General features: G+C 36.2%; 4 protein-coding genes across 17 annotated transcripts in view; all 4 read left to right on the top strand.

The window, feature by feature from the left end:
• Nucleotides 1-329: 329 nt before the first annotated feature.
• LOC138707360 (uncharacterized) lies at nucleotides 330-16,042 on the top strand. 4 transcript variants are annotated; one of them, XR_011334201.1, is made up of 5 exons: nucleotides 334-629; nucleotides 2,476-2,575; nucleotides 5,040-5,261; nucleotides 12,361-12,545; nucleotides 14,955-16,042. XR_011334201.1 is itself a non-coding variant. In XM_069836664.1 (4 exons), exons 2-4 carry the CDS (start codon nucleotides 2,494-2,496, stop codon nucleotides 7,294-7,296), a joined length of 321 nt encoding a protein of 106 aa, XP_069692765.1. In that variant the 5' UTR covers nucleotides 330-629; nucleotides 2,476-2,493; the 3' UTR covers nucleotides 7,297-8,634. The 4 variants fall into 4 exon arrangements, 3 of the variants coding, with proteins under 3 accessions (XP_069692765.1, XP_069692748.1, XP_069692757.1); XM_069836664.1 differs by lacking the exons at nucleotides 12,361-12,545; nucleotides 14,955-16,042 and adding an exon at nucleotides 7,280-8,634 and having other exon boundaries at nucleotides 330-629; XM_069836647.1 differs by lacking the exon at nucleotides 12,361-12,545 and having other exon boundaries at nucleotides 338-629.
• A 4,696-nt stretch (nucleotides 16,043-20,738) lies between these two features.
• LOC138707307 (uncharacterized) lies at nucleotides 20,739-49,637 on the top strand. Of its 7 annotated transcripts, XR_011334188.1 has the most exons (5): nucleotides 20,740-20,950; nucleotides 24,146-24,255; nucleotides 38,663-38,884; nucleotides 40,194-40,298; nucleotides 44,449-44,589. XR_011334188.1 is itself a non-coding variant. In XM_069836620.1 (4 exons), exons 2-4 carry the CDS (start codon nucleotides 24,174-24,176, stop codon nucleotides 49,598-49,600), a joined length of 408 nt encoding a protein of 135 aa, XP_069692721.1. In that variant the 5' UTR covers nucleotides 20,739-20,950; nucleotides 24,146-24,173; the 3' UTR covers nucleotides 49,601-49,635. The 7 variants fall into 7 exon arrangements, 6 of the variants coding, with proteins under 6 accessions (XP_069692721.1, XP_069692723.1, XP_069692726.1 ...); XM_069836620.1 differs by lacking the exons at nucleotides 40,194-40,298; nucleotides 44,449-44,589 and adding an exon at nucleotides 49,497-49,635 and having other exon boundaries at nucleotides 20,739-20,950; XM_069836622.1 differs by lacking the exons at nucleotides 20,740-20,950; nucleotides 40,194-40,298; nucleotides 44,449-44,589 and adding exons at nucleotides 20,994-21,130; nucleotides 49,497-49,635.
• Nucleotides 49,638-49,816: 179 nt separating this feature from the next.
• LOC138707293 (ankyrin repeat domain-containing protein 39-like) lies at nucleotides 49,817-64,158 on the top strand. Of its 2 annotated transcripts, XR_011334154.1 has the most exons (4): nucleotides 49,817-49,949; nucleotides 52,090-52,201; nucleotides 59,171-62,517; nucleotides 63,877-64,158. XR_011334154.1 is itself a non-coding variant. In XM_069836612.1 (3 exons), the coding sequence occupies exons 1-3, from the start codon at nucleotides 49,878-49,880 to the stop codon at nucleotides 59,605-59,607; spliced, it is 621 nt and encodes a 206-aa protein (XP_069692713.1). In that variant the 5' UTR covers nucleotides 49,817-49,877; the 3' UTR covers nucleotides 59,608-64,158. The 2 variants fall into 2 exon arrangements, 1 of the variants encoding a protein (XP_069692713.1); XM_069836612.1 differs by having other exon boundaries at nucleotides 59,171-64,158.
• An 11,985-nt stretch (nucleotides 64,159-76,143) lies between these two features.
• The window catches only part of Buffy (BCL2 family apoptosis regulator buffy), a 158,287-nt gene continuing 112,534 nt past the window's right edge, over nucleotides 76,144-121,896 (top strand). For 3 of the 4 annotated variants that reach the window (XM_069836710.1, XM_069836727.1, XM_069836719.1), the window contains exon 1: nucleotides 76,144-76,312. The gene's annotated coding sequence lies outside the window, so the exon portion shown is untranslated. The remainder of the gene's footprint in view (nucleotides 76,313-121,896) is intronic. The other variant, XM_069836702.1, reaches the window with a different exon arrangement.

The following is a 121,896-nucleotide window of genomic DNA, read 5'->3' as shown; positions in this document are numbered from 1 at the left end:
TTGAAAGAATTTGATATAAGGGCGGAAATAGTCTCAGCAGCTGACGCGCCCTTTTTAAACAGCACTATGTGTAAGTCGTGTAAAGAATGATAACTTGTATTTGCACATTAACTTATACAGCCTGCGAGTAAAATATAATAGCAAAATAAGAGAGCGAGAGTGAGAATTTATTACTAAAAAACTGATTCAACATCGAACGCAATTGTCGCAATACCACATTATACAGATATTCATTCATACTTTATACTGTGGCGATATGGTCGAGCGTCTAGCGCCACTGTTTGTCTTCACAGTGACGTCACCCTACTCTCCACCAATGGCTATCGGTATTCCTGAATCTCGCGTCTGGCTCCCCTTAATCCTAACCTAATATACCACCATCTGTGACAAGACTGATAGGAGATACGTCGTAGACGAGAAATAGCTAAAAATAAAAAAAGAAGATATATATAATGCTAGTTTTGAAGTGTGAATATTTGTATTGCGTGCAGCAGATATAGAGAAAGTCGGTTGAGTTGAAAATATTCAAGATAGTGGAATTTTTGTGTTGTGTCTGCCGATATTTTAAGATACCTAGTGGAATTTTATCACTGTGTCTGCCGATATTTTCTTCTGTCGCAGTAAAATTGGTATGTGAAGGTGCTGTTTTGTGTTCTAATTCTAGGAAAAATTGCAGTGATCTGGTTGGTTGTAAACAAGATGTATGCTACATCCGAAATGAAACAATTGTGTGGAGTATTGAACTATTGACTTTTAGATGTATTGTCAAGATTAAGCCGTGTGATTACTGAGAAAGAAATACTGGTATTAGGAAAAAGAAGGTAATGTTCTAGGACGGGGTACAGCTTTGCCAACTCTTTACGTGTGAAAATTCGTAGATGACTTATGAAAATTCCGTAGATTGGGTAGAAAAATCCGAAGATTTTGCGGCTCTGTTCATGCGGCTTTATTTCGATACAACTACCAAAATAGTGACACTGACAAGCATTACAAAAAATAATAACTGCCCTTCTTGTTCTGAGCAAGTTACTTAATGGGCCAGTTCAAAAGGGGAACAACACCAAATTTAAAGTTTTGGGTAAACTGCATTTTAAAACTGCATGTTGCTGTGAAAAATCCAATTAACATCATTCTAATTGGAAACTTACAGGTAGTAGGCCTAATTTCAATGATCCTTGAGTTTTCACAGCAATATGAAACTTTTAAGATTCAGGTTTCGGCTAAATCTGAAAGAACAGGTATCCAGTAAGGAAAGTTATCCCTACTTTCGCCACACGACAGCTGCTCTCTGTCTACTGTCTACCCTCCGCCCCGGTGACTTACTCCCAAGCCCACCATAATGAAATGTGCATTCGACACTCACGAATTTAACATCAAACAACAGCTTCTACGATCTGTTCTTTCAGATTTTCCCAGAACTGAGTGAACAGCTGCATAATAAATTAATAATAATTGCTCGTCTTCGCTCAACACCTCAACATCTGGCTCTGCACAGATCGAACCAGTGACAGGCAGAAGCAGGCATTGCACCCGAATGACGATTCGTCGTTTAAATTTTCCACCTTAAGAATGTACATCATTGTTACCGTTTTTATCGTCTGGTGTTAAAAAAAAAAATACCAAAATGTAATATCAGAAGAGCATTATGCATTTCTCACTTTTAAAAAATTAAAATAAAATCTGATCAAAAAACAATTGTAGATTCAGTTGAAAAGTCCATACATCCGTAGATGCTGACAAATTCTGCAACGCTAATGACAGTGGCGAAATGGCGCTAAAAAAACCGCAGATACTACATGATATAGGCCCATCTTTTATAAAATTTTGTTTTTGTTGTTTAGTCAACTGTCCAAAGACAGGTTTGAACCTCATAAGTAACACCAATAAGGCATCACTCATGAGGCAACTAGGGCAGGAGATAATTGGTTAGGGTGGCCAGTTCCTTTCCCCCTCGAATGCATACATTGCCTCTTAGCTACATATTCCACTAATCAGATTTCTATAAAATGTTATTGTTTTGAAATGCACTGTATAATTTGTCTTTGGTGGTGTTTGTTTTATTATTTTATCGCCTCTTTTCAAACACTACCTAGGGTCTGAGAACTGCTCATTTTTATGATTTTTTACGAATCACCTTGTTAATACTGCATTTGTTTACCTGGTTTTTAATGTGACTTTTTTTTTAGTTCGTACAAGCATTCAGCTTTTTGTATTTTTTTTGTTTTTTGAAGAATTTTAAATAAGGGCACAAATAGCCATAGTAGCTGACGCGCCCTTTTTAAACCCCACTAATTAACTCTAATCCGCCATGATCATGCTTGCGGATTGATGAAATAAATACCGGTATACGAGCAGTTTGAGATATACAATTAATTGAAAAATATTTCCGAATTGTATTTGCAGTCTTCTTATGACATGTACTTAGTTTGTGTAGATGTGTTGCGTTTGCTATTGTGAGTTTTAATCTGTTCACAGGTGTGAAGTGTGGGATCAATGCCCTACATTCTTGTAAGGGGCACACTCTCGTCATATGGGAAGGATTACCTATGGCGAGTTCTGGTCTCAGGTTTAAAAGGTAAATTGGCCGAATTTAGTTTATAACTGACTTGTCAACAGAATGAAATGACATTTTTGCGACACAGTTTTGTATTATTTTGCGCTGCAACTTCTTTATTATATAATTATTATATTGCTCTAATAAAAATTAATTGGAAGTACCTATATATTTGTTATTTGTTAGGGTTCCCATACGCTCTGTAAAATACAGGTTTGTCACTTGTCCCAAAAGAGGTCTTTGAGACAAATTAAAAAAAAAAAAGACTGAAAAAACCAAACTGGAAATATTAACTTCTATTTTATTATAAGTCTCAGTCTCTATCACTGTTGGTGACTTGACAGGGTAAGTTTTAAATCCACCAACAAACTTCAGGGAGTGATTCCTGACTTAAAATGGATGGAACACAAAAGTTCATATCACCTTGTGTCCGGAAATGCATAGTTTCCACAGTAGATGGCATTCAAACAAAGAGCCCTGGCACACAATACATAGCCTGAATCCCATCCATGTCACAACAGGTGTTCAAAATGGCCTCCATGGGATACAATGCACGCGTTCACACATTGCATTATGGATTGCCTCACTCTTTCGACTGTTCCATTCTGTGTCCGAATAGCATCACAGGCTACGTGGACACACTGTTCAAGAGTCTCAACATCAGGAACAGGCTCACCATACATAATGTCTTTCAGATGCCCCCACAAGTAAACATCCAGGGGCTTAAGTCCGGTGATCGAGCAGGCCATGTAATAGGGCCTCCACGTCCTATCCAACGTCTGGGGAAGATATTGTGGTGTTGGCGAACATTAATGTGGACATGGGCTGGCACTCCATCATGCTGCAGCTGTTTCCACAAACACCATCTTGGCTTGTTCCTGGAATGAATACCAGACCAATCTGCTTCTACGTTGCTTAAATCACAAAAAGTACACTGCAAGTTATGAGAGAATATCGTCTACCGTGGAAACTATGCATTTCCGGACACAAGGTGATATGAACTTTTGTGCTCCATTTTCAGTCAGGAATCACCTCCTGAAGTTTGTCGGTGGACTTAAAACTCACCCTGTATAAGAACTTAAGCATAGATAAATAAATATCTAACTTAAATTAATTCACAATCTATAACTACTATTACTACTCTGTGGTGCTACAACCCATGAAGAGCCTTGGCCTCCTTAACAATTTTGATCCAAGCCGCTCTGTCTCCAACCTCGTATCCCCAGTTCCCTCAAATCATTCTCTACATCATCCAGCCATCTTGTAGGACGCCACCCCTCAGTTTTCTCCTGTCTGGATTCCCAGTAAATATTTTATTCACATCTATCTTCCTCCATTTTTTGCACATGCCCTAGCCATTGAAGTCTTCTTGCTTTAATTACTTACTTACAAATGGCTTTTAAGGAACCCGAAGGTTCATTGTCGCCCTCACATAAGCCCGCCATTGGTCCCTATCCTGTGCAAGATTAATCCAGTCTCCCTCAAATCCATTTTAATATTATCCTCCCATCTACGTCTCGGCCTCCCTAAAGATCTTTTTCCCTCTGGTCTCCCAACTAACACTCTATATGCATTTGTGGATTCGCCCATACGTGCTACATGCCCTGCTCTTCTCAAACGTCTTGATTTTAAGTTCCTAATTATGTTAGGTGAAGAATACAATGCGTGCAGTTCTGTGTTGTGTAACTTTCCCCTTTCTCCTTTAACTTCATCCCGCTTAGCCCCAGATATTTTCCTAAGCACCTTATTCTCAAACACCCTTAACCTATGTTCCTCTCTCAGAGTGAGAGTCCAAGTTTCACAACCATACAGAAGAACCGGTAATATAACTGTTTTATAAATTCTAACTTTCAGATTTTTGGACAGCAGACTGGATGATTAAGAGCTTCTCAACCGAATAATAACATGCATTTCCCATATTTATTCTGCGTTTAATTTCCTCCCTAGTGTCATTTATATTTGTTACTGTTTTAATTACTGATACTTATCCCAGTTTATGGTACAGTGCTCCTAGCTCCTGGTTTGGTCTTGCTCTCCAAATACCTTGATCGTTAACAGCTCCATATATCCTTCTCAATATTTTTCTCTCCCACACACTTAGAACTTTTACATCCAAGTTTCCGATCCGTTAATCTATAACTAATCTAACTTAATAATAAAAGCACAAAGACAAAATAATAGTACTTTCCGAATGAGCAGAGTTCATGCTCGGTGATACAGTAAAAAGAAAGAGAAAAAAAAAAACCTTAGAACAGACATGTAAATATCTTGGACCTAAATTTGCACTTTGTATTTCTTTTATATTATGTAAGTTTGGCCCCTCTGTCTCTGTAAAACTTGGGCCTATAGCCTGTCTTCCTCAACTTTCTTTGAATGTCAACTTTCTAGATGCATTGCTGCAAAACAGAAATAGATTAATTAATGCATTGTGAGAGACAGATGGATGGACATTGTCTTTGGATATTCAAAATATTTTTCTTTTCAGCATGTGACATTGAACAGCTGAAACAATGTGCATCAGGTGGTTACTGTGATGAATCAACAATAGTTTACCTGCAGCATCCCTGTGTCGTTCTTACTGCACTGGAGGTGTTGGGTTATGAAGTTGTTGCTTCTTCATCCACGTCAATCAAGCAAGACTATAATGAATACATGTGGACTATGAGAAAAGAGCTTGCAGAACCTGAACCCATGATTACCAAATCAAGTAAGCCTGTTTGTCAGTGATGTCTAAATATGTAGAAGTGTGATTTTTTGCAGTGGTAAAAAATATGAAATTCTTAAAATTACATTACTATAACGCATTTTCATTTTAATTCATTATTTATTCATTACAGTATTGGTTTTGAATCTGTTACAAAATCTGGCATTAATTAAAGTTAGAAATGTGTAAATTATTCTAGTATACAGGGCTACTACAAAGGCTTTACCCGATTCCATAGCCTTGTATTATGAAAAGTATGAGACATACATTATTGAAAGTTATACCAATAAAAGAGAAACTCATCAAGTTTTCGGTCCATCAACTGCTACAAGTGCTCTATGTGACCTCCTCTCGTCACGTGACAAACATCCACTTGGTAGTCTGACTCCTGCCACACCCGCTGGAGCATATCACGATCAACTCTAGCCACTGCTGCACAGATCTGGTTTTTAAGTTCTTCAAGATTAACTGGCAAAGGAGGTACATACACTTGATCTTTGACAAACCCCCATGGAAAAAAATCATAGGGAGTCAGATCTGGCGACCGAGGAGGTCAACGGAGAACACACCGATCGTTGTTAGAAGCCCGTCCACACCAACGTTGTGGTAGATGCTCATTAAGATACTCACACACTTCCAGGTGGAAATGTGGTGAAGCCCCATCTTGTTGAAATAAAAACCCTGGTTTATCTTCATGTAACTGAGGCATCAACCACTGCATTAGCATGTCCAGATAGATTCGACCAGTAACCATGTTTTCCGCAAAAAAGAAGGGTCCATACACTTTAGCACATGACATCGCACAAAATACATTGACCTTGGGTGAATCGCATACATGTTGTAAAACCACACGAGGGTTTTCCGTCCCCCACACTCGAACATAATGTCTGTTTACTTTTCCACTTAAATGAAAAGTGGCCTCGTCACTGAAAATCAGTTTACTACATCTGTCTTCATCCTCTATCAATTGTTGGAATTGAATACAAAACTCATGGCGACGATTGTTGTCATCTTCTGAGAGGGCTTGATGCAGTTGTAAACAATAGGGTTTCATTCTTAGACGTTTACGCAGCACTTTCCATACTGTCTGCTGTGGTAAACCAAGCTCCCTGCTTGCCTGCACTGTCGATTTCCTTGGACTTCGTACAAAAGCTTCTCTTATGCGCTCAACATTTTCGTTGGAGACAGATGGGTGTCCAGTGGGTTTTATTGTAGCGAGACTTCCTGTGGTTGAAAATCTTGTATACTAAGTGCGTATTGTCTTTTTATTTGGTGGATCCTTATGATATCGTGTACGGAAATGTCTTTGCACTATGGTCACTGACTTTGTTGTGTGAAATTCAAGTACACAATACGCACGCTCTTCTCCTGTCTCCGCCATTTCTTTTACTAGCCACCTAGCGGTCAAACAGGTGTACTGAGATACTCCCGCGAAATTCTAAACGAAACTTGGAAACTTTTTCTTTTATTTGGGACATTTCAATAATGTAACCCTAATACTTTTCATAATACAAGGCTATGGAATCGGGTAAAGCTTTGTAGTAGCCCTGTATATTTCAGACATATCTTGTTTTTTGAAAAGATAATCATATCTACAGCTTGTAAACAGCCTGCCGAGTTAGCTCTGTGATAGCATGTCTACCTCCAGACTAGCTGGCCCGGGTTCGATTCCCAGCAGGATCAGAAATTTTTATGTAAAATTTCTACCTCGGGACTAGGAGAAGTGACAGTGCACGACTTCCAAACACTAAATTGTGCACCAATATGCCTTGGTTAAATCCCAAATCTCTCCACATTCATATGAAGGGAAGCCATATGTCACTGTTGATAGTGATTCGTCCGTCGGACGTGGATGTTAAGCCTGACAGCCCTTTGGTGCTATTTGACAGGAGTAGGCTATGTGCTGGCACTGGGTTTCCGCTTCTCCCTTCCTCATCATCCTCACTCATTCCCTACACTACACTTAAATGAACGCTTACATAGGCTACACTCATCCTAGTATACGACATAACTCTCCACAGGTACCCATAATGCATAGCATGGCCTGCTGAAGTGGTGTGAAACTTGAAAAATGGGTCACAGTTCTGCCACCTAATCCGCAATATACGGAACGGGAATCACGCAAGTGAAGTGGGTAGGCATTAGATACACATACACATCTTGTAAACATGTATAATTTTGATATAGAGCATATTATTCACAACACTCTGGAGAACAAAGTCTTCACTTTTGCATCTTGTAAACCTAAGTAGACTAGGGTGACCAGATGTCCCATTTTTAACAGCATTGTCCTCTTTTTTGGCCTCTTGTCCCACTTCCCAAAAGAAATGTAATAGGGATGCCAAATATACCTTTTTTTTTTAATGATGTCCATTTCCTTATTTGTCTTAAAAAAGTAATTTGTGTTCAGAAACTCATTATTCTGAAACTTCTTAAAATCATTCAAAGACATACAATTTCAGTCTACAACTTATCAAACTTTATACAAATACAGAATTAATTTTCTGTCATGTCATACTACAATATTATTACCACGAATAGTTTCGACTTATAAAAAATCATCTTCAGATGGAAAACATTAATATATAACAAATTGAACACAGGTGACATACATTGCAAGAAGAACAGAACACTTGTACATATTGTAAAGTTAAAAGATGTATAAGACCATTATAGAGTTATAACTCTGTTCAGAGTGTAAAAGCCACACTAATTACTAAATTTCATTTAAAAGACGTTTTTGCATCGATTTCTACACCCACCAAAACTGTTGGAGGAAATTCAGTCCTCAAAAAATATGACACGATTCTGATAAGATCCTGAAGAATAAAAGTTACTGTAAACAATCTAGGTTAATAAAATGCAATAAAATATAATAAACAATACAACAGTTCTATGAACATGTGTGCTTGTCGAGCTTCTGTAATTATTAAAATCAGACATGTTACGGGGATTGCATCCCCATCATCAATGATGGTGAAGGCTGTAATGAAAGTATTTAAATTTACTAACTACAATAATTACATAATATCATTTGTTTGAATTTTAAAAATTGAGAATGTTTTAAACTGCTGATATAAAAAAATTTGAATTGACATCTTGTGATAAGTTTGAATTATCGTAAAAGTTAAATCAGAGAAAATTCGTCTGGTAGAATGCAGGTACTAATGATGAGATAAAATTTTCATTCCATAGTTTACAATGTCAGTATTAACGAAATTCTAGTATAGATGGCATATATAATAGTTGAGCTATAGTTAAGATGAGTACCTACCTTAAGGTTTAAATGCATCAGGATGTCAATAATAGGTATATGCTTTGAAAACAGCAGGGCTATATAATGTAAATCTAGTTAGGCTTAATACTTATATACTTTTTGATGACATTAAATTAAATATTATTTATTTCTCACAGAAGACGAATATCATATAAAAATACAGTTTCAGTTTGTATGACTGAAATGAAGGTAATTTTCATTCAGTTCCCCCCTCACACATGTCATTTTACATCTAGTAAAAATTATAATAGTCTTTTATTGACTTCTTGTGGTGAACATTCGTGATTTAAATTTTTAATAAAATTATTACCAGTTATATCCATTGACTTAAATCACGTTTCCTGTTAAACTGCTCCAAAATGCTAACCGTGAAATTCATAGGTACCACAACATGCAAAATATGTGAATACAAAACACTACATTTTTAATTCTTTAGAGACAATTAATGTTAGGTATCCTCCACAAAACTGGCTTCATTTATACACCGACGGATCCTTGATCTCCAGAGAACAAGGTGCCGGTGCAGGTGTTACATGCTGTTTCTTCTCACTTTATAGATCTCTTGGATATGGAACAACAAGTTTTGATGGTAAAATCATTGCAATAAATGAAAGTCTCAGGAATCTTCTATGCCACATCAATAAATTTAGGAATGCAGTAATATTGTCAGACTCCAAAGCAGCTATTCTATCAATAGTCTCTAAACACACACCTTCATCTCAAACAGCAGAAATAACTAAAATGCTCTCTCAATTAATATTACTCAATAAAATAATTGTATTCCAATGGATACCATCCCATTGTGGAATCCTGGAAACGAGAATGCGGATGCTTTAGCAAAGAAGGGCAGCACTGCTACTTACAGACCTGTTACTAAGTCTACATATTACTCTGTGAAAAGATTGATTAAATCTACATACGTAGACTACGACAAACAAAATTTGATAACACAATCCCAAGGGAAAAAATGGAACTCTCTGCATCAAAATTCACAGTTAATTCCTAATTTACCACGAAAATCGTCTGTAGCTGCATTTAGATTGGCAACAGGCCATGATTGTTTGGCCAAACACCTACATAGAATTGGAATATATCAGTCCCCTAACTGCCCATTGTGCAACTCAAACCAAGAAATGGATTCGGAACACCTCAAAATCTGTGCTTCATGATAATATCTTTGAAAAATATTGGAGTGCAAGAGGTCAAATGACTTTATTGTCAAACGCCTGGCATTAGAAAACAATAACAACATTTTTAATTCTAAAATGATAAAAATCACTACCTCTATTTCTGTGACTTTTCTGCACAGATTTATAATACTGCTACTTGTAACTTAATTTTTTGTTTTCTATTTCTGCAGCTGTACACACATGATGAGAACAAAAAAAAGAATTGGGAGTTACAATTGTATAAATAGAAAATCATTTGGAATATTCACACTGGTTGTAGGAGCAATAAAGCATGGAGTGAGTGAGTTTGCATGTGCAAAATGTTCCATTACTGGATCTTTTTTCAGCTGCAGCAATAGTTATTCTTTGATTGATATAAGTGCAGGTGAAGATAAGCCTTTCATGACCGATAATGTTTCGACAATAAGTTCTTATTCTCTTCAGTGCTGAGAAGCTTCTTTCAGCACTTGCTGTAGACACTGGTATCGTTGCAAATAAGCACACTAATCTGTAGATAAGATATTAGGAAGACATTTGCAAGTGTTTTCATTAACATAGTACACTAGTAATTCTTGAAGTTTTGTACAGTTCTGCTGTAGATCACGACTGTTGTAAAACACTATCAGTTCATTTTTAAGACTCTCACTGTCGAAGTGTTCAGGAAAATAGTTCAGTAGTGGTGAAAATACAACAGTAGGAAGTTCTTAGAAAAACGTTCAAATTTTGTAGCATCGAGTAACTTTAGAAAATACAACTTCTTTAGGTCTTCGAATCTCACTTTCATTTGTATTGTCGGTGTATCAATGATGATAAAGTACAACTGATGGAAATGTGTTTCTGGATCTTCAGCTGCAAAGCCTATTCTCTTGATCTTAGGAAGTGTGTCTCCAGTTTTATTAGCAGCTGATTTAAAATGTCTCTCATATACTGCATCACTTCTTGATTTCTTCAGAAATTTAATCATCTCACTTACACGGTTAGCGCAGAAATCAATATCACTAGTTTTCGTTTGGAGAATGTTGAAGAGAATACTGGTTTTCAGAAACACTACACTGAAAACCAAAAGCAAGTAATATTGAATTCAAAGTCTTTTAATAGACGAATAAATCCATTAGCTTCCCTAATTGTCATATAATTCCTCTTCCTTGAATCGTCTTCCAGACTTCCAGTAAACAGTACAAGAAGACTTTCCTTAAGCGCTTTCACTGATTCAACCAAACGAGATTTGAAGTTCCATCGAGTTTGGTAATCTGATTTGGTAAGTGCCGTCATACGTTTCTAAGACTGGCGAAAAAATGTAGGGAAACCACTGACAATGGCAAAGAAACTCTACATCCTGACTGCAGCTCTTAGATGACACTAGGTTGTCTGCATGCATGGCAGTGCATAAATAATGCCTGTTTGGCTTTCGGTTTCATCTTTGCCTGTAGACTGTTTAATTCTCCCATCACCATAAAAGTGCACAAGTTTTCTCTCTTAATTCAATGGCTGTAGTTGTTGATCCTGTAAATTGTATAGGGCATTAGCTGTTCTGTCGTCATTGACATTGCAGAAATCACAGAAACATTCTTGAATATAATCACAGGAACCTATATAGGCCTATCTAAAAATTATGAAGCACTGTTTCTGAATTTCATCCTCTCTTTCTTTTCTTATAAGTAAATAATTTTTAATAGTTTTTGACAAACCAATAAACATTTAAGAATTGTTGAAATACATTTGCAGTAGTCTTAGAATGTAGGCTTTCATGGCCGGCGTTGATAGGATGCGTATTTTCCGGGCTAGAGGGCCGTGGTCTGTCGGTGTTACAACCAAACGTTTCGTCCACTACTCCGGTGGACATCTTCAGTGGCGTGGTACACGTGTGCAGAGAGATCTGCTGTGTGTATCAGGAACTGGCATTGAGACTGGTAGCACGTTGATATTTAAGGTGTGGGACGGTTGTGGCTTTCAAACCCTTTCTCTGACAATTAGAGACTCATAAACACAAAATCAACTTTAACCTTAAGGAGGAAGGACTCAAGGTCAACAAAGCTTGGTATCCAGCCCTCAGAAGCCCACACATCAAACCCTTTCTCCGACAATTAGACACTGTGACAAACAATCAGAATACCGAAGCCACTGGTGCGGACCGCGGCGACGACAAGCCACAACCGTCCCACACCTTAAATATCGACGTGCTACCAGTCTCAATGCCAGTTCCTGATACACACAGCAGATCTCTCCGCACACGTGTACCAAGCCATTGAAGATGTCCACCAGAGTAGTGGACGAAACATCATGTTTCATTAGGAGTTTGAAAAGCTCTCTATAATTGCCTTGGTTTGACATTGTTTCACTTTCGTCTTGGCCTCTAAAAAGCCTTTCTAACAGACACATTGTCCACTAAACTGGATAAAACATGTCGGGTTTTTTTTTTTCTCCTGTTCATTGTGCTTCACACGAGAAACCCTGTCTGCTTCATTTAACACTAGATGAACGTGATATTCCTTTTTACCAAAGACTTAATTTTAGTGAGGTATGGAGATGTTCCCGTGATTTTTTGTGCCTCTGAATCCTGCAGCCCAGATTCTTATTATCACTGAATCCACTAAAGGACCGAACATCCTTGGAATATGAGAACAAAACACAGAAAAAAAATTGTCTTTGTTCACAGCCTTTTAACCAGGATGCTTTTTCGTACCATGTTGTGGAAAATTGCAGTTTCGTGCCTTTCCTGATCCCACATGTAAGACCAGGAAATTAAAAGGAATCTCACAAGTTCACAGCAATTTTCGTGCACACCACATCACACATGTTGGAAGAGACTAGCTACTAAACACGGAACTGGAAGTATTACATGTAAGTGGGAAATCATCTGTTAGGTAAGCAACAACACTGTGGTTCTATGTTGCCATGTGTGTACGTTGTACCCATGTACTGCAATTCTTGTGGTAGTGTGTCATAGCTCTTGATTCTGTGTGGGTCATGGTGTCTATGCTACAGAAGTCTGGCCACATCTCTTCTCTCTTCTTTGCTCACTCATATAGTAGTTTGGTGATAGCCTCTGTAGATATCAGTAAGTCGTCTGTTCGGAGGTTTTGTATGAGAAATATCTCTCTTGTGAATTCATGGCTCAAACTTGAAGAAGCCGGGTTATTTCTAGACCATATTCTTTATGGGGATTATCTTTGCTTTAAATATCCTTATTGCTGTTTGCAGTGAAAGTTTCTGAATTTCTCTTATTGTATAAATAACTTTTATTGCAGCTACTGTCCTGCAGTTGTGTGGATATGAATGATGTTATGTGCGTTTGTAAGGTTCATTTTTTTTTATCCAATTTAATAAACCCTATTTCACCCTGAGGTATATTAGGGTTATAGTTAGCATCAAAATACATATTTTATAACCAATAAACAATAGTAAAGTGATAACATAAAGTAGTGGTCACAGTTACAATTCACATGAATTATGTAGTAGCATGCACATTAGTGAAAGAATGGCTCCTGTTAAAGATTAATGAGATGTTTGAGGAATAATCAATATAAAAAGTATACAAGAATGTGTAACTGTTTCAGAGTAAATCACGATCTTAAAAAGATAATCAATAGTATATTAATAAAACAAAGTTTCACTTTCACTTTCAGATTAATACTTAATTCATGAACAATGAAACAGTTAAGAGTAATAAAGAGATATTACAAGCAATGATTTACGGTTACAAGTTACATACCTACAATAATTAAAATATAACACAAGTAATGACTTACAACTAACGAATACCGAAATTCTTGAAGGGCAATATATAATGGTAGAGGCAATACAAAAGATTTAAAAACAAATGTAAACAGTAAAGGAATAGTAGAAAAAATGACTTAAGATTACAAATGAAACACATTCTTTTTAAAGTGATAGGTAACAACAAAGAGATACTAATAACAATACACTGACTGTAGTTACAGATTAAACACATTATTAAAAAAAAAAAACACGCAAAGGATTAATAGCTATTTTCAGGCATCATTCAAAGGGACCATGACTGTAATTCACATCTTCTTGAAGTTATTTCGTATATTATTTTGTGTTTCAGTCTATTTCAATTTGTTATTTTTCACTGTCAAAATATGTTTCATAAAGCTTCAAGACATTGTAAGGTTAATTCCAGATATCTATAGTGGTTTGTTGTTTCAAGAGCTTTTCATTCTTAATAAAATTGATTATTTCAGTCGGTCTTATTTTTCCCCCTTTCTTGAAGCATTGACCTGTGATGGGCTAATTGAGTCCCCCTGTAGGACTCTGTTGGTTTCTGTGATGTCTGTAGATTCTGTAACTGTCCTTTATTCTAATTTTTTTCGGCTTCATTATGTCTCTTATCAGTTTAGTGATGTAATTTCCTTCTTCTGGAATATTGTGAAATATCTTCTTCCCTTTTGTTGTGTTAGTGCTTCCCCTATGGAGACCCTTGTACCTAGGACCACATATGTATTTTCATCATCCTATAGCTAACCTTACCTTTGATATAAAATAATGCTTTAATACATAGTTTCAACATCTTTTATTAAACTTAAAATTGAATAGATATATGTCGAAATATTAATTGAAAAGTGTTCAGCAAATGGCCTGAAGTACAAAGCATCCTTGTACCTGGGGCCAGGGTCAGTTCTGGGTATTACACGGCTGCATGCTGGATATAATTGGTCGCCCTAAACAATGCACACCACGAGTACATTCACAGCTTAATCCAACCTATGGAAGCCTAGTATGTTTTTTGCGACAGAATCATGTAATTGACAAAGAAAAATCCATAAAAAAATGTATGAAACAGAAGCAACTGTTAATCAGTACATTAGAACAGTGCCTTTCTTGCTTTCTTATTTGCCAGCTTATCAAAAACATCATCTGAGTCTAATTTTTCACACAACTCATTTTCTATAGCTAACAATTCTTAAACCTTTCTTGAGTCATTGATTGTTGTTTTGCTTACCTCTATTAAAAGGGTTCACCTGCATTACGAAATTACTTTAACAATTCTGCCATTTGTTTTAAATACACGTAATTGAGGGTATCCATTTGAGCAGTGCTTTCTCGAAAATGAATGTAGAATAAATTTTTTCTCAATAATTTATGTTTCCTTGTTTTAAATTTCATAAGTTTGTGAGAATGATCCATATACATCTTTTACATTTTTTCTTTTCATAACTCTTTCCACTAACAATTCGGTTTCTTTTCTTGGTGCACTGCTTTCGGGTGCTAATGATTCACTGTTTTCAGGTGCTGATGGTGCCCCACACATCTCTTCGAAGCAGGGAGTGGCATGAAAATTGGAAGTCTGATGTTCAGTAGGGGTTTCCTCATTGTTGATCAAAACTGAAAATTCGTCTATTTATTACTACATGTTCACCTATGAATGGGAAAGCTGTCATACAGAGTCTATATTTTGGTAATAAATGTTATGTTATTTAGATGAAATGAAATGAATGGAGTTTACTTTGAAGATAAATTGTATTCATCATGTTTGTAACACCATCTCCCAGATATTCTGCTGAAGAGTTTAATTCGCAATGTAGAGATCTCAGCTGGGCCCCTAAAATGCTGCCAGTTTTCTCATTAAGAAAATTGGTTTGTTGAATAAACATTCCAGCTGTTTATAAATTTCCAACTGAAACGAAAATGTACAATGTAAATTCTTTTGTATGTGGCATTGCTTAATTACTACTTTCTTATAACATATCGTCACCTGAATGCAAGAACTAGGTAACTTGATTTTTCATATTTTGTGACATTGCCTATTTATTTATTTCTTTCACTAAGGAATATGTCTCGTTTTCTTTTACCTATTTGTTACATTGGAAAACAGATGTCGCTGGGTCGACCTGGTTGGCGAGTTGGTATAGCGCTGGCCTTCTATGCCCAAGGTTGCGGGTTCGATCTCCAGCCAGGTCGATGGCATTTAAGTGTGCTTAAATGCGACAGGCTCATGTCAGTAGATTTACTGGCATGTAAAAGAACTCTTGCGGGACAAAATTCCGGCACATCCGGTGACGCTGATATAACCTCTGCAGTTGCGAGCGTCGTTAAATAAAACATAACATTTTGATGTCGCTGGTATCGTTCGATCAGTTACCTAGTTCTTGCATTACATTTTGTGCGATTTTTGCTATGCTATAAAAGAGGCAACTAAAAAACGTAAATTTCGAGTTATCTAGTTCTTGCATTCACGTGACGATATAATAAGTTGATTATGGGTACTTACCCTACATTGCAACACTGTATAAGCTTCTTTTGTTTCTGGCTGAGTGGAAAAGAAAGCCTGATGGCCTTAACTCCGCCAGAATAAATAAATATTATTATTATTATTATTATTATTATTATTATTATTATTATTATTATTATTATTATTGATGGTTTTTCTAGCCTTTTTTATTAGCCTATCATACAGAAATTTTAATTGCTTACTAGTTCTGCTTCTCGAGTTATTTAATTCACGATTAATAAAATTAAAACTGTAACTTGTGAAACCATATGTTCAGTTTCGAGGAAAGAGCCATTACTATAGTGTGACTTTCGTTGTACTTAATAAAAGCTAATTTTCAATGTAATTTTTTTAATAATTCGATAGGAATAATTACCTGTTTTTACAGTACAAATGTATTTTTTAGTGGAGCATATCAGTTTAAATATCACAACACTCTTTTGAAATCTCAGTTAGATTTCTTTAATTCGTGAATGAAATAACTCGAGAATTGGTGTTACTATCTGCAAATACATAGTTTCATATAGTTCACCATGTTTCTGCTAGATGATTACGCGAATTTTTAAGTCACCGGGATACCATCTGTTGATTTAACCCTAGATCATATATGTAACAGATATGTCGGGCTTATAGGCTTTGAGGTTAATAACTTTTGTCAGGTTTACTACGTTGCCATCTAGTTGTTACATAAGGAGTCACGTCATAATTCCCATTAGAAATTGCATTAGCGACTGTGCTGCCATCTCGTGTTCGTTTACGGCGGACGGGTGGCGATCCTGGCAGTTGTTTTCTTCAAAGTGCTGCCGATTTTAACGTAGCGAGGAGTTATCTGTTACATATATGATCTAGGATTTAACCCATTCCAACCGTGCCACAAACCTCGAAACATTGCCCTTTTGTTCCAGGGAAAATTCAGCAAGTTTTGAACTGCATGCAGTGTCAAAAGTGGCATTGTATACACAAGAAGAATAGAGTTGCACCAGCTGAAAGTGGGTTGTAAAGTTTAGATAATTTTTTTTTGGGCAAATTCATCATCCCAATGCCCTTGGATATTACACGTGTAGATGTCTTATTATTGTATACATTTCTGCAAAAATGAAAGGAGTAAAAGTAAAGGAATGAGTTACCATGAATTCTCCATTGACAGCGAACTGCAGGTGGAGTGGCTACGTGTTATTTTAAGGGACAATTTCACGCCAAATTCACAGTCAAGTACATCTGTATTGTATAGCAAACACTGGACACAAGAAATCTACAGAACCAGATTATAGAATTTTTAAAGCAAGCAGTGTACTATACCAAATCGGTTTTCAGGTTATCCAGCTCATAAAATACCAGCAATAAAATCAAGGTGGACAATAAAAAAAATTATTAGCTGTGTCTTCATCCGAGAATCTTTATGGGATCAGCATAGGGTCAAGTGAATAAAATCTAGCAAATGCTTTTACTAGTACATTTTAGGCAAAAGCTACTAATATTAGTGAATAACGTCTAAGATAAAGCTTTTGCTAAATAGAAAGATCTAGCGGTACTAGTAAAAGCTAAATTTTCCAGCATATACTAGAAAAAGTGTGAATAAACCCAAGCATTGTCTTGATTTTATTAGCAATTGCTTAAAAAAATTTTAAGTGTGGGTCAACCCAGACTTAAAGTTTCAGTCTTTTTCTAAACTTTCATCTGAGATGGCGGGATTTATGCAGTTGAGGTCTCCCAAGTTCTACAGGGAACGAGTAAGGACTAGGGAAGAAGACTACTGTGATTTCTACAGGTTTAATGAGGAGACTGTGGAATGGATTGCTAATTATTTTCTTGGTGCGACGAATGAATCCATAGGTGGTACCTTGTCTTCCAAGCAATGGATGGAAATCTTTCTTCGCTTTGTAAGTGACCCTGGATTTCAGGCAGGTATTGGAAAGGACATTTGAGTGCATAGGACGACTGTCTGCAAAACGGTGAGTTTTGTGCTTGGCAAAATTCTGGATAAGACTCACTTATGGATTAAATTTCCTAGAGGTAATAATGAACTCAGTAGTGCCAGATTAGAATGGGCAGAAAAGTATCAATTTCCCAGCACCATAGGAATCATAGATTGTACTCATGTCCACATTGTGAAGCCATCACATAATAGGGATGAGTAGGCTATATAAACAGAAAGGGCGAGGCTACTATCAATATGCAAGCTACCTGTAATGCTAAGGAACAATTTACAAGTGTAGATGCACAATGGTCGGGATCAGTCCACGATAATAGAATTCTGAAACGCTCTGATATCTATCGTGGAATGAACAGCCAGGAGGATTATGTACTTCTTGGTGACAGTGGTTATGGAATAACTCCCTGGCTCATGACACCATATAGACGACCCAACACTCCTCAAGAAATAGCCTACAACAACTTGTTTACAAAAGAGTGGGTAATAATCGAGAGGTGCTTTGGGCAACTAAAAAGAAGATTTAATCTGTGATTTATTAAAAATCACAGGATGCTTGCTCAAAATAGTTACAAGTAATGCTCGGGAATCGCTTCCACAATCATCAGAATACCCACTTTCGGAAGAAGACATTTCTAAAACTACACACCTGACCTAACACAGAGTCGAACTAAATAAATACCAAAGAAAACAGATGTTAATTAAAGTAATTTCAACAATCAGCCAGCAAAAGCTGAAATTTTCCAGCACTTTCTACCTAGCATTAGCAAAAGATTATTCACACAAAGTTAAGCTAATTCTAATGCTAGTACTAAATGCTAGATAGCAATAGCTTTTGCTAATACTTAATTCTAAAAGCTAATGCTTACTTTTTATTCACTTGGCCCACATCTTGGCCAAGATCTCTCCACAATAGATTTGTCCTTAATAAACTGTGGGATGAGGTGGCAGTTGAAATGAATTCTACACGTAATACAACTTAATTTTATTTAGATAACCTCAAACAATCATAACATGGTTTACTGCTGAAGATAATATAGTCTATAATTTACTTTAAAATCTTATGTGATTATATAAACAATGAAAATTATTATTACGTGACCTTGGATTGTATGATAACATATCACATGATACGAGATCACACGTTAATATTATGCTGACAAACATACGGTTTGAAAGTGTCTCGTACATGCTGTGCATTGATTTTAGGTCTACCTTTAGGAAGTGGTTCCCCATGTTGTCTTCGAAACATAGTAATATCTTTTACACCGGGGACAGAACAACTAGAGGCTTCAGTGACGTCACTACAGAAGAGCCCACACACAGCAGAATTGTTCGTTGCACTACAAACTGAAAACGTTGACCACTTACTTTTACTGATCCAGCTGCACTCTCACAATACAATAACTTATGTTCAGAAAATGTTTTGCAGATGAATGGTTCCGTACCTGCTAGTGCGGGAAGAGGGGGTGGTCGGAATTGCCCGATTAGCTCATGTTTGAGACTGCTGCCCTAGACAATGGGGAAGTTTCATAAATTGTAGTAGTCCATCTGCAATTAAAAAAAAAAATCTGTCTTTGGTTGGAATTTGCATATGTAGTGATTGGAATGTTGACCATAAGACCTTTACCATTTCTTTGATTATTTTGGAGACCACCATTCCAAATGAGAATGCTTAACTTCTAAAAGACATCCCAGTAGAAAAAAAATCTGTAAAAATAAATAAAGTTTAATTACATTTTTATTACAACACTCAATTTATTGCATATTAAGTAAATGTAATGAAGATTTTCATTTATTCTTAGTTACACAATGCAGAACTGTACACATTGTATACTTCACCCAACATAATTAGGGATATTAAATCCAGATGTTTGAAATGGGCAGAGCATGTAGCACATATGGATGAATCTAGAAATGCATATAGTGTTAGTTGAAAGACCTTTGGGGAGGCTGAGACGTAGATGGGAGGGTAATATGAAAATAGATTTAAGGGAGGTGGGATATGATGGTAGGGACTGGATTAACCTTGCTCAGGATAGTGACTAATGACAGGCTTATGTGGATGCCAATGAATCTTCGGGTTCCTTAAAAGGATTTGTAAGCAAGTGTTCTTAGGTGAAGCTGTCAGAAACAGGCTCTACAGGACAAATTTAGAAAAGTGGTAGCCTCTATTCCAGAGAAAAGGTCTGATGACGTGGCGGGAAACAACATCTTCAAATTACTTGGCCACAATGAGAGTACCACAAGACAGCACTTCCCTGCCCTTACAGAAGCTTTTCTGGTGGATGAAGCCGACAGTTTGGATTTGAAAGGGACTGCGGGGAGGAGGACAGTATTTCATCAGACTCATCTTCTGTGCCGAGAACAAGCAGTACAAGTCCCAAGAGGCAGTCTACTTGCGCGTAAGATATTGCAAGGGAGATAGTCAATATTGAAACAGAAAAGCTGCGCTATTTCCAAAATAAAGCCGTAAAAGTGGAAATGAAAGATGACGAGGATCTCAATTTTTTTTTTTTTTAATTCTGTTTGCCTCATGTGAGGTCTCTTTCTCCTGATTAGAAGATGCTGACGCGCCCTTCAAATTTCACTATCTATCTATCTATCTATCTATCTATCCTGATTAGAAACTTCATTTCAGGATTCAGTTGATGCAGCGGGGATAAAAGAGCCATATAATTAAATGGGACTGACTGTTTAAAAGAAATAGGCTATGTAATTGAAAGAATATTGTGCAAAGATAATACCTTACAGTTAGCATAATGAGTTTGGTAGTAAAATTATCACTGGTCTTGACCAATATGCTGAGGGAAAATTTCCGGTATGTAAGGAAATTTAATGTGAAGGAAGGGAAATTTTGCCAAAACGCTTACCGTCATTGATTGAGATTATATTAAAATGGCTGTTTGGGTGGAAGCGTGATGTAATGTAACTTTGGTGATCATTATTTTATGGCATATAATGCTTGTTTCTAAGAATTGGAAACATTTATATTAGGTGTAGCAGATTTGGGGTGAAAATACTCACGATAGAGGAATTTTTGTGGTGTGTGCGCCGATATTTTGTTCTGTGGCAGTAAAGTTGGTATGTGGAAGTGCTATATCCTATTCGTTATTGTAGAAAAATTTAGTGATCTAGTTTGGTGTAAACAAGGTACTACATTTAATTTATGTGCAGTGGACCAATCTTCGTTATCTCCCCACAGCACACACGGAACTGCGTTTCGTTATGAGCTAGATTGGTTAAATGAGGCGAGAGGCCGAGGTATGTGACAAGGTTGGTGGGTTAGTTGAGTAGATGTTTAAGTGACGTGAGACAGGAATATGTGAGGGTTTCGGTGATTTACGTACGTTTCTTCTCCCGAGTGTAGTGTGGGGAGACTTCGAAGGTTCACTAATACTACGTTTTAGGTATAATATCAATGTTGGACCGTTATAATCATTGAAAAAGAAATAATGGAAAAAGTGGTGTTCTATGTTTTATGAAGTAGGCTACTTGGCTAGTTACGTCAGGGAGGATAAAATCAACTAAATCTTTATTCCAGAGCCCATGTAGATTTCTTGGATTTTCTATTGCACGCGATGCTGAAGGTTTTTTTTGACGAAAAAAGTGGAATAGTGATATAATTTTCAGAAGGAAGGTAGTTTGAAAAGTGAAGAATTTATATAGGACGTCAGTTGACTTAAAACATATTAGAAAATGAGTAAAAATTGGAAAGTATTTATCGGTGTAGTTAACCTGAAAGTGATTTAATACGTGAAATGAAGATGTAAAACACTTCAAAATGAACGTGAAACGCACATTTCTTTTCATTTAGTAGGCCTATATGCAAGGCATACGGAAAGCCAAGTCTAACCTAACCTTGCCTGTCACAAATTCCCCTAGAACTTAGAAATAGTATCCAATTAAATTTTTGATTTAATGATAGACTAGCCTATAAAATACCGCTAACTTTAATAAATGTCTTCAATCCTAGAGATTCTACATTAGAGCAACAACCCCGTATAACTTTATTTTAGAACACTGCTTTTTCTTTAATTTGTTATTTTACGACGCTTTATCAACTGCTGCGGTTATCTAGCATCTGAATGAGATGAAGGTGATAATGCCAGCGAAATGAGTTCGAGATCCAGTGCCGAAAGTTACCTAGCATTTGCTCATGAGGGAAAACTCCAGAGAAAACCTCAATCAGAATTTGAACTTGGGCCCGCTCATTTCACATTCAGGCGTGCTAACCATTACTCCATAGCAGTGGACGAGTATTTTTTCTTATTCAGCTAAATACTCTTGAAGGAGGTCAGAATAGACATGTAACTTGAATCCTGAATTGTAACTGCACTTCTTACTAATGAATTCTTGTTCCTATTCATGAACTGGCAATCTTCGAAATGTTTTGTACTGAGCTCACAATTAGGCCTATTTTTCAAATAATAGCAGCTGTTGTTTAACAGATTCTTTCTTTGCCTATTGACAGCCCATTTCTTACACCTATATTTAGAAGAATGAAAGCAAATGTAATTCATTTATTCATCCATCCATAGTTTTCTGCCCAAGGGCAGGTCTTTCACTGCAAACCCAGCATTTTCCAATCTTTCCTATTTTATGCCTTCCTCTTAGTGTCTGCATTCTGACGTCCTCTTAGTCTCTGCATAGAAAACGTTAGACACTAGAAATAAGAACAACAATAAAGTAATATGAGAACAAGATCACATGATAGGCTACATTGATCTTGTTACCTTTAGGTTCCTTCGGAAATTGGAAGAAACATAATCAGGATTACTATCTTTCACGGGCGGCCCGTCCTTATGTGCTACAGTGCTACAGCACAATGATAATTTTTGCTCAAATAATGTGTTTGCCATACCACCATAGTATCTGATCTGCCATTTGATAATTTCCCATGGTTATGTTCATGACACGTTATACAGTGTCTAGTCTTCGCTCTTAGCTCTTTGGTGCCTCAGGAGGTACAGTGTGCTACTCAAAACTCTACATGAGAATGTAGACAATTAATGCGCATGTGCGAAGCTGAAATCACTGCCCTGATTGGCGGGGAAGTGCTGTAGTCAGCTTCAGCACGACACAGCTTGGAGATTGCAAAAGTAAAGCGTAACAAAAGAATGCTTGTTTGTGGAAGAACTCGGAACTACGTAAATGTATTTGGTAATTCAAGTGTCCGACTGCTGCTGCTTTTTGAGGTTCCTCCTGAATCAGTCTGCAGGAGAACGGAAAATGGAATCCCAGGAAATTGAAGCCAAGGAAGTATGTGACCGTATAATTCAGGAAACTACTCACCGTTTCCAGTCTTTAAGCTACCTAGACGCAACAATATTATTAAACAGCAAATTTTCTGGCAATTTTTCGCATAGCCTAATTTTCCTGAACGCGAAGTTCCTGTCAACAGCTATACTGTACTGAACAAAAGAGTGTTAAAGACACAACTTTGAGTTCTGTACGGAAGACCTGACTTCTGGAATATATATGGAGCTGTTCAATTGTTACAATACATAGTCTCCAACAATTCACAGGATCCATTCTGTGAAATAACGAAGTTGTTAAATATTTTGGTTACAACAGCAATCACCACTGCTGAGCCAGAAAGATGTTTTTCTTGCTTAAAACGTATAAAAACGTTTTTAAGGAACACTATGTCCCAGGATCGCCTCACTGCTCTTGCAACACTGTCAATAGAAAAGAGTATGATGTCCAAGATGAAGGGTTTAACACTAGGGTAATTGACAGGTTCTGCAGTAGGAAGGAACGTCGTATGGATTTCATATTTCGTAACTAGGCGAGTCTCAAATTAAGATAAATACATATAAGTGTATACAGTAGGCCAATATAGAAATTTTAGCACATTCATTATTTTGAGCACCAGCCGCTACTGCTATCTTTATTGTTACTGCAAGTAATAAGGGTCTTTGCAATTCTCAGTCTTTGACAGTGTTCAAAACAACCATTCAAATGTAATAATTACATTACAAAATGCCATACATTCTTCAGCACTTAGCAGATGTTAGCGGGTAAGATGTTGTAGTTGGCTGCTCCTAGGATCACTAGTGAGATGCACGCACATATCCATCCTGTATGAAATCCAGCCGAGTGTCGGTACTGTTACAATATGTATACTGTAGTATAACTATGTTCTGTTCTGGGTCGGTGGTAGTTTTGGACATAATTAATATGCTGCAAGTTAATTGAAAAATGTTTCCTTTTATGACATCTGCTTAGTTTGTATAGAACTTTATATTTGCTATTGTCTGTTTTAATCTGTTACAGGTGTGAAGCGTGACTAAGTGTGGAATCAATGCCCTATATTCTTGTCAGGGGCAATCTCTCGTCATATGGGAAGGATTACCCATGGCGAGTTCTGGTCTCAGGTTTGAAAGGTAAATTGGCCTAATTTAGTTGATGACCCATTTTGTGTATATATTCGAGTATTTGTCTATGTTTCTAAATGCATTCTATTCTTTCTCTATCAAGGTTTGGCTAAATGACCTGTTCCAGTCAGTCTTCTTGGACTTCGTTTCGCTTTAGGTCGATGTTGTAGCTGGATGTTGGATGTTCTAATATCTCCCACCTTTTCTCTGTGGTGTGTTGAGTTTTATTGTTAACTTGCATTGTTTGGATTTGCCAATGGCTTTAAGTTTTGAACATTATTTTTATTTGAAAAATGGTATGCTTTTCATATAGGTAACAGATTTGTTTTGTGGCTATAAGCTTTAAACATTATTTTATTTGAAAATGTTATGCTTTTCATATAGGTAACTAACAGATTTGTTTTGTGCTTTTAATACTTTTTTTTTAATAATACACAGTAAACTCTTACATTGACCTGTTTTGAAATATACAGGATGTTTCCAGGCTGGTGTTACTAACTTTCAGGGATGATGTGGAAGGGCACATGTATCAATTTGAGATAAGGAACCCTGGTCCGGAAATGACTGAGTCAAAAGTTATAAGCAAAAATAGTTATATGGAAATGAAATTGTAATTTGGCATGTGCCCTCCTTCCCTTAACCTATGGAACAGTCGTGGAAAGATGGTATGGGCTGGATGTCTCCTACGTGGATACTTGGCCCGATACAATCTGTGAGCTTGTCTACTGTTCCATTGGCTCATCCGTATTCAAAAATCATGTCTGCATATTCCGCTCTCATGTACTCCTCCGTTTCACTAGGGCTGATCGACTGGACACTGCAACTTGTACACATACACTGCTGTCTACAGACATGCATATCAGAACCGACTATGTCCGTTACACATTACGCTATCTGCGTTGCTTTAGTGTAGTTTCCTGTCCTCACTCCACAGACAGCACACTGAATGGAATACTGTAGGTAGACAATGTAAACAACGTCAGATGAATACAATATGTGTAAGAAGTACAGATAAATACACATAAATAATGTATAGAGGAATAAAATTATTTCATTTCCACACAACTATTTTTGCTTATAACTTTCGACTCAGTCATTTCCGGACCAGGGTTCCTTATCTCAAATTGATACATGTGTCCTTACGCATCATCCCTGAAAGTTAGTAACACTAGCCCGGAAACACTCTGTATAAGATGTGACATAAAATTGAATTTCATTAAATTGAAGAAAGTAAACGAAATCACGGAAATTGAACAAAACTAAACACATACTTGCAATGTATCTTGAATGAGTACTTTTGTTGGACTGCTATGTAGTAGTGTGTTACACAAGCATTAGCAGTGATCTAATGGAGCATGGTAATTGTTCAATCGCCAAGGTCAGTTTATGCTAGAATATTATATAAAAATAATTACAATAGTAAAGGTTCACTGGATTACCTTTCTGTAACAGAATGTTGATGGTTCTAATTCGGTTGAAGGGAGTGGATGGTTGTTGATAAACCTTAACATGGCTTTGAATAATTTCGAGGGAAAAATTGTTCTGGGGCCGGGTATTGAACCCGGGACCTTTGGTTAAATGTACCAACGCTCTCCCACTGAGCTACCCGGGAACTCTACCCGACACCGATCCAATTTTTCCCTCTATATCCACAGACCTCAAAGTGGGCTGACATCAGTCAAGCAACCAACATTTGAGTGCACACTAACTCTGTGTGACTTTAAATTGTGGTTTTCTGTTACGTACAGTGACGTGTATTATGCAAATTAAGCTTTCAGGAATAACTCCCTGTAAAGTTGATTTGAATAATTTGGATCGGTGTCGGGTAGAGTTCCCGGGTAGCTCAGTGGGAGAGCGTTGGTACGTTTAACCAAAGGTCCCTCGAAATTATTCAAATTAACTTTACAGGGAGTTATTCCTGAAAGCTTAATTTGCTTAACATGGCTTTGTTCAGAAGTAAATTAAACTTCTTGGTGCCTGAATAGTACTGTTCCAGATAAACTATTTCTTACTTATGGCATAGCTGGTTGGTTAGGTTTGTAATATCTTTATTTGCAGTCTGTGAAGACCTTTCTGTGCTTTGTTCATTTGGCAGTGTGAAGAATTCCATTTCCAAGCGAACTTCTTTATTCATCTTTCGTAATCATTCATTTCATAAAAATAAACTATGTCTTGGCAATTACGTAGCCACCGGTATAGCTCAGTCAGCTATTGCGCTTGCCTGTTGATCCATAGTTGCGCTCAGGCTCGGGTTCGATCCCCACTTGGGCTGATTACCTGGTTGGGGTTTTTCCGAGGTTTTCCCCAACCTCAAGGTGAACCATCGGCCTCATCTCACCAATCCCATCGACGCTAAATAACCTAGTGGTTGATACAGTGTCGTTAAATAACCAACTAAAAAAAATTGTGTTCCATTATAAGTGTAGGTTTTATTAATAGTATCATAAATTAAATTTTTTTCTTTGGTTGAAGGAATTTATTCAACAGTCTACTGTGTATTTTTTATTTCTTTTTGTGATTTCATGCTGTACCTGATTTTCTGTGATTGTCTTAGATATGCAATCGTAAACAAATTTTAGTTGGCTGTCTTTGTATTGTGCTTACAAGAAAAGTACTGCATCTAAGTGACTTTTACCAGTTTTACTGATCTCTCATATTAAATGCAATGTAAAGTTATAGTTTTTTTTTTTTTATTTCCAGCCTTTACAGTGATTGGATTATGATGAAGTTTTTGGGTTTTACAATCATGAGTGGAAATTTAATCTCTGATGATTCAGAATTACTTACTGATTCCATCATAAGGACTATAACTTGGTGCCAGAAATGTGCACATAGTCTTTGAATTCATTGTGCTTGAGTAACCTAAGAAACTAAGAAAAACTGAAACACAGTAAAATTTACTGTAGACAGGATGATTCATAAAATTATATTGCACTTACAGAGCTTATTTCTGAAGCCATTTCGAGTAAAATAGTTCATGTGAACTTGTGTAAGTGTCACTATATGATTTAATAAATCTGCCTGCATAACTTTTGCGAAATTTGCAGGATCAGTTGAAATGAAATTTTGAGTGATAACATTTGTTGCAGTATTTATAGTCAACAAACATATTGCTTCATCATAATTCAAGACATTGTGAACTACTAGATGTAGAAAACAAAGTTTGCTTTTAGCTGCTTCTTTTAGTGCAGAAATGTTATTCATGCATTTTTGTTCTTTATATGAGAAGTAGTGTCGAAAATTAGAGTATATAGGAGATAGCAGTATTTTCATTGCAACTGCATTCCACTGGTGAATGATGATACAGTAGGGCTAGCCAAAACTGGCTCTACACCTCTTAATCATAGCCTCTTTCTTTGTCATTTGTAAGTGAAAGATATTTCCTTTCTTTTCCACTGTTGCAATAATATTTCTCACGTCACATTCACATGGGCCAAATCAAGTAAGTTACAAAACCTTGCTGAGGTGATAGCAGTCATATCAACATGACAGCAGTTCAACAAGTGAACATCGCCCTCATTGCACCCATGGAGTGGAGTGGAGAAGAGATGAGTATTTGTGAATAGGCAAGGGAGATGATTTGGAGAACAAATATCATTCCCCTCAGTCCTAATGATACTTGCAAATCAAGATTTCAGGTATAACTCCCTGTAAAGTTGATTTGAATAATTTCGAGAGAAAAATTGTTCCGGGGCCGGGCATCGAACCCGGGACCCTTGGTTTAACGTACCAACGCTCTACCAACTGAGCTACCCAGGAACTCTACCCGACATTGATCCAGTTTTTCCCTCTATATCCACAGACCTCAAAGTGGGCTGACGACCGTCAAGCAACCAACTTCGAGTGCACACTAACTCCGTGTGACTTAAATTGTGGTTTTCTGTTAACGAACAGTGACGTGTATTATGCAAATCAAGATTTCAGGTATAACTCCCTGTAAAGTTGATTTGAATAATTTCGAGGGAAAAATTGTTCTGGGGCCGGGCATCGAACCCGGAACCCTTGGTTTAACATACCAACGCTCTACCAACTGAGCTACCTGGGAACTCTACCTAACACCAATCCAAATTATTCAAATCAACTTTACAGGGAGTTATACCTAAAATCTTGATTTGCATAATACACGTCACTGTTCATTAACAGAAAACCACAATTTAAGTCACACAGAGTTAGTGTGCACTCGACGTTGGTTGCTTGATGGTTGTCAGCCCACTTTGAGGTCTGTGGATATAGAGGGAAAAATTGGATCAGTGTCTGTTAGAGTTCCTGGGTAGCTCAGTTGGTAGAGCGTTGGTACGTTAAACCAAGGGTCCCGAGTTCGATGCCTGGCCCCAGAACAATTTTTCCCTCGAAATTATTCAAATTATCTAATGATACTTGTGGCTAATCCTGCTGTAGTATACACTAGTTTTTCTCCACGAAAGTTAGATTTAAGCAGGAACACAAAATGCTAATTCAAGAGCACTGCATGTAAACACAGCACTGAAAGCACTAAAGCAAATCAAGCTGCATGGAGAAATGTCTTGTGAGCATTTTTACAAAATTCAAAGAAAACTGTATCACAGGGATACAAATACAGAACAATTTAAAAGGCTCGTACATTTTTATATCTACAGCCTTCTTGCTGAGCATTAAATGGGTTCTGGGGATTCGAAATTGTCAAAGAGAATGGAGATGATGGAAAACCTTACTGTGATATTCTGTGGGAGGAAAGACAATAGAGTTTTTAGTTATGTGACATAAGCCAACAGAGTATTCAAGGTGACCTGCATCATGGAAATTCCCGAATGTTGCAGAACTGTACTTCAATATTTTAAATTCAAATTTAATTGTTATTAGTAATAAAATACAGTAAAACCTCGATAAGACGCGCCTGCTTATTAGGCTATCCCGTGTAATACGCTTTTATTGTCCGGTCCCTGCACATTTCATATATAAAGCCTTTATAAAATATCCCATTTGTTGCACTCAAGTCCCACATAATACTCTGTTTTTGTGGAATATTTTCGATGTAATTTTCAGCAATGTACCGTAACAGCAATGAAACATCTTGGTCATTGAACTTACTGGTGCCATTAACCTGAAAAGTATTGGTATTCGACCCTTTACCTGCGCATTTAAACCTTCATACTTCATACCTTAGTATACCCCACAATGCGAGCAAATGCTGGGTAACTTTCGTTGCTGGACCCTGGACTCATTTCACCGGCATTACCACCTTCATTTCATTCAGATGCTAAATAACTTAGATGTTGATACATTGTCGTAAAATAACCCAATAAAAAAAGTATACCCCACCCTCTTGTTACGCTCTCTTATTCGACTCCTTATCTGTGTGGTTAAAGCCTACATACAGTTACAATACCTCACCCTCTTGCTAACCCTCTCTCTCTCAAACAGCATTCCTCACTCGGCCGTAATAAAATTGTGGAAATTTTTGCTGCGCAGTTTGTTGTCCTTTTGTGTATTGAAGTGTCTGTGAATGTGATTACAATGAGTGTTAAATGAACAGTACTCTTATTCAGAAACAACTTTCTGATTCATTAGGAATCCCATCATCGACATTAAGAACGATGATAAAAAATCGCGACTCAATCACTACAGCTGCGAGTCGGGAGGATGTAATCGCAGAAACTGAAGTGTGGTAAACATGAGGACTTGGAGAACACGCACACGGCAAACAACTATACATGGCTTCTTTTTTTTTTTTCGAAAGAATTAAGTACAGTACATATTGTAAATGTCTTTGATATACAGTACAGTAATTACATAATGGAGTAATACTGTATTACTTTTCATGAATCATGTATTTCAATAAGGAAAAATGCTAATACAGACGTGGACAAATTATTATCAAAATTGACGATTTTTATGATAATTCTGTTTACAAAATTTGACTTTTCAATTTAGACTACAGTTGACAATTTTGCATATTTCCATCATTATAGTAGACATAAATATGCAAAAATGTCAACTATAGTTTAAATTGAAGAGCCAAATTTTGTGAAAATACATAATAAAAATCTTTAATTTTGCTAAAAATTTATAAATATGCAAAAATGTCAATTGCAGTCAAAATTGAAGACTCAAATTTTGTAAAAATATGAAATAAAAATCTTCAGTTTTGCTAATAATTTGGAAATATCCAAAATGTGAACTGTAGTCCAAATTCAAGAGTTGAATTTGGTAAAAATATATAATAAAAATCTTCAGTTTTGCTAATAATTTGTAAGTATGCAAAAATATCAAATGTAGTCCAAATTGCAGAGTCAAATTTTCTAAAAATATACAATACAAATCTTCAATTTTACTAATAATTTGGAAATACGCAAAAATGTCAACTGTAGTCTGAATTGAAGAATCATATTTTGTAAAAATATATAATACAAATCTTCAATTTTGCTAATAATTTGTCCACGTCTGTAGATACTCTATATAAAAGTCAAAATTAATATACCCGCCTAATACGCGTTTTACACCCGGTCCCTTGAACAGCGTCTTATTGGGGTTTTGCTGTAAGTTCAAAATGATCACTTTCTTCAAATACCAATATAGTATGTACTACTGGAATTCAGTTGGACAAGCTCGGACGCAAATTGGAATGAAAACACAACTGTGAACATATTATTAAATATGCTGCAAGAGTGAGCCATTCTGTGTTTCATTAACACTAACTGAATGTCACTGTCGGTTTTACTTCTTATTGTCGAGATGTGGGAGGGGAAGTCAAATGATTCAGACTTTTAAAAAATCGAGATTTAACTCTAAAGGAGTTGGCAGGAGGTTGTATGGGAGGAAGAACTCCATGCTTATATCAGACATCACCAACTCATTGCATCATACTCCACTGCTTATTGCTCTCTGCACCATTCCAGTGTTCAGTGCAAACAAAGGAAATGAGTCAGACTGTGGCATGCTAGAAATATGGGAGGATCCAGAACTCAAATGCATAGTTAAGAAATTAATATACTTCTAAAGGCTGGTTCACAATAAACCGGGAACGAGAAGCAGAGGACGTGAATACGAAAATTTTTTATTCACAATAAACCGAGAAAGTAGACGACTATGCATATCGATATGTATGTCAATAACGATATGTAAAGTCGATATTACGCATTCTGATGTTATTTGTGTATAATTGACCAATGGCGTTCTCTCATGAGTACAAGGCAGCCAACATAAACACAGGTTAACCAACTTCGAAATTTCAACTGAAACATTTCATTAGGTACGGTACTTAAATATGCCCATGCATCTTTATTATCACAACCTATTTTAAGTCTACCATAACATAAAATAATTAGAGAAGAAACATTTGTAATAGAACAAAAATGAACACAACAGTAGTTATTGAATTGAAGCATGCATATGTAGTGTGTAATACAACCAATACAGTAATAAAATATGATTCGCTTCCGATCGTGTTCAAAGATGCAGCTATTGAAAGCCACGTATTCTCCTTCATTTTCTCATCTTTATACGAGGCGCGCCGCTTATCGTAAACGTGAGGATTTTCCTCAACACTCAATATTAGAATCTCATCAAATAAAAATTTGCTCCATGATGCACAGCACAGAACAAAATAATGCATAGGTTATGTCACGGTCTTCTTGCTACAAAATATACGACGACAAAATAGCTTTTAGATGGCAATAGAATGAATCTAGTGGGCTGTGATTGGAAATGTGAACGCCAAAGTTGAAACTTGCCCAACTCTCCGTTCCCGATCCCGGGCTCCGGCAAGCTTTTCATTAATTGTGAATGCTCACATTTAAATGTATACATTTTAACAATTTTACCGTTTTCGTTCAGATTCTCGTTTCCGGTTTACTGTGAACCAGCCTTAACAAAAACTATTTTCTAACATTTGAAATGAAAATGGTAATTATGCAATAGAATAACCAGCTTGGAGTGTGATGTAATATAGAGATTCAAACTGTACCCTTGAAATACATTCAGTGATATTGTAAGGTTTGGAACCAAGTAATAATACAGACGTGGACAAATTATTAACAAAATTGACGATTTTTATGATAATTCTGTTTACAAAATTTGACTTTTCAATTTAAACTACAGTTGACAATTTTGCATATTTCCATCATTACAGTAGACAGAAATATGCAAAAATGTCAACTGTAGTCTAAATTGAAGAGTCAAGTTTTGTAAAAATATATAATAAAAATCTTCAATTTTGCTAATAATTTGTAAATTAGCAAAAATGTCAACTGCATTGAAGAGTCAAATTTTGTAAAAATAAAAAACAAAAATCTTCAGTTTTGCTAATAATTTTGAAATATCCAAAATGTCAACTGTAGTCCAAATTGAAGAATCGAATTTTGTAAAAATATACAATAAAAACTTTCAGTTTTGCTAATAATTTGTCAATATTCAAAAATATCCAATGTAGTCCAAATTGAGGAGTTACATTTTGAAAAATATACAATACAAATCTTCAATTTGGCTAATTATTTGGAAAAACACAAAAATGTCAACTGTAGTCTAAATTGAAAAATCATAATTTGTACAAATATATAATAAAAATCTTCAATTTTGCTAATAATTTGTCCACGTCTGTAATAATAGTAACAACATTGCTTCTGAATATGAAGAGACTTAAAGTTATTCCTAAAATACAGTACTTATTGTTTCACTTTGTGCACTTGGAATTACTTTGTCATCTTTTGTTCTGAATATGCTTTTCAATATTTGGTGTGATGTTCTGTGCACTACTAAGTCAAACGACAGATTTTAAGTTTTCATCCAACAACGTGCTTCATTTTCACGGTTTAGCCACTTTTATTAGTGAAAAGAGTGCCTCACACAAATAAGTAGAGCCAGATATACACAATATTCTTGCAAAATGTCTCTGCAGTCTGGGAAAATTTTCTCTCTGAAAGTGTGAATAGAACTGCAGTAGACTAAGTCTGGTTTGGAACTGATCCCTTAATTCAGTATCATTCTGCAAATCAAACACTTCTCATTGTAGTTCATTATGAATGTCGTGATAATTTGCAGAAAACATGTGACGGTTCTTCAGCTACACCAAAATTAAAAAATAAGGGACTTGGAAAAACGAGAATGAATTCCAGAAAAAAAGAAAAATTTCAAAAAATTACCAAAACCTCCCTTTATGCCATTATCTCTTAGATAAGAATTAACAGGAAAACATTCAAGAACAAGAATAGTCTCTTTAATTACAATCTCTATTTTAAAAGGGAATTAACCAAAAACTTCCAACCATCAGTTGCAACATCTCCCTACATTATAATGTCTCTCAATATAGACTCAAAATAAACCTTCAGGGAAAAGAACAAGTAACCAAAACTATTTCATTGAATAGCAAACCCTTTTACATAACTTTAAAGAAACTCCTAAACCATTCCTGTCTCATATCTCACAGCCACAGCCTATAGTTCCCGGTGTATACTTATCGGATAGGATCCTCAATTTTTGTTGCCTGATCCGTCCAGCTGGGCTACTTCTGCCTTCTTCATCGTCGTCTCGAGCCAGTCCCACACTGCCTTCACGTTCGAGTCACGATCACTCCTCTATCCCCCTCCCCTCGAACATTCGAGGTGGAGGTGGATTGACGCATGCGCACGACAATAACTAAAGTTTTTTGATACACCGGGAATGATGTTACAAAATATATATAGAGGAAACAATAACTAATTTTTTTTTCATTCTGTCGGATAACAATAAAAGACAAGCATACCGTAACAAACACTGGAAACTCTTTTTCAAATTTAGTCACATATTGAAATCTTACTGTCAGCATGGGTAGTGTAATTGGTATAGTGTTGGCATTCTGTGCTCGAGGTTGCGGGTTCGATCCCAGCCTAGGTCGATGGCATTTAAGTGTGCTTTAATGTGACATGCTCATGTCAGTAGATTTACTGGCATGTAAAAGATCTTCTGCAGGACAAAATTCTGGCACTCTGGCAACCTCAGCAGTTGCGAGCATAGTTTAATCATATTTAAAAATAAATAAATAAATAAATCTTACATAAAACTCCTTAGTTATCTAAATAATGTGATGAAGATTAAATTTCCTTGCTACATTCAGAATCTTGTGATATACGAAGCATTTTGTAAATGGGAAGGTATCCTCCCAGTCTGGATTGAATGTTGGAATCAAAGGTCTGCTCCATGTCGCAGGACTCAACCATTCTGCAATTTCCAGTTTGCATTGTTACATTACTCAAATGGAAGGAATGAGCTTGTCATAACACGATTACTCTGCACTGCACTGGCACACAGAAACATGATATGGCGATGTCTACCCTGTATTTACAGCATATTGATTAATCCTGGCTAAGAATTATGGTGTTATGGGCAAAAGCAGGAATTTTAAAGTAGCTTACTTTAATGGGAGAGAATGGTATTTTTTTTTAACTTTTTTCCTATTTGGTGTAAAATATTAATTTTTTGTATGTAGAGAGCTCATGGCTATAGCAACTCAACCAAATATATTTTCAAAAAAATTTTTGGGAGCCAGATTTGAAAACAAAAATGTACCCAGTGCAGGATTTTACTAAACTCGATATATCTAAGCAATTTTTAAAGATAAATTCAAACAGTTTGTTACAATTTATTTGTAAAAGCATGTTCTACAAACTGTCTATAACAGAATTTTGATATTAATCCCTACATTTGTAAAATAAACAATTAGAATTTAATAACATTTTTTTTTTATTTTCTTTCTTGCAGACAGACAGACTTATTTTTAAAATGAAATCAATTAGGAAAATTCTGTTACAGAGAAAAGTTTCCTAGTAGTCTACAGAATGTGTATTCTAAATTTCATACATATATATTTAATACTTCAAAAATTATATCGATTTTTGTCTGGCAATGTAGCAAAAAAATAAAGTTCCAGAAACAGCAATCAAAGGGAGTGTGATTTAATAATCCAGAGTGCAAGAACTTTAAAAATGGCGTCTCAACATCCAATAAGAGCACAGATATCCACAAAATGTTATACAATGTACGTATTCCACACACATCACAAGAGATTTTAAAGAAAAATTTGGTTTTGAAAAAAAAAATGAAGTTCCAGAAACAACAAACAAAGGGCGGTGTGATTTAAAAATCCAGAGCGCAGGAAGTTTAAAAATGGCGTTTCAACATCCGATAAGGGCACAAATACCCACAAAATATCATACAATATATTCCACACATATCACAGAATATTTTAAGGAAAAAATCTTATTTTTCGAAAATTTACTCATTTTTCACCAAAAAATACCATCCTCTTCCCTTAATATAATTAATTATACTTTCTCATTACACAAGATATACGGCCCTATAAAAATTGATGGTTAGCGCGTCTAGCCGCGAAACCAGGTGGCCCGGGTTCAATTCCCGGTTGGGACAAGTTACCTGGTTGAGGTTTTTTCCGGGGTTTTCCCTCAACCCAATATGAGCAAATGCTGGGTAACTTTCGGTGTTGGATCCCGGACTCATTTCACCAGCATTATCACCTTCATCTCATTCAGATGCTAAATAACTTTAGATGTTGATAAAGCGTCGTAAAAATAACGTACTAAAATATATATATATATATATATATATATATATATATATATAAAAATTGATTTCGAGAATTTCATAGAAGTACATTTTTTCATCATTCTTGTGTACTTTCTGTTTAAACAATATTTTCTCCGCGACTAGTGGGCTAATTTTGTTCGTATTAAAGTGTATAGTAAGTATTTGGTGATTTCGTGTGGGAAGTATTGTACCAGTTTAAATATTATAGTGCAAATAAAATGTTCAGTCCATAACATCTAGAAAATAATGCCTAGATTCTAAAGCTTCTTGAGACAGTTTTGTATATTTATGTTATTTGAAGTTGTTCAATTCGTAGTTATTTTCTTTTTCCTGTACAGCTTAGGGTATTAGTCCATTGTAAACTTCATGATTTTAGCCATATATTGAGAGTTAACAAGATTTCTCGTTTCCCTTGGTTTGTACTGCACTGCACTAATTGAAATTGTGTCTTGATATCATTATGTTTGTAATTTTAAATATTGTCCTTAAGTTTCGTTTTATTCAGTATTTATTTATTTTCTAATGGCAGGTACATTGATGTAAAGACAATTAAGGCATGGTTTGATAAGTTCCAAATCATGGAGAATGTTAAATGACAGTCTGGCTCAGGCAAGAAATGCACGTCTGAGGAAGCAAAGTCAATTCATGGGCACCTGAAAGATTTCCTCTTTACAGGCATACAAACGAAGACTTTTATGCACCAAACATAAATTAAATTAACAGTAATTGTGTATTAAATTAAAATCGTTAATTGACTAAATGTTTTGATCGATCAACAGCACTAATTTAAATGAAATCATTTCCCCAGATCTGTGTTTCTGGAAGACAGTTCATTTTCAATATAATTACACTGAAAAAAAGAGAATTAGAAGCTACGTCCTTGCCATTCACTGTTTTTGATTGTAGTAGCTGTCACTACATTTTTTTTTTTTTGGACTGTTATAATTTTATGTACACTTAGCGGCAAAAAGAATGGGCCGGCCGACAATTTCTAAGTTCCAGAGACATAACATTGCGCATGCTCGTCTCGTCAAAGCCGTAGTTCACTAGGTAATACATAATTAAACCATTTAAATTTGCTGTATTTTGTTTAAGAGTCTGAAATATGTAATAAAATCGAATGGCGGGTTGATTCTAGATACACCAGGGCCCTTGAATAGTGAAATAATAATAAAATTGATAAATACAAAATCAACCGGAGCGAATATGAACAAGAAAACCACGTATTATGCCGAACTAGTATTAACAGCCACAGTAGCATAAGTCGTTACGGCACTGGTGTATTGAACACGTTGATAGTAGTAGCTCAAGGTTCGAATCTCCCCCAATCTTCTTTTTTTTTTATTACAATTTTCCATCATATGTGTCTCGCAAAGCTATAAATTATATGGCGATATCTCTTAGAATATGCCCAAACTCTAATAAATAATAAACCTCCCTCTCTCTTTCAAGCAGTACTGGTACCTGTTAATACAACGGAAAACGATATCCAGAAGGAACACTTTTCTTCCAGCAGGATAATCATCCGATACACACCGCCAACCGGATTCAAAGATGGTTTACGAGGAGGCGTGATGTCGACCCAGTCGTCTGGCCTCCAAATTCACCAGATATGAATCCGATTCAAAATTTGTGGGCTGCAGTCAAAAGGATTCTACGGTGTAATTGGGCACAACAACCACCTGTTAGGACACCTGAGGAATTGTGGGACAGAGTTCTAGATGCGTGGTAGGAGATGGCCAAGAATTTAGACCTGTTCCATAATCTTGTGGACTCCATGCCACGCAGAATGAGGGCAGTTTTGACGCAGGTGGTTTGTGGACGAGATTCTAGTCCCCACCACAGGCCTTGTTTTGTCAATATATTAAAAAATTGTTTGTTTTTGTTAATTTAATTATTTATTTGCGTTTGATATGCGTCCGGTTTTTTAGGATGTGAAACAAGTATTTTTGTTTATACAGGCCAGGTCTCACCTATTAATAGCCCACAGGTGATGGGCAATAATATTTTTACAAGGCAGACATAACGAAGTTTGTTAACAAATGCCATTTCACATTTAAACTAATAAATTAAGTAAAAGTTAAAATAAAAAGAAAATAATAAATTTACCATACCGGGAGGCGAACTCACTACCTCTGGTACGGATGTTAGACTTCTTACCACTGGGCCACACACTGCTCGTAAGGTTTACTACATTATAGACGGACGACTTTCAATGAAGAGACACCACAGCAATGCCTTTTTTTTTTTTTTAAGTAGGTTATTTTACGACACTTTATCAACAGCTCAGGTTATTTAGCGTCTGAATGAGATGAAAGTGATAGTGCCGGTGAAATGAGTCCGGGGTCCAACACCGAAAGTTACCCAGCATTTGCTCATATTGGGTTGAGGGAAAACCCCGGAAAAAACCTCAACCAGGTAACTGGCCCCGACCGGGAATCGAACCCGGGCCACCTGGTTTCGCGGCTAGGCATGCTAACCGTTACTCCACAGGTGTGGACTGCAACGCCTTGCAATGGGTTACGTTTACACGAGTGAACCGCACGCTAAAACTTAGCATTTCTCTCGACCAAGAGTCAGCCCATTCTTTTTGCCGCTAAGTATACATATACTTATGTTTTTTATTAAATTGGTGATGTATCCTCATTTTTTTTTTCTTTTTGCATTGCTTGCTCTTCTAATATGAACTTGGTGCTTATTAAGAGAATACATTATATTATGTAAGTCTGGCTGGCTCCTATGTCTTATTTGAATACCAATGTTGTAGATTTATTGCTGCAAAATGGAAGTATATTAATTGATGCACTGCAAGACAGATGGGTCAACGTTATATATGAGTATTCAAAAATATTTTTCTTTTCAGCATGTGACATTGAACAATTGAAACGATTTGCATCAGGCGGTTACTGTGATGAATCAACAATAGTTTACCTGCAGCATCCCTGTGTCGTTCTTACTGCACTGGAAGTGTTAGGATATCAGGTTGTTGCTTCTTCATCCACATCAATCAAGCAAGACTATAATGAATACATGTGGACTATGAGAAAAGAATTTGCAGAACCTGAACCCATGGTTACCAAACCAAGTAAGCCTGTTTATTTGTTGGTGATGTCTGATATGTAGAGATGTGATTTTTTGCAATGGTTAAAAATGTGAAATTCGTCAAAAGCACATTAACATACGCATTTTTCATAATGCATCAGTTTTATACTGGTTTTGAATCTGTTACAAAATCCCAAATGAATTAAAACTCAGAAATTTATATGCAGGGTGTCTACTGGTAACAGAAGTGACTAATTTACACATTTGGTAACGAAAGTAACGAATTTATATTATTTAAATAATTGTGGGTAACGAAGTTATGCATGTTGTTGCTCTTCACTTGTTTAATCTTGCCTAAGGTGCAGCTGAAACAGCTGCACTTGCAAAAGCAAATGTTAATGGAAGAAAAAGCTGAGGAAATGAAGATCAGAAACAAGTCTGATAACTGAACGTAAGATTACTGAAATATTATTAGTTTTTTTTTTTCATCGTGCTTATGAGTAATTATTAAGTTGTGGTACCTAAAAAGTAACTTTTTTTGTTTACGTTATTTTCATTTCATAAAGATCTTAAAGTTTGTTTTTTTTTGAAAAGATAACCAATTTTCACCTTGTAGATATTGGTAATTTTGATGTAGAACACATTATTCACAACACTGGAGAATAATGACGTAGATTGTTTTAACACTAGAAGGACCAACCGGTCATTTTGATCCATTTTGACATTTAATTTATTTGTATCTCTCCTGTGTATTGGCTTATCAAGTTCGTTCTTCCGGCCTTTTATTGAATCTACTCTCTGTAGGTCCCCTGAAAATTTCAAGTCCCAAATATTATTATTTATGGGCGAAACAAGTACAGCTACCTAGAAGGACCAACATAGGTCATTTTGACTGGTCTGCAATCTCTTATTTTCATGCAACTTTAAACTACAAATATTGCCGTTTTATTATCATCTTTCACCATCTAACAATGAATTCAATACATTATTGCCGTGTGGCAAGTTTATTGAATGTATGCGGAAAGTCTTTCGAATTGCCGAAAATATTGCCTTTACATAGACTGGTTGATATTTAAAACATACGAATGACAATAGGGAGTTTATGTATGTGTGTGTTTATTTACACTGCAAGTGGGCAAGCACAGTGGCAGTGGTATACACAACATAAACAATACACACTCCTGTTGAACTGTTCTAAAATGCATAGATATCACAAATGCAAAATGTGTAAATATTGAACACATTTTTAATTTTAAAATGCTAAAAGTCACTACCTCTACTTGTATGACGTTTCTGCACAGATTTCTAATACTACTATTTTTAACTTAATTTTTTGTTTTCTATTTCTGCAGCTGTATACGATGAGGATAACAAAAAGAATTGGGAGTTACAATCGCATAAATAGAAAATCATTTGGAATATTCACACTGGTTGTAGGAGCAATAAAGCATGAGAGAGTGAGTTTGCATGTGCTTTCATTGGGTTAGTGGATTTTCAGTTGCCATGCTGGCTGTTGAATCCGAGGTTCATGGGTTGAATCCTGGCTGAGACTGATGGATTTTAAAGGGTGATACAACACTTAGCATGGCTTCCTTCAAGAAGGAAGTTAGCATGGAGGTTTGTGTAGTAGATTTATGGCACGTGTAAGACCCTGTTCCTGATAGAGAGGGGCTGAGAGGGAAATTCGTTGACCATTTCTTTCCCACTTTTAATTATGACCCTGAACAACTGCTATATAAAAGCACTGCTGCTTTTATTGCCACTCCTCCTTTCATTGGGTAGGCATATATCAGACAGCTTTGCATTATCTAGCTTTTTTCGCCCTGCACAACATAATATTACTGTATGTGTGCCTCACAAGAGGAAATTGAAGGGTTGATAGCAAAAACCGAACATAGTACAGTTCTCTTCACTTCATTTCAAGCGGCATCTATTGACATAATTAGTTTCTACAAAAACAGGATTTGTGCCATTGAAATGAGTGTTTGAAAATGTAGCATTTCCGCAAAAAATTGTATTAGTCCAACTGCTTTATAGCAGCGTTTCTCAAACTATGGTCCGCGGACCACCTGTGGTCCTCGAGGTTTGCCCTTGTGGTTCTTCAAAAAAGACAGAAGAAAAAACAAAATTCAAACGAATTGCGTATTACAATCAGAGATTGGAAATTACACATAGCAATCGCTTTCACTTTTTCTCCCAGGACTGACATTTTATGAAATTTATTACCTTACCCGTCTATTGACTTCCTACTCTACTCTCAGCAACAAAAGAGGGATTTAAAGCACTATGAACGTGGTGTTTCTCGCCAAATTTTCCCTGCACTTCTGGTGCTGCACCTGTAACCCAGCCTCGGACCACCCGAATTCATTGCAGAGGACCAAAGTACCGAACCTTTTCATGTATTTGTGACTTTAAATCTTTCTTATGTGGCACACGCTAGTAGTTGTCTATGTCTCTATTAAATAGCGCCCATTATACATAATGAAAAACTGGCTTCGATCCGGATCTTTGAATAGAAAGGAACATGATAATACGCTTCATTTAGGCTCTGCTAATAGTTCAGAAGCTGTGTGTGTGACGATATTAATATCAATGATTCTAGTGCCATTAAAGAAATATCTAGTCATTTAAATATAGTCTAGAACAACTGTGTAAGAATCGACAGGCTCTCAGTTCACACCTGTGGAGTAACGGAGAGCACGTCTGGCTGCGAAACCAGGTGGCCCGGGTTCGATTCCCAGTCGGAGCAAGTTATCTGGTTGAGGTTTTTTCCAGGGTTTTACCTCAACCCAAGATGAGCAAATGCTGGGTAACTTTTGGTGCTGGACCCCGGACTTATTTCACCGGCATTATCACCTTCATCTCATTCAGATGCTAAATAACCTAAGCTGTTGATAAAGCGTCGTAAAATAACCTACTAAAATAAAAAAAAATAAATCGACAGGCTCATTCATCTCACTAATGTGAGTACCAACATTTATTTTTTTTAGTTAATATGTTAAAGATTATCCAAAATCTAGTAGCCTTGAATTATTAAAAAAAAAAAAGAAAATAAATTTTCTTCTATTAACATTAACTTAATTAGCTAATACTAATACAACATTAATTTAATTAAATTAATTTTAATTAATTAATTCTAATTTAAAATAGAAGTATGCTGGCATTAAAGTATGTTACAAAATTACAAATTTACTTTCGAAGGGAACAAGAGTAAGGTGGTCTGCGGAACTGTTCTAACTTAAAAAAGTGGTCCCCACTTCAAAACAGTTTGAGAAACGCTGCTTTATAGCATAAGACAAACTTATCGGTTCTTGTTAGAAAATATCATGAAGATGACATTAATGTTGTCTTCTTTTGTGTCATCACCATATTGGCTGTTATTGTCGGTATTATTAGTTAAATATTTCGTTTTACAAATGAGTGGTCATCAAAATGAACCAGATCCAAAAAAGCAAGTCATCAGAATGAGGAGAATGTTGGGGGTTAGAGGATGACAATAGGAATGAGTGTGATGAGTGAAAACAGTTATAATAGTAATAATTTTTATTGAGCATAGTTTATTGTGTAGTTATTAGAATAATTATTTTTCGGTACTTGATATATCTGACGTGCCAAGAATTCAAAGACTGAAGGACACAAATTTAGAAAGAGGAAAATATAAACATAACAGTATTGTTTCTCTTGTTCAAGAAATCGTTTCAACATTAAGTTTTTAATTTAATAAAACACTTATAAAGTATTTCTTTGTATGTTGATACAGTTGACAAAATGAGTGAAACATGATTTCTTATACTTTTTATCAATTAATGTTGCACATATAAAATTTTCTGCAAAAAGTGGAATATTCCTCCCCCCCCCCCCCCCCCCAAGAAACCATATGAAAGAAAACAGTGAAACTTTTCACCAAAGTTGGTAGATATATGAGATAATAACAGTAATAATAATCCGTGGCGCTACAGCCTGTGAAGGGCCTAGACTGACCAGCCGGCTGCTGGCCTCATGCCCACATGCCCAAGCAGAGGTGGACTATCCAACCAGAATGGAGGTATCGTGTGGTTAGCACGATGATCCTCCTAGCTGTTATAGCTGGTATTTGCAACCGGATTTTGCTACCTATCATAGCTCCCCAAGTGCATCACGATGCTGGGTGGGCACCGGTCCCATACACTGGCCAAAATTTCATGAGAAAATTTCTTCCTCCGTGAGGACTCGAACCAGCGCACATTCCGTAATGCAAGTCCTAGGCGGGATGCCTTAGACCGCAACGAGATATATGAGATACCTATATAAAATATGTCAGATTATTTTATTTTATGAGAAACGTGGGGGGCAGTTTTTTTCGTTTTCTAAAAAATTAATATTTTGGACTTGTCCGGTTTTTGTTATCAACTGCTGCTATCAACTTGTTAACTAAAATGGGGAGGTGAGAAATCTGCTTCAAAAGTGGAATTTAAAATATCTAGATTGTAGATTTATACAGCAAGTCGTTTTTTAAGTGCATCAGTAGACTCTTGTGACTTCAGTGTGGCACTCTACTGGTTACACTATTTGCACTTAGGTGGTGGCATTGGAACACTTTAACTATAAAAATTATACAGTATCGAGCTTGCTTCTGAGCAATGGATTTTTAGATGTAAGATAATCCCGAGAGTAGTTTACATACACTGAGGAAGTATAGATCTTTTTTTGATTTGATGCATGCAAAAGATCACTTTTTTCATGAGCAAAGGTGAATCATAGCAAGAGTTACATCCATATCTACCATTATCCTATTTTCCATGTTTTTTTTTTTTTTTTTTTTTTTTTTTTTTTTTTTTTTTTTTTTTTTACAGAGGAGGGATCCGAAGGTTTACACTACAGCCCGAGCCTTATTGTACTTACCACCCCTATTCTTGTCAATGATTGAGTAGCCGAGCAGCTGTGCTCTTGTACAAATACAGCATGCTGCATCAAGATTTGCCTTGTTCTGATATTGGGATGATGATAGAAGCTTTTTGGTTCTTCATTTTATGTGTTGCTGTTTCTAGTTCTTTGTAGCAGAAATCATAAAAAAAAAATTATCATCCAATTTTAGTTGAGATTTTTCAACATTTTTATATTTCTTAATGTCCAATTTCAGTAGTTTTTGTTCTTTCAGGTTTATTTTGATGCAAAAGTTGTGTTAAAAATGGATGCAATTTTTTAATCTTCTGTGATCCTTTTATTTGTATATACAATAGGGTGTTTAGCGTAGCTTTGTCTTTCAATCAATCTTTAGAGCTCTATTACTGTGTATTACAGGGTAGTTGAATTCCATTTGAGATGATGATAGTATGATAATTGAGCATGATTAACAGAGTTTGTTTTATATTGACGAGAAGTGTCCAGTAAATTTATATTGCAGCCTAGTAAATCAAGAGCAGGGTTATTTCGTAAAACAGGATATCTGACTTTATTTTTCCTGTGACGGAAGTCGTGCTAAGAATTTTAATCACACTTACAAATCATCACTCTCAGGTTTGATCTTGAGAACATCAGTTCTAATGGCGAATATAATAACTATTCAGTCACTGAGGACAGCTATGCTTGTACTTGTGGTATGGGAACTAAATGCATTCTTTCTTTCAGAATTAAAGCAATAGTGAAGAACATGTCTGTATCAACATTCTATTACGTGGCAGTGAAGGGCTCTCTGCATGCAAGTGACTGTTCTGTCTTTGGCCTAATTCCAGCAGAAGTTCAAGCTTTAGCAAAGAGATATCCTTCTTCTATTGAAGTCATTAATGGAATGTTAATTAAGGGTAAGATTTTATCATATCATTAGGGAGCGGATTTTAATGTGCTAAAAATTTTAAACATATTTATTTTTTATGTGCTAAAAAGTACAAAAATATTTGCTAAAGATAAAAAAAAATATATATATATTTTTTAAATATGACAAAAATACCTTACTTAGCTTGGAAAAAAAAAATGTTACTATGTACTCACCAACCACACTTGAGTGCTACTAGTTGGCCGAGAATTGCAGTGAACAACAAAGATCATTTCCAAATTCTCCATTACAAATGCATGCCGATTATCTCTGAACAATGACTTATACTGTGAAAACGATCTTTTCACATCACAGGACATCAGACATGCATATTTAAAAAAAGGAATGTCACAAACACAAACACCGTCAGTTTCACCTACAGACACACCCTCCAATACTTGAGCAACTTTACACATTTTGTTATATCCACTGTTTTTCCGAAACACATTCTGGAATTTGTCCCTTAGTACTTCTACTTCTGAACCTGGTAGCGAGACTAGTTTAATTTCCATGGCACGCACCTCCCTGTTTCAGACAACAGGTTTTTGGATGTTTCGAGTTTTTTTATGATGTCACACAAAAAGCTTAGATTTCCTAATAGGAAAGGCAAATCGTTTTTTAAATAACCATCTTTCAGTATATCTTGAAGGATATTGATTGACGAAGCCCGATAACAAGGGAATCACAACAAGACGTAATGCCTTACTTGATGGACACGAGCGAGAGGCGAGAGATTTGTTTCAATTAAATAATGTTCATACCCGAGCTCTTATCTGTTGTGTTTCACAAACGAAGCGTGGAATGAAATCATCTTCAGCAACAATAAACATTCCTAATTATGTGTTGCAAGATCTCTACTTCTTGTCCATGTTAATTTATTCTCTAATAATAACATTGATATGCTGCCTAGCAGTTCTCAGAACTTGTGGCAATACTATTACAAAAATGGATCACGGATACACCACACAGCACTTAGAAACACGAAGCAACCATGAATTCTTAAAAAGATAGGCTAACGTATTTCCGAGTGACATAAATGATTTAGTTTTAAAATGTTTAAAAGTTCTTGTAAAAAATTATTTAAGTAAAAACACTCCCAAGATTTATATGTTTATAATAGATTTCCTGAAAATATGTATTTACATAATTTTTTTGTGAAAATATGTGTTTTTATGTGAAATAAAATTCTAGTTTTAAACTTGAAACTTCATGTTCGGAATTTTTAACTTTGTTAATTGTGTTTTATCACACGCAAAAATAATATTTAATTACATAGAAATCCGCTCCTTACATATCATAGTCTCTTATTTGCTGTATGGGTTCATGCAGGATGCCCAGTGAAAAGGTAACCGAAGATTGTATACAACGTATAACATTAAAAACACGAAAGAAAAGTGAGCATCGGACTTCAAGAGAACTCTGTATAGCTCGTAGCAATGTTCAACGCATGATTGACAATATTCAGGTATTCCATGAGCTGAAGGAGCCAGACTTCATAGCACGAGTCCAATAGTCTGGCTCCTGACGAATGTGATGTGCTACTGAGTGGGGTGAAGGGTGTGCAAGTAGCCTATTAATGTGTGTGACACTTTCATTTGAGGGATAAGATGACACACTAAATTTCTGGAGTTTGCTAGAGTGTCGCTATATAAAAAAGTTTGGAAAGCACTGGTCTAGAGTATGGGATCGACAGTTGGGATCCTAACAAGATCAATTATGTTTTATATTTTTAAACATATGAAAATATAATAAAGTCTCACCAGCGAATAGGGATTATAAAGAATGGACCCTTCACATCGGTACCTTTGATGTAGCCAGACTGATTTCAATGACCTTCAAGCCAGCTAGAGCGTGAGATTCTGCTTTCTCCCTAGAGTTGGCGCTGACATCACACCAGCTAGCAGTCGACACAGCGGAAATATAACACATAATTAATACATCTAGGTACATTATGTACTCAAATAAAATAAATTGGATCCATAAACTAATAAATCCGTCATTAACTGTAATGTCTAGACTCTAGAGTTCCTTTATAATGAGAGTTGAGACGTTGACCCCAACAACAATTAAAATATGTAATGATGTGATAGCACTGAAAATGGAAAAACAAAACTCTTATGAGAAGTAAAACCATATACCTATATTATATTATATAGAAATATTAAACGAATTTGATACATAATTTTATAATATGTTATATTATTTTATAATATAATTTATTATATCTGAAATATAAAAAATTATTATTACAACTAGTTTACCACTGAGAAATAAGGAAAAGCTGTTAACTTGAATTTATTTGAAGCAAAGCGTTACTGGATTATGCAATATGGTAGGCGATGTTTGGATCCTGTGTCTCAACTCTATACTCAATTATTATCGTAGCGTATGCTCGATTACACTAACCTCTAGCGCTTGAAAGTGGAACTAAACGCTGGCGCACAGAGAAACAAAACACAGGAAAATTTGCTCAGTGTTCATTCTTTATAATCCCTATTCGCTGGTCTCACCTTCAGATAAACCATTGTAAATTTTTATGCTCGACCATGCCGAAATGTAGTAATTATACACCTGGTAGTAGCCCTTTAATGCACCTCATTAAAGTAGACCTATTCATTATAATTCAGTTGTTCAGCCAATGAGAAATCACCATTGTACCATTATAAAACCGCAAGTATCGATTATTCTCGGATATGCAATCGAAAGACAATTAACGAAAAGTCACGGAGGCTGGAAATCCAATACTATCGCAGAAGGTTATGTTCTGTTACTATAATAATTAGCGTTAATTGTAAATAATATTCAAATAAATTCAATTTGTCATGTCGTTTTTCAATTCTAAATCAATTTCCAGGTTATAACAAGACTAATCTTCATGTTATTCTCTAGATTATATCAAGGTCAATGACATTCATGCCTCGGAAAAAAATCAATACTTTCGCGTCTGCGCACATCTCACAATTCAGGTCAGTTCTGCTCCTCACTTACATAACCATAACATGAAAACTTATGAATAATTTCAAGTTAGAAATATGGTCGAGCATAAAAAGTCGTATGAAACTTGCCTATATTGGTAATTAAGACGGTCGTATGAAAATTATGAAACTCGCTTGCGCTTGTTTCATAAATAAACATACCCGCGTCTTAATTACTACCATTATAGGCTCGTTGCATAATGTACTAATGTGGCATCATAATAATGTCAGTTCCTAAAAGTTATTACATCATTCATCTTTCCGCTATACTTTGCTTTAATTATATACATCAGTTAACTCATTCCAAAGATGTTATAATAATTATTCATATTATACTGTAAGCATGTGGAATTCGGTAATTTTAATTAATACTTCAAAAAACGCCGTTAAATAAATTAAAATAAGTCATGTCATTATTTTTATGATGGCCTGAAAATAAACATACCGGTACCATTATATTTCATTACTTCCAATATATAAAGTAAACCTTCCCCTTCCTCCTGTCCTACTGCTTAGCCCTGTGTAGAGGGCAGCACATTGCATTTGACTCTTCTTTCATATCAACCCCTTCCACCCCCATTGCATCGCAATTCAGTAATAACTGGTGAAACCTCTCCTAACGGACACCTCCAAGATACGGACACTCCTCATATACGGACAGATTTTTAAGTCCCAACTGAAATAATATAGAAATAATGATAAATTAAACTCTCGTTTACGGACACTCTCAGTCACGGACACGGACAGGTGTTTCGCAGTCCTAAAGCTTGCTTTACCTCCTGACTGCGAACAGAACTTGGATTTCAAGACCTAATGTGTTACAGTAATGGAAAATTTAGTTTTGAGAACTGTACAGAAATTCCTTAACATGAAACATAATATAAGGGTCTCGTAGGCTACCATTAGCCCAGCCGGGTACCCCTTGTTAACTGGAAGCTGGAGGATAAACAAAGTTATAAAATTTAACCTGTCTGATGGGTTCAAGGTTTCCGCTCATCAACTCTTAAACTCTTAAAATAAACATTAAAAACTATGGAGCAAAAAAAAATAAAACTGGACATTAGCCATCAGTGTATAATAAAATTATCTTTCCCTTTAATAGTAACAGTATAACTACAGATCTCATTTTTTTTTTTAATTATTAAAATGAGATCTGTAGTTATACTGTTACTGTTATTTACATATAAGGGTTTAATATCATTAACGGTAATATTTATGTACCGTTCATTATCTTTTTTATATTAGTATATGTAAGGTCCTATTTTAAATAATCAATTATTGATAAATAGATTTAACATACATATATTTTTATATAAGTAATATATATTCTAATAATTTAGATTTATATTAATATAATCGTATATATATATATTGTGAAATTGTATTCGACACATGATAGGGTTAGTAGGATTATTCTCTTCACTTCAATCAGTTGTTCTGTTTCTAGAGACATGGCACCTGAACGTAAAGGTTAAGTTGAAAACTGTAAATTACAGTACTGCATAACTGTAGACCTAGAATAAAATTGCATGGCACAGTACTGTATTTTCCTTTTTCAGTTTTATCTACTGTAGTTCAAAGTTGCAAAGCATTTATACTAGTACAGTATACTGTATTTAGAATTAAACTACAGTAATAAATTTCATTTAAAGCGCGAAGGGATAAATAATGCATTATTATAAATTCACTGTTAGATTGGGGAACCTCCCTCCCAATAAAGGACACCTCCCAGATGCGGACAGATTGTTACGTCCCTTCGATGTCCGTAAATGAGAGGTTTCACTGTATTTATTAATATGGTGTCTCCTATTTTCACATTGTAATCTAATCGTCCTTAGTAATGTAATAGTTCGTACATTATATGACTAAAATTATTTTCAATGTTGCAGGTCCCCCTATCCAAGTTATAAACACTCTGAGTGAACTGGGATATAGGGTCGTGTGCAGCACTGGAGAGGCAGAAGTAGTGTGGACACTGCAGAGAGAAGTGTGATACAACATGCCGCACGTCGTGGTGAAGGGGAATGTGGATGCCACAGAAACAAAAGTGTTTGGACTTTCACAGAAAGAGTTCCAAGAAGTGCAGACGAAGCTGCAAACATACGGAGGTCGGGTGGGACAAGATGGACATACTTTCACTCATCCACCCCTACAAGTGCTGGATGTCTTGCAGATGTGTTTTGGTTACACGATGATAACATCATGTGCACAAGGAAATCAAAATTGTCCTATCTGGACCCTTCATCGTCCATTCTTCTAGCTATTTCTTCATGCAAAGTACACATATATTGCAATTGAAAAGAATTGTGTTACTATTTTTCTACTCGAACTTCTGCAGTGTGGTAAGTTTACTTTATGAAGTAATGTAAGGAATGTTTTGTGTTTTGTAGTTTGGCTTTGGCTTTATTCATCATCATCATTATGATAATTGAAACAGCTACAAAAAAAGCCACTATCCAGAATTTCATTTTTAAAAAGTGTCCTCTGTTGGATGGCTCTTTTCAGCATTCATCTGCCAAACAAAACATGCAGTACCGAGAGAATTAATCTTTTAATCTCAATTTAAATCAGTTTTAAGGGGACACTCAACTTAAAAATTGGAGAAAAAGTGTCATAGAAATGAAAAATTAAATTTCTACACTAATTTACGTGACAGAACTAAATCAATACGCAAAATTCTTCCCCTATTCATTGAGAAGACACAGTCAAATGCACAAAGCCAAAAAATAAAAAAAATGATAATTAAAAGTGATACTTCAATTAATGATTGATTAAAAATTGAAATATTTTTTATTTTGAAAAGTATTGGATCTAATGAGCTGAGATTTTGCATGTTACTTTCCATGTACAGTATATATTAAACTTTTTCTCCAAATTTGAAAAAGATTGGTCAAATAGGAAAAAAGTTCCAAAATATAGTTGAGTGTCCCCTTAATTAAAGAAATATTTCACAACTCTGGAACATAGTTTTCTTCACCTGTTGAAAGAATATATTTTTGGATTATGAATGTTTTTGTAAAAGACGTTATTATTCGTTAAAGTTATGGTATTGAGTCTACTTTTTAAGATATCTTTCTTGGCTTCTATGACCATTATTTGTATAGTTTTATAATTTTTAATAAAATTCTTTCTTTATGCTTTCTTTTCTCAAAGCCATATATTCTTATAATCTGCTATTCTTTTTGCAAGACAAAATGTGTGCATATATTTGCAGATTCGTTTGTTTCTGTGTTCTATTAGTCTGTATCAGCATAACTCTTTAAAACTTTATCTCTATTACTTCTATTGTTTCTTAATATTTTCTTCTCCAGTACCCAACATTCTGAGCCATTGTATTGTATTGTATTGTATTGTATTGTGTTGTATTTATTAACATTCCATGGTATTCATACATGCTTACAGCTAGAATATGGAACAAGTCAAAAAACTTAATACTATTATAAAGTCTTAATTTATAGTCACAGTCTAGATGAAATATATACAGACGAGATTTACAATATAGTCTACTAGTACAACACAAAGTTTTAGTATCAATTTCATGAAGTGTTATTGAATGTCATGAATTCTCCTACAGAATAGAAGGCGTGAGAAATTAGGTACTTTTTTAATTTGGCCCTAAATAATTTTATGTTTTGTGTTTCATTTTTTTTATATCGATAGGGAGGCTATTAAAAATTTTTACTGCCATATAACGCACTCCTTTTTGATAGCACAATAGACTTGCCGTTGGAGTATGAAAGTCATTTTTTGACGTGTATTTATGCTATGAACTGTTGAATTAGTTACAAAGTTTTCACGATTACATACGAGGAAGATTATTAATGAAAAGATATACTGACAAGCCATGGGCATTATTTGTAGTTTTTTTAAAATAGTCCTACAAGATTCCCTAGATTTGGCACCTACTAGTATTCTAATTACTCTTTTTTGTAATAGAAATATATTGTTACTATCTGTGGAATTTCCCCAGAATATTATTCCAAAACTCATTACCGAGTGGAAATATGCAAAGTATATTGTTTTTAAGATATTGATATTTACTATGTCTTGCCTAGATTAATTGCAAAACAAGCTGAATTTAATTTGGGGGTAATTTCTTTAATATGATTTTTCCAATTTAACACATTATCGATTTTTAAGCCAAGAAATTTGGTTGTTCTTGAGGGAAGAGGGAATGAGCAACTAAAGCTTTACCTATAAAATGCCAGCATTATCTTCACATTTCAAAATGATTCGGACGATTTTACATTATTATATTTATTTCCTAAATTTGTCAAAACAAGATATAATTTCACACATGTATTGGAACTCTCCAAGTTTAACTGTCAATTGGTAGCATGATGTCATAGATGCTCATTATGAGTTCCCCTTGTTACTCTGCAAACATCAATGCTATAATCTATAAAGTCGAGGTCTTTTAGCTTAAGATACGTAGAATAAGTCTTTGAATAACAAATTTTTTCACTGATGGATCTTTTGCAGGTGTGTTCAGTGATGTCAGATTGCCATGATCATAGTCACTTTTCTTTGAGCACTTCTTCTTTGTATCAGACTCTGGATGAGTTGGATTTCGAGCGCGGGATATGGTATGCAGGTAAGTATTAACATACAGTACGTAAAGGCCGTTCTCCTACTACAACAATAGCGCGACAGATACGAGATCACGACGCCACCTGCTGGTGACGAGTCGTGTGAGACTCGACATGTCAGTCTCCTCGCTATCTTGTCGCGACCAGTCGCTTGCGATGGCTGAAGGAGAAAAAGAACAACATTGCCTTTGTTCAAGTAGTAGAACAATATCCATGCCTATACAACCATAATTTCAGCAGAATACACAAGGAGAGATGTGACTACAACAGAGTAGAAGCTCGAATTCAAGTAGTTACATGTGTTATGTTATAAACAAAATAAAATAATTATAAATAAAAATAGAGATAACAGAAAGAGTGGAAAGAAATGGAAGAGAGAGAGAGAGATATGAAAAAATAATAAAGAGAGAATTGCGCACAAATATGCATAGATGTCACTGTAGCACAAATTACTTAATCTGTCACATTGATCTTGCTGTTCACTCACTACAGAATTGTGTTAGTGATTCTTTCCTTTGTTTGCACGTCAGTACATGGTATCTAACACGGAAACACTCGCAAAGATCACATATACACATGCAGTCTTACTAATAAACCATGTACTCGTATAGTTTTTATACTTGACTTATGCATAGTAGAGACAGAAAACTTTACTAATAAACCATGCATAACCGATGGACGTATAAACAGCCTGTAACTATACAATGGGAATTGCTTTGCAGTAGTTATATACACGAAACCCCTTGTTTAAGCATTGTATATAGAGAAAAAATGGCCGCCCCTCTAACAGCTGTTCGTATTGACTGTCATTTTATGATGATGGTTGCCTAGTAACCAAAGAAGAACAAACCAAAGAGCACAGAATAATAAGAATAATATTACTGTAGCTTGTACTCTTTGACCAAAATATAGTATGGTAATCGATTAGAGCCAGTTGTACTATCGATACTTAACACGCCACACTAGAGCACTCTACCGGATGCCATAGAGAACTCAGATATTCTATAATCTTTCGTAATGAAGTAATGACGAAACTATGACGTAATTGTGTAACAGTTGTACTGTTATACGTGACGTATGTAGTGATTATTAGTAAGGAATTTACACACGACGTATAAATGAGCTACTCTTTGTCTAAGTATAAGACAGTTAAACGTCTGTATATAGAGTTTTTATTAGTAAGACCGATGGAGTTTGGATCATGGTAGTTTTTGGTTTTGCGTAGCTTGAAGTGGAAGCCATGTATTGCCAGGCATATGGTCAAATGCCTGAGATCGTAGGATGCCCTCTTCCAGTCGTGTGATGTCATCACATGTGTGGTGTAGAAATTGTCCCAGATCTGGTTCTTCTTGCTTCTTAGCTCCGATTGTAGTGTCACATATTGTTCTGTTGCCGGTAGCAGCAGCTGGTGGCGCAGGTCCTCTATGTAGAAGGTCTCTCTGGCGAGTTCATAAGCTAGGCTCGATGGGGAGATGTAGAGTATCCTTTTCAAGTATGTTGCCTTGACTTTTTCTATTTGATTAAGATTGCTTCTATTTAGATCTTCCCAGATGATCTCCAGACCGTATGTAATTATGGGGTTGATTTTTGTTTTGAAGAGCTTGATGGCTGTGTTGAGCGAGAGCTTGTTGATATTATGTATGTCCTGCATTGCTCTTGTGGCATGTGTTACTCTGTCCCTGATGTGGGTGTTGAAGACAGTTCCCTGGGTCTGAAAAGTTATTCCTAGGTATTTGAATTTATTTACTTTTTGTAGTTGTATTCCGTCCATTTTTAAGGTATCATCTGCAGCTGTCCTACCACCTTTCCGAAATATAAGGTACACTGTTTTTTTCCAGATTTATTTTGAGATCCCTTTCTCTTGCCCATACTGCTAACCGATCGAGTGTCTCTTGGAGTTCTTCTCTGGAAGTGGAGGATATTGCTAGGTCATCTGCGTACACATAGATTTTTACTGCTTCCTTTGTGATGATCTCTGATATATCTACTGTGGCTATGTTGAATAATAAGTGGCTTAAGGGGTCTCCTTGGAGAACCCCGATGGTTTGTTGGATATGTTTTGATATGCAGATGCCATCGTCTATTGTTATATTGTTATTGTGTAGGATGTCTCTTGTTATCTTGGTGATGTAGTGTTCCCTGCCAATCATTTCTTCCACTTTGCATATGATGAGTCTTCGGTCCAGGAGATCAAACACCTTTGTATAATCTACGAAGATTCTATATAATTTCCCTTTATCATGGCTTAGAGCTCTGGTATGTCCTGTTTTAGACATTGTACCGCCTGTATTGTGGATCTTCCAGTTCTGAATCCAAACTGGAACTCTGGTATCATTGCATCTACCAGTTGCGTTAGTATTTTGGTGAGTACCTTAAGTAGGGTGTTTTCTAAAGCAATGCCTCTGTACGAGTTGGGGTTGCCTGCATCTCCCTTTCCTTTATGAATAAATGAAAATGACAATATTTTAAATTAAATTGTAACATCTAAATGAGGGGTTGGAAAGCAATGGTGGATCATTAATGTTTAGGTGAGGGGTTTGGACTTTTTCCATTGCTGGTTGTCACAATCAAAAATTAAGACACAACGTTTTGAAGGGTGGTTCTCCCTTTGTCTCAGGTGGAAGGAAGGAGAGAAGGGAAAAAACCTACTGTTGGGATCGTTACGTACAGCTATTCCGTATGACTCCGTTGATTCCTGGGATCAGTGGAGATTCTAATTAAGAAAAACCCGAAGTCATTAGCAGTATGTTGGCACTAAACCAAACGGAATAAAAAAGATTGGCGTGAAGTGGCTAAAAAAAATTGATGAAAGACATACAAAAGGAGGGGGCGGGGAACTAAAAAAATGAACAAGTGTTATGATACCACGATAGAAAATAAAAGAAAGATAAAAAAGGAAAAAAACTAGTAACAAAGGACATGATAAAAAACTACTACTGCCACCTAGTGGTAGCAGACATTACTATTAACTACTAAGCTGCAACACTAGGTTGCGTTGTCTAATGGTGGAGATGATCCCAGATGGTCTACGTGGTGTTGGTGACAGCATTCTTCCCCTTGTATTGAATCTTTCTGATGTCTTGTTCAACTATGGGTAACCAAATATCCGGAAGAATTAGAGTAGGTTGACTAATGGCATTGTCCGAAAAACTCATATGTGCGGCTTCCTTGTATTTCCTCTGTGTCAGAGAATGCTCAGTTTGTAGGATTGAAGTATTTTCCCACTTTATTTTGTGTCCGGATTCAAAGCTGTGTTGTACTATTCTTGATTTATATATTAGGCATTGTTTGAAGTTGTACTTGTGCTCCTTAATTCTTGATTGTGACAACCAGCAATGGAAAAAGTCCAAACCCCTCACCTAAACATTAAATTGTAACATGCAGAAAATAAATATATATAAATTGTTAAGGGTTGGAAGTGTGACATTGTAATACAGTAATTGTAAATGTGCTAAATAGTGTGAAAATTACTGGAAGTGTAAAATACATAATGAAATGCAGCCTGTATTGGCAGTTTTGCAGTGCACAGACCATCCTTATAGTGAAGCATGTGACAGCACAACCAGAGTACTACATGATTCAAAGGCTGTTATGTTCTTTCACCCACCTACCAACCAAAATACATATATGCAAGTCGTACAAAATGCCTGAACTAACTAAACCAAATCTGTCACTGATACTTGACCTTACGAAAACTTGCTTTCCACTGTGTAAACTTCATCCTCAGTTCCATAGATGAAACCGTAAGCGCTGAAACATAACAGCCTTTGAACCATAGGTAGGTAGAAAGCAAGTCATTTACAGTCTTGCACGATGTCATCTTCTTGTAGCAATGCAGTGCATCTTCTGGTGTGTTCCATGTCCATCTCTTCATTTGCATCACACTAAACTCAGGCAGGTGGCTTGCCAATCATGATCTGTTATCAACCGGGACATTGCAACAGCTGATTTATGTGGCCCTTCAGGGATTGTCTCGTGATTACTCTATAAAATTTCCCAGGCTTTATCTTTTGCTCTGTCCTAATTTTGTTGTTTTTGGACAAATCTGAATTTATTTTTGATTGGTTGTTCTGTATAGTAACATGGAAGTCTGTTATTATTTCGAGTGAATCAGTTTAAGGGGAGAGGATGGTAATTTTTAAAACTTTTTTCCTATTTGGTGTAAAATATTAATTTTTTGTATGTAGAGAGCTCATGGCTATAGCAACTCAACAAAATATAAATATTTTGGATAAATTATTTGGGAGCCAGATTTGAAAAAAAAAAATGTACCGAATGCAGGATTTTACTAAACTCTATATATCTAAGCCATTATTAAAGATAAATTCAAACAGTTTGTTACAATTTATTTGTAAAAGGACGCTCTACAAACTGTATTGTAACAGAATTTTGATATTAGTTCCTACATTTTTAAAATAAACAATTAAAATTTAATAACATTTTTTTTTTATTTTCTTTCTTGCAAACAGAGATACTTATTTTTAAAATGAAATCAATTAGGGAAATTCCGTTACAGAGAAAAGTTTCCTAGTAGTCTAGAGAATGTGTATTCTAAATTTCATTCATATATCTTTAATAGTTCAAAAATTATATCGATTTTTGTCTGACTATGTAGCAAAAAAAAAAATAAAGTTCCAGAAACAGCAATCAAAGGGGGTGTGATTTAATAATCTAGAGCGCAGGAACTATAAAAATGGCGTCTCAACATCCAATAAGGGCACAGATACACACACAATGTTATACAATGTATTCCACACACATCACAGAGTATTTTAAAGAAAAATTTGGTTTTGAAAAAAAAATGAAGTTCCAGAAACAACAAACAAATGGCGGTGTGATTTAAAAATCCAGAGTGCAGGAAGTTTAAAAATGGCGTCTCAACAACCGATAAGGGCACAAATACCCACAAAATATTATACAATGTATTCTACACATATCACAGAGTATTTTAAGGAAAAAAATTGTTTTTTTTTGAAAATTTACTCATTTTTCACCAGAAAATACCATCCTCTTCCCTTAAGTATCTAGGTATAACTTTTCAGACCACAGGAACCACATACATGCTACATGTAAAAGATAAAACAATTACTGCGCTTAGAGCCACGAATGACATCAGTCATTTGAGACAGATATCTGTGCAATCAGCATTAAAGTTATTTCACGCCAAAATTTCACCAATAGTTACATATGGCCTAGCACTCATATGGGAACACCTGAATAGAAGCAACCTCAAGGCAATCGAAGCAGTAAAGGCAAAGTACCTCAAAAAAGAGTCCTGTGCATATTGAAATACATGCCGTCGTGACTTACGTATGAGCTGGCAAGGGAGCCATTCTACTTAGGGGAACTGCGACTGCAGCTACCATCCACACAGGCATACGAAGAGACAGTGACAGAACTAGAAGGAAAAAGACTGCAAATCTGGAGTGACTTCTACACCACAGACGTGATGATCACAAGAGTGGATGGCCGTGGGCTACGAGCTGAGACACACGATGACCCGCTTTGCAGTCCATGGATTCCATCACAAACTATGTAGGACAAAGACTTTCCACCTGCCGGCAGAAGACTGCATTTGTGAACTATGCCTGAAGAGTTGTGATAGATATCATGCTATGTGGTGCACACGAAGATCAGTCTCTTTGACATGATTTTGCAGCGAGTGATTCTAGCTTCATGCATATTTTGCTTAGTTCTCATTATTATTATTATTATTATTATTATTATTATTATTATTATTATTATTAAGTCTGTTATTATTAGATGGTTATAAAATTTCATTGCCAAAAAGGCTGCTGTTTCATTTCCCTGTATGTCACAATGGGAAAAAATCCACTGTAAACTAATTTTTTTTCTGTACTTTAGTTAGGTAATGTATACATCATTTTCATATAATCCTGAATTTTAGTCCCTTTTGTAGACTGTTGTGAAATTATAGCTTGTTTAGCTGTCCTTGAATCATATAGAGAATTGTTGTTCTCCAGTTACACTGGGGATTACTTGATCTGCATCATTTTCCCCCTAGCTTCCCAATATAATGAAGTCAGACCATTGCCCGTCAGTCCTTTATAATTTTCCAGGTGGTATTTATGTTGTTGTTGTTTTCTAATGCCAGGCAATTGACAATAAAGTCATTTGACCTCTTGCACTCCAATATTTTTCAAAGATATTGTCATGGTTAGCCACTGACGCACAGATTTTGAGATGTTCTGAATCCATTTCTTGATTTGAGTTGCACATTGGACAGGTGGTATTTATTCAATATGGCATCATCTTGACAAAATGTGCACTTGGGTGAAGGAAGGCTGTGTATCTTGTGTAGATGTTCGGCGAGGCAGTCGTATAGAGAATTGTTGTTGTTTTCTAATGCCAGGCGTTTGACAATAAAGTCATTTGACTTCTTGCACTCCAATATTTTTCAAAGATATTATCATGGCCAGCCACTGAAGCACAGATTTTGAGGTGTTCCGAATCCATTTCTTGGTTTGAGTTGCACAATGGGCAGTTAGGGGACTGATATATTCCAATTCTATGCAGGTGTTTGGCCAAACAATCGTGGCCTGTTGCCAATCTAAATGCAGCTACAGACGATTTTCGTGGTAAATCGGGAATTAACTGTGGATTATGATGCAGAGAGTTTCATTTTTTCCCTTGAGATTGTGTTATCAAATTTTGTTTGTTGAAGTCTAAGTATGTAGATTTAATGAATCTTTTCACAGAGTAATACGTAGATTTAGTAACAGGTCTGTAAGTAGCAGTGCTGCCGCCCTTTGCTAAAGCATCCGCATTCTCGTTTCCCAGGATTCCACAGTGGGATGGTATCCATTGGAATACAATTCTTTTATTGAGTGAATTGTATATGCTGCCATTCAGAACCAGTTTTCTATGCCTCCGTATATCCCACACCTGGTAAACCATATTTTTAAGGTTCTATTTGGATTGCAGTTTATTCATTCAGTTTTAACCATTTCCAGCACAGTATGACGACTTGGAACGTGTTGAGAAGCTGTTGAGGCAGGGAGTCTCGCCAGATATCCGGGATGCGGCTGGCTACAGTCCGCTGCATTACGCTGCCCGTGCAGGCCACGATCGCATCTGCCAATGCCTTCTGGCTGCTGGAGCCTCAGTCGATGCAGTCACCAGGGCGGGACAGGCGACTGCTCTTCACAGAGCCGCCTCAGCTGGCCAAGATGGCATAGTTTCTCTACTGCTACAACGTGGTGGGAAACCTGAACTTAGAGATGCTGATGGTAAAACGGCTTTGCACAGAGCAGTAGAGCAGAATCATGTGAAAACAGCTAAGATTCTCCTGGAAGCCAATCCTGGCCTCAAATTCATCTTTGATTCGAAAGAGAAGCTGCCATTAGATTATGCTGGAAGGAATGAGATGGTTGCTTTATTTGCAGATTGAACTGTGGAACAAACGACATCCGAGTAATAATTTGATTGTGTTTTTAAGACAGTTCTTTTATTACGTGTGGTATTAAGGTCAACCAAGAACTTTTGCTTGTTTAAAATGTTTGATAGTACATTTATGTATTATAATCAACATTTCTTGCTACATTACTGTATATGGTGTTTGCTTCTTTCTCCTTTCTATTGTGTTCACTTAATACAGTTGCTTGAAAATGCAATTCAGAATATATGGCATCTTGCTTTTATGAATACAGTCGAACCTCGATAACTTGAAAGTCACGTGAAATTTTTTTCACTCTATCGTAGTTTGTAACAGTTTTTCTATTTTGTCTAAGGAAAAAATTATAGTAATAAAACTCTTGTGCTTTCTATTTTACTCTATTTTATCTAAAGGGAATGATATGAAATTAAAAATGCATTATATCATTCGAAACCTATCATTACTTATTTAAAAATTCTTGATTTCTCTATTTGCAATTTTCTAAAATATTTACAGCATTGAATATGTAATCATTTAAATGTGTTTGTCCCTGAATGTACTTTCCATATTTCTTTCTACCATAAGGAATAAAGATGATAATTTCAGACAGAGAATTAATAGCAGTAGAAAGATATTAATGCATATATTTGAGATTTTGAAGGTTATGAATTTACTCGAAGATGCCGAAAATTCGAATAATGAATGTTCGACTGTATTTAAATTAATGTAATTATTGTATACACATTTGATGAAATGTACGTTTTGCATAATTATGATGAATGTTTAATATATTTAACTTTTGTACATGTTGTAAACTTGAAACAGTATAATTACTTACTCTGATAATCTAATAAGAGATTGGAGGATGAAAAATTAACAAATCTAGGTTTGTCATCCATTACGAGAGTGTGATTTTATGTGTATTGAAATGTCCTTTGTATAAACTGACCCAATTGGCAGGAATTGCATTACATTTATTATAACTTAGTTGATCTTTGAAGTATATCAGTTTTTTCTATACATTGGTATCTCAAACTTTAATTTAAAATACTGTAGTTTTATGCTTGTTTATTGAAATGGTAATTAAATATATTATGAATCTCACTGCAATAATAGTGTGAGATGTAATCGGCTTTGTACGAGTAAAGTGTACAGACTATCACTAAGGAGTCTGTAAAAGAGATATCGGCATGTTCTTGGTAAGAAAATAAAATCATTCTTATGAAATTTTATTGAAAACTTACTTTTGTACAGAAATATGCTCTTTTTATGCCAATATCCTATTATAGGAAGCCATAAAATTTCAAAACTATTATTATATGTGGTTGTATAAAAATAATAATAATAATAATAATAAATATGAAAAAAAAAAAAGATATGTAGTATAATGTGTGTATGTATGTGTGTGTATAACTCCCACACATCATGCACATCTGAGAATTGTTTGTGACATGGAAAAGAGTTAATTTGTATGTTGGCTTACCATGATGTTTCAACACTTTGTATTTATCTGTGTTCTCTATCTCGAATATATCTGTAAATTGTCTATTTAAATACAAATATAATGTACTAATATTAGGCACACTTCAATTTCTAATTTCTTGCTGCTACTTCAAGTAGTAGAAACTTTTATCTGCTTCTGGCCTGAGATCTACCTCATATTTTGATTTATGTTTTGGTTGTCGTACTGGTTATTCATAGTTGACAATTGAAATAATGTTATTCTTTCTCTACTTCTCCTCCTCTTCCCATTTTATTTATTTTTCTCCTTCCTTTTCCTCCTCTAATGAAATGCTGATTAGTATATTCCAGAATTAATCTTTTCAGTAATATGATATAATATAATATTGTTTTATTTCATGTTCAGTCTAATTGACATATCACAATTTAAAAAAAAAATAATTACATTTACATATGTAAATGATCATTGGTATTATTTATTTATTTCTTTATTATTTTGCTAATAATTGTAACATAAAATATAATATATACAGAAAAACTTTAGCTCACCCCTGAAAGAGTAGAACTCGTGCTCAGGGGCGGATTCTTGAATTGAAATGAATAATTATACAATTTGTCTTATGTCTACTATGCAATTATAGTATATAAATTTAATACTAGAACTATTAGAATTGACAAGATTAGGATATTTAAATATAAATTTGTAATATATTCTTGGGCCTAAATTACTACTATGATTAAATATTGCAACAGTGTTGCATTTTCGTTCAGACAATCTTAAAGAATTCATAACTTTTGTTTCATAACTATGAGAATACAATTAAAAATTGTTATGTATGAATTTTATGAAACTTAAGCAAACGTTTTCGCCCTTCGGGCATCATCAAGCATTTTTTTTTTTCATACAATATCTTGTACATTTTATGTCTTGTTGTGAAATCTGTACAAACTAATTAAAACACAACCTATATATAATACAATGTTTAACCAACTATTTGAGATAAACTTGTGATGATTAACGATCTAAAATATAAAATACAGGTATAAAATTTAATATGTGAATAAAATTGTAGCTGACCGGTCTGTCTTATATTTAAATTATGACATAAGAAATTGCAAACATGATAAAACTGTTTGGTTCCTCTTTAAACTTCATAATAGCTTCCATTAGTTGCATATTTATTGCGAGTCTTGGTCCCTGGTACATCAATCGTTTTTTAGTGATATACCGGTATAAAACAGACAAGTCAGCTACAATTTTATTTATATATTAAATTTTATACCTGTATTTTATATTTTAGATCGTTAATCATCACAAGTTTATCTCGAATAGTTGGTTCAACATTATGTTATAGGTTGTGTTTTAATTAGTTTGTACAGATTCCACAACAAGGCATAAATGTACAAGATATTGTATGAAAAAAATGCCTGATGATGCCCGAAGGACGAAAGCGTTTGCTTAAGGCCCGGTTGCAGAAACACCGATCAAAATATGATTGGCAATCAAGGAGGGTTTGATTGGCCATCAGTTCTATTTCTGTTGCAGAAAGAACAATCAGTGTTTGATCGGAAATCAGTCTTCCATCAGATTTGATCAACAGATTTTTGCTGGTTAAGTCATTGATCATCGATCAAGCAGGCTATTTATGTTGTTTTGTTTATAATGCAGTATTATATAGTAAATAGTTATAGCGTAACAATATTGTTTTCGACATAATGGATTCTTCTGATGAAGAAATTTTAAATGAAAAAAATATTATTAAGAAGAAGGCGTTTCCGTGATAGACATGAATTGTTTTTATGTGTAATGACAGAGAATTTGAGCAAAGATTTAGGTTAAGTAAGGATTCCTGTGTTTTGTTACTTTCAAAAATTGAAACAAATATATGCAGACAGATAAATCGAAACCTTCCACTTTCTCCTATGAACCAAGTTCTAATAATGCTGAGATTTTATGCTGTTGGAATTTTTCAGGCGGTCTTGGGTTATCTTGTTAGGGTCCACAAATCAACTATTTGCCGAGTAGTTAGGAATGTTACGTATGAAATTGCTTTGTTATGGCAGGGTCTCATAAATCCCCAAACTTCAAACAGGGAACGATTTGAAATCCAGAGAGAATTTTCAGCCATGTCAGGATTTCCAAGAGTAGCCTAATATTGATTGTATAGACTGCTCACATCCCCATCCAATCACCTGGTTGAAATGATGCCGAACTTTATCGAAATAGAAAAGGTTTCTTTTCTGTGAATATACAGGCAATATGTAGACTACACCATCATTGAAATTCTGGAATGTTGTAGCCCAATGGCAGAGTTCTACACATGACAACACATTATTTTTAATGAGTAGGTTACGAGCTCCATTTGTAAACAGAGAGATGGGAAATGGAATTATTTTGGGTTATGGAGGCTATGCATATTCCAATTTCTTGTCGATTCCCCTAGCAAATCCCACAACAGAAGCCCCCTCACTTTTTTTTTCTTCTTCATTTTCTTTCACTATATTGTAGTCTATATACAAATAGAATCCGCCTGTTTCCTTTCTACAAAAAGCAACAAAACAGCAAAACATTCACTTGTTTTCCTAGTCACCGCCCACTTGATGCATTCGTTTCGCGACTTTTAAAGAGCATCAAATTGGCTGTGGTTGCTAAATAGCGCTGTTGTCAAATGTATTTCTTTCTTAAATCAGCAATTAGTAAATTGAGACAAGTTGATTGGAGATTCACGTTTGTGCAACGCAATGAACAATCAAATAAATCAGACATCAACTGATTGGCGATCAGGGACTGATTTGATTTGCGTTTCTGCAACCGGGCCTAAGTTTCATAATACCAATGATCATTTACATATGTAAATGTCATTAATTTTTTTAAATTGTGATATGTCAATTAGACTGAACATGAAATAAAACAATATTATATTATATCATATTGTATTGACTATCTGAATATCTTTCATCATGCTTTCTTTTCAGTAATGTTCAACAATTACCGAAAACGTATCCTCTAAAATTAAAAACTGTTTGTATTTTATTACATTCAATTATGTAATTGTTGATACTCATGTCTAATGATTTGAAAATAAATTTTCCATTGAGGCACCATCACCTTGTTTATTGAACTCATTGAGTAAGCATAAGGGTAAGTGATAGAATTGATTTTATGCTCGACCATGCCGAAATGTAGTAATTATACACCTGGTAGCAGTCCTTTAATGCATGTCATTAAAGTACACCTACTCTTTAAAGTACAGGTCTTCAGCCAATGATAACTCAGCTTACATGTGTTTAGCCAATGAGAAGTCAGCTTTGTACTGTTATAAAACAGCAAGTATCGATTATTCTCGGATATGCAATCGAAAAAGAATTAGCGAAAAGTCACGGAGGCTGAAATCCAATACTGTCGCAGAAGGTTATGTTCTGTTACTATAATAATTAGCGGTAATTGTAAATAATATTCAAATAAATTCAATTTGTCATCTCGTTTTTCAATGACGAATTCAATAATCAAAGTTATACCACGTTTAACGGGATTACACAAGGTCAATGATATTATTGTTCCTCGGAAAAAATCAATACTTTCGCGTCTGCGCACATCTCGCAATTCACGACCTAGAACAAGGTCACTTCCGATCTTGTCAGATACAAATAAAATGTATACATCTGAATACCGGTAATTTCAAGTTAGAAATATGGTCGAGCATAAAAAGTCATATGAAACTCGCCTATAATGGTAATTAAGAAGCTCGTATGAAAATTATGGAACTCGCGCTCGTTTCATAAACATCCATACTCGCTTTCTTAATTACTACCATTATAGGCTCGTTGCATAATGTACTATTAATGAACCAACATTTGGAAATTTAGGTATATATTTTTTTTAATACTTCTAATCATAATACATTGTGCCCGGGACGAATTCTACTGTTAAGAGAGTTTTTATAAATCAACAACGAAAAAAAAATTATTCGAATCCTGTTTGCTGCAAAAGATAGAAGAACCCGCCAAGGTTTTATTTATTTATTACGTTATTTTACGGCGCTTTATCAACATCTCTGGTTATTTAGCGTCTGAATGATATAAAGGTGATAATGCCGGTGAAATGAATCCGGGGTCCAACACCGAAAGTTACCCAGTATTTGCTCATATTAGGTTGAGGGAAAACCTCGGAAAAAACCTCAACCAGGTAACTTGCCCCGACCGGGAATCGAACCCGGGCCACCTGGTTTCGCGACCAGACGCGCTAACCGTTACTCCACAGGTGTGGACGCCAAGGTTTTATGGTGATCAATAAATCTCCACTTCTGCATCTTGTGTGACTTGGCAGACTTCATGAAATCGGAAATGTCAGCAGCAATGAATGGAATAACAGTGTCACTAACATAAAACTTAACAATAATTGAACATCTAATGGAATGACGGTATTGCCAACTTGGTCAGCTCCTCTATCGAAGAGCTTGTAGATACATTTATTAGTTACTGAGTTATAGAACTTTATCAGTAGTCTAAATGTGACCATCAACAATATGCATTTCTGCCGACTCTATGTGATATCTTGGAAATGATTTTAATTGTACAATTGCAGTTCTGGGATTTTTATCGAATACAGAGTGATATAGTTTTCATTGACCCGTTTTACTCACCCTCCTGACCCTTTACAACCGGGTTGCATTTGTTGTTTTATATATGTTTTTAACATACTTGACATTTTGGACCTTTTACATCCGAATATTTTATAAAATTTTTATTGTTTTGAGATGCACCAGGTAATTTATTTCTAGTGCTATTGTTTTATTATTTTATTGTTTCATTTTAAATACTACCTAGGGTCTGAGAACTGCTCACTTTTATGATTTTTAAAAATCACCTTGTTGAAACGGCATTTGTGTGCCTCATTTTTACTGTGACGGTTTTTATTTCGTTTTAGCATTCAGCTTATTGTACTGTATATGTTTTTGGCTTTGTTAAGAATTTTAGATAAGGGCGCAAATAGCCATAGCAGCTGATGTCCTCTTTCAAACCCCACTAACTCACTCGTATCAGTAGTGTTCATTATAGACACCATGCATTTATCATATTGTGAAGCGTTCTTAATAGTGGATATCATTAAAACAGAAGTGAGAGTATTTCAGATTTACAAATTTTGATTCAAATGTAAATAACTTTTTGAAAAAGTTTCTTACATACTGTACTCCATTATCATGTGTTAATTATCTGATCTAAATGTGAATGAAGGTGAGTGAATAATATCCAAAATTCGTACTGTAAACTGGGGTTACTTTGAAAACACAGCAAACTTTGACCATTTTTTCAGAAAATCATATTTAGGTTTCTACATGCTGCACTTGTTATAGATGGAGGTAAATTTGGTATGAGAATGATTTTATGATAATTTACCTCCATCTATAACAAATGCAGCATGTAGAAACCTAAATATGATTTTCTGAAAAAAATGGTCAAAGTTTCCTTTGTGTTCAAAGTAACCCCAGTTTACAGTATGTGAAGTTTTTTAGTGCATATTTTGGCTATTGTGGCATAATACAGGTATAAACGTGCATATTTAAGATAACTGTGAATGTTATATAGAGGGTGATTCACGAGGAAAGGTAAAAAATTTAGGATTTGAATTCTGAAGTCATTCTGAGTCAAAAAGTCCATATGAATATAGGTCCGTTTTCGAACGGTTACAGAGATATGGCTCTTCGATTTCACAAAAACTTCTAAGATTCCATTTTACTAACTCGCATTTAGAGACAGATAACGGACAAATTTAAAGTTTATGTTAATATATGCATACATACCTAATATTCTAGACGTCGGGGTCGAGGTTTTCGCACATTTTCCAAGGGTCCACGCCTGTGGAGTAACATCTAGCCGCGAAACCAAGTGGCCCGGGTTCGATTCCCGGTCGGGACAACTTACCTGGTTGAGGTTTTTTCCGGGGTTTTCCCTCAACCCAATATGAGCAAATGCAGTAAGTACTCTTCGATATGGTACCCTTCTGTTCGGAAATCGTCGTTCATATTCAGCGACGGCACGCAAGGAACTTCCATCGCACAAACCATAAACATACACAATATCGGCGTAGTCTGTAATCGAAAATTTATAAGGCATCTTGAAAATCACAACTTAACACTTCCGATAACTGTACCTGTATAACTACTGTACTGTAGGTAGCTGACTGGACTGCTGTGAATTGATGATAGTGTAGGCTGTTTGTGTTATCTGCGGATTCTGTGTCATTACATCAGACAAGGGCAGGCGATTGGACATTTTAAATGCCCCACCACCCGGTTTCTTCCTCTTATCTACATCTTTCACAATGCAGATTCCAATGTTACGTCATTCATTGCGACCTTGACCTCGTCTCACGTCAGCAGCATATGGTAACGTCTGATTCTCATTGGGGCGAGACCTTCAAGCTGTATCCAGTCAGACAATGTGAAATCGACTCCACGAGGTTGATTTACCCTCCAGAAGGCCTATTCGAGCTTCTCCACTTTCCCGTCGTCACATAACTGCCCGAATGAGATGCGCAAGACTTCATCGAGAGTGGACGAGAGAGCAGTGGGACATTCATTTCCGTTGAAATTCGCATCTCTTTACATCCTGACGATCGTTCTGTGAGCGTGTGGAGATGACCTCATCAACGTATGCACGACCAGTTCATCAGAGAACGTCACCAACATGGAGGAGGAAGTGTAATGTTACGGGATGACATTCTGTATGGACGTCGTACTCCACTTGTGCACATCAAAGATGTAGTCTACAGAGAACATCCTGACACCCATAGTGAAGGCTTACGCTGATCATTTTGGCCCAGATTTCACCCTAGTTGATGACAACACTCGTTCTCACAGAGCTGGCATTGTGAGTGACTTCCTTCGTGGCAATCATAGTAGCAGAATGGACTGGCCCTCCTTGAGGCCGAGGTCATTCTCTGAGCTTTATGCAGGGTAGTAAGATTTTTCGGCACCCATCGTGCACAAAATTAGTTTATAGCAATGTAATAATTTTGTTTCCTGGTTGAGTGGAAGAGAAGGCCGAATGGCCTTAACTCCGCCAGTTAAAATAAACCATTATAATTTATTATTATTCCATGTTGAATCTTTCGTACACTACTTTTAACACTTGAATATAAATAATACACACTACAAAGACATCTCAACACACAAACAACACAAACAAATAAATACAACCACACAGGCGTATACAAGCTCACATGCAATAGTTGCGACAGTTTCTACTTTGGACAGACAGGCAGATCATTCCAAACTCGATACAAAGAACACATTAAAGCATTAATCAAATTATACTTTATTTTTAAATTTATCATTGTTCCGTATTCTCTCCGCAATCATATTGTATTTCTAATTTAACTTCTGCTTTGTATTCTGGATCCTAGTGGTCAGCCATAGATTTCGGCCAGATGTCCCAAATTGTGGAATTTGTGTGCCGGAGGACACAATACATCTACATATGCCGAACACATAACTAATGCCAAGCACACATACAATAACATAAATACAGACATGGAAATCCTACACATACAACCCAAAAACTCAACACACTAGAACAATATGAAATATACAGACACACTAAAATACACCCTGATCAAATTCTCAACACACAGATCAATTTCAGAACACACACTATTTGACACAACTCTTCATCACACGAACGCACCCACACAACAAGCAGCGAAGTTGAGATGACGCCGAGACACACAAGGCTCTGAGGATGGTGTCAAGTAGCACTGAAACAGCTGTAAGCCGCACATGCTTACATAATTAACACGAGTAATATCGCCATTCAATCAATTATTTATTATTATTATTATTATTATTATTGGCGGCCGGGTAGCTCAGTTGGTAGAGCAGCTGGCTACGGACTGGAAGGTCCGGGGTTCGATCCCAGGTGGTGACAGGATTTTTTCTCGTTGCCAAACTTTCAGAACGGCCCCAAGGTTCACTCAGCCTTCTATAAAATTGAGTACCGGGGTAAAAGGCGGTCAGAGCGTGGTGCCGACCACACCACCTCATTCTAGTGCCGAGGTCATGGAAAGCATGGGGCTCTACCTCCATGCCCCCCAAGTTCTTTCATGGCATGTTACGGGGATATCTTTACCTTTACCTTTATTATTATTATTATTATTATTATTATTATTATTATTATTATTATTATTATTATTAATTTGTGGAAACCTAATCTTGCCGTAACAATTTCATGGAGACTTGCCCTTGAAATTTGTGGGAAATTTTCAGAGTTCAGAAACTGTGAACGACGTCTTTCACGAACAGTTTATTCAATTTGTAGAAAGAGTTCATCAGTCACAATTTAATGTCGTCCTTAAACCTCTCTCATCTTCACGCCCATTCTTAAATTTTCTGCACCAGTCCCGTACAGCATTATCACTCATAATGTTGCCATAAACACGACACAATCGACTGTGAATCTCAGCTGCGTGAAGAAATCGAATAACCGAACGGACCTCACAACTCGCGGGACGAGTAATAATCATGTTCATTATCAACAGCTGTTTCTCACAGACTACTGAACGGAAGTAAGTGCGCGAAATACATGTTGAGAGACCTACAACACCGTCTTTTGGAGCACGAATGAGTCACTTACAGTTGAGATACGACAAAGACAATTAGTATGATATTCTCTCATAGATTGAATAAAATAAAATGTGAAAAATTGGCACTTAGCACATTTAGAATGATAGGCCTTCAATTATAATTTCTCTATCATTCTGTTTTAATTAAGACTATTACACTCTTACTACGTCATACTACTTTTGACCAATAAAACGGTACGAAAAGACGTATTTCAACCAATCATGGCTGCTTATCGCACAATTTTATCGCGTCCCTAGCATTTGTTTAATTTTATCGCGTCCCTAGCATTTGTTTCTTTGTTTGCCAACATTTGAAACTGTGCTGGTCTGGACGTCAATATATATATATATATATATATATATATATATATATATATATATATATATATACACACTGTATAATTACAAACCACTCCAGTCGATGCACAGCAGTTTCAAATATGACATTCAAGAACAAGAATTAATAAAAATCACTTATCATACCTATGCATCTTCTGAAATCCGATTTACAAATAAATGAAGAGCACCATTCGGAAATCCTGAATAAGTTGAATACACCATGTAGGCCTAAATCAACGAGTTCCACTTCTATTACGCACACGTCCAATATAACATCAATTGAACCTACCAACCACATTCAAATTTGAAAATTGTACATTCAATAATTATTCCTTTTAAAATTATTCATGTTTATTTTTTATGTCATCGTCGTTAATTAAAACTTTTCTAACACTTGTGCATATTAGTTAGGTTATGTTATAGCTTCTGCTATATGATATTATGGATAGTCACGTATCAGAGATTGTTTAATATTAAGATTTATTGAAAATCATCTGTCAAGTGACGTTGATTACTAGGATTCGGATAATTGAAGTGGAATGTTGCATTTTAATAAAAATGAAACTGAATCAACAAAGCCTTCTTGACTAGTAACATTGACATCGTGTATAATAGATCGAGAACTTCTCGACGAGAATGCATTCCTCACTACTGCCATCTAGCATGCATCTAGCGTAATATTTGTAATGTTGAGATGGTACAATAATACATTTGAAGACAGTTGTATTTTCGTAAGTCAATTAATATTTTATTGTATTGGAGTACTTCGTTACTTCTAATCTTTATATACTTTCTTCTAATCGTGTAATAGTCAATTAAATCCCACTCGAGTTTTGATTTTCTCTAGATAAATCAAAACGTCTAGTGAGATTACTGTTGATAAAAAGTCGATAAAGAACGTTCATTCGCTACTGTAATTATAGAATTCGCCTTAAATACGAGTAGCTCTCGAGACTGTTCGTAAGAACCCACACGACCTTGACTTGGACTGCGATCGTAAGTGCATTTGCTTATGCGGAGTTTCGACATCACAAGCTCTTATATGTGAGGATAGTATTACATTATCGAAGTTCTTGGATAAAGATCTTCTACAAAATATATAGGCCTATTATAAAATGTATGATAGTGTAACAGGTTTTATTTTATAAAAGTTCCTTTGATAGAAGAGCTTTTATACAATGTAAGTGCATCTTGTTATCTTTTATAAGAGGATTTCCTAGATTAAAAGCAATATGGCGGAACGTAAATATTGTTGGAATGTTACTGCTATGCTGATATGAGAATAGGAAAGCAAATGAAATGTTATGAAACACAGAACAAGGACTACAAAAACAGAAATAAAAGACGAGAATTGTACTGTACAAAAAATAGCAGAGACTACAACTGGTGTACAGGAGTGATGCACAAGTCTGGACAAACTGAAAAAATAATGAAATGATTATTATCAAGTAATTATATAACTTTTCAAGTCCTCTCGCATTGTTTATTGGTTACTTTTCTTGTCACGTCTTGCAATCCATAGTTTCATCCCCAGACGTTTCCCTTTCTGTTTACTTTTCAGCAATATGCATATTTTAATGTTGTGAACTAATTGAAGACTTCGAGGGTAAATAAATAACCCACATTTACAAATTGCATACATTTTAATTTTTACTGCAAACACAAGAGAATTGCCATATTTTTCAAGCAGGATTATTCCAATCCTTTGTTAACATATGTATTTACATAATTATTTAACCAAAGCAAAGATAATGTGACTTATAGGCTGTAAACACCCAGAAAATTGTCAATCTCAATTTAGAGAGTTATGACCAGGCTTCGAGACTTTGGACCCGATACAATAAGTTTACTGTGCATGTACTATAGGTTGTTGACTCGCTGCAGGTAGTGAAAGGTAGAGATGTGTTGAGGTAACAACGTTACTATTTAGAATAGAGTGCGGTAGTATGGGGAAACACACACATATGGACATTCTGAAAGTAAATATACATTACACAATGATAATGTCAAAAGCATGTGAAAAGCATTTATTCTCCTGTCTTTTATAAGCATTTGTGTTTAATTATACACAGTGTTAATGGTGGAAATAAACATGTAGCAATTTTAATTTCTTCTTATCCTATTGGTCGTCTTTAGGACGTGCAGTTACAGTACCGAATTGCAATGTACTACAAGATACATTTTAAGTGTCTCAAACGTAAATATTTTTTCGGTTATCTGCCAAACACAGTTTGTACTGTGAAAAGCTGCGCTCTACGTCGCATGACGTGATAGGAGCAAAACGAAAAAGACCTAACATCATTGCAGTCTTTAAGAGACAGTCCTTTATTCCCGGGTGACTCTATGTCCACTGATTTGCTGTTTATATTACACAGGGATCCATATCCGTTATATTTACATAAAATTGATTTCCACTTCTAGTTTACACGTTCAGTAACCGGTGTACTTGGTGTCTCATTAATTCTCTGTGTCATTTACTCAACTAATTTTAGGGCTTCCGGCGTCTCTTCCTCTGACTTCTCTAACCGTGTAATAGTTTCAGACACAGTTTGAAAATAGATTTATATGAAAACCAAATTATTCATCAGAACCTTCAAATCCAGAGCGTTTTCCTTTGCGTATTTGTTGGCATTCATTCTACAGTACCCACGCTTTACCACTATACTCAGTACGCCGTTATGCGGATTTCCCACTGAACTGCTCTATCGGGTCCGAAGTCTCGAACCCTGGTTATGACTATTTAACCCTCGAGTTCTTCAATTGTAACTAAACATGCATAGTAGCCTACTGTTCACCATTCATTTTTGCATATCTGTTGTCATGAAAAGATTTTATTTAACTATAAATGGAAGTAGATGATTCTTGTTCCTTAATTTTAGGTTACTTACTTACTTATAAATAGCTTTTAAGGAACCCGCAAGTTCATTGCCGCCCTCACATAAGCCCGCCATCGAGCCCTATCCTGAGCAAGATTAATCCAGTCTCTATCATCGTATCCCACCTCCCTCAAATCCATAATATTATCCTCCCATCTGCGTCTCTGCCTCCCCAAAGGTCTTTTTCCCTCCGGCCTCCCAACTAACACTATATATGCATTTCTGGATTCGCCCATACGTGCTACATGCCCTGCCCCATCTCAAACATCTGGATTTAATGTTCCTAATTATGTCAGATGAAGAATACAATGCGTGCAGCTCTGCGTTGTGTAACTTTCTTCATTCTCCTGTAACTTCATCCTTCTTAGTCCCTAATATTATCCTAAGAACCTTATTCTCAAACACTCTTAATCTCTGTTCCTCTCTCAAAGTGAGAGTCCAAGTTTACCGAATTTCCTAACCTTATTCCTTTGCTGTGGCCGTGCTAGAGAATCAGTCCCATTCCGAGGCTTATTGTATGGCTGTTTTTTTTTCGGTAATGGGTTGTTAGCCCTTCGCCCAATCTCCAAACTGGAGGATCACCCCTTATCGGCTGTCCACGACTGCATATTCAATATATTCGCAGCTACCCTCCATATGGTTATCTTTGATGAAATATTTTATATAATGTATGTATGTATTTATTTACACTGCAAGTGGGCAAGCACCCGGTGGCAGTGGTATACGCAATATAAACAATACAGAATAAAATTATACAATACACAATACAATTATATACACAATACAGTTTAACACAATAATTACAATTAATAATAAAACATAAAATAACCTAATTTTACAATACATAGGCCCTACATAAGTTTCAATAGTCTTTCACTTTACTCTCATCTCACTCACTGTAGTGGTACTATGACGCATTTCACTGACACTTTAGGACACATTTCACTGACACTCTATAACACATTTCATTGACACTATAGAACACATTTCATTGACGCTATAAATTATCACTGATCGGAACTATTCATTGCACTGTAAAACCATAACTTCACTGACTCACCTCGCTTCACTGATACAACAGTTCAAATAAGTCAAATAATTACACCCTTATGCATACTTATAAACATAACTACATTTAAGCTAAACATTTCTAGTCTAAGGCCCTCTTACACGCTATTTTTAAATAATTTACAATTCAAACCAAGGGAGTAACTCGTCAGGCTAAATTAAATACATGTCACCTTAAAAAATTAAATGTTAAATGTCACCTTAATTTTAATTTACACTTTATACACAACTTTTTAAGTTCTTCTGGAATCTCCTTAAGGAAGGACACCCCTCAAAGACCGCTGCAGGTAGGTCATTCCAATCATTTATAGTTCTATTCAAAAATGAGAATTTACCTACATCAGTTTTCTGTTTCCTACATTTGATTTTAAAATCATGATCGTTCCTACCATAGTACGTTGGCTTTTCTAACCGAGCCGTTATGTCTACCCATGCTTTCTGACCTACAGTAGCGTGCAAATTAATCCGAACAACGTAATTACTTATGCAAAAACACTCAAACGGGATAAAAAAAAAAAGGATCTAAGACATACCTCAGTAATCTATGTGGCCTCCCTTGTTCCTAATAACAGCTCTGAGACGATTTGGCATGGATTCCACTAATTTCCCACAAATATTCTTCATTTCTTCATCGCGAAACCATACACCAATGAGGGCAGAAATCATCTTCTCCTTTGTAGAACAATCCATTTTTTGCATTCTTCTTTTGCAAATTGACCACAAGTTCTCAATGGGGTTGATGTCGGGTGAGTTGCCTGGCCAGGGGAGTACCTGAATATTCTTCTTGTTGAAGAATTCTGTAGTTTTTCGAGACATATGGCATGGTGCCAGGTCTTGTTGGAACACACCTCTGCCATCCGGAAATGATTTTTGCAGCTGGGGTACGATTCTGGTTTCCAATAAGTGAATATATTTGTCAGAATTCGTCATTCCCTTCATAGGTATTAATGCTCCAGGCCCTTCATGTGTAAAGCAACCCCAAAACATTACTTTAGGGGGGTATTTGGGTGCTTGTTGGAGATGAGCTGCTGTTACTTTTTCGGATTCTTTCCGTACGTAAGAAACACGGCCCTGGACCTCGAAATGAGACTCGTCGGAAAAAAGTACATTCTTCCAGTCATTCACTGTCCAGTGTTGATGTAATTTTGCCCACATTAAGCGTTTTTTGCACATAACAGGGGTTAGCAGTTGCTTCTTAATATGCTTACGAGCCCTTCGTCCAGCTTCCAAAAGCCTACGCCGCACTGTTGTGACGTGAATATTCTCCCCAGTGGTAGCTATTAACTCGTGGGTTAAGTCGACAGCAGTTAGTCTAGGATTTAATTTACTTTTCCTGACAATTAAACGATCATCTGCAGGTGAAGTCTTCCTTCTCCGGCCACAGTTTCTTTTTTTCTGGGGTGTGATGGATCCAGTCTCCCTGTATCGTTTTATGATCGAATTAACAGTAGCCAATCCGATGTGACATTCTGCAGCAATTTGCCTCTGTGTCATAGAAGAATGCTCTGCTAATGTTATAATTTTAGACCGTTTTCGTGGAGTTGTATCCATTTGTGAAGACGACAGAATGTACACAGGATTGCAGTATTAAGTCTTCAACACAACTGAAATGCTTATAAGTACAAAACGACAGGCAAAATGTCACATATTATAAAAAAATAATAACGACAGACTTTCAACAATGGAATTACACGTACTACAGATGTCAATTAAAGCGGTATGAGCAGCTGTGAGGCCAACAATGACAGAAAATGTAAAAATATGTCGTGTTCGGATTAATTTACACGCTACTGTAGATGTGCTCTATACAATGATATTAGTCTATTCTAGTTTTCCTACGTCTGTTTTCCAAAGTTTCCCATTTAAGTCCTAATGTAATATACTCAAATTGCAACTTTTTATCACAGATCTTTGCTAAAATATTTGATGATATTCTTTGTCAAAAAACTATGATAGTGTAATACCAACCTGAGGAGTTAGCATAGGGAAAGAGATGCTGACTGAACTAGGACCAGGCTGGAGTCCAGCCCGCATGTCGTCACGTTAACATCACTAGCACTGATTTAATTAAACAGTCTTAAAGTCTCAGTGAGGCCCATGCAATCCCTCATCTTGTGACAGGTGGTCTCCACTCCACTCCGTGTAGCTTACGCACAACAATTAGCCTCCGCGCGTATCGACCGTCGCGGTCCCCGCTCGCTCAGTCCGGAGCGTGGCGCGCTGGAAGTCGGATGTGTCTCGCGTGATGTTGCGACATGTGGCTCTGAGCCCCTCGACACGTGTGTTCTGTGACGCTGCGCTGCATGTAGCGAGGCTCGTGTTGTGATCACACTGCGAACGTGGCTCAACTAAACAGGTAAGAGTGCTAACGGTCAATGCAGCAGCTCTTGATAAACTCATACAGCAATTAACGATAGTATCCCTGTGTCTTATCAAACCGTGGTTCGTAGGTCGAGGTTGTGTAAAGTGCGAAACTATTATTTATCACTAGACTTCGTGGAATTGCCACGAGAATCGTAAGGTTTACTACTCACGCGGTATGGACTGTATGACAAGGGGACGTGCAACGAATGGAGTAAGCCTCTGATGTAAACACTGAGCAGTATACTGCGGTTACAATAAAACCTGTATCCTGCATTCAAGAAATATAATGAATGATCATGAAGTAGGAAACGTCTAAACATGTAAATACACAATTATTTTGTGCGAGATCGTGCGTATTTGCTTGTTTTCCGCACAGAACCAATACGCGGTAAGTGTGAAATACTACATTCAGTATTCCCAACGTAACACGCATAACAATTTCCCTCTTCTTACCGCTTAAGCGCGACATTCATTTTACTGCTTTAGGCTTTTAACATATTATTTTTAGAGACGTTTAACATAGTAATAATTATAAATTGGAAACTTACCACTGCAATTTCACCTAAATTGCAATGTTAATTATTGTTTTTAAATATTTGCAAAAATTAAGTAAAGTCTACTACTCCACGAAAATTATTGCATTCCTGATACAAGTAACATTAAGGAAGCCGTGAAAAAATCAACAAGATTCCAGATGCCGATGTTATTACTGCAATATATTATATAAATAATATTGTTAAAATATTAAAATGAAAAATAAATCATTACATAACCTTACCGTTTGTTTTAAGTTCGCATTTATAGACTGGGGGAGGGGAAGACAGACGTACGTATATCACGGCCTGCTGGAGTATAGTAAACACAGAAAACATTTTATAGCAACAATGTTGAAGAAAGATATTTTGGTTTTCCGAAGTTGCCGTCATTAAACAGAAACCAACATGGAGATTTCATTGCAAATAATTAGAAATTCGTCTTTCAGGTATCTAATAAACGACCTTCGCACAAAATAATGTACGATACACGAGCGGTATGTTTGTTTTCATGCTCTCGGAAATTAAAAAAGCTCAACTACGTTTCGCTTTTTCAATCTTTTCCTCGAACATGAAAACGTCAACATACCGCTCTTGTAACGTATATTACTATTATCACTAGACTTCGTGGAATTGCCACGAGAATCGTAAGGTTTACTACGCACGCGGTATGGACTGTATGAGAAGGGGGCGTGCAACAAATGGAGTAAGCCTCTGATGTAAACACTGAGCAGTATACTGCGGTTACAATAAAACCTGTATCCTGCATTCAAGAAATATAATGAATGATTATTGAAGTAGGAAACGTCTAAACATGTAAATACACAATTATTTTACAGTGAGATATATTAACTCTTAAAATTTAATGTAATATACTCACATCATCCTTGAATATGTGCATTGCAGTGAAGAGTTACGTACATTTTGAGCGACTGCAAAGTAACCTCCTCCGATAGTCACTCAAACAGTTTTATATTGGGAAAATGTACGTTCAACATCACAACGATAAAGAACTAGCAGAAGAAACTTCACCTACTTTTATTTAGTACACCGAAACACTCCTCATAGACACCTCCGCTGTCGTGACCTGATAGTACATGTAATTTATAATACGAAGTTGTTATACGCAGAATTTGTAGCAATAACGTTTCTCAACTTACATTTCACTTTTTCTGAAATTAGTGAATTGTTATTTTGGATAACGGTTTGTGATACTTTATACACTATATTAAGGGCTTCTGAGATTTGTAGTTTGAACGATTCTAACAGGGTGATGCTTTTGGACACGATTTTAAAATTAGAATCAACGAATAGAATATCTTCCAATAGTTATTCAGAAGGCAATGATTTTACAGCTGCAACAGCGGAACTGTCTGTGCTATCCAATGCAGCAATTACCGCCATTATATTGCCGTAATATTTTGCTTAATAATTAACAGCATCCAACCACGTTCCCCAACGGGTCAAGACTGGCTGCGAGGTAAGGGTATTCCAGGGGCAATTGTTTGGAACAGCAACACTCTCATTGTAGTATGATTGATTGAATTCTTGTCTGCACTGAACAAATGTTAAGCTTTGACTATTCCAATCACAGTAATGCAAAAACAAGTGCTTACATAGGTATACATTAGCTGTAGCTGCTGTATCTATTTGTACCGGTCACAACTTTTAACATGAACTGCTTATACTACTAGACCGGGCGGCCGCTCACTTCCTCTATACTGCCGTACATCGGCAACCTGATTGCATGCTGCGTGTGGCAATTCAACGAAGTCTTTTTATCACAAATATTGGACAATCTTCTATATCTCCCCACATCACAAACGGAAATGACGTCTGAATTCCGTTTCGTTATGGGTTAGATGGGTTAAATGCAGGGTTTATGCCACAGTCGCATTTGTCGCATTTTGCTACTCAACTTCTAAAAATGCAACAAACTTTCAATGTTTTTACTAGGTTATTTTACGACGCTGTATCAACATCTAAGGTTATTTAGCGTCTGAATGAGATGAAGGTGATAGTGCCGGTGAAATGAGTCCGGGGTCCAGCACCGATAGTTACCCAGCATTTGTTTATATTGGGTTGAGGGAAAACCCCGGAAAAAAACTTCAACCAGGCAACTTGCCCCGACCGGGAATCGAACCCGGGCCACCTGGTTTCGCGGCCAGACGCGCTAGCCGCTACTCCACAGGTGTGGACCTTCAATGTAAATGTCTAAAAATGCTACAACCACATTGGGCTTCAGAAACGAAGATGGTAGTGAAGAAAATTAAATTAGAGATGTGTTTGAACTAATCTGAATTTAAATGAAATACTAATGGCATGGGCAATGTTAAAAAAAGTATTGAGCAATAGATGTTCAGGAATTGATTTCAAAGAGTTGGTGTAATTCATGTAAGTTAAGAGAACAATTTGTTCACACCTGTGGAGTAACGGTAAATTCAGCATTAATTGATTCTAAACATACCTACGTCTAATGATTTACTTACATAAGTATATATCTAGAATATGATAAGATGGATTGAAAGTAGGCCTAATAAAACTCTAATGGCGAAGTGCATCAACATCGGTTAAAAACGCAGTAATCATAGATTACGAAACGACGGTTAAACAGTAGCCGTGGTTAAAATGTAATTTCTGTGCACCATTCATAATCACCGATTACTTAAACATAGTTAGCTGACACTTCATTTAACCAGAGTAAAGTCTATGATGGTACACTGTTTCTACAAAATGACTAAAGGAAAGCATTCATACCACAGCAAAGATAATAGTCAACATCTAAAAACGACTGCGCTCACTCCGTTCTACATCGAAGTGAACATGTCCTACATTTTCGCGTTGCATTTGTTTGCCTTTGGGCGCTGTTATATTTGCGAGTTGCATTTCTTTGTTTTTCATTGCTGTTAGGTTAAAATGGTACAAAATAGAAAATTGAATGCAAAAATGATTATATCCCAATGTGAGGTTAAGTATCGATAGACTTACTTAATAGATTTAAATATATTATATAATAAAGAAGGAATATCCATAAAGGAAAAGGATGCAGATTAGTAGAAATGTGTGTAAGACCCAAGATCCCATTATCCTAAGATCCATCCATAACCTCTCTTTGTTCAGCCAGTGACAGAGAAAGAGATATTCAAGTATTCCCTCTTAAAATACAGAAAATAACAGTTACATAGAATCTTAACATAAGGAGCTGATCAACAGAAGAAATATGACTATTTTTGCGTTATTGCAAGTGAGCCATTTGTAGATTTTGATAAACAAAATCCCTCCTGAAATTTTCTGTCACCTAATTCCTCGTAAAGATTCTCTCTTTCCACTAAAGAAACTTCACACCCACGCTCTATCCAAGTAATTCAAGTACTGTACAATAATAATCGTCTTCGAAGTAAACATCTGTGGCTCTGGCCGCCATTTTGCTTTACTTGCTCTACTAATCACTGGTTATCTCCTTTAACCGCTCGAAAATGGCCGGTTATAGATTACTGTGGTTAACCTCCTAGTTAAGTCGTAACCGAGGTCGATCCACTGTAAAAATGCTTAACCAGAGGTTAGATGACAATTTTAACTGGTGGTTACACTAACCGACGTTGATGCACGTGGGCATAAGAAACAAATTACATAACGTTTTGTTCCTGCATACGTTATTAATTTAATATTTCTGCACAATTATTTATAATATTGCACATGCATTTCGCAATTTGCACAAATATATTTCTTCATTTGTGCATTTTTGCGTTATTTATTTATTTACTTTCTAGCTTAAACCCTGGTTAAATGAGGGGATAGCTAAGTGACATGAGACCGAGATATGTGACAAGATTAGTGGGTTAGTTGAGGGGATTTCTAAGTGACGTGAAGCTAAGAAATGTAAAGAGTAGGGGACGAAAACATTGCCTAGACGCGGCAGCAAAGTTAAGGAACACAGGATATTGGATGACGTTGCATTACTGATGTACCTTCAGATTCGTATGCGAAATGAAGGACGTCACATGAAGGGAGCTCTGTCCATTGAAGTTAAATGGGTAGCCTACGGGTTTTGTATTATTTACTGCATTATAATAGTTGTTTCGACACACACGCCTATTTTCTGTAAATCTTTCGTACAGTATATAGTTCAGTTGTGATCTAGTGAAGGTACTGTGAAGATGTATTAAAATGTGCAACTTTGCCTGTGCTTGTAAAAGACTTCGGAGACGGCTATTTTTCGGACTAGGACAAAAATATATTATGGTGTAAAGCGTGTAAGTTAGACATAAAAGTTAATGACCATCAAGATTTACAAAAACATTGTGACTCTAAATGACACATCGAACATCTTAAATTGCTTAGTGATTTCATTTCGGATCAGTCCACTTTTTATTATGACTTGTGTCTGATGCTGACATGTGCGAATATTCTGTTTCATAAACTTCAGAATCGATATTTTAAACAATAAATTCATTGATAAGTGTACGTTTAGAAAATTGCCGATTCCAACAACCATGCGTACACAATATTTACCCTTGTGTTATGAAATAAGTTTACGTCCTATACGATCAACTAACTGTTGGCAACAATAAAAGTGTTCAACTAAAACTGAAGAAAAAGTCCTGCTTATTCGAAAATCTGTGAAGTGCAATATGAATTAAATAATGAACAGGCACAAGATAAGACAAATAAAAACTATTTCAAATATCGCACCAATAACATCGTGTGATATCGAAAAAAAAAACATTTTCTTGTTTGAGTGACAATCGAAAGAGAATTATATTTGACAATTATTTACGAATGTATACCACGAAATTAGTGACAAAATTAATACAGCTTGATTATTTAGAATACAGGGCGATTCAGAAAGATGGAAACACTTTTAATTTGCTATATTTCCTGAACTATGTGTTGTATTTTAATTCTGTAAATTACATTTGATTGTACATACATGGAAGTTTAAAGATGTTCCACATGCCCGCCTCCGACTGCACGGACAACATCTAGACGGTAGCTGAATTCGTCCCACACTCGTTGCAGAATGTCTTGCGTCACTGAGTTCACCGCAGCTGTGAGACGGTTTCTTAGCTCATTCAAATTCATGGGAAGAGGTGGTACGTAAACTGCATCTTTTACGTACCCCCACAAGAAAAAATCACAGACTGTCAGGTCGGGGGACCTCGGTGGCCATAACTGAAGTGCCAAGTCTGCATTTCCTATGCGGCCTATCCATCGTTGAGGTAGAGATTCATTCAGAAAACGTCGAACATTCAGGTCCACGTTCTCCTCCGATACACGCGGTCGACCTTTATTCAAAGAGCCAGTTTCGTCGAATTGTTTATTCCAATGATAAATGCTCTTCCTCGCTGGAGGTGTAACATTAAACTTACGCCGAAATGCACGCTGCACAGCAGTCACAGACTCGCTTCTACTGAATTCACGAACGCAAAAAATCTTATTCCATAGTAGCCATCTTTGATTACAACTGACGTGGTACTGTACAGTGCAGCGTATTAGAAACAGCTGACGGTACAGTGTGGTGGGGCGCTCTAGTGGTAGTATTCGAAACTTTACATCTTCCTCTTTCAAATATACTCGACAGAATTAAAATACAACACATAGTTCAGGAAATATAGCAAATTAAAAGTGTTTCCATCTTTCTGAATCGCCCTGTATATCACCTGATTATACCGAACAATTTTTTGATTCAAGCATAGCAGTGCCCTGTACAAGTCCATGTACTAGCTACCCTGAGTTGGTGTAAACAACACGACTTGTGCAATGCGCAACGTAGTTAACTTCATAGGTTCGTTGTCTAAACTTCCTTCCCTATAGTCGCGACGCTGTTATTTCCGGCGTGACTTCGCCTCTTTGCTTCCGTCTTAGGAAGTGAAGGCTCTATAAAGTCTAGGTAGGTAGTATCGTTCGCCATTTTTGTTCTTTCGTTGCCGAGCTACCATACGAGGAATCTATTTGCCACACCGTTAAACATTATCACCTCGTAGCTCCTATGATAATAAACCAAACGCACTGTAATTCAGCAAATAATTGAGCGGCAAATAACGTTCTCGTGTGCTTTTTGCGAACGCCAACGAAAGAGCCAAAATGGCGGGCGATTATATTAAGTATTTATCTAGCCTTAAGAAATGAATAACGTCTTCATAAGCGAATCACAAGACGCACACGTTTAAATGTAGCCGACCTGCAACGCGATTGGCTGCCGGAAATTAGAGCGACGGGACTATAGTAAAGAGGTTTCAATCTCCCGGTGTAGTGTGGGTAGATATCGAAGTTTCGCCCAAATATTAATTTGTATACCACAGAGCAGTTCTTTCATTTGAAATGGTTTAAGTATCGCCATCCAATAGTTGATAACTAATGGTACATGTGGAATGAACGTAATAAGCTGATCTCAAGTCTTTGTTAAGACTACACTGTACGCTGTTTTTATTGAGTTCTCAGTCTGCCGATAAATTGATTATTGAACACGTGTCAGAAAGTGTTTCAATAGGGCTTAACATGCTTTCATCGAAGGATTTTTAAATACAGAATGCTAATAGTGAGTAAATATTAGACTACGATAAACTTGTTCTGTCTTATCTTTTGTATAAATGTGTAATTTAATCGGAACATTAAAAGTAAAAAATGTCATTGCTGACTTTATTGTTGATAGAATGTAGCAGTTGGGAATAAAAGCGATAGTAATAAAAATGACAATGGTAGTACAAGTAGTAAATGACTACTCTGCTATAGTTTAATAAATATGACAACCCACGGAATTTTTTAATTTCCCAAAAGTGATCTTTACTTTCAAAAACGTTAACAAACGCTTATATAGGCCTACTCAGCATACAGGTCTAGCTGAAGTCCGTTTAACTGTTTACAATTTCATATTAGTTTAAAACTAGCCTCTTCTCTTGGTCTGCCAACATTTCCTTGTTTTATAGTTATATAGGCCTACGTACATACGTCAAATGGGATCCGATGTACAATACGTAGCTCCGTCATTAGGTAAGGAGAATTGAAACACACACATATACAGGGACATCATTTTATTTTTACTAACATTTTAAATATTAACCTGGCTATACCTTTGGATTAAAGGTTCAGAACCGTAAACACAGTTTGCTACCACTTCCACGACTGGAGTTCGATGATACTGTCGTAAAATGCAAACAGATCACTTAACTAGGTGTAGGAGGGAAGAAAAGTAGTTCATCCATTTATGTAAACTAGAAAATATCGCGATTTTGAGTTTGATAATTTTCATTAGGTTTTTATTTAATAAAAATACAGTACTGTATTAACAATAAGTGTTTTACTCACGAATTGAGCTATACATTCGGACGTATTCATTATGCAGTGTATATTATACTGTACAGCACATTAGCGTACGATATAGAGAATGAAGTTAAAATGAAAAATAACCATAATATGGATATTTAAACACATTTTTGAAAATGGTGGCCGTTCATTTCGATACAGACTTCAGTTCTTTTGTGCATATTACCGCACTATAGACTATTGCATCTAATTCCAATTACCAGTTTCGTCCTTCGTACTAGTAACTCATGTTGAAATAATTCTGTACCTACTTTATAAAAGAGTACGTTACGTACTGTAAATTCAATCTTCACTTCTGCCCGATCCGAAAAGATAAAATTACTCAGACATACTATCTACTGTCCGTCCAAGTGGTTATATAGCAGGGTCGTAGAAAGGGGGGAAATCACGTGACAGTTAATTATTTAACGAGGCCCTTTTATGTAAGTTATTTTAAACAGTTGTATAATATTACGTAAACGTCCAATTCCTAACAGAAATTAATGTTTTCAGAAAAGGCCTAAGACAGCCCAGCCACTAGCCTTTACAGAGAAGCGAGCAGAAGCGGGTGGGGGAAACCAGGATGCGACGTAAGCAAACGGATGACAGTACCTGTGCGAAAATATGATTCAATATTGAAAGCTCTTTCATCACTGGAAAACGCGAATATATTTCTGGAACGTACTATGCTCACTAACTCAATACTGCTTAGTATGACCGCATACGCGGCCTTGGTTCTGTGTGGAGGACGGTTGGAAGTTTACTAGTAGAGGGGGTGGGAGTGAAGTACATTAAAAAACTCAGGTACAATAAAAATTGAAGTAAAAATAAAATGATGTTCCTGTACATGGACAAAGTTTGTGAAAAGAAGCCCCGAATACTGGACGTCCGAGAAAGCTATGCAGAAGTCGAAATACTGTATAAGCCTACTCTAGATAGAAGAAGATGATTATGGTTATGTTAGTAGTGGCGATTTTAGAAAAATCTGTATGTGTAATTTAATGTACAGTATATGTCGATAATCCTTTTGCAGAAATATCGGGGTCTAGTCGTAAACTTTACGCTTTCCGATGGTGCTTTTTCGATAAAGACTGATTACGGTTGGCATGGAGATAGAGCGATGAGCAGAGAGAGATAGAATGTGATTGGTAAGGGTTCTGTGTTGTGTCCACAATTTACAGACGTGCTCGGAATAGACGACCAGCAGGTTAGTCGCTTGCTCATTCTGATCACTACGGTCGAATGAACACACTACCATTCCACCGACAATGCTGAAACACGATATTGTGATTTAGATGTAAGTTAAACCAAATTTAATTGACGCTTCGATCTCGCTACCACAAACAGGACTGACGTCTGATTTGTGTTGTTTTATGATTAAATTAAATTGAGAGATTGTATAATTTAATAAATGAACACGCAGCATATATATAATATATATAATTCATCCGTTGTGTTCTGTCCAAGAACAGATATTTCACTGCAAACCTAGCATTCTCCAATCTTTCCCATTTTCCGCCTTCCTCTTAGTCGCCGCATAGGATCCATGTATCTTTGTTGGCTATCATCTGATATCTTCTTCTGGCCTGAACACTTCTCCCATTCACCATTCCTTCCAGTGCATCCTTCAATAGGGATACAACACATACATATATACATACAGGTACATACATCACGTTTCATAATTATACAATATTTCCACAACTCCACTCCAAAAAGTCTCGTGTCAATTGTGCGTTAGATAATACTGTATCTTAAGCATCTCCAGCAGTTGACTCGAGGGATGCTTATCGCATTGCTGCCAATATCTGAAAAAATAATGAAGTAAGCTTTCTTGAGGTCGAGGATCAATGGAAGATCAGGTTTGGTTTGTTAAGGCTTTAGTGTGCTTAGCATGCACTTTCTTCGGTAGCTATACTGTTTTCGCTGTAAAAAAATCCTAATGTAAACACAAGCACGTGGCTGTCATACCCGTGATTGGCTCCCAGTCGAAACACTCACACGACGCAGGAAAATATAGTCCGTATTTGGAAATTATCATCTTGTATTATTTGAAAATAAAAAATTGAATTCTAGTTGTTAAATACAATTAAACATATAACTTCACTCATATGTAAAACGATAGGGCCTATGTAAAAGAAAAGCTACTTTTGTATTTTGTTATGTACTATGAACGCGGATGAATACCAACAGTAATACCGACGTAGTCTGTTCTTGTAACAAGCTGGCGTCACTTGAGCTCGTAGTTGTTCACGTAAGCACGTGGTACTGAAGTATGGCTTCTGCATCCTCGATGTATTTGGTTATTAAACATAAGAGTAGAAACCCTCTCAAAAGCGGAGAAAAACAGATAGTCTTAAATGTATATAATAAGTTAAGTGAGTTTTAATTACAGTAATTATAAAGTAAATGTTTCCTAAGCAAATGAATGCAGAGTAGTGAGGTTAGGCCTACTTGACGAGTAACGGGAAATGTTTAACATGAAACAGAATGTACAGTTGTCAAAAAAAAAAAAGTGGCTGCCCTCGTGAACAGCGAATATTTTCAAAGTCCACTTCGGGTCGCGGCAATGTTACACGATGCATGTGCCTATACAAGCAGTTCCGGAACTATGAAAGTGTTCCATATCTGCGCCTCGTAGACCAGAGGTAGAGTGCTTGTTTAATGTTCAAAGGTCGTGGGTTCGGACCTTCTTCAAGTTTTCATTTTTTTTAATCGTTCTTTAGCGATGTAAATGATATTCAAATTATCATTTGTATACAGTTATCGTTCTTTATAGATTTCACGTTATTTATATTTTGATATCGTTCTTTAGAGATATGAATAAAAATCAAGTCATCCTTTGTATTCTGTTACCGTTTTATAACGATATGAATAATAATTATTATTATTGTATCTCCAATGGGGGTTAGCGCTATTTTACATATGTATGTTAGGGCTATAGTTTTATACACAAAAAAGATAAGCATAAAGAGAAATGGAAAAGAAAATTAAATTAGCTTACGCGATGTAAACAAAACATAAACAATACGTAAATTAGGCATTGCGATTGCAAAACAAATATCACTTATCAATTTGAAACATACAAAAACATTAACAACACACATACGTAACACTTCTATAACACAAATATGCAGCTTTCCGTACCATACATCATTAATTAATACACAATAGTCACACAAACACAATCAAACTATAATTACGACATTGCGACGACATCAAGCATCCCATAACTGACTCATATACATAACAAATCAAGCATCCGTTGCAACACATTTCCTTCAACATAGTAACCACATTTTTAAAAGTTACAAATTTGGCTCCAAGAAGAATAAATAGGGCACTGTTACTAATTACTATTCTTCTACAATTTCTTAAATACATCTGTAATAAATCTGTGAAATTCCGATATGAATAATATTCACGTTTTTTATATTGTTATCGTACTTTAGCGATATAAATAATATTCAAGTTATCATTTATATTCTGTTTTCCTTCATTAGCATTATAAAATAATATTCAAGTTATTTATATTGTTATTGTTCTTTCGCAATATAAATCATCTGTATTTTATGTAAGTAATTATTATACCACAAATAACCATCTTTCTTTGTAAAATAGGTTATTTTATTTAGATAATTAAATACGTATTATATAATATCTTATATTAATTAAACAAACCGATATTTATTATTTATATTCTGTTATCGTTCTTTAGTGATACTGTATAAATAATATTCAAGTTACTTATATTGTAATCGTTCTTTAGCGATATAAATAACATAAATTTAATATTAGGTTTGGAAAAATCCAGTTGCATAATACTGGTATTAGTTTTTCTTTTTGTATTATTATATTATAGTATCTTGAACCACAATAAAATGAAAAGCAGTAACGAGGAATTGAACCTGAGACGTTGACATCTAAATTCCGACGTTCGTCCGCTGAGCTACGAGGGCAAAAGTGTGGAAACATTTTCGGAAAAATTGGCCCAATCACACTCTAAGTTTTTCTGATGATTCGTAGAAGGTAGTCCAGGATGCGGGGGGCAAAGGCTAATTGAGATTTCCCGGTCTCTGATTGGGTCATACATCGTGATAGAAGTAGTATTTAACCCTTGCCGTGACTTTCGGTGAAGTCCGGAGGGCCCAATTAGTCAAATCCACTCTCATCTCCACGCTTGGCCCCCCTGGAATTTAATAAGATGCGAAAGAGATAGTGGTGTGCGGAAAGCAACGGGATGTTACCGCTTTTAGGCCTATCCTTCCCAAGAAAAACTGCAAACATGAACAAAGGAAGCTTTTAATAGAATAAGAAGGATCTTCTGCGGACCACTGGAAAAATAACTAAGGAAGAGACTAGTGAAGTGCTTCGTGTGGAGTGTGGCATTGTATGGGGAAGGAACATGGACATTACGACGAAATGAAGAGAAACGAATTGAAGCATTTGAAATGTGGATGTGGAGAAGAACGGTGCGTGTGAAGTGGACAGACAGAATAAGAAATAAAATTGTGTTTGAAAAAGTGAGTGAAGAAAGAATGATGCTGAAACTGATTAGAAAGAGAATAATAGACGACATTAGGATATGTGGATCATATGCGGAGACTAAGAGGAAGGCAGAAAATAGGAAAGATTGGATATTGCTGGGTTTGCAATGAAAGAGCTGCCCATGGACAGAACACTTATGTATGTATGTTCAGAATGCCTGGAATATCGTGTCTAAGAACAGTCGCTATTTGCAAAGACTAGTCAATTCCATGCCCACTCGACTGCAAGATGATCGAGATAAGAGGAAGATAGACTAAATATTTAATTGTGGCTTTTTGTTTTGTTTTTTGAACGCTTAATTGTTTGAATGTTTTAAGTCCGACACCAGTAAATTTGTTTTGTTTATACCACGAAAGATATTTTTATTGAGAATAAAATCTTTTTTCTTTCCATTTGCAGCCACAATATCATAATGATAAAGTCATGACATAATATATTAATGAACCTGATGTTAATTACTAAAATAATCGTAAAAGAGAAAGGAGCCATTATATATAGTTTGTCTCTCTCAAAAACAGAACAAAAAAGAACATAAAAAGCACAAGGTTGTAATCGAACGCAGGACCTCATGAATAAGATGCCTGAACGCTACCATTACGCTATCGAATAACACAGAGAATACTTCCATTATAACTGTAGATATCAGGCAACGTGGTCCAACAACATGTAACATCGCCTGTGTCCGAATTGTAGCGAAGATACCCGAAGGGAACTTTGCTTCAGGAGAGCGGCCACTTTTCCTTTTGACAGCTGTACAACAGTAGGATGGAACACGTACTGAGAATCTATGGCGCCAAACAGCGGCCAATGAAGCCTCGCTTCAGTCACGTGCTATTGTTTACATTAGGATTTTTCTTACAGCGAAAAGATTACAGGTAGGAGGCGAGTTTTCGTAAGGTCGATGATCAGTGATAGGTTAGGTTGTGTTTGTTTAGGCTTTTGGTTTACTACCTGGCATGCGATTTTTAGTAGATAGGTACACCGATGGATTTATTCTGGACCGAAGAAAGGAAAGCTTTCCCGCGTTGTGCGACATCATGGTACTACACTGTGTACGTAATCATTTCATGTGAAAATGTCTGAGAAAAACGTCGGTCAGGTAGCATAAGAAACGAAGATAGGGTAGCTTGGGTGGGTCTATAGCTATAATAATAATAATAATAATAATAATAATAATAATAATAATAATAATAATAATAATAATTCATTCATTTATTTTATTCCGTAGATCTTACATGAGCAATGAAGCTTTAAGATGTGGAACAAGTCAAAATTTTACAATATTACAATTACAATTTTGTGCAATTTTTTACAATATTTTGGCGAGATGTAGTGAGATGAGGTGAGGTCCGAGGATTCGCCAAAATATTACCCGGCATTTGCCTTTTGGTTGGGGAAAACCTCGTAAAAATCCAACCAGGTAATCAAATCAAAGGGGTTGATGCCAAGGACTCGCCATAGACCATCCGGCTTCAGTCCCACGGCTGTGGAAAACCTCGGAAGAAACCAAAGACCAAAGGGGGATCCAACCCAAGCCCGAACGTAGCTCCGGATCAGCAGCCCAGCGAGTCTGCCGACTGAGCTACATCGATGGCTCTGCTAAAAGTATACAATACATAGCCAATCAGATTATTAAATTTACAAACGCAAACGATCATTTATCAGTTGAGCTATATGTATAATACAAAACAAGTAAGTTAATTAAATTTAAGGCATAAACAATTCAACCAGTTGTGATATACAGAAATTGATAATACATATCATACAAACTACTTCAAATTACAAACACAAACAATTTATCAATAGAGCTATATAGATTACTATTCAATTTAAAGCATATACAATTCATTGGCCAAAACTATAGGCCTACAAATATATACAATACAAAGTAGCATACTTTCATTAAAGTATACAAATTTGTGCAATTAATATCAATAATAATAATGTAATTATTTTTGTAGATTTCTATGAAAATTTAGACTTACGACTATTTTACTATTTTTCATTTAAATAGTGACTTACTATAATTCGTTTTGCTTTTTTAATTGATACAGAATATCATATTACCCTGCTCTATACAATATGCTCCACTGCTTCTCAACCTTTTGGACGAGATCCCACTTTTTCTCACGTTACTTAATGTGGCCTTAGGTGTAGAATGTAGAACACAGTAGTGTGAAATTTGGTTTGTTTTCAAACACTACAACGATATAAATTGAATGGGATTCGATCATTAGGATATTGTTAATGACTGTATATCTGGAATAATCTGTACTTTAAATTGTTAATAATGCAGATAATTAAACAATATTATATTAAATTTAGAACTTACAGTAATAATAATAATAATAATAATAATAATAATAATAATAATAATAATAATAACAACCCGTGGTGTTACAATACTTTTCGATTGCAGCGATATTTTACTACTTAATTAACTTATTATTCCAAGAACATGAATTTTACCAGCAATCGAAAAGTATTGGGAATAAATTTGAATAAGGAACAAAGAAAAAAGTTTCCTTCCCAGGCAGGATTCGAACCACGAAAGTCTTAGTTACCAGTCTATCGTGCTCTGGAGTGAACAAGGCTCTGAAATCAGCTACAAGGGTCGGTCCGGTTTTTTTTTTTTTTTTTTTTTTTTGTGCCACTACTGTACTAACTTTGTTGGATGAGAAGTTAAACGATAAATTTGTGTGAGCTAATTAAATGTCCAGTGCTGAATAGAGTCTGCGAAGGAAATCATACTTTGTCGGGATATTGTTGAAATAGCTTTAAGGGACTCTAGGACTGAGTTTTGAAATGTTAAAAATTTTAATCCGATATATTTCATTTTTTAACTGTTTGTTAGATGCATTAAGAATAAAATGTGTGTAAACTTTCTGCTCAATTGGACCGCTAGTTTTGAAATTAATTTTGCTTTGATTTTGCAAATTAAGGATATAATCGAAATAGAACAAATTCATATTTTGTTCATAATGACTCTGATGTACGGCAAATAGTTTAACGTTGAGAAATTCATGGTATCTTCGTTAGGTTAGGTACAATACATTTTTGAATATAAGACATTTATTTCTTCAAATTTTTTATTTACATAATAATTTTTAGCTCCTAATTTTCAAGATACTTGAGATTTCTGAACATTAGATCTCAGATAAATATATGCATTGACGTGTACGAATATTTTCACTGAATTTAGTGCGCATTAAGCGTTTTTAACGTTTAAAAATATAGTTTCGAGAAAGGGGCAAATTTGTGAAAGAGGATACATTACTGACGTATGGAGCAGGCCTTATAAAAATCGCTCCTGGACCCCAAAGAAGATGTAGATGTAAAAAACTTCAGACCGTCCAACTTCAAGACAAGCGTAAAATGAGACCTCTACCATGGGTTGAATAGCAATTATACTTCTCTCCTCCTCTGCCGGCAATGTTTACTTCTCCTGGCAGACATTATGGAACGAAGTATAGTACGAAAAAATGTTCACACATACGTACATCCAAATTACCTTTCGTCTCGTTTCTCTTATCTATACTCTAACCACGACGTAAATACCAGATCTGTGGCACGCTAAGTATACCTCTTCATAGAACATCTTGTTATTCATCATCTTTTACAGTATCCACCTCGCGTCAATGGAATTCCTTGTCACAAAGTCATACTGATTTAAACTATAACTGACTACATTGTTACTTCTTTCTTTAGACATCGTCCTGATAGTGCTGTATTTTCAAAATTGTCTCATAATAATCTCTTTCTATTATCTAATATTATTTGAAATATATTAACATTCTATGTATTTTATCTTAATTCTGCTACACAGTTTATTTCAGTATTTAATTAATAGTTCATAGTATTTTGTTGTTTAATTCGTAAATAACTCTTGTATACGTACATGTAACTCTCATCTAAATCAAATTGTTGAATTCTTTGTAAGTTCATGCATATGTAGCCTATATATATACTTTTTGCTGGTTGAGTGGAAGAGAAGGCCTTACGGCCTTAACTCTGCCAGCTAAAATAAATTATTATTATTATTATTATTATTATTATTATTATTATTATTATTATTATTATTATTATTACATCCTACATGTGAAGGGCCTCACTGTAAGGGATTTGCTAACCTGTTGAATAATTCGCGATAAGGTAAAGAAAGGGCAATAAAACCTATATGAAAAAATATAATAAAATTAAGACATTTGAAGGTATACATTTTACATACGAATTTTTCTTAGATTTAAAAATGTATTGTCCTTGTAACATTACAGCGTGCAATAAAACTGCATGTTGAATTGCGTTTAAAAAAAGTGCCATTACTTACTACTGGAGCTGTGAGCAGAATGGGATGAAGATAAATGTAAACAAGACGAAGACCATGATTGTCGGAAGAAAAATAAATAAAATAAACGTGGGAAATCGAAATGAGGTCGTGGGACAAGTGGACAGCTTCAAATGCTTGGGGTGTACTATAAGCAATAACATGAGCTGCTGCCAGGAAGTCAAGAGGAGGATAGCAATGGCAAAGGGAGCTTTTAATAGAGAAAGGAGCATCTTTTGCGGACCTCTGGAAAAAGAGCTAAGAAAGAGACTAGTGAAGAACTTTGTGTGGAGTGTAGTATTTTATGGGGCAGAAACATTGACATTATGACGAAGAGAAGAGAAACGACTAGAAGCATTTGAAATGTGGATATGGAGAAGAATGGAGCGTATGAAATGGACAGACAGAATAAGAAACGAAACTGTGTTGGAAAGAGTGGATGAAGAAAGAGTAATGCTGAAACTGATCAGGAAGAGGAAAAGGAATTGGCTTGGCCAGTGACTAAGAAGAAATTGCCTACTGAAGGATGCAGTGAGAGGAATGGTGAACGGGAGAAAAATTCAGTGTAGAAGAAGATTTCGGATAATAGACAACATTGTAATGTATGAATCATATACGGAGGCTAAGAGAAAGACGTAAAATAGGAAAGATTGGAGAAGGTTGCGTTTTCAGTGAAAGACCTTTCTTTGATCAGAATAGTATGAATGAATGAATTCATTAAATATTAGAGATGGATCTAGATATGCAGTGTACAAAATACGTGAAAAATCATGGCCTTTTCAAATACGTAATTAGATTCTAGGTTGGGCAAATAGTGTGGAAATTATAGGTGTAGAAATAAAGGCGAGTGCAGATTTTGACAATAATAGCTTGAGTAGAGACAGTAAGATGGCTGTCCTTGACGATAAATTATTTTCTTAACTTAACAGAGACGTATTTACGCCAATGTATTTCGGAACTGTTGGTCCCACTTCTACAAATTTTGTTTTTGTTTCTTTTTTGGGGGTGCATATTGATTGATTTAGTTCACATATTCATAATTATGTCTTCTGAATAATAATTTTAAAAGAAATAAAGTACGGACATTAACTTCATTCGCAGCATGGCAAAGAAAATGTATTCTTGCGAAACCTCTAAGCGTATGATGAAAGATACACACAAACACACACACACACACACACTCTCTCTCTCTCTCTCTCTCTCTCTCTCTCTCTCTCTCTCTCTCTTGAATTTCATACTTAGTCGAGCATGCACTCTGAAAACAATTTCTTCTTCCTTTTATTCCCTTTCATGGTTCTGACGCCCATAACTATAATAATTATCGTCGGAACTTTAAGTGTTACTTGCGACAGAATCCGGTCGTCTCTAGAACATGCAAATTACTGCTACTCTTCCAAGAAAAGAGACAGAATCTGTACTGCTGCAAAAAACTTGTCTGCTTTTTCAGTCGGAAGTCTGTTCACGATTCTTTAGGGGACTTACAGTATATACGATAGGCTAGGGATATTTATTTCCATAAGTAGGGACCGTGTGCTGGCCCAGGGCGTTCGGAGATGAGGTTAGTTGTTCATAGACTATATTGGCGTGACGTCATGTTTGGCGCGTGTAAGTGGTATATAGGCCTACTAATCAGTGAACACTTAAGGTAAGCGTTCACTACATCGTATCGCACTCATCGGACGAATCGCACGGATCGGAAAAAGACAATCTTTGCTGTAATTGTTATGTAACCGCGTGCACTACATCGTTTTTTTATTTTATTTTATTGGGTTATTTTACGACGCTGTATCAACATCTAGGTTATTTAGCGTCTGAATGAAATGAAGGTGATAATGCCGGTGAAATGAGTCCGGGGTCCTGCGCCGAAAGTTAACCAGCATTTGCTCATATTGGGTTCAGGGAAAACCCCGGAAAAAACCTCAACCAGGTGACTTGCCCCGACCGGGATTCGAACCCGGGCCACCTGGTTTCGCGGCCAGACGCGCTGACCGTTACTCCACAGGTGTGGACCCACTACATCGTATCGCCCGCATCGCCTCTCGGCAAATCCGTCCACTTTTCTCGGATGAGCAACTTTTCCGATGCGTGCGATCATGGCCTTCTTTAATAAATCAATTTTAATTGCTCAACTGTTACTATTATGTTGTGCCATGTTCAGTGTCGCGCCAAAATGGCAGACGGAAAACTTATTTCGCTTGTAGAAAACTACGAAGAATTATATAATTTGAGGCGTTCCCATTACAGTAATCAAGTCGTTTCTTACACACACACACACACACACACACACACACACACACACACACACACACACACACACACACACACACACACACACACACACACACACACACACACACACACACACACACACACACACACACACACACACACACACACACACACACACACACACACACACACACACACACACACACACACACACACACACACACACACACACACACACACACACACACACACACACACACACACACACACACACACACACACACACACACACACACACACACACACACACACACACACACACACACACACACACACACACACACACACACACACACACACACACACACACACACACACACACACACACACACACACACACACACACACACACACACACACACACACACACACACACACACACACACACACACACACACACACACACACACACACACACACACACACACACACACACACACACACACACACACACACACACACACACACACACACACACACACACACACACACACACACACACACACACACACACACACACACACACACACACACACACACACACACACACACACACACACACACACACACACACACACACACACACACACACACACACACACACACACACACACACACACACACACACACACACACACACACACACACACACACACACACACACACACACACACACACACACACACACACACACACACACACACACACACACACACACACACACACACACACACACACACACACACACACACACACACACACACACACACACACACACACACACACACACACACACACACACACACACACACACACACACACACACACACACACACACACACACACACACACACACACACACACACACACACACACACACACACACACACACACACACACACACACACACACACACACACACACACACACACACACACACACACACACACACACACACACACACACACACACACACACACACACACACACACACACACACACACACACACACACACACACACACACACACACACACACACACACACACACACACACACACACACACACACACACACACACACACACACACACACACACACACACACACACACACACACACACACACACACACACACACACACACACACACACACACACACACACACACACACACACACACACACACACACACACACACACACACACACACACACACACACACACACACACACACACACACACACACACACACACACACACACACACACACACACACACACACACACACACACACACACACACACACACACACACACACACACACACACACACACACACACACACACACACACACACACACACACACACACACACACACACACACACACACACACACACACACACACACACACACACACACACACACACACACACACACACACACACACACACACACACACACACACACACACACACACACACACACACACACACACACACACACACACACACACACACACACACACACACTCACTCACTCACTCACTCACTCACTCACTCACTCACTCACTCACTCACTCACTCACTCACTCACTCACTCACTCACTCACTCACTCACTCACTCACTCACTCACTCACTCACTCACTCACTCACTCACTCTCTCTCTCTAACAAAATATTTCTTTGGTTTCTTCCTCTTCAATTAAGACGCATGAAGCAATTACAAATTCTTATTCGCCAACAGACGTAATTAATAGACCTAACCTCAACTCCTCTGCTTTCAGTAATGTCAATATTGTACGACGTCATGTTTCAAACAGCTGATAGGGAATCCGATGAGGCGATGAGGTAGAGCCGTTACAGTGAACGCACTGCACTTAAAATATCCGTTGCGTGCGATTCGTACGAGGAGTGCGATACGATGTAGTGAACGCTTACCTGTACATTTTGTTTGTGCTGTAGATGTTCTATTCATGATTCTAAACTAGACCTCGCAGACTGTTCACAATGCACTCTAGTGATAAAGACTGATATTACGATGACTTTTCCTACTCCGTGCGTCGTCCTTGATTTATAACAACAATAATGACCGTCTTCCATTGAAGAACAAATAGAGTCACTTAAGTTGTGAAAATTATCATTTGGCTGTGCAAAATATAGTTTATACCTTAGTTTTCCCTCCCCATTTTTTCTTTAATATATACAAAGATTTTCGGGTTCCTTCAGTTTTCTTTATTAAACTATTTAAATTTTAAACTTTTCTGTCACGCTAAATCATTACTCCTCTCCATTATAATTTTACCTCTCAAATTTATATTTATTTCAACAATTTTTTGCCGTAACCAATTTAGTCCTAAACTGCTTACGTTATTTTGTAATTGAAGAGTCCACTGCAAGAATGATGGATGTCATTTGGAATACATTTCGCAGGAGAAGCAATTGAAAGTTTGAAATGCTTAGCGCTCAAAGCTTAACTGTGATTATCCGTTAATATTTAATATTTGAGGAGAAAAATTCGCTCCGGCGCCGGGGATCGAACCCGGGTCCTTGGTTCTACGTACCAAGCGCTCTGAACACTGAGCTACGCCGAATTCAATCCACAGCACTGGACCGAATCCTCCTCCTTCAATGTTTCCCTTAGTGGCCTGACTCCAAGTTAGGCATATATATGTTGACGTGTATCCAATGTCAACTGCCATTATACTAGGAGCGCACTCAGCTGAGCGACTTGTTTGGCCGGGATTCCGCAGTGATTATCCGATCATTACTGGACAATGACAATCAGTATTAATGCCATATAACTCTGTATGTACATTCTATATGTCTTAAGCTATGCATTGACAGTCTTGGTTCATTTTCGACAAGAAAGTGACATCCATCATTCTTGCAGTGGACTCTTCAATTATTTTATGCATTTAGACTTAGTTTTCGTCATTAGTAGAAATCTTAAACATTTTTCATGCTATCATTTTCTTCTTTCTCCATAATGTAACAAAAAAAATTTAATTTTCCGAACTAATATTGTGCCTAGGATGTACTAATGACGAAACGAAACGTTAAATTTAAAAGTAAAATTATTTTATGCATATCATTGCCTTAGTATGAATGCCGTAATAGTGAAAGAATGCAGAGTGCAGCCCAGCCCAGTGAACGAATGAAACTTCGCCTGTAAGCAAGACCTATTGTGCCAGACTTGATGCCACGGATGACTCTAGTCACGCGATGCTGAACTATGCTGTAAATCACCCAAGAAAAAAAACTTATGTCAACAAACACAGCAGTACAAATATGTATTACTCCGCCCGCTGAAATATTGAACGTGATTCGCGGTACTATCACAGTGCGCCAATTAGCACGTGCATGCTGTGCAAATATAGTCTGGTTAATGACACGATAAGAACCACGACTGGGGATCGAGGTGAATCGATATATACAGTACTGCACTGCCAATATTCAAAATCATATACAGTCAGTAAAAAATGTCTCTGTAAACCAAGCTCACATATAAACATTTGTGAAGAAATCTGATTAAATATACAGAATGTTTCAAAAATACGGGGCATAATTTCAGGTATGTATTTCCCACATGTAGACAATCAAAATAGTTCATTACAACATGTGTCCGGAAATGCTTCATTTCCGAGTTATGGCCTTCACAACATTGAAATTCCCCGGAACGTTTTTCTTTCCGCAGGTCGTTGTCATTACAGAAGATGTTCAAAATGTCCACCTCCTGCTTGAATACAGACTTCACATCGATGTCTCATTGACCTGCGAACACGATCCCAAACTCCAGGAAAGCTCGGATTTACACCACACTGCTGCAAGAACCACTGACAGAACCTAACTCGTGCAGGGAGATTACCCTGCACGAGTTAGGTTCTGTCAGTGGTTCTTGCAGCAGTGTGGTGACAGGGCCTGAACACGTTGCAAATGATAAGGATACAATTGATACTCTTTCAACAGTCTCCAGACTGTCGTATGAGGAACATTGACTTGCAACGCTACCCTTCGTGTGCTGATAGAAGGAGTCATGTTCACAGCCTCCAGAATCTCCTCCTGTACTTCTGGAGTTGTAGATCTTGATCGTCCCCTTCCCAAACCAGGAGAGTTAAATTTTCCATACTCGCACAGACGGTAATGGAGACGTACAAATGTCTTCCGATCTGGAAATTGTCGCTGTGGGTACCCCTCCTGGTACAAACGACGAGCCAGCTTAGCATTGCCGTCCGCCTTACCGTACATGAAGTGTATCTCTGCCAGCTCTTGATTTGAATGCATGTCGCACAGTCTAACGCCTACACAACACTGAATGTAACCTTCGCCTCGGAATGAACTGTCAGAGTGCCCTCTTAATGTCTCCTTTGACGGCAACGACCTGCGGAAAGAAAAACGTTCCGGTGAATTTCAATGTTGTGAAGGCCATAACTCGGAAATAAAGCATTTCCGGACACATGTTGTAATGAACTATTTTGATTGTCTACATGTGGGAAATACATACCTGAAATTATGCCCCGTATTTTTTAAACACCCTGTATAGTAAAACAAATGAATTTTATTATTACATAAACTATACTCTGTTTACGGTTAATATCTACAAAAAACAGCGCAGTTACCTCTGTACAATATCTTGTAAACACGACACAACACAACTCAAAACTAAAGGAGAGTACTTAAAGTCTCCGTACGGACAGTACTGGTGTAAGAGAACCTGTGTTTGTTGTTGTTCAGAGACCTGCAGGGTCAGTATAGAGTTGCCTGTGACTGTAGTAAGGTAAGACGCAGCAAAACTTGTGACTACAATGTAAATACAAATACCAATTAGAGGGTTAATTGTTAAGTTGAGAAAGGAGGGACAGTCGGAAAAAAAAAAATAGCAGAAAAAAAAAAAAAAAAAAAAAAACCCTCTTCTGTACAATATGTGTTTGAAAGGTATAATGACACGAAATAACTGGTTAGTAGAAGTCGATCAGGACGATCCAAGAAACTGGAATCCAACAATAGACGGGCAGTATTGGGATCCGTCAGAGAAAATCCAAAGATAATTGCACAGAGATTGACGGCCATGGTTAAGAAGATAATGGGGTAAAGGTGGTATCTCAGCCTATAAGAAATATCATAAAAGACGAAAGTTACCATGGCTGAGTTGCCCGAAAGAAGCCCTATGTGAGCAACGCCAACAAGCAGAAGAGATTGGCTTTCGCAAAGGAGCAAGTTAACAAACCGCAGGACTTCTGGAATTCAGTCATCATCTTCAGTTATTCGTATGGTAGGACAATGGTATGGAGAAAGCCAAGTGAACAATTACAGAGCAAGAATTTGTGCCCTACTGTAAAACATGAAGAAGGTAGTGTTTTTGTTTGGGGCTGCATGAGTGCTGCAGATTTGTGAAATTTGTTTTTTGTGGACGGGAATATGAACTGGATACAATATTTGAACATCCTGAAGGAAAATCTACACGACAATGCTGAAAAACTCAACATCAGTGAGACATTTATCTTTCATCAAGACAATGACTCTAAACACACTGCCTCAAATGTAAAGCTCTGGTTATTGTACAATACAAAAAAAAAAACAGCTCTATACTCTTCCCCAATCCCCCTACATGATCCCCATAGAACATTTATGATATGAAATGGAACGAAGGCTGAAAAAACACAAGATAAGAAGCAAGCAACAATTGAGGGAAAAATTCTAGAAGAATGGGACAATATTGAGCCAAAGAAAACAAGATAACTAGTACAAACAATGCCTAAAGGCATGAGGGATGCAATAAAAACAAAAGGAGGTTCAACTGATCACTGAATGAAGAGTGGTTGGTGATTTGAATGCATATAAACTGTAGTGTACGGAGACATTTGTTTTATTATGTTTTTGGTTTTCAGTTTCATTTAATGTAATTTACAAGTTTGTTTGTTTATTTTTCAAACTATTATATATAATTCCGTTAGTATAAATCAGGATAATCTATAGAAACGGAATAGTATGTTTTTGTTTTACTTTTGTATATGTTATTATGTAAAAGAGAATAAATTGGTAGGTTGTACGGAGACATTTTTTACTGACTGTAGTTCACGGAGCCCCATAGGTTGTGGGAATTGTACCAAATACTATTATACTATGTTTTATTTGGCTCTTCGTTTCATGGATGGAAAATCTGCCCCTTTATGATCTGTCCGATAATGGTTCTCTGTTAGTTTTGTTGCACAGTAGGACCTACGTTTATCAATATTTCATTGTGTGTGAATATGTATAAATTAATACAATGAAGAGCGTAATTAGTCTACGAGGAAAAATTACGTCACAATTTTATTGGATGCGAAGAGTAATGCTCATGGGAAGTCCGTCTATTATTGTAATTTAACAAATTTGTTGATTTTATTAATGGAGACAGATTTCTAGGCGCTAAAACTTATACAGGGTGTATCTAAATTCAGTACCCAAACTTATAGGGACAATACAAGAGTCCAAAACAAACGTGTTTTTGTTAAATGACTATAGGTCGGAAACTAATTATTGAATGACAAAACCAGAAACTGTACTGTACTATAAGTAATAAAGAATACAGTTGTAACGTTACTTATGACACTTACATTTTTAATTATTTACAAAAACTGTTCAAAAGTGTGGCTTCCTGCGTCAATACAAACTCTGCAACGAAGTGTGCTGTAGATCATCAACAGTTGCAAGCACCCGAGCGACGAGCTCTTTCTTGGATTCAATTGGAGTCTCGTACTCAAGTGCCCTCTATACAAAAGTGAAGTGGATTGGTCGAGATGGACCCATTGAATGGCCTGCTCGTTCTCCTGACATCACCCCTCTTGGCTTTTGTGTGTGGGGGCACTTGAAGAGCCTGGTGTACGAGACTCCAATTGAATCGTAGGAAGAGCTTGTGTCTCGGGTGCTTGCAGTTGTTCACGAACTACAGCTCGTGTCTGGAGCCTTTGAACGTGTACGACAGGCAATGATACGTCGTTGCAAAGTTTTTATTGACGCAGGAGGCCGCACTTTTGAACACTTTTTGTAAATGACTATAAATTGAAATGGTTTTTAGGAATGAATGTCATAAGTAACGTTACAACTGTATTATATATTCCTTACAGTAGCCTACAGTACAGTTTCTGGTTCTGTCATTCAATAATTAGTTTCCGACCCGTAGTCATTTAAAAAAAAAGTTTGGTTTGGTTTCTCGTATTATTCCTAGAAGTTTGAGCATTGAATTTATATACACCCTGTATAAAAATAGTTCTCAATATTTATAGGCCTAAATATTTGATTAGAGTCGCCTATCTTTCTTATTTTCATAGCATACTTTCTTACGGTCTACTCTTATGGGGTAGTACACGGTAGATCAAAGAAAAGAGAGATTTTAATTTTGTTGTTGGTAGTAGATGGATTTTTTTAGTAGGTTTAAGCTACGGTTTGGCTACGACGATCTTCGTCGAACGAACATCGCCGACGATTGAAATCGCCAGCTGTCATCGTCAGAGAGTGGTTTCTTTACCGGCGAACTTCGTTGATGGATAGTAAATTGTTTTATATAGTTGACCATGTCTCATCAGCTGATAATATATGTGGATGACAATAATGATAACGTTATAATATGTTTTGCCTTGAAAAACAAGTACGGATCTTTAAAGTACCGGCAGTTAATGTCATGTTTAGAAATAGATATACAGAGGGGTCTTTTAATTCACTGATATTAAGACATCTTGAAAATCAACCCACCAATTTTAAGGAATATTTCAGACCTTCTTCCGAACAATTTAATTTTGTCTTAAGTTCAATTGAAAATGATATTGTAAAATTATCCACAAAATTTATTCACAAACAATAAGCCCAGCTGAAAGATAAGCATAACTTTAAGGTAAAAACCAATTATATAAACACTTTATTTTTACTTTTTACAATGTTATTTTTTTCATTTAGGAGCATTTATTTAGGGCATAATGTTACAAATAAAGGAAATAATGTGAGAAGGAGGTTGCACTTCTCTCCTTTGCTCGGCATTCCACTTCACTTACTATTTCACACTCTAACTTTTGCTTCAGTAGCTAAATCTGCCGCATCGTGTGTGTCCTTCAATTATGAATCAATTTACTCAATTGTATTAACAGTTCTGGTTGTTGCAAAATATAGATTTGTTATTGTTTACGTTGGTTCTTCTTTTTGGCTCATGTCGAACAGGGATCTGTGTTTAATCAAGTAATATCTCATCTTCATTAGTGGAGAAATTGCAGAAAGATTTCTGTTTTACCGCCATTATGGTATGTATGATGTATAAATCACATGTTTTTAAATGATTTAACTCATGACCTACTGTAATTTTGCAATTGGTTTCTCGGCGATCATCGCCAGGTTTTTGCCTCCAAGGCAAACGCCGACGACGTTCGTCGAGCCCAGCGACGTTCGTTGACGTTCATCGCCATAAAGAAACCATGCACATTCAAATCAACGGAACAGAATCCCAGCGATGATCGTCGGCGCAGATCGCCGTAGCCAAACCGTAGCTTTAGATTCATTGTCATTATTTTGCCTGATTGTCGCAGTTTATTAAACATAAAGCATTGGATTGGTAAGCAACGAGGATTTGCTGTAAAATCTTATTATCTAAAAATGGTCAAAGCTCAGAAGCTGCTCATAGGGATTTTCCCCGCCACTTTCAACTCTGTCGTCATGATCGTGTGCCCTCTTCACATGCGTTAAAACCTGGGTTTGCAATTTAAAGGCTCAGCACTAAAACTCTTCCACAGAAATTATTGGGTCATATTTCTTTGAGGATGTCTATGATCGTGCGTAAACTGTTAATGCAGCTGTTTATGTGATAATGATTCAACAATTTGTAAGTGCTCAATTGGTAAGAAATTTTCATATCATCAGATCAACTTTGTTTCAACAAGACAGTGCAACAGTATAATATACTGCAGCCATCTGTATGACGGAAATGCAGAATTTGTTTGGGGATCATGTCATATCGAGAAATGGAGACATTCCCTATCCTGGCCGATTTAAGCGCATGTGATTTCTTTTTAATGGGGTATCTAAAAAGTAAGGCCTAGTAAACAAACCGCGAAAAATTGAACATTGAAGACAGAAATTCGTGAAGAAATTTCAAACATCGCAGTCGAAATGTTGCAGACTGTAATGAGAAGCTTCAAAGAGCGATTAAAAGAATGTATGCACGTTCGTTGAGGGCATTTAAATGATGTCATTTTCAAGAAGTAGTGATTACATGCAAACGGCATACTATGTTGTGTATTTTCATATAATTAAAGTTAATTTAATAAAAATAACTAAAGTTTAATTTCGCTGTTTAAAAATCTCCCGTTTCTTTGGTCCACTCTGTACTACTCATTCATAACGTTTTTTATATTACAAAAAAGAAAAGGCGATTAGAATTACCTGTATAACAAATTCATCAATTAAGGCACTGCAAACCGTTATTTGTGAATGAAAAATGACTAACATCTCAGTACGTTTAACACATACTTGCACAAACAGCGCTCAACGAGTGTGCGCACTCCTTCGGAACGGGAGAGCGGTGTTTACCGCTCGCCGAAACGGAGAGGAAGATACGTCAGAATGACATAGACTTGCTATAGGTAGAGGAGAGGGAAACGACCACTCAGTTATTTAGTGGAGTGCAGTGTGTAGGCTTATTCTCAGTAACGGTTTCACGTTGCTTACCTACTGCTACAGTACAGTATGGAGGAATCTAAAAGACGGAACATAACATTTAACATTTAACGATTTACAGCTCGAACTTATTGATCTTCAATGTGACCTAAGGGCTAAAGATCGTTTGAATAATACTACTAGTCTGGTTGAGTTTTACAAGACTAAACATTAGCAATAATATCCACGACTATACAGGCTGGCTGTGAAAATGATTGCTATGTTTGGCTCAACATTTATAAGCTTATTTATGAGCAACTGTTTTCTATAATCAACTTTAATAAAGGCAAGCATCGAACATCTGTAACTGATGTTTCATTACGATCAGTAGGCTACTGTTCCTTTCAGTTACCAACAACATAAAACCTCGTTTTGATGTACTGATAAATAAAAATATAACAAAATAATAATGTACATTTAAGTAGCTATAGATTTCTATTATTTCTGTAAAATAAATATTTCTTTATTAATTAATAATAGTCCAAGATAGTTTTGCAAACACTGAACGGGAATTTATTTCATAACACTCGTAATAGTACTTCCTTTTGTGTACATTTTATACGAGATCACCCCTTCTTCCAGTCCACCCTTATACAGAGCGCAGCTAATATCTGCATTCCGCTCATGAGCTGTGAGTCGGCTCGGAGAGCGCAAACCTTGTGCAGGCCTGATTTAACATAATATTGACTTTGTCGGTTGCATATTATTATGTGCTCACACACTGTAATAAAATCCAATAAATTCAATGTAATTCCTTAATACATACAGTGGATTAACTAGGACTATTTTTTGTGTATAATTTCGGCCTTGTTTACATTAGGTATTTAGTTGGGTGTTATATAGTATTTTAAGCCATTTCTCTAAACTAATATTCACTATCGGAGGAAAGAAAAAGATTTGTATGTATGAATCATTTAATGTCGATCACGTTAGAAAGTAGTGCTGTTTGAGGGCAGATTAAGAAACACTCGCCTCCGCACGCATAACCAAGGCTACCCGGGCTGTCTGCCGGCGGGGTGAGCAGTCAGATCGCCTCCAGGGTGGGCGTGGGAAGCCGAAAAGCGCCGTACAAATTGACGAGCAACAAGCATCGAGAAGCGCGGAGGGCAGCGTAACTTACGATGTTGTAAACAGGAGCAGTTCAGACGCCTTTGGCACTGCAATGCAATGAGGAACCAGACAAAGCAGCAGATGCTGTGTTGCATGACACAGGTGTAGAGATCTGGACCAGGCCGACCTTGGCAACTGTCTGCCGCTCTTCGCGCTCCACATTATTATCAACCCTCGCTCGTGGGGATATCAATTTTTCGTCCAGCTTCGAGAGTTCAGCCTTTGCTCCGTCAATTCGAAACTACAAAACATGATGTATGTATGTATGTATTTATTCACACTGCAATGGGTATATGCCCGGTGGCAGTGGTAACTAATTACACTCAATAATGACAATAATAAACTTATTAATTAGAAATACAATTAATAATAATACTAATAATTAATACTAATAATAATAATAATAATAACAACAACAACAGGGAATATACTAAATTAAATGAAACGATCACTTAAAATAACATTTGAAATATTCTAATTTGTACCTTAAAACTAAGATCGAACTAAAACCCTCGATGGTTTAGTTCATGTGAAATAGGCGTATTGCCTGTTAAGAATTTTGTTGTGAATAAAACATTGATTGTAGTTACGTTAGTTTCACATTAAGTCCTCAAAATAATGTTATAGATCAAAGTAATTATACAATTATTGCAATTAGATATATTTATTTCAGTATCTCGAACTTTGTAAGACACTAGGAGCAGGTGGTCGGGAAGTGGACGCTTCACTTTCTGTACATAAGTCGGCTCTCTCTTTACCATCTATAGACTTGCTCTTCCTATAAACTTTTAACTTATTAGCCCTGGATAAAAATACAGGGACATCATTTTATTTTTACTTGCATTTTTATTGTACCTGCATTTCTGAATGTACTTCACTCACACCCCTTCACTAATGTCCTTGCTCCCGTCAGACACACAAACTTACGGCCGCTGTTGCATTCGAAGTCTTCAAGCAGTGAAGTAAACACTGCAGTGTATAGTGTGTTTCATAAATATGATTGCGTTTTCTATAGAAGAAAGAACCTATATTAATAATATCGTACTAAAAATTATATTCAAGAAACGATAAATTCAATTTCAGAGAATATGCTTCAAAATGTTTTTAATAATATGCGTACTGAATTGAAGCCTGCATTGTAATGAACGGCAACCATTTTCAGCAACTTGTTTAAAAATTCAGATTAGCTTTTTTTGAATTGAGGTGGCTAGAAGCAAAGGAATGCTAGTGACATTTGTAATAACATGAGTTAAGTACATCCAATGTAAGCAAAAGTATCTAAAATTTTAGTGGCAAAGGGATATTTTAATCGCATCACACATTAAAATTAAAAAAAAAAAAAATTCACCGACTTTACGAAAGCTTAAATATTTAAACCCCATTTTCTCAAAAGTAACTTAAGTGCACTTACAGCCCTTTACTTATGACTCCCTCAATTTAAATGTACTCTCTATATTGCATATTAACACCAATAATTAATATGCTAAATAAAGTAGACATTACATAACGAACATAGCCGACTGAAGAGTTGAGTTTAAAAAAAAATGTTACTACTCTACTGTATTTTGATAAATTCCGTAAAAGTGATGATCAAACTGAAAATCGTAATATCGTATTTCCCTACAACATAAATGGATACACTACTGTTCTCTCCTCCTATACCTAGTAAAATGATTTGTTTACATATTGCACTAGTAACATCAAACTCCTGTAATGGAAGGGGGCAACAGTGTTTCCGAGTATAGCCAGGTTAATGTTAAAAATGTTGGTAAAAATAAAGTGATGTCCCTGTATAAAATAATGTCTCTGTTTTCATAATTCATTAATGTACTCATTTACAGCAAAATATACTCCGCCAATTAATAAAAGCAATATATAAATACAGTGAACGACAAGAGTGTAATGTGTCAAACGAATAGGAGCGGTAATGTAGACGTGTGTGGTGTCAGCGAAAGAAATGAAGGCAACGTGAGTCAACAGCTGGGAAAGGTTAATGTGCAAAAGAAAGTCGATAGGGATAAGGCGGAGAGCAGCAAGGATAAACCAGCATACAATCTAAGGAAATGGTGTGTCAGTGGAATGAAGGATTAATTAGGGTGCAGTGAATATGGGTGAATAGTGTTTAAGTATGAGAAGGGTCATGATGAGTTATTTAATTAGTAGGAATGAGTAGGACGTATTGTAAATATAGGAAGAGTAGAGGAGCTAAAAGCATGACTAGACTAGATAGGTATCAGTAGGACAAAGAAGTAATATAGATAGATGTAAAGCAAATAATACAGAGTAGGCTTAGTTAAGACTATAGTACAGTAAATGATTGTAGTGATATGTTAAATAAGTTGGTCTGTGAAAATGATGAATAGAAAAAGTAATTGTTACGTTGTTATTAGGAATAGGAAATAGTAGAAGGTAGGAGTAGAGGGAAAGAAGGAATATTTAATAAACGCAGAAATATAGGAAGTGTGGTGAACGAACATGAAAGACTTAGTGGGTGAACATTAAATGATGAAGAGATGTCGGTCATTAACATCGAGTATTGTACAAGTTGTAAATAGTATATGGAAGGGACTGCTGGCCCGAATACTATATAATATGAAGGGCCAGCAGGACCAAAGGTTTGAGTGAGAATAAACCATACCATACCATACCAAAAAATACAGTGAACGCCGCTTATTGTGGTCACTTTGGAAAGCTGCTAATCTGACAGTCTAACACACTGCCTGCTGGATCACATTCTATGGCTGCTTACACTGCCTGCCCAATCAACGATTATGCGCGAGTACCGCTAGGTGGCAGGTAGTGACTTTGAATATACTGATATTTATATATATATATTTATTCATTTATTTATTTATTTATTTATTTATTTATTTATTTGATGGTGTCAATAAAGACACATGTGATAATGTTAATAGCGATGGGCACTGCCTGCCACCTAGCGGCAAAATAACTTTGATTGAGCAGGCAGTTTACGCAGCTATAGGATGCGATCCAGCAGGCAGCGGTCTAACATTAACCGATTGATAACAATGACTTACTCGTAGTAACAAGCTTATTAACTAAAATGAAGTGGATTGCAATACAATATAAAACTGCAAGACAATACCGTTGGACTGTGACTATACTGTGACCAGTTAAATAAACCGTTTATTATTTAACTACAAGGATAAATTATATTACCAGCCCTTAAATAAGTCGTCTATTGTTGTTTGCTTTTCACTAAAATCAAGTAAGCTTGCACTGTAATACATATAAAACTGCAGAACAAAATCATATTATCAGCACGTAAATAAATCGTCTATTGTTGTTTATGAAGAAGAACCAGCCTCGTTACTAAACCACGGCCGGAAGAAACACGACATCTTGCAGCGTGCACACACTATAGAATCTAGACAATGACTGGAGCTGGAGGTAAAATGCGGGCAAAACTTCAAAACTCCATTTGGCAACTTCGTGTTTCATTGCTTTTCCTTTGTCAGCTAGAATGTGGGAGAAGGGGTTGCGAAATTCAGTGAGAAGGTCGCTAAGGCTTGTCTCGGAGTGTAGAATTGCAGAATAATAGCCCAGAAGTTCATTATTTCAATATAAAGTTTTAATTAATGCATACCGTACCTACAGTATTCACTTGAAGGCTATCACAATTCAAATACCAGTCAGTATACGTACTCATAACAGACATTTTTCAAACTTCCTCCACCAGCCCCAATACAGGCATTTACAACGTCGTGCTATGGACTGTCGTCCATTTCTATTTGCTTTTCCACAAATGAAGTGCATATCAGCAAGTTCTATCAATATAAACCTTTTCCATTATAAACTACAAACAGTGGTAAGCAGGCCGAGGGATTCTCCACCGAACCCTTCAAGTGCACCAGCACTTGACTATAGAAATAGGCTAATGTCAACAACACGCATATATACTATTTTCGCTGTAAGAAAAATCCTAATGTAAACATAAGCACGTTGCTGTCATACCCGTGATTGGCTCCCAGTCGAAACACTCACATGACGCAGGGAAATATAGTTCGTATTTGGAAACCACAATCTTGTATTATTTGAAAATAAAACATTGAATTCTTGTCGTTAAATACAATTAAACATATAACTTCACTCATATGTAAAACGCTATGTAAACGAAAAGCTACTTTTATATTTTGTTATGTACTATGAACGCGGATGAATACCAACAGTAACACCGACGTAGTCTGTTCTTGTAACAAGCTGGCGTCACTTGAACTCGTAGTTGTTCACGTGGCACGCGGTACTAAAGTATGGCTTCTGCATCCTCTGTGTGTGTGGTTATTAAACATAAGAGTAGAAACCCTCTCAAAAGCGGAGAAAAACAAATAGTCTTAAATGTATATAATAAGTCAATTGAGTTTTAATTGCAGTAATTATAAAGTAAATGTTTTCTAAGCAAACGAATGCATAGTAGTGAGGTTAGGCCTACTTGACGAGTAACGGGAAATGTTTAACATGAAACAGAATGTACAACAGTAGGCGGGAACACGTACTGAGAATCTATGGCGCCAAACAGCGGCCAATGAAGCCTCACTTCAGTCACCTGCTATTGTTTACATTAGGATTTTTCTTACAGCGAAAAGATTATAGACAAGTAAGAAAGCCATGTCTATTCTAGGCTTTCTGAGTCTTCGTAATAGGCCCAAACTTGTTCTGCCACTCGCCCCTTGCTGTGGCGTAGTGATCACTGGCTTCAGGGGTTTTACTAATAGACGGTAGTATATGAGCCGTTGAGAGCAGAAGTGGTGTAAGTCAAGAATGGGTCATGAGGGTTGAAGTAAACATTCTGTAAAATACAGCGCAAAATAGCAATTAATATTCACTTTATTTAAACTATTAGTAGTCAGTATTAGCAGCAAGAAGTATTAATAGCTATTTTGCGCTGTATTTTACAGAATTTTTACTTTAAACCTCTTTATCCAATTTTGACTTACACCACTTTAGCTCTGAACGGCTCATATTATACACACAATTTAATGGGTGCAATTGATATTTTGTGATTTTTAAGTGTTGTGTCAGTGAAGTGTGTTTGTATCAGTGAAGTTTTATAGTTTATAGTGGCAGAGCAATGTATTTGATCAGTGAAATGTGTCGTAGTTCCAGTGCAGTGAGTGAGTTCACAGCGAAATGACTGTAGTGCTGAAAGATACATTGTGCATGTATGAACATATCATACTCGTGGGTTGTCCACACCTGTGAAGTAACGGTCAGCGCGTCTGGCTGCGAAACCAGGTGGCCCGGGTTCGAATCCCGGTCGGGGCAATTTACCTTGTTGAGGTTTTCTCCGGGGTTTTCCATCAACCCAATACGAGCAAATGCTGGGTAACTTTCGGTGCTGAACCCCGGACTCATTTCACCGGCATTATCACCTTCATATCATTCAGACGCTAAATAACCTAGATGTTGATACAGCGTCGTAAAATAACCCAATAAAATAAATATGTACTTATTTCAGTATCTCCCACAACAATGGAAGGAGTCCGTAATTGTACCTATTTTTAAGAAGGGGACAAGACTAACTGTAGTAACTTTTGAGGAATATCACTTTTGTTGACCGCATACAAAATTTTGTCCAATATTTTTTTGAGAAGATTAACTTCGTACGTAGATGAAATTATTGGGGATCATCAGTGCGGTAGGCGTAATAGATCGACTATTGATCAGATTTTTTGTATTCGACAGACATTGGAGAAAAAATGGGAGTATAAGGGTATAGTACATCAGTTATTCATAGATTTCCGAAAGGAATATAACTCGGTTAAGAGAGAAACTTTGTATAATATTCTTATTGAATTTGGTATTCCCAAGAAACTAGTTCGGTTAATTAAAATGTGTCTCAGTGAAACATACAGCAAAGTCCATATAGGCCAGTTTCTATCTGATGCTTTTCCAATTCACTGCGGGCTAAAACAAGGAGATGCACTATTACCTTTACTTTTTAACTTCGCTCTAGAATATGCCATTAGGAAAGTTGAGGATAACAGACAGGGTTTGGAATTGTACGGGTTACATCAACTTCTTGTCTATGCCGATGACGTGAATATGTTAGGAGAAAATCCACAAACGATTAGGGAAAACACGGAAATTTTACTTGAAGCAAGTAAAGCGATTGGTTTGGAAGTAAATCCCGAAAAGACAAAGTATGTGATTATGTCTCGTGACCAGAATATTGTACGAAATGGAAATATAAAAATTGCAGATTTGTCCTTCGAAGAGGTGGAAAAATTCAAATATCTTGGAACAACAATAACAAATATAAATGACACTCGGACAGAAATTATACGCAGAATAAATATGGAAAATGCGTGTTATTATTCGGTTGAGAAGCTTTTGTAGTGTAGTTTGCTGTTAAAAAGTCTGGAAGTTAGAATTTATAAAACACTTATATTACCGGTTCTGTATGGTTGTGAAACTTGGACTTTCACTTTGAGGAACAGAGATTAAGGGTGTTTGAGAATAAGGCTCTTAGAAAAATATTTGGGGCTAAAAGGGATGAAGTTACAGGAGAATGGAGAAACGCAGAACTGCACGCATTGTATTCTTCGCCTGACATAATTAGGAACATTAAATCCAGACGTTTGAAATGAGCAGAGCATGTAGTACGTATGGGCGAATCCATAAATGCATATAGAGTGTTAGTTGGGAGACCGGAGGGAGAGTTTTGACCCTGGGATCTTTTAATAAGTTCGCAACATTTTTAGCCATTAACTATCTGTAACAATGGAAAGTAAAACACAATAATAAAAAGTAACTGAAAATGTAGATATTAAATAATGGGTCAACATGTCACATTGTGTCCAAGTAGCCCCGCGGTGGTCAAGTAGCCCCACTTTACAGTAATGAATTGGAAAGATTCAGACGAACATCCAGTCTTGTGCAATGGAGATAATTCCCAGTCGACACCCGGAATCGAGCTACGGACCGCTTGGTTGGAAAGTGCAAGCGATATTCAAAAGAGTCACGGCTGTGAACTGATCGGATTAATTCGCTTGTCAATTTCACGCTCCATTTTAGAACGCTGCCGAGCTCTGACTCACGCTCTTATGTAACGTTCTGTTCCATGCAGCCAGTGTTACCCGTAGTTATGTTATAGTTATGTTGTCAGAAGCATCCTTTTAGCTTTATAATGTAAATAACAACTCGCGCTTCAGCTGAATCTGATCTCGCAATTCCAGTAAATTAACATGGTGTTGAAATGCGATGTTGCAATGCCTGGCAGTGTCAGGTTTACTGTTTCCTCTCCGTGTGAACAAGCTGATAATGTAATTGTCCTGTGTGCAAATAGTTACAAAACGCGACACAGTTTACTGCATTCCTGAAACTTGCGTCTCTCGGAGTTTATTAGTTTAGAATTCTGCAGACTTAACCTAGTTCCTGTAGTAGAGAATACAGATGACAAAGCTGTGCACTTCCCATTGAAGTACAAAATACACTGTTGCATAAAACAATATGAAGAGATAATAGGCTACTGTATTATTTCAATATTCCTGGCAAATCTACTCTTTTCTCTTTCAATATAAAAGATTTTATGCTCGACCATGCCGAAATGTAGTAATTGTACACCTGGTAGCAGGCCTTTAATGCATGTCATTAAAGTACACCTATTCATTAAAGTTCAGGTTTTCGATTATTCTCGGATATGCAATCGAAAGACAACAAGGGAAACGTCACGGAGGTTGGAAATCCAATACTGTCGCAGAAGGTTATGTTCTGTTACTATAATAATTAGCGTTAATTGTAAATAATATTCAAATAAATTCAATTTGTCATCTCGTTTTTTTAATTCTAAATCAATTTCCAGGTTATATCAAGATTAGTTCATGTTATTCTCTAGATTACATCAAGGTCAATGACATTATTGTTCCTCGGAAAAAATCAATACTTTCGCGTTTGCGCACATCTCACAATTTACGAACTATGCACAAGGTCACTTCCGATCTTCAGTCAGATACTAATAAAATTAATACTTCTGAATAATTTCAAGTTAGATATATGGTTGAGCATAAAAAGTCGTATGAAACTTGCCTATAATGGTAATTAAGACGCTCGTATGAAAATTATGAAACTCGCTTGCGCTCGTTTCATAAACAAACATACTCGCGTCTTAATTACTATCATTATAGGCTCGTTGCATAATGTACTATATCATTGCACATGTGGAAGTTTAATGCAATAGGAAATGAGATAAATTCATTGACATGAAATTACCTTTTATATTAGTTATAATAGCATAGTTATTCAGTATATCTATTTTTTTTAAAATGTGAATTGCTGCACTCACTTTTGTATACATATTCGGCCACTTGCGAAACAAAACAAAATCTGAGGTTTGAAAGAGCTTATTCTCTTCAAAACCTTTATCAAAAATACACCCTAAGAATATAACATGGACATAGTCCACCGCTGAAGAGTAACGGTTAGCATCCCTGATCATGAAACGAGCGGATCCGGGTTCAAATCCCTGTTGGGACAAGTTACCTGATTGAAGTTTTTCCGGGTTTTCCCTCAACCTATTAAAAACAAACGCTGGGTAACTTTCGGCGCTGGACCCCGCACTCATTCCGCCGGCATTATCACCCTCATCTCACTCAGACGCTAAATAACCACAGCAATTGATACAGCGTCGTAAAATAACCCTTTAAAACATGAAAATAGCAAATGAAAAAGAAAAAATAATGGCCTATCTGGAAAGAGATAGGCTATAATTAGAGCAAATAGTGTAATTGACAATAAACCAATACTACAAGTTAAAATCAAATATTTAAGTGTAGCTACCGTATCTGAATATATCAACAAAGACTTAAGCCCGGTTCAGACGGTGCGTGTTTCTGTGATGGATTCCAAGGTGGCTGCGCGTATTGGTAGCCTGCGTGGTCACTCGCCGGAAGTAATGCCCTCTGGTGGCTCCGTGGATGGCTAGCTTGCTGGATTTCGAAGGTAGGTTTCTTGCTATTTTTCGTGATGGTTTGCAGGCTGGAAACCAAAGATGATCATATAATATCACCACTGAAACCATGTCGCCATGTTCGGTGTTTTCCAACTAAACCTGTTTTTTTTCTATATTCTTTAGTTTCTAAGAAACAACAATTAAATATCGGACTTTAGCTGTTTTGCACTTATGGCATAATTACTTTATTACGACATTTACTACTGATAATGTAGGACTTTAGTTGTTTTCCACTCACGGTTTAGTTTCTTTTTGACCATGAGTGTTGGCAACAGATGAAGCAGCAGATGATTTTCCAATTTGAACTGTGAACAACTACCATCACCGTAGGCAACACGGGAGCCAGCCAGTGACCACGCAGGCTACCCATCCGCGCAGCCACCTTGGAATCCATCACAGAAACACTCACCGTCTGAACCAGGCTTTAGAGCAAAAAAATATGACAAAGTAAGTGGTTGTGGTCAAAAGATATTTTTGCGAAAGAATGAGAAAATAAATGCAATTAATATTCCGTAATGTAAAATATGGGAATGAAACTTGGGTTTTAAAATCAAAAGGCAAGAAAAGATTAGAAGCAGCACACATGGAATTACTAAGGTCAATTTATTTTTGGAGTAATTCTAAAAGATAAAATCAGGAGTTAGGGAATTAGAAGATATTTTGTAGAGGGTAATAATGTGAACGAGATTAAGCGTTATCAAGAAAAATAGAAACAACATGTACTACGAATGCCCATCAGTAGATATCCGCGCAGTGCTCTTCTTTGCAACAACGTGACCTGGGAGTGGGAAGGTCTAAAATGAGATGAACAGACCAACACCGTGTTTAGCCTCGAAACGGATAGGAAAGAAGAAGACATACTACGAAGACACGAGTAGAATGATAAACTATTTTAATTAAATTATTTTCTGCGGTAATAGAATGTCAATTTCAGAATGAAAGATTTTTTAACGAATTTCATCCGCCTGGCAAATCGAAAACTAGTGCAATATTACGATATCATTGACAGATTATTTGTTATTGAAAAGTAACTGCGAAATTGGCAGTGTGAAAGGTAACAGACTGTTCAGTTTTACTAATACAGTATAAGTCTATAGAAGTCTTCGTTGGTGAAATTGGTAACTGGACAAAAAGTTATTTTAGAATTCGTCAAATGATAAGCACAGGAACGCCATTTAGAAGTACTTTTTGAAATCACTCGGGTAATATAGAATATGAAAAAGAACAACTCTAGTGAGCTTCACGATAGAATGCTGATTTTTACTCCACTTGCATATAATTTTTTAAAGAATAAATTGGAAGAATAAAAAAAGTAAATAATTTTCCTCCCGAAATCCATAAATTTATGACGAATGAACGTTAAAATTAAAACTTGTATACCCCTTCTCAGAGAATTGAAAAATTAAAATGGATACAATTTCAGCATGCGAGTAGTCAATCATATGTGATAATACAATTTTAAGGATGGAAAACCAAATAATATATTGGAAAAACCAAATTAAATAAAAATTGTCATTCAAAATCCAATTCCGTTCCTCCTTAACAATTGCTCATGAAACAGTTTTGTGTAAAATTCGTTGTTAAATCAGTAGGCCTATATTAATTTGTTAAGTTTTAACATCTGTTGGTGAAACCGGATCAAAATGTTGGATATTCTGATATGAAAAGGTGTTTGTTGTTAACCCGTGCTCTGCAGCTAAATTATAGCGAGACTGAACTGTCCACTGACCATGTTTTCGCACTGGAATCACGTGCATTCATATAACGTAGGAGCATTATCTGTGTACACGAGATTTCATATCAGCGAGGTGTGAGAGTCCCATACGGACCTCGTGGTCAACTGTCTGTATTCATCTGGTGAAGTATTGTCGGACCATCGGATCTGTGCCCCCGTAAGATATGCGAACTAAACCCTAACTCCTTTTCAGCCTCGTTAATTCATTTCTCTCCCTGCATTCCTATCTCTCTCTTTTCTATCTCTCTCCCTTTCTCTCCCCCACTACTCACAATTTTGAGCATTCTTGCGGGACAGTTTATTTGCACTTGCAGTCCAGTGTTGTCAACTCAACATGAACACTGTAGCATGGAGTGGCGAAAGAAATATTATTAAGCAAGTACGTAATAGCATTTTGCGATGAAGAGAAACAAACAGGTCAATATCTGTTTCCTATAAATCAGGCAACGAAAAGAGCAGTTGCGATCACAGGTGACGCTTATTTTATTTCAATTGATTACGTATTAAATTTACTTATTTAACTAATAATATAACATTTTTATGTAATTTATATAGGCAGGTCAGAAAATCAGGAGAGGGAGTCTGTGCAGGAGATGAAAAGCCAGAATCACCAGAGAAGAACAGACCAAGGGAACCTTTAATTCTTGTAGATGATATGGACCGATGTATTTTAAGAAGAAAGATACAAGAATTTTATACCGTGCAGAAAGAATTTCTGATATTGAAGAAATTACTGAAGGTTGCGAGAGAAGCAATAATTTCCAAGGTTGGAGAGAAACGCTACGAAAAGTGATTCGAGACATGGGATTTCGGTTTAAAAAATATAGAAATACAAGATGTATTTTGATTGAAAGAAATGATATTGTAGCATGGAGGATCAGTTATTTATGACACCGTTTGACGGAAGTTTGGCAACATCCCTATTCGGCAAGGTTCGTGGCCTGCTGTTTAACGTGGTGGGAGGAAAGCGGGTGGAATGGAGTGAGTACAGGCGTTAACTTTTCTAAGAACGACGACAGCGCTGAAGGGGCACAGATCCGATGGTCCGACAATAAACCGGCGACGGTCACTTTGAAGTGGAGAGTTTTTGACAGTTTACTGTAATTTAATGCCAGTATGAAACGTATCTGGACAATCCCAAAAGGGTGTTAGCATCACTAAGTAGTATCTTGCAGTCATATATTGCTAATTGAAACAATCATTATATGCATAATAAGAGGATTATTGTCACAAAGATTTTGATTCTCGGTTTACGATGAGGTATAATCCTATTTATTATTTCAGAAGTATTCTTCTTCATTTCATTCTATAGATACCCAAACAAAACAAACAAAGTAATATATATATATATATATATATATATATATATATATATATATATATATATATATATATATAAACGATATAGGGTCTTCTCTGGCTCGACATACAGATTTCTACTCGTGTTTTTCAATTAACATTTAGGCCTATTTTGACTGTAAATCCGTTCAGCATGGAGGTGCGTTCAGTAATTCAGGTTTTGATCATTAAGCAAAAATCACCAAAAGAAATCCTGTGAAACTTCCGGGAAGCTATAGGTGGCAACTGTAACGAAATGTTTTTTTTTTTTTTTTCAGGTTGTCGAACTTGTGCATTTCACTCTCCACACATTACTCGGAATATAATGAGGTGGAAAATTTTAATTGTTCGGTTCGCTCAACTCAAGACTGTCCACACCACTTCTTCCATGCTTGTCCTAATTTTTCGTCCTGTAAGATTATGTAATAATTTTATTTTTTTGTGATTTTGAAGCCTCACAATAGTAACAGTTCATCCTTCATATTGTATATATATCACTTTATTTGCAGCGTTTCCGCCTATTTTCCCGAATATTCAGTTTCCCGAAAAATCTTTTCCTGAAAGCCTGTTCCTCGAATCTGTGTTCCCGAATGAAAGCTTCCGAAACCACGTACCCGAATTTCATTTTGTATTCACTTTCCCGAATATGCCTAAATATTTCCGAAAAAAAACAGTGACATTCGTTGGCAATGGAATTTTTCTAAATTCGGCATGACAGAGATATTTTATTATTATTATTATTATTATTATTATTATTATTATTATTATTATTATAGCTCGAGGTAGAAAGAAACTTCTGTTCGCTAGGTAATTATGTTTATTTGAAGAGTAGGAATGTTGCAGGAGATAAAATTCACTGGGATTTTAATCTGATAAGTAGACCTCGGATTTTAGGCACGTAGAATATATATATATATATATATATATATATATATATATATATATATATATATATATATATATAACTATTTTATGCAGCTAAAATATAATTTCTATCCACACAAACTAAAGTAACTATAAACTTGATAGTATTAAGCATTACGGTATACAGTGACAATAACAGTAAAAAAAATATTGCGGTTAGAAACTTTGTTTTTGTTAAGTCTTAAATTATGAATAGCAGTACGTAATTTTTAATGAATTCCTCGGCCTCATTGCTGCTAATATATAAGTGCCCATATTACTATCACTATCACCATTGAATACACAACCCGATTCATACTCTAATGCTAATTATTCTCATCTGTGATGTAACACTCAGGAGTAGTAATGTTTTCAAAGTTGAGACAATATTTGCTTTCCGTTTATTATCGGCATCCTTCAATCTCTGTGCACAGATATCATTATTCACAAAACTCACAACAAAGAAATCGGCCACTTGAAATCTCGAGAATTTGGAGGCCGTGTAATTGGCCCACCAGTTGATGTGAAATATTATTCAGAAAATCAGGAACTTCTTTTGCTCAATTAGCCATCCTGTTGGAACATCGTCGCTTTTCTCTTGCGTCTGTGTTATGAAAAGCAAGTGAGCGCGTTAAAATGCGATAAGGGTAGAGTTTGAGATAACGTCCACTCGTTGTGCAGGTATATGGTACACTGACGTTCAAAGATATCTGATTCCACTGATCGATAGTGATCGATAATTTATTGGTGTAAGTGTGGATTCTTTAGTTATTACTTCTATGAATAGATGGCTGTCACTGTTGCCAATCGTAGATAAATATACCGTGTTATAGAATTCAATTTTTCATCCCACTCTACTGATTGTAAAACCGTTGGAAACGCTGATAATGTCTATTAGGAGAATAATTTATGCTTAATTTACATACTCATTTTTTCTGACATGTTTCTAACAGCTCCCAATAATGGTGCCACCTATTGAGAACTAGCAATAGTTTGTTAATTTTTCATATCTTTGGTTCTGACATCCCGTGGTTGGAAAGTTCGCTTACAAGATCATAAAATCGTAGGTCGGACACCAGTGAACGTCAGTGTACATTTCTGCGAGCAGTCTCAGATTTTAAGACTCGATGATTACATTATATCATGTAATTAATTAGTTTAATGAGATGTAATAATATAATAAGTTCATTTTATTATAGTATAACATAACGTAATATTTTTTTGGTTTATAGTATAAGGCACTTAGAATAATGTGATGTGATAATATGGATGCATTTAGGTTAATGTGATGTATTGGATTCAGATTCATTTTATTGTGCCCGATTAAGATAATGCAATGTGATTGTAATGTTATGTATTCTGTTAATGCAGTATGATGTATTGTGATGTAGTTAACTAGTTTAGTGTGCTGTAATTCGAGGAATTTAGGTAATGTGATTGATATACGTGTGCTACGGTGCATAGAAATTAGCATGTTGTGGTATAATGTAATTTTTACGGATAAAACTCGTATAATATAAAGTGATATAGGGAAGGTTGCCTACATCGCACCACTTTAGCATTTATAATTTTTATTGAACGATATAGTCTTTATTTTCTGCATTCCTTTACAGAAATACATTCCCACAACATTTACCTTTGATGTAAAATAGAATCCTTGAATTTGATTTAATATTTTTTAATTAAAATGACATTTTCGAAACACATGTCAGTGGTGCCATTTAGGCAACTAGTTTCCTAAATAGTACCTGCGGTTTCTTAAATCGCACCTCTTTATGTGCAGGGAACAGGATGAAGGAAAGCTTTTAATATTGAACATATTGAAGAGTATTTGAATGAATAATGTAATGAATGCAAATTACAAGTTTATTGAAATTATTGAAAGAGAGTAACACATCTTCAAATGAAATTGAAAAAAATAGAGCGTAAATTAGGTAACATTTAAACTTTCTGAATGCGTTTTTTATTGTTATACATTTGCCATGTGGTTCACCAGGCAGTTCAGACTGTAAACTGCGTCACCTTTTCTCCACGATTATCTCGAAGCCACCTAAGAACTGCTTCATAATATAGCTGTCTGAAATGGTTTGAAGATAGAGACATCTAAAGGCTGGGCCTATGAGTATTATGACGAGGAAGCTGAAACAGGAGCACACCATTTTCCCGAGAAAATCTAGCTTCTAAATTTTTGGAATGAGTCGTATAGGTGGGCATACAGGAGCAGCACTTTTTTCTATGGCAGGTTTGAGTGGCAAATAAAATGTTTGAGCTATTCGACAAATAGTTCACTGTTGATGTAACCTGACTCTGAGCAAACGATCCTGGAGGAGCACCAGCTGATAATGAAGGATGCACTGTTTGACGTTTAAAAATTATCACATGTGGCACAAAATACCTGGTGCGCTTGTACAACACACACTTGTTGTATTAACGCCCTTCTCACCACTTGATATTGCACCCACCCGATGCATTCCTCGTTCAGTTAAAATTTTTGGGGATTTATTTTGTACGGTTATAATTGCTACAGTTGCTCATATCGTACCGGTGTGAATTAGGCACCTACAAAGTGGTGCGAATTGAGAAACTACGCCATAAGTTATTATTTCTTTCATTATAGGCTATAATCACCACATGTTCGAAAATCCTACAAAGTTAAATGTTCTTTAATACCTCTTTAAACGAATAACATCTTAAAATTATGGATTCCTTTGCATACAAATCCGTTATTTAGTTACAAAATGTTAGCTAAATATACATCCACCTGAGTGATTATATTAGATACACTATCACCACGCTGGTGACACAAAGAAGTGGCAGAAATCAAGTGACATGGTGGAAGTTCATATGGTAG

Source organism: Periplaneta americana, chromosome 1, assembly GCF_040183065.1.
Source record: "Periplaneta americana isolate PAMFEO1 chromosome 1, P.americana_PAMFEO1_priV1, whole genome shotgun sequence".
Taxonomy (NCBI): Eukaryota; Metazoa; Arthropoda; class Insecta; order Blattodea; family Blattidae; genus Periplaneta; species Periplaneta americana.
Note: the sequence above shows the minus strand (reverse complement) of the source record. Positions and strands in the feature narration are given on the sequence as shown.

What these genes read in the sequence shown, in the direction of transcription:
- LOC138707293 (XM_069836612.1), top strand. Translation starts at nt 49,878, where the DNA reads ATGCAAAGTACACATATATTGCAATTGAAAAGAATTGTGTTACTATTT. An exon ending in ACTCGAACTTCTGCAGTGTG is followed by an intron (nt 49,950 to 52,089) that starts GTAAGTTTACTT and finishes GATCTTTTGCAG; the next exon opens with GTGTGTTCAGTGATGTCAGA. An exon ending in GCGCGGGATATGGTATGCAG is followed by an intron (nt 52,202 to 59,170) that starts GTAAGTATTAAC and finishes AACCATTTCCAG; the next exon opens with CACAGTATGACGACTTGGAA.
- LOC138707360 (XM_069836647.1), top strand. Translation starts at nt 2,494, where the DNA reads ATGCCCTACATTCTTGTAAGGGGCACACTCTCGTCATATGGGAAGGAT. An exon ending in TCTGGTCTCAGGTTTAAAAG is followed by an intron (nt 2,576 to 5,039) that starts GTAAATTGGCCG and finishes TTTTCTTTTCAG; the next exon opens with CATGTGACATTGAACAGCTG. An exon ending in ACCCATGATTACCAAATCAA is followed by an intron (nt 5,262 to 14,954) that starts GTAAGCCTGTTT and finishes CACTGTTTTCAG; the next exon opens with GTGCTGATGGTGCCCCACAC.
- LOC138707307 (XM_069836620.1), top strand. Translation starts at nt 24,174, where the DNA reads ATGCCCTATATTCTTGTCAGGGGCAATCTCTCGTCATATGGGAAGGAT. An exon ending in TCTGGTCTCAGGTTTGAAAG is followed by an intron (nt 24,256 to 38,662) that starts GTAAATTGGCCT and finishes TTTTCTTTTCAG; the next exon opens with CATGTGACATTGAACAATTG. An exon ending in ACCCATGGTTACCAAACCAA is followed by an intron (nt 38,885 to 49,496) that starts GTAAGCCTGTTT and finishes TCAATGTTGCAG; the next exon opens with GTCCCCCTATCCAAGTTATA.